Below are 120489 nucleotides of genomic sequence, written 5' to 3'. Positions count from 1 at the left end.
TCCTGAAGAGCTGGGGTGCAGATACTGAGCAACATTTACAGACCCACAACTCCCATCCTGTCAGGCCTCACCTGCATGTGCAGAACAACACAGACAATTCCAGCCAGGGCTCTTCCCTCTGCTGCTCTCCTCCTCTTCCTTGGACAAAGCAATGCCCCATGGCAGAGGGGAAAGAGAAAACTGAGAAATGGAGCCCACAGCATGGACTGGCAGGGAGAACCTCACCTGTGTGATGCTGTGGGAAAGGGCAAAAGGGAACTTGACAACAACATTTTTAGAGGCTTTGTGCCAGAATACCTACTTCTATGTAGATAAATAAATATTTGTGCTTCTGAATTGAAAGCATTCGGGTCACAAAACTTGAAATACTTCTATTTGTACATTACTTTAGGGTATATAACTTCAAAGATCAAAGCAACACAAAAATCACTCTTGACATGGACATCATCATCCAAACAGAAAATTAGCATGGCTTTTTTTTTTTTAATCATTTAGGCAGGATAGTATTTCTGATTAATAGAAATTTGAATTAAATTTCTCCTTTCATGTATGCAGCAGTTAATTCTAATCAAGCAAGCTCAAGGTCTTCCGTTGCCTGGATAGTACTAATTAGATTCTTCCACATTATGACTTCGTCATATGCATCCATACATGGCATACAAATATCAACTTTCTTTTAAACAAATATGAACTTTCCTTTCAAATTCTCACTGGAAATAATTTTCTGGTGGTGGGAACAATATCTGCTCCAAAGAAAAACACAAAATCTCAGGAATCCTACAAAAAAAAAGTATCAGTCATAAAAGAAAATGCTTTGAAATTAATTTACTTAGTACAGAACATGACCACCATGAAGGTTGTGCACAAAAAAAAAGTAACATTCATGTGGGGCTGTGGTTATGGAAATGAGGTTTGATGTGTGTGAATGGCTGCAGATAGTATAAACCAAATATTAATAAAGTGCTGACTGATGATTGCTGAGCTCCTGTTGGCCAGGCACATCACTGTCCAACGGGAGCTGCTGGAAGCTCCCAGGAGCAGCAGCACATTCCTTGTGACACAGGCATGCACCTTCTGAGCTAATCACTGCTTGCTGTGCCAGGATCCTCAAGGGACAGCTTAAAAACTGACTTGGTGCAGGAATGACAAATCATTGGAGAAAACATCGGAGAGCTCTCCCGAGTGCCAGCCAAGGTTGGAGGGGATGCAGAGAATCTATTATGAAAGAAGGAGGCAGACCGAGCTGAGTCACTTGAAATCAGGAAATGCAATTCCTTCCTCCTCCTCAGATTTAAAATATCCTACAGCATCAAACTTCTGTAGGACTATTTTTTTATGTTTAGGGAAGAAACTGAAATACTGCAGTCAGGTCTCTCTAAAGGAAGCATTCATGACTTCCAGGCAGTATAAAATACATCCAACTATTGAAATCAAGGAGCAGAAGAAAATCAGAGGGTTTTAAAGGACAATAACCAGACCACCTCATTTTACTCTTTTTAGTTGGGTGCATTTCTTTGTAGAGACCTTCTCTTTTCTTCAGAGGGTGATTTTTCCTACAATTAGCCCTTGCTTAGAACTTTCCTCCTTACCATTTTACAGACAATGAAGTTTTTTGCTTCCTGCCAGGTAATGGGATTCCTTGAAACTCTTCCAATCCTTCACACCACAAGGAGTTCAGAAATAAAAAAGTGGTGGTACAACTGCAATTGAGCCAAGAAAAGAGAAAAAAACCTTGCATCGTGGAATGGTAGCCTTGGGACAACTAATTAGAATTTTATTCAAGACAAAAGTCAAACATGTAGTGCTAAAGTGCAAGATAGAAATGCAAAATTCCAAAAGCAAAAATGAAAGGTAACTTCACCTTACAAACCTTCTGCAAGCAGCTTACTGAGGCAACTTCAGGAGAGCAGAAGTTAATCTGCAAAGATTATTTATTCAGTTATTAGTTGCTCTAGGAAAAAAAAAAAAACTCTATTAATTTGGTTCACTACCAGCATTTACTCAAAAGTTTAATTTATAAACATCAAGCTGATCCTTGCTTTAGACTAACTCAGAAAAAAACCCTGGAGTCTGTACTGTAGATCTATCTTTAGGAAAACATAATTATTTCTGAATCCAGGAACTGCTCTGGGTTGGAGCAGCAGCTAATATCCTAACCAGAATTTCCTTGATCATTACTCAAGCAGTAGCATTTTTATTTAAAAAAAAAACCCCTTAGTCCTCCTCCCCCACCAGTTTCCCCATTTCTCTTCTAACACATTCCAATCTAATTTTAGTCTTTTGAGAAGGTTTTTTCCAGATCAACCCACTCTTTTTCACATTTAAATAATTTTCAGTTTTTAAAAGAGCTCAGTTTTAGCAGGTGCTTCAGTAGCTAGGCAATAAGAAGTCTCTTGGGAACATCTTCCATGTTTCCCAAATGGATTAGCCTGGAAATTTGGGGAGAGCACATTAGACAAAATAACCATGCTGCTTAAGAGTTTCATTCCAGCTTTGAAATTCAGAGAAAGAAATGCAGTCCCCAAAAGAAGCATTTGTGCTCCCTGTTAACAAATGAAGAAACAGCTGCTACACTGGCACTATTGGGATGGACCTTGGAGGCAGGAAAATTCAACACACACACTCAGAGGCCAAACATGGAAGCACACAATGCAGCTCCTCCTTTTTGGCAATACTCAGCTTCAGTGTAGCCCCAGGACCAGGAATTCTCCATGGTTTGCAGCCCTGGCCCCAGTGAGTGCATTTCCCTGGCTCCCAGTGGGAAAGGTCCCAGCATGGTGTCAAAGCAGCAGAGACTTCACCAGGACCTGCAGCCCCACAGCTGAACCATGGCTGCTATCAGCAGCTCTGGGCACTGAACTCAAGGCCAAGATACCTTTAGGATACCCCTCCCCTGATAAAAGACAGCCTGGCCCTTCCATCATCTCCAGCTATTTGAAAGACACCTTTTCCCTCTTTTGGCTCCTGGAAACTCAAAGCACTGCAGTACATTTCAGCAACTGCTTCTTCTTGTGGTCCCAAATTGCAGGAGGAAACCTACTGACAGTGATGCCTCTGTGCCTTCACGCAGTTAGAGCAGACCTGTGAGACTTTGGCATCTGGCAGATTCATGAGGCAGGAAATTTAAAAATAAATTTAATGCTAGGCATCATTTAGAGATTTACCAGAATAGATGTTCATCTACAGTCACAGGGTTATCTTCCACATTTCCCTAGGGTGCAGCAACATCCTCCTTCTCCAGTGCTAAAAAAGACTAATAAAGAGTTGAAACTATCTTGCTATGTCTGTACAGAGGTAGCACTTGCAGTAAAAAAGTAAGTTGGAGTTGAATACAACAGCAGACATTTCTTATCTTATTCTTCAACATGACATATCATCCCCCATTTCTGCTCCCTTTGCTCCATTAAATCCCTCTAACCACACAAACTGAAAATAAATAATCCTATTTTAAAGCCAGACTTAATTCTCAAAAAGAATTTTCTTACCTGGTGCAAAGATTTCAGGGAAACATTTCCTCAGCAAATATTACCTAGATTTGCTCTAACCTCTATTTTCCACAGGTGAGCTACATTTCAGTACAGAGATGAGGACTTGCCTGCTGGCTTGCAAGAATTTTTAACAAGATTTTTTTGTTTTGAGTGTGTGTTCTCTGCCTTTCAGATTTGCTTCATTGCCTTCATCCTTTTTAGGCTCTCTAAAAGAGAATTAACCATGTCCATTCCCAGCTTTGCCAGCTCCACTGCTGAGAACAGCTGGGTGAAGAGAGGAAATATTGAAACCTAAAAAAAAGAAAATTCTGATATTTCCACAATAAAACCCTCAAAACATTTAATCTTAGAAAAAATGAGTTCTCCTGCATGTGAAGTCATTCCCTGCTTGCTTCCTTCTCTTTGTCCCTGAGGTTTGTTGGCTGAGCTGGCTCCATCCTTGGGCTAAGCAGGAGAACACATCAGAGCAGCTGAGCACACATTAACACCTCCTCCCCACCTGGACCACAGCTCTAAAACAGTACAAGGGCTCATGATGCCCTGCAAGTAATCAAAACCTTTGGCTCTCCCCTCCTCACTGAACCTTCCTCGTCTCAAAAGCACCTCTGTCTAAACATGGGCCAAATAAAGTGTGAATTGAAAAGAGGACAGGGAAATTAGATCAAACTGAGTATGTAGCATTCTCATTATCCCTCATGTCAGACAAGTCAGAAGCACTTATGTAATTGGGCCTCCAGACTCAAGGCAGTGAAGTGTTAAGACAGAAAAGCAATCCCAGGACTGCATGCTGGGTTTTGACAAATAGAAAAACACAGAATTAGGCCAAGAGCTTCTCATTAATGTGAGTTTTTAATTGTAGCATGTCAAACCCAGGTTCACCATGTGGCACATGTGGTCAAAGAGGTAAGAAAGTGTGTAGTGCAAAAGCTGGGAGAGTGAGGGAGGGAATTTCCTGTGTCCCAGGGCACACATTTGTGTGTGGATCAGAGCAGGAGCCCTGGTGAGAGCCCATGACCCATGTGTGAGGAGCACAGTGCACAGAAACACAGGGGGAGGCAGCGGCCCATGAGCAATCGCTGTGAAAGGGATGGGGGTGGGGAATTGTGCACAGGCCTTTTCTTAGCTTCTGCTGGAAAAAATAAATAGACCTTTTAATCTGTGTTCTCCTTGAAGCCTTCTCTATTGACCATTCATTTCTTCTGTCCCTTCCCAGCTCTTTACCTCCTCTATATGGCTGATGAATATGCAAATGCATAATCAGTTCTGTAATAGCCTATCCTTTCTAAAAACAGGCTATAAATTTGGATCCTGAGCAGCAGGTTCTAAAAAGCCTATTATATGACATGGCTGGGGGAAGAGGCCGCACATCAGAGCTCACCAGAGCTCTTTATAACCTGTGTGAATGCAGGGAGGAGGAGGGTCCTCCCCAGAGCCTTGGTGGCAGCCAGAGGGACAACACCTTCTGCAGAGCCATGCACCAAAGCAGGGCCTGAGACACTGCACGGTCTGGGGAGCTGAGGGCAGGCTCAGATTTGGGGAGCTGAGGGCAGGCTCAGATTTGGGGAGCTGAGGGCAGGCTCAGATTTGGGGAGCTGAGGGCAGGCTCAGATTTGGGGAGCTGAGGGCAGGCTCAGATTTGGGGAGCTCTCAGAGCCAGCAGGACAGGGGACAGGTGGTGCAGGGGGCCGGGCAGAGCCGAGCCCATCGGATGCTCCGTCCATCCCCACATCTCCATGGAGCACACAGGCCCTGCTGGGGCACACAGGCCCTGCTGGGGAAATGCCTGCACCCCAAACCTGGTCCCTGGCAGCCCCTCCCAGCTCCAGGTGCCAGGTAGAACACAAGCTGTCCTGCTCCAGTGGGCTGCAGAAGGCAGCAGTGCCTGGAGCAGGGCAGCAGTTTGAGGCAGCTGTTCCACGGCTCCCAAGGAGTCTCCTCCTTCCCTCCGTGCAATAAACACAAACCCTTCTGTCCAATACTTGCATACACTTCCATGTCTGCCATTTTGAGGCCCTCCTCTGGTTTCTGCAGGGCTTTACAGCATTCCTGGGCGCTGCTGCTGCAGGGTAGAAGGCAAGAACTGTTAGTGTGAGTTTAATGAGATGGGATTGTCCTGCTACACAGGGACAGAAAGCTGAAGGTGCTGTGCCAGGTGCCTCAGTTCCAGATTCTGATCTGTAGCAAATACTGGAAGCCCACAGGAAGGAATCAGGCCCAGGTGTGTTTTACAGTTTTTTTACAGAAAACCACCCAGGAACAGACACATCTTTGAGCTCCAGAATGAACTGACAAGCCAGGTGGGAACTGAGAACTCCTGCTCAAACCCTGGCCAAGGCAGAGGAAAAAAAGTTAGTTTGCAACAGTTTCAGTGGCACTGTCCCTGAGGCAGACAGGACAGTGCACTACACACTGCTTGCCCTGGGAACATCCATCACCCTGCTGGGGCACAGAGATGGAATGGCAGCAATAATGGTCATACCTCCCTCAAAAAAATTAGATAAAGGGACAGAAACTTGGACCTGGCTCTAATTCCAACTGTTGCACCCTGAACACATCACAACTCTTCATTTGCAGGTAGTGAATAATATTTGCATAATTCATTGGAATAATATGGCAAAACAAAAACATACAGGACATGCTATAATCAAAAATACCTGAAACATGAAATAATTCATAAACACAACTTTACAGAGATGGATATTTAAAACCAAAACCTTGTGATCTTATAAAATGTTCAAAGTTGGGCAGCCTTTGAATGAGGACATCATGAAACACTTTCCTTCTCCCCTTCCCTGTCACCTTCAACACAATGCATCTTACAAAGCAATGCAAACTCTGCAACAACTCAACAAAACCAGGGATGACAGGAAGAAGGAATGTTAAAAACTGATTTTAATAAATCATGTTACAAAACCCTAGGGCCAGTTCACAAAGGAGAATTGAGGTCTCATTCACCACTCTGAAGCTGGGAACTGGGCTCCCCAGACAAGGTCCAAAGCCTTGAGCTGAGCTTTGCTGTGTGTCACTCTGATCTGACAATTCAGATCCACTCTGGAGCCCCGCTTTCCTTTTTGTCTTTTTACACTATTGCAAGCCTATTAACACACCAGTACTGTGTGCCTACCTCAAAGGTGTATTGGCCTGCATCACTGGAAGCACATCATATTCATCCCAGACTCTGATAACACTTTCACAAATATTTGCTTCACCTAAATTAAAAATAAAGCCAAACTCCAAAATACAGTGAGATAAAATATTTTGATCACAAAATAAAACATACCAGCAAACCAAGGCCAGGTTCCCATGAAATAAGAAGAATTAAAATAGGAAAAAAACAATGGGTGGATATACTTAAAATTAATCTTCCTTAAGTAGTGAAAATCTTTGGATCCTGAAACACCACCAAATCACCATAAATAAAGTACCATCCTCCCCCCTCCTGACCCCAGGAAACAAACCAACCCAAACACCCCATAATTTGCTGTGATCAGCACATCTTAGGCACAGGATCTGGAGATAGTTATCAGGAAGGGATGCTGGCAGATTACAGGGTCCATTCAAAGAACATGCATTTGCCACTTCTTCCCCAAATTTCAGAAGTCTCTCCTCAAAGCAATCCCTTGCATGTCCAGCTGCACACCCTGGAGGTTGTGGATCCAAGGGGAACAGCAATATTCTCTGCAGGATGCTTTCAACTACTTAAATCCTGACTGAAGCTCTTCACATAAAGTACCAGTTAAATTGAAAACATTACAAGAGAGGGGTCTGACAGTGGCAAAGATACAACATAGTGGCTACAGCTCAGAAAATTTACATGTTATCAAATGGGAATCCATGACAAACTCAAATCTTCACATGAGACTACACAGAAGACTTTATGGAAATGGAAATGTATGGATGCTTTTTCCTGTAACAAGAATATCTGTTTACAGTTTAGGTGATATTCTGTAACTATAGGAGGTAAGTTTGGAAATATAGACTATTACCAATTCTACTAAACTACTAAAACACTCTTAGCAGAACACTTGGCACTTTCCTATTCCCCAGTTTAAAACAGCAGCAGAACTTACTCTTGTAGATGGCTCTTAAAGCCTCAGTGCATTAATGTGCTGAGACTGCCTCCTGTTCTCTCCTCTTATCCTACACAGCTAAAGCCAAACCAAAAACCTGTAACATTTCTGGCATTACTGTACCTTCCCTTGCAATGTGCAACAGAATCATGTCAGATCCATAAGTCTTCAAAAGTGATTCAAGTTATCAAAACGTTATCACACTGTTCCCTCTTTGCAGGACAGCATCTTCAGTCTCACTGCCTTTGTGGTGTGGGCTGAGACAATCCCATGATTTTAACTCGCTCTGTTTAACTTTTACCCTGCAGCCCCAGTCCCTGCTGGCTCCTGCCCTCACTGGTTGTTGCAGCCCGGGGCGGCGGAGGAGGCGCCCGCCTGCTTCTGCTTCTTGCGGCGCTTGTTCAGCAGGCGGTTGTTGGACGTCTTCAAGTCTTTGATTTTCACCTGATCGTAGTCCACCCTCATGGTGGCCAGAGCACTGGTCATCTCCTCCTGAAAGCAAGCAAGCAAGGCAGTGAACCCCCTGAGGCAGTGAGTGCACGGCCACCCCACCCTGCAGCCCGGAGGGGAGGGACACAAGGAGCTCTCTGTCCCCCCGGGCAGCAAGAGCTGAGCCCTCTGTGTGCTCTGCACCACGAACCAACCACTCCACTGGGGGCTCCTTCCACCAGGGGCTCGGTCAGCAGGAGCTGTTCTCACAGCATTTCACAGGGAGCACACAGGACCATGCTCTGCTGGCCTAAATTCCACGTGTCCCTGTGCCCAGCACTTCTCCCTGGCTGGCTCTGCACCTCCCTGCAAAGATCTTTAAAAGTTTGTGCTTCAAACTCACACACCTCCTTAGTTTGAATTAATGCTTAAGTACAGGAACATTTTAAACTTTTAAATAAGTTTGTAAAGAAAAATCTGTTGAAGTAAACAAATGTCTAAGCATTTGGTTCAGAAAAGGAAAAACAATTCAATATCATGACTATGTTGGTAGCTTGAGGGAATACCTCTGGGACCTACACAGAAGCACAAGCATAAGAAATTCTCAGAAACATGGAAAATAAGGCAGCTAAGTGAAAATATCTGCTTGATCTCTGACTCAGAAGGTAAATGTTGCCTAGGTCCCAAAAACATTTTGCCATTACATAGCTCAACAGCTGAGATTACACATCAGTGATTTAAATAAAATCAGTAATGAATAAAATACACTACAGGAAGGTTGCAATTGTCAAAATTCTAGGAATTTGAAGTCCAGAAAACTCAGAATTAATTGTAAAAGCATGCCAACCTGTTAAAGGCCAGCAGGAAAGTTTTCAGTGTGCCCTACAGCAGGAAGCATTCAGCAGTCATTGGTACACACAGTAGGTGAGGCACCTGCTTAGATTAAGATATTTTTTTTCTCTCCTCTTCCCCCCACCAAATGTCATAACAAGACGAAGGTTATTCAGTGCTGTTCCACAATTCAAAAGCACTGCAGAAAACCAGAATGTAGCTCAGCCCTCCCACCTGTCCCCCTACATTTTCATCACATTCTTTACTGTAATGAAGTTCAAACTGCCCCAGCACTGTCCTTCTCCTCCCTGGGTACATGCAGAGGCTCAGCAGGAGCATCATTCATGCCTTTGATCACAAACACCATATTGCTGGTATCTGGTGCAGCTGTAAGGCTGCCAACGAAGCTCAAATAGAATTCCTTCCTTTTTTAAACAGTTCTCATATACACTGCTGTTCTAACCAAGCCTGTTTATGGCACCCTTGTTTGACATGATTGTATTCAAAATAGCCACAGTATCCAAGGCAGCACATTTCATCTCCTAGGACACTTGACTTAAAGAAATCTGAATTTGGATTGACTCACTTTAACTTCATCCCAGTGGTCTTTATCCTCCTGCAGGACCCGTGCAGTGTGAAGAGGAGTTGGTGGCACTGACATTGATCTCTGAGAATAAAGAAAAATACCAAAAGAAGTTCTGAAAAACAACATTTGGGAAGTGATTTCTTGCTCTTCTCTGTGTATGAAGAGCATAAAATTTGATCTAATGTCTTCCAATGGCCCTCATTATTCCTGCTTCAAATCACTCCACAAATGAACTCATGTGCAGGAGAAAAGGACTATATTCCCCACACAATATTTAAAGAACAAAAAGAGAGATAAATCAGTGCTGAGCTTCTTTCACTCTACTCCCTTCCAGTCTGAAAAATTTATCCAACCAGAGTTGGATAAATTTTTATGCATGTTTTAGATTTTAACTGTCATTTCACTATTCATTAGTCAATGTCTTAAAGTGGTTAATTTGACCTTTATCTCCTAGGATTTGTTGTAGGAGACATTTTCTTGCACCTATGCATTAACTGAGATCACCACTTCATCAGACTAAGTGAGCCCCAAAGAGGAAATGACACAATTGTTCTGAGCAAGACACAGCTCAGAAGACAGAGCATCCACATGAAACTGAGATCTCGGCTCACCTGCCATGAAAGATCAGGAGATGCTTTACATTAGAACAAGGGACAATTTCTAAAGCATGAAGCACAGTTCCCTGACTGAACTCAGAAAGAATCATGGCAATTCTTGCCAGCCCCTAATCCAAACTATAATTTCATTTGGATACTCTATTTTCCTTATGCTTTCTACCCAAGCTTGCTGTTTGCTGCTGTGGCATCCTACAGCTGCATGTCAACAAAGTCTAAGGAGATCCCTGTAAAACAAACTCCACACTGGAACCAGTGCTTATGTTCCCCCAGGCTCAGAGCAGCAGGGCTGCAGTCACAGAAGTGAAGCAGAAATCCTGACTCCTGCATCCTCTGGACAAGGACCCCAGCTGGCCAGGGTACAGGTTTATCAAACACAGCTGGGACAAGAGAAATGGAAAACAAGTAGACTGGTTTCAGTGCTGTCCCTGTCCTTGCTTCCCTGTGGAAGGTGCCTTTCTGCTCTGAGCTGCTGATTGTTAAAAAAAAAATCTTATAGACAAGGAACTAAAATGAGTCTGTGCTCCACCTAAACTGACAGTTTTTGCCTACTTCACAGTAAAACTTCTGTCATCCATCTCAAAAAAAAAAAAGAGGGAAAAAAAAAAAAGCCACAAGCACCCTCCCCCGCTGCTTGTGCAACTCCCCAGACATGTTTCCACTTTGGGATTTAGGAAAAGGGAGAACACAGACATTTATTGCATTGGTCTTTCCCTCTCCCTCCCTCTGCCCCTGTGAGCTATAGGTTCAGCAGAAAAGAAAGCCAACCTGCAGCTTTCCTCCAGGAAGGGTGTTGGAGCAGGGCTCCAGTTGGAGCAGGTGCAGCAGAGTCTGCAGACGTTACCTCTAATCTCCTCCTCATTAACTGGCTCTGTGCATATTCCAAATAACAAGTGACACTGTAGGTGGCAGCTTCCTCAGCTATTAGGCACTCACTCCATGAAATTCCTCACCTGCTGATTTCTGAAACACCTTCTTGGGGCTTCAGACACTCAAAGCTGGAGGTATTTATTCTGAGCAGTGATTACATTTTTATTTCGTTAAAAAAGACTCAGAAACATTGTCTGGGGTCTGTTCTACAGGATCTTTACAACCTCAGTTTCTCAACTCTGAATGACAACACCTTTCTACTCCATCAGGATGTCCTACAGCTGCATTTCACTTCATTCCAAGGGCTTCCAGATCCTGCAGCAGGCATTGTAGGAATGGGGACAATCAGCCACACCTCTGCTTCTGCCCATGCTTTGAGGATCAGCACAGACACACCAGCACTACAGGAACAAAGGGAATCCTACAGCAGAAATGATTCTGTTCCTGGCTGATGATTCTTTGGGCAGTGAGAACAAGACTGGTATTTTTTTAGACACAAATGTGAGAAGTATAACCTACTATTTTGAGGGACACCTACAGAGCAGAGAAGGTATCATGAAACTCAGTCTTGTAGCTTCTGGGATTTGTGTCTCTTATTTGAAATAGTCCATATTGTATTAATAAAATAATTTTTTTCTTTTTTCCCCAAAAATTTCTTTTAAGAAGTAAATTCAACCAAGTCATAGAATGAAACCTGAACTGGGACCATAAATAGCTCTGTGTACCACCCTACCTGGCAATCTCTCACATGGAAAAAGAGACCCTTGCTCCTCCCCCATGCATTTCCAAACTCTGCCAAGGATGAGAATTCCCACTGAGCACAGGAGCATGTTCACCCTAACACAGCTATGCACAATGGTGCCTGAGACCACTAATAATAGCTCTTTAAATCCTGCACTGATGAAGTAAGCACACAGAGTTTATTTTTATATTTTTAAAGAGAGTAACACATGCATATGCTGCAGAGTCAACAGAGACTGCCTGCTCACAGAACATACAGACATTTTCGGCTGTTGCTTCCAAGGACACGACTGTGGGTGTCTCCCCTTGTGTGTCCTCTGCTAACAGCAAGAAGAATTGTGGTTTTACAGGCAGGTGACCCTCTGAGGAGGGCACAGGAGGTTAATTAAGGGACCAGCAGTAATAACAGCCCTTCTCTTGCTGTGTTGTGTGGAGCTGTACCCAAGTTCTGCATGTAAGAATCAATTTGTGGTATAAAAAGAGATCTAAGACTCACATTAATCCAAGGGTGATTCATAAACTGAGAGACTGTCATCCTCTCTGTTGGGTCAGTCTTCAGTAAATGGCGAATGAGTTGTTTGGCTGAAAAACAGAACCAACAGGCCATGGTGTAGTCTAGGACTGCATTCCCAAATAACCTTGGGAACACAAGGACCTGCTGAATGAAGAAACACCATTTTGCAGAACTGAAAAAAAAACCCTCCCAATTGCTGTGACTGTGTTAAGAAGCCACATACAGTGGGGCAGGTTACTGTGTTTAAAGGGGCAAAACAGGAAAACATCCAAAACAAGAGACAAGAAGGAAAGAAAAGACTGGGAATTCCAGCTCTGCTCTCTACATCACCAAACCAACTGCTTTGAGAGCAACAACTGGAGGAAAAGAGAAGCACAGGGCCAGAAAGCTGCTAAGCTGCCTGCCTCAAAGATGGCAACAAGCTGGGCATTATGGGCTGAATGAATACATAAACTGATGTTTTAAGAAATGATGGAGACAGCAACTAGCACAGGCTGTGGAAAAAAAGAACAATGAACTTTGCCAACTGAGAGGCCATTAAAAAGACCAAAAAAGTCAAATAAATGGATTGCACAAACTGGCTTTGCAGCAGCTTTCTGTGAACATGGGATTTGCCAAAGCAAGAGCACTAATAACTGAGATATGAGATGGTGAGAGGGTAGACAAGAGTTTCATTAACGTGGGTGGACAGACTGGAAACACTGCTTCCAAAGGAAGTTATTTAGGAGGACTTACACAAAATTTCCTTAGGAAACCTGTTAGAACTTTGAAAAAGGAGTTCTCTTTTAGGAACATCACATGCAAGATGACTAAACGCTTGTAAGAAGTTGCCCAAGGTACAAGTTGAGAGAGGCTGCAAAGGACAAGGACAGCACAATACAGGGGAAAAAAGCAGCAACCTCCTGCAGGTGCCTCATCAGCCTAAAGAACACCCACAGATGAGATGATTTTATAGGATGGAAGGTAGAGGGCCCCTATCTCCATCCACACAAGCACACAGAAACCCTACACACAGTGCAAGTGCATGTTCTCTCACTGAGCTCCTCTAGCCTGTTTTTAACTGCTGGAATATGAACAAGACCCAAAGCAGAGAAAATATTTAGCCAGAAACCCATGACTAAAACATCTCCCTCAACAATGTTCAGCAGGCTGTGCTGCACACAGCCATGAGATGCAGTGAGGGGTGAAGATGCCACAGAGCACAGCAGGGTCCAAGGAGAATTTGTTACTGCTAAACTGCAGACAAAACCAGGATCACAGCAATATAAAGGGCTGGTAAGAAAAACAGATAAGCCCAGATATTGCTGACCCTTCTCTTTAATATGACAGGCAGGTGAGACTTCCAGCTTATGAAACTGTCAGGATAAGGGGGAATCAAAAACACCCACTTTCAGGACACTGATTTGAGCCCAGCAGCTTTTCATCAATGACTTATACAAAATAAATTGTTGACCTTGATTTAAGTGGCGGCTGGCAAATTCCCACATCCCAAAAAGCTAGCATGAAAACTTGCCATCCTTGCTGGCTGGATCACCAAGGAGGGCAAAGACTGAATAAATTCTTGAGAGAGTTTGCCTTTCTTCCAGCTCAGCTTACATTGGAGCTGTCCAGGCTGTCTCCTTTCTCAGGACTAGAGACTTCTGTTTCAAGAGGGTTTAATATCAGCATTCACTAGCACTAGCTGGATTCTGAAAGAAGGTTTTCAGTAGTCATTTACTTTTTGTAGCACAGAGGTTGCTGGCTGGTATCTGGGTTCCCAGTTGTTCTCTGTAGCACCTTACAAAAAATTGATTTAAATTGTAGAAGAAAGGGAAACAAAAGCTCAGACAGATTTTTAGAAATAGTATCTTTGTAAGCACTGCAGCACTGCACACTACCATGCTCACACTCATCAGCACCAGGGAGGATTTCTACCTTCCTCTGATACTTCAGCCCACTCTGGATTAGGAAATCCATATTGCCCCATCCGAATTCTTCTCTTCATCCCTGGAGAAATCGCTTGACCGGTGTTGGAGTAGAATGGAGGGAACCCACACAGGCTGTAAGAGTGGACAAAAGAATTTTCTTAACTAGGGGAGTCCTTTCACCTCTAAAAAAGTTTTATTCAAGATTATATACTACTGCAGGCTGCAGGATCCCAGTGAACAATTACTTGTGAGTGCAGATTTAACAAGTTCCTTTCCAAATACTTACAGAATATATGTGATGACACCCAATGACCACATGTCACATGATTTGTCATACTTCTCAGGACCAAGGACTTCTGGGGCTGGGGAAGATTAAAACCACAAGTAAACAGAGTACCAGGTATTTCTCTTCATCTCCATCACCTTGTAAGTAGCAGCACACTTCAACAACAGGTATCAGAGGCATTAAAAAAACACAACTCACTGCAGGAACTGGGTAGCACTTTTGACTGACAAGTTCCTAAAGGCATTTAAAGTAGCTTTAAAAAGGAGAAACAGAGCTGGAAAAATGCCCTACTCCTCACCTTGGTGTCTCTCTGCTCAAGGGAGTACTAAGATTACCAAAAAGCAGAAGGAGCTACAGCTAAATGTGTGCAGGGAGACACTGCACTGAAAGAGGCAGGAGCATATGTTCCAGCAATCAGAATAGAAAGGCCCTACTGGAGCTGTGATAAAATTTTGAATGATACCTGGGTGGTGTGTTTAGCTCCAGCAGCTACAGGGCACTGTATTTTTCTTTGGCCTCCAGAGCATTATATTTTTTTCCACTAAGTAACAAAATTAGACAGAGATACATTTAGAGGGGATTTTTTTTGTCCCCTGGGGCAGGTAAACTGCCAGGGAGCTTGATTTTGTAAGGAAAATTATTCTTTAAACATATGAGCAATCATGCTGGTTTATAAAAAGGTGTTGAGAAGGGAAATGTCAGCTTGTTTATACACAAATATTAAGGCATAAAAACATACGTGTGTAAACTCCTTAACACTTTATCACTAAACCCAGCTCAAAAAAATACAGAAGAAAGCATCAAAAAAGAGTATTGCTAATGTGATTATCTGCTTCCAGTGAATAAGTCTCTTTCAATACAGAAAACTATACAAACTTTTATCAGCGAAATAATTTTTCAAACAAATTAAGTCCTTTTTCCAGCAAAGAAATTCCAAGTTTGACTGCCCCAGTCAAACCATATAATAAATAACTATTAACTCAAGACTGAAATGAGTGCATGAAGGACAGTCTGCTGTGGCATTCATCACACAGTGCTTCAACTTTGGATAAAATGAAGGAAAAATTCTGCTGTGATTAAGTCATGTTGGTTCTTTATTACTAATTCCTCAATTTGCCAGCTTAAAGAAGTTTTACAGCTGAGGCAAAATTCTTCTCTCTTATTGTTTTAATTTAAGTTTGGGAAGTTTAGCACAGAAATTCCCAAATATCACAAAACTCAATTCAAATCATGGCTTTTATTGCATCATTCAGAGGAAATATCAGGATTGCTTCAAGTGTAATCAGAAGGAATTCCCTCTCTCTCTTTGTATATCCTCATTTGTATCTCCTGTGAAGGCTTTTTCCTCTGCCACCAAGGCAGAAAGCAGGAGCATTGAACTGTACTGGAACCAGACTTTAGGTTTGGATTGGGTCCCAGTTTAAATCCTGGAGGCTAACACTTCACATTACACCCAGAATAGAAGATTTCCCACCCACTGCAAGGGAAGGAATGACAGAAACACAGAAGAAATGTGTCTTGGATAACTCACCCACATAATAAGGAGTGTAACAGGGGGTCTGCAGTGCATTTACAGTGGTTTCTTTGGCAAAGCCGAAGTCTGTGAGTTTGAGGACAGTATCTTTGTCTTTAGATGTGTAAAGCAGGTTTTCAGGCTGGAAGGTCACCAAAAGAGGATAAACAGGACAATGAAGAGATGTCTCTAATGAGCTGACAGGTCAAACACACCACCACCATTTAGGTCTTCTTACTTCTGTCACATCCCCACCAGACACACAGCAAGTTCCCTCCCAACAGGCAGCATTTCTCCTCAGACTAAGCATCAACATCCTTCTTAGCAAGATTATTTGGGAGAGAAAGCCACAAAACCCTGTCCAATGGGCATCCAGTCTGGCTTCTTGAACCTCTCCCAGTTCCCTGCACTTCCTGGGACTCATCTGTGTGGTGGCAGCAGCTGATCTGACATCACACTATGCCTCAAGCACCCCAGGGGCAGGACAAGGGAAATCCTCAGCCAAAGCCCCCATGAGCAACTGACACAGCTCCATCAAAATTAACTGATACAGACACAGGCCCTTTGCTGCTCCCCCTCCTCTGTCTCCTGAAACCTGAGGTAATTCCACTCTTGCTCCACACTCCATACAGGCAGAAGTGGCACAGAGGGAAATACAAGCTCCTGTGCCCAAGAACAGGGACAACAGGGTATTTCCATTATCTCCAATTAGTTCAACTCATTTCCCAGTTTACCCCCTGGTGACACCATGATGTGTCAGCTCTCCCTCCAGCTAAACACACAGACATCTGTAGAAAATCCACCAGCTCAGAGCTGTGGAATTGATCTGATGTCTCAGTCTATCATTACAAGCACTGCTCTCCTGCACATTCCATCCCCTGCTGTGTCCCTGCACTGGAAATGCCAGGGTGCAGTGAGCTTGGCTTTGCTTGTGCTGTGCACTTCAGAGCATGAACACAAAATACAGCCCTACACAAAATACGGCCCTACAAACTCTGGCAAACCCCTACAATGAGATTGGGATTCAAACTTTACCTCATTAAACACTGGCAGTAACTGAGATCTCCCTATTTTCCCAAATATTCACACTCTTATTGAAGTGGGTTAAATGCATGAAATTGGTATTATTCCTCCCAGAAGTTTCCCCTTTTTCTGAAGGGGGTTTTGCTGTTTGGGGTTTTTTTGGTTTTTTTTTTGGGTTTTTTTTTTTTTTTTGCTTGGTTTTTTTTTTTCTTAATACAAATATGATACTGAAAGCAATTAATAACTAGCAAAGACTACATAAAGGCATCTATAAATTACAGGTTCACTTGAAGGAGTGCTATTTTCTTGCTAGTTAATGGATTGCAAGTGGGCAGTACCTCTTTAACTAAGCATCTGACTATCATGAGATTTTTCTGCATTCCGTACACAACTGGAAGGCATTAGCACACATGAATATTCCAACCTTGGACTAGTTGCAAACTAGTGAGCAAATCCTTTCTCCCACTGGCAGAGGAACAGGGACACTTTGGCCATCTGACTGCACTCCCAGTTCTGCTAAAATCACTGCTGCCCAGGTTTCTTCCTGCCATAAGTTCTCTTCCCCAGCCCACACACCTTGAGGGCTCACCTTGACGTCTCTGTGTGCAATGTTCATGGAGTGCAGGTACTGGATGGCTGTCCCAATGTCTCTCATTATTTCAGAGGCCTCTATAAATACAATTTTAGAGAAAGGTCACATTAACATTCCCACTGGAATTCAGGGACATGCCTGGGAATGCTTATGGCTTACAAACAGCTTGCTGGAACATGGGGCAAGCGTCAGGACTAGAGAAACCCTAAAATTAGCCCCAACAGCTGTGTTTTGGGTTTGCAGGCACCAAGCCCCTGATTGCCTGGCTGCTCAGTCTCCTCCTGAGCAGGCACTGCAGCCCAACAGCTCAGACTCCTCAGGAGCTTGGAAATTCGTGCTTTAATCTGCTCACCAAAAAAAGCAGCAAGAGCAGAGTAGGTACACAAGCAGCAACTGTTAAAAAAAAGGAGCCCCAACAAGAACCTATCTCTGATTGTCCAGGATGTGTCCTTGGTTGTTTGAGACAGAAATTTAACTTTCAGCTTCTAGTTCAGGAGAATGATCTATCAGATTTTCTAAAAATAGAGCAACATAACAATATAGTAATTTTAGGATAGGTCACATCTTAATTCCTCACTGTCTTTAGAAGTTTTTCATCAGGAGGAACAAAATCAACAGTTCTGTTCAGCAAAGGCCAAACTGTCACCTTTGAAATAATATGTTTCAAGAATTTAACATAGCCCCAGTGGGAAATTCTAGTGGTGGAATTACCTTGCAACAGCAGTGCTCTGGGAGTCTGGAAGGGCTCAGTTACACAGGGAGGGGTTTCAGAGCAGGGAGGAATGACATTCCCATGTGAGCATTATATCACATCTCCATTGACAGGGAAACAACAGAAACTTCAACCTGATCCTCTGGGCTCTGCATAGGCAGAACTTGTACTGCAACCTGGAATCCTTTTTCACATGGCCTGAGAGTGAAATTATACCATCTCAGACAAAGACAATCAGAATGCAGAAACACTCCTGTTCTTTGGGGAAAACCTTGTACAACCTCCTCCCCTCCTGATCCTAATGGGAAGCTGTGGCTACATAAACAGGCAATGAACCTGAGGAATCCAGTGACACAGGGCTCATTTACCTCAGGAAAGAATGAAGGTGGTTTTTTGTTTAACCAGGTGATTTCTGACTAAGCATTTATGTTATACAATGCAGAAAAGTAATGCTTTTAGTAGAGTGCAGTTGCTAAAATTCATGAAATCAGTTTTCTCCCTGGAATTTGTACTTTAGAGAAGAACAAATAAAATTTCTAAAAATGCTCATTTTCCCTGCACAAGTCTCTTAAAGGACTAGAAAGGAAACACACAAGAAGAAAACAGACTGGCCTCTACACCAGACCTGCAAAACAAGTCACAAGCTTGGGTGTGTATTTTTCTGCTTCTAATCATTTTGTCAGGCCCATAGTTACAAACTCTATCACCTTACAAATATTAATGGTTTCACTCTGAGCAGAAACGAGCTCTGGTCTGCTGTGAGGGGGCAAGGAGAACCATGGTCAATGGGACCTGTGGTTCTCTGTCAATAATAAATAGCAAAGACAGTAAAAATGACAAGATTAATCTAGTGCAAGCTCTGTCCCTGCCTCATGGCAGGGCTTTACCCTTGCTCATTTTCCCCTACAGACAGGCAGGTTTGTTTACAGCGTGGTTAATAACACTTCCTTTCAAGTAGTGCTTTAAAACCCTTGAACAGGAGATGTTTCATCAGATGTGATTTGCTCATCATACTCTTGACCCAGTGCTGCTGCTTGAGGGACAGCCAGAGAGAGATCCCAGCAGGAGCTGCACTGATCATGGCAGAGGTGTTCTGGCACAGGACCAGGGATCAGAGGAACAGACACTCTCAAGGTACAGAAATGAAAAAGCTGAGCAGATTTGTAGCAAGATTTTTCTCTAAACCTTCCACATTTTGCCTGAACTTGGCCAATTCTCATAATTCCTAGTTCTTGGGAACTTTTCAAAATCACTCTTAACACACAGTGGGATAAATAACAATAATAACAACAACAAACACCACCATAGATAAAATCAAAGAAAAATTCCTAAAAGGAAATAGGGGACAGAGAAATGGAGAAGAAATAAAAAATCGTTCACAAACTTTAAAATTAAACTTGCAATGTTTTACCTCTCTCAGTGAAAGCTTGGTCTCCTCTCTCCTGGATCCTGCTAAACAGCTCTCCTCCTTCCATGCTGAAGCAAAGAACATAAAAAACCCCACCTTATATTATATATATAAGGACAAAATTAACACCTGACTGTGCATCCATATAATCTCATGGAACCGCAGCAGGAACAGATAAAGATTACAGGCTGCCTCCTATGCCACTGCTTCCTAAACATCACACTCACTCACATCAATGCAGAAAGCCATTCTGATAGGGCATAAATAGAAAACAAAATAAGATCAGGGAGTTTTGATGTTTCAGTTTAATGAACCCTGTCACAGAGAACATGACAAACAAAGATGGGAAGTCAGATATGCTGGCACTGGGAGGGTGACAATAATTTTGTTTCATGTAAAGGGTGGAGAGGAAGAAAAAGAAAGAAGCAAAGACATCTAAAATAATTATTAATTTGTCCTCAGTGAAAAGGACAATAACTGTAGTACTGGAGACTAGGGAGAGAATAGGGAAGGTTAGAGTCAAAGTAGTTATGACAAGACAGATCACACTGGATCATTGGATTTACATCTGAACTTGGAAGCTGATCACAACCAAAGCAGAATGCATTGGTAGAGACATCTTTCAAAGGTGTATTAATCAGTCAGCTTTAATGAGGACAATTGCTATGGAGCACAATGAAAATTTATTTTCTGGTAAAGGTTCCCCATTCTTCCAGGATGGCTGGAGCAGCTGCACTGATTTCCTTATCAGTTCCATAAAGGGAACAAGAGATTTCCTGTGCAAACCAAAATTGTGCCGCTGAGAAATCTCCCAGCTGCCACCTGAGCCAAGACATTCTCCTCCTCCCTCCATCCCTCCAAAGGCAGTGCCTGTGAGGGGCTGCTGCTGGTCCCTACCATTCCATGACAATGAGCAGGCATCTCTTGCCATTGTGGATGTTCTCATACACATCCAGGACATGGACAATGTGAGGGCAGCCCGAGGCTCTCCAGTGATACTCGACCTCCTGACGCGCCTTGGGGTTGTCGTACAGGAGCTGTGGAGAAAGACAGAGCAAAGTCAGCCAGGCACCATGGTGCTGCTGCAACTGGCACCAACCTCAGAGATGAGCTCCACACGAGAAAACCTTCCCCAGCCACAGGATGAGAACCCATCATGACATTTTCACCTTCTCTGGGCTGTCCAGCTTGTTAGACTGAGGAATACACAAACAATTGGTCCCTTAGAGCTGGAAGGGCCTTGAATGACAGTGAGGAGGTGTAGCCATGATATTTCTGAAAAATCCTTTCCTTAGGATTTTTTCTCCTGAGAAGCTGAGAGGCCTCAGGAACAAAATGTAAACAATGATTATCTGCTGCTGAGGAATTCAACAGGTGGATCTGTGATTGGGCTCATGGGGTTGTTTCTAATTAATGCCAATCACAGCCCAGCTGTCCGGACTGTCTCGGTCAGTCACAAACCTTTGTTATCATTCTTTTCTATTCTTAGCCAGCCTTCTGATGAAATCCTTTCTTCTATTCTTTTAGTATAGTTTTAATATAATATATATCATAAAATAATAAATCAAGCCTTCTGAAACATGGAGTCAACATTCTTGTCTCTTCCCTCATCCTGGGACCCCTGTGAACACCACCACAAGGAGGGATTTTGAACCTGAGATGGAGACAGGTCTATCTTACCCACTTCTGGATGGAAACCAGCAAATTTTTCTTATGTGTTTGCAAGACTTTTAAACATAGAATCCCCCTGCTAAGGACCATAACTCCCCCACCTTCCCCCAGCTGCTGGGAGAAGAGACTTCCAGGTGGGTGCAGTGCAAATCCTGTAAGTTAAGTGAGATTTGAAACAATGAGGACTTTTACAGTGACTCTGACTGTGCTTCTTAAATATTATACACACTTCTCACCCCACCAAGGTAAGAAAGAGACCTTTGGCTATCTAGATGCCTGAACTTTTTTCTGTCACACACAAGGCCAGTTTATTTTAAAGGCACTGATCTCTAGAAGGGCAGCAAGAGCTCTTCCTTCCTGATCCTGCAACCTTTGCACAAGAGGTGTGTCCCCTGCTGTCTGAAGCACTGCTCAGTACCCAGCACCACAAGTGAGCTTTGTGCAGTAGGGGCACATGGCTGAATTGCGCCTGCTCCTCTCTGCCTCAGCTCTCCAGACAGCACTAACACTTTGTGACAGACACTCCCTTTACTGCACATTTGTACAGCTCCTGCACAGTGCAGCTGTGATCTGAGTTGGATATGGTATGCCCTATGGTAATAACCATGGTGATGATGGAGCAGCAACAAAACTGATGCTATATAAAGCATTGTTAAATGTAGTGAAACAGAATAAAAAACAAGCAAAGAACAACCACCTCTGATACATTTATGTTAGAAAAGGCTCACAACAACTGTTTTCAGAAAGGCAAGTAAAAAGTATCATTGATGACTATTAGGCCTTAGCCTGAAGCTCTTTCAACTCACATTTGCTATTAGGTTCCAGTGAAAACACAAGTGCATGATAATTGCTGAAAACAAGAATTAACATATAACCTGTCATTAGGGACCTATGAATCAGAGCAAGAAACTGCTCCCATCCAATAGCCAAGTTAAACCACAAATGGTGTCACAGGCACCTTCAACACAGGCAAACACGTATTTGAAAGGTCACAGGAAGGAAGATGCAAATTCTGTTTTCTTTATTGACTTCAGTAAAGACAATTTACATCACTGGGGGAAAAATCTTACATTTGTTTGGTGCTTCAGCATCCCTTTCAGCAGAGTAGACAAAGAAACATGGCAGGAAAGGTCTATAGCCCTTTGTACAATGCTGGGGAAGTGCTTGGGAATGACTGGAAGGAGGGTAAATGCTTCTCTTCCAGGCCAGCAACAGGAAAAGGGTGACAAGTGCTCCTCTGCTGAGGACACATTTTTGTTTTTCTGTGAAGCACAGGAAGGCTACAGGAGGGGACAAGTGGGCTCAGGAGGGCAGCTGGCCCTGCAGCTGAGGGTGCAGCTGCACTGAGCCCACCCTGGCCCCAAAGCTCCTGCACAGCTCCAGATTTCCAGCAGAGCAGGGGCTGCAGGAGCTCTCTGGCCAAGGGCACTGCCCTGGCAGCCAAGCTCCTTCTGCAGGGCTCTCATTGTGCACCCAGAGCACGCCCTTGGGGATCACTGTCTGCCTCTTCCTTCCTGCTCCAGCCTGCCTCTGGCCTCATTTCCAACAGAAATAACTTCCTAAAGAGAGAGATGGCTCCAATTTGGACAAAGAGCTCGCTAGTGAGTCCAAGGGTGCTTGCTTTGCTTCTTTCAGCCATCAGCCCATTCAGCAGCCTTTCCTTCACAGCCACTGTGCTCTAGCTCACTAGGACTGTCCACCAGAATTTTCCCCTCTGCCCTTCTGAGTTTGGGCTGTTGCCTAGAGGTCTCTTCAAAAGTTCATTAAATTACATGTGCCACAATAAAGCCCAAACAGCCTCAGGACTAACCAGGCCTTCCAGTGTTCATTGTTTGGATATTACTGGATCAAAGCCACTTCTGAGCAGGATGCTTCCAAAAGCTTCTCCTCTATCCTGTGCTACTGATCAGACATTCCCATTCTCTACACTAATGTAACTAACTGCACTATCACCTGTGTCTACTGTGCTTGTACAGTGCACAGAGATGCTATTTTTCAGGTCTGTACCAAGTGCTTATGAAAACTGTTTCAAAGAATTCAATTCTCCCTCTCTGAAAAGCTTTTACAAGCATTTGGATGCACACAAGGATGCTGCAGTTTCTTTTCTCCACACTTCAAGTAAGTTTTGTACACTTTTTGTGCCAAGATTGAATGCACTCATGTCAAGATGACACCTGGAGGAGCAGAGAAAGGGAAATTCAAAAATAAAGAGCACATACACATACCAAGTAACATCTGATACACCAACCGTTAACCTTTGGATTTCTCCTTCTGAACTTCAAAAATAAATTAAATCTTCTCTTTATGTCTAAAACTGGAAGGCAGAACTGTACCTTTTAAGACATTTTAGAGACACAGACACTTGTAAAATGAAAGCTGTGTAGGGTTGAAAGCAACAATTTCTGCAAAATTTAGGTGATGATTTAGACACACAGTCTAAAATTTTAGACTTGTGATTAAATATCACAAACTTGCAAAGAACCCAAATGGATATTTTGCCATCTTCCTGAGCCCAAAGAGTGACTGTACTTCTATTGCTAAAATAGCTTTGATAAGACTTCAGCCAGGTTCCCTGATATTGTACTAAAGTGCAGAGGCAGTTGTGAACAAACCCAGAACTTCAGATCAGTTTTCCAGTGCTGCTGGTTTGAGGGAAGAGCAGCTTTGCCCACAGGAGCCCCCAGTCCTGCCCTAAAGCTCCCTCAGGGTTCAGCTGAGTCACAGCATGTCACGACAGGCTGTGGGCAGGATCATGAACCAGCCCAATTTCAAAAGCACACATACCCTAGAGAAATGCTCCATCTCCCAGTTTCTCATGAGACAAAAAACACAGCAGCCTTTGCACAACTCCATGAGTGTGTGGTCAGACAAGACAGTTTGCACCAGGAGCTGCTCAGTACAGAACTGGAGTTTGGCTGGAGCCCAGCATCACCAAAGCACTGCCTAAAAGCAGCAGATGAACCAGGGAGGTCACCAAAAATGGGGTGATGGATGGAAGGTAAGAAAGTACAGGGTGTGATCCACACAACTGTCCTCAATATCTGAAAAAGCTGAAGAGGGAAAAGAGCAGCACAGTGGGAATGCTCAGGCTGTTCCTGAGGAACAAGAGGGCAGATGCCAGCAGAAACTCCAGGATGTGCTGCCAGTTCAGGGCCAGGGCAGTGCAGAAAGGCCTGAACTGTTATTCCGGGGCATTGGCCTAGCTGGGGTTGGGGAGCACCTGCCAAACAAATTCTAAACTGCAGAATTTCTTGAGAAAAAAAGGAAAAAAGAAAAAAAGGAAAAAAGAAAAAAAGGAAAAAAGAAAAAAAGGAAAAAAGAAAAAAAGGAAAAAAGAAAAAGAAAAAAGAAAAAAAGAAAAAAGAAAAAAAGAAAAAAAGAAAAAAAGAAAAAAGAAAAAAGAAAAAAGAAAAAAAGAAAAAAGAAAAAAGAAAAAAAGAAAAAAAAAAAGAAAAAAAGAAAAAAAGAAAAAAAGAAAAAAAGAAAAAAAGAAAAAAAGAAACACAGTATCTTCTAATAGCTTTTCCATTGATTCAGTGTGGTATACACAAGGAAGGACAGCAGGAGTCCTCATACCTTAATGGTCTGATCTATACAGGAAATAACCTCAGGGCTCCAGGGAGTGGCAAATATCTTCTGGACTCTGAAACTGTAACAACTGAGAGGAAGATATCCATGGGCCTGGGTAGGGAACAGGCTGAGGACAGGAAACAACCACTTCTCAGTGACTTGCTCTTTAATATGCCCTGCCAGATTACACAGATTCCTGTCAGATCTGCTGTCTGCTCCCTACATAGGAGATTAAGACCTCCACTATGCTTTTTTATTTATTTTAAACTTCAGCAGTTCTTCCTAGTTCCAAACAGGCTCTGTGCTTCTATTACAAGTGTTACAGGCTCAGTTCTCATCTACTCCATGTGCTACAACAAAGCAGCATCTGACACTGCAACCATGTCTTTCTTATATGCACCAATTTCAGAATCTGAACTCCCCTTCACAAGACAATCAGTTTTATAATCTCTCTGCTATCTTCCTCACCCGAAGGCTTCCCATTATTAAAACAGAAATGGAACCTGCAGAAATTTTCAGTGCTAAGGCTCCTCAGCATGCAATACTGACATATAGGCACTTATATCTAGCTTATTTATGTCTCTAGCTGGGAAATAAAAGGTCTAATGGGCTAAATGTAGGGGCTCTTTGCTTGCTTTCCTCTTTGTGTGTGGCTGTTACAAAAATGCTGAGTGCTACAAATAACCCTTGGCAACTGAATTCACACTGATGCACAGAACCTGACACCATTTGCAGCAGAGCAGTTCTTCCAGTCATTCTTTATTCAAGAGGGGTAGATGGCAAAGAGAGGCTTGGATAATGTTTCTTTTATCCCCTCCTTCCCCTATGCTACTAAAAGAAAAGGGGGGAAAAAAAGAAAAAATGAAAGAAAAAAGAGCTATTATGGCTTTGGATGTTTTGTCTTTTATTACACCCTGATTATTTCCAATATATCTTCTAATTCAATGTTAAAAATCTTTATCTGTTTCTAGGTCTCTTCAGAAGGGATAAAGCCATCCTTTGTGTTAGAGCACTCAAGGAATTGAAATGGTCAAGGTTTCCTTCCTCACACATCAGCAGTGCTGTCAGTGGACTTGCAGCACGAGCCATGAGTGTGCCTGCAATGGCAGCAAGTGGGAATCCACTCCTGCAAACCTCCAAGAAAGCGCCCATTCTGTTCCTTAAAATGAAGCAATACAACACACTTCTGCTGGAATTATTTAGTACTGAAGCATCAGTCTAAGGGCTAAAACCAGGGCAGACACAGGTAGAGGGTCATCTATAAACCTTTCACTTTTCTGCTGTTATTCCAAACCCAGCTTAGGCTGTTGGAAATTAAACCTGTTTGGAGGCTTCATGGAAACAAACTGTCATACTAATTCCTGCAGAGCTGGCCAAGCTGGCATCCCCTGGCCTCTCCCTGGGGCTCAGACAGACAGCCAGTCCCAAAGGTGGGCTTCTGAAGCTAATAATAGGAACAGCAGCACAATTTTCCATCACTCCTGCCTGTGTATCGAATTCTTTGCCTCACCTACTGAGTGTCAGGGCTGTACTGCCTGCACTGAAGGGCCTTTCTCTACCCACCTCTTCCCTCCACTCTTCCAGTCTCTACTCAGCTCCTCCTGGAAATGGCAGAAGTGCAGCAGATCTCTGGGGCCTTGCCAGCACAAAACAAAGTGCAAAGGACTCAGGGAGGATTCTCTGCACGTGGAGTCAGAGCCATGCTGAAATCAGCTCCCTGCTGACACACGCCACTTCAAATTCCTTACACACATGTTGGAAAGGGAAAACAGGAGAAAACAGTGGAATGGACAAAGAGGAAAAGAACAGTTTAATAGAGAGATTTTTCATTTTTTTTTCTAAGAGTTTGAGCACTGGATGTACAGCAAGTCTGCTGAAGAACTTTGCTCACTCTTGTTTCTCCATCCCCAGAGAGCACACACCACATAAATATTATTTTGCTCCAAGCCTCTCTCCTGCAGTGAATCAACCAGGTCTCTCAAAAATAACTTTGGTGTGGTTTCTGAATTTTATTTATTGTAGCAGTACTCGAGTCACCACCAGGCACTCGCTATGACTCTAGAACCTGAGGTAAATAAATGAGACATAGCACTATTAATGCTCTAATTACACATGCAACTAGCCATTCACTCTGCAAAGGTCAGCTGTCTTTGCTCATAAACGTTAGTGGAGATACAGGGAATGAAGCTGAAATGGCAAGGTTGGGGGCCAGGATACATTTCAAAGGTATCCCCTTGCACATGTGAGGTTGACATAAAAGGAAGCACAAAAATGAGCCAAAATGCCCACAAAGAAAAGTGACTTTGCTGATACTCTGATAATCTTACATGAATGCATTTGAACTGCAGTGCCAAACATATGCAACTGTACATTCAATACCATGGGGTATATAGAGATTTAAATAAAAAGCATGCTATGTATTTTGCTAGAACCATAATATTACTTTGTATTTTAATACTGTGCTTCTTCTGTGTGGATGGAAAAATGTTCCTACTGGCACTGTAAGATTCCAGCTATTCTCAGTTGTGACAGGCTACAAACCAGCTGCGTGTGGCTTCTGTTGTATTCAAAACACTGCAAATGGATTTTAGAAGAAAAATAAATCACCAACAGCTACTAACATGCTGCTAGCAGACAGGAACACCCTACAACACTTGTTTATACAACAATGCCTAAAAATCAGCTCCTCTCTCTACCTTCTCCTGATGGCAATTTCTACCACAAAATGCTGTTTAGCCAGCACTGACAACTGTATTCAACACCTGCAGTCAATATTCAGCAGATGGGGAGACCTGCTGTAAAGCCCTTTCCAAAACCCAGACATGCTAATCTGTGATTAAAATAATATAATCTCTAGCTCTGCCACTATTTTCACTCTTCCTAAATTTCCAAATTGAAGAAAAGGAAATCTAAAATCCCAGCTGAAAATGATGACATTTCTTAGCTTGTAATTTTACCCAAGTGTCTGATACAAGGTTTGCGTTTGAAAAAGGAAAGGAAAAAAAAAAAGAAAAAAAAAACAGAAAAAAACCAAACCCACCCCTCAACACAACACTCCTGCCAGCCATGAGTTCATAAATTCTGATAACAAGGAGTCAGCTGACTTGGCTTCAGTAATTTATACAACTCAATCCTTGGCTGAGCAAAATGAATGAACCTTGCTTGTGAAACTTTGCTGTGTAAAAAAATTGCAGCAGTAAAAAACACTGTGGCACTTCCTCACATCTTCAGCCAATCAAACTTTCCCTCTGCTGTGACTTTAGCTATTCATAGAACACTAAAGTAAATTCAAGACTACAGTTTTGATCTTCCAAATGTCTAAGATCTTTATGCCTTGAATCAAAGCAAATAAAGGATCACTTAAAACTTGGTCATCACAAAAAACTCTACTTGCTGAAGTGCCAGTTGTATTTCCTTACCTTTGATGTTCTTCTGTGCAATGACTGATGCAGCAATACCTCCAGAATACACCAGCACTGTTTGTGGCCATGAAATGGGCTGGACCTGCCTGACCCTCTCGCTCACATGCTTGTCCATGCTGTACTGACAGTCACAGTTCTTAAGCTCCATTTAAACCATCCCTAATGCCCCCTGCTCCCAGTAATGTTATCCCATGCCATTTCCGTTATATTTTGCTATATTTTTGTCTTATACCTCAGTTTTTCTTTAATAAACCAAAACTCCTTTACAGCATACCTAACTAGTAGCGACATTCTACACACATTTTCCACACAAAGAAGGGGAAAGAGCAAATATAGATTTTATTCTGAGTGCTCTAATTTCAGTTCTAACTGCCATGAAACTCATCTGTACTGCTGTGTGGGACAGCAGGGCAATGATACCAACATTAGTAAGCCATGGCACAGCTTTGCTGGAGCAGGATGTGGCAGAAGGCACTGAGAAGATCTAAGTCTGATGTTCTCTTTCCTAGCCTTTGCTCTAATCTGGAGTATGAAAATTAACAGAGATGTGATAATACTAAACAAGGTAGAAGCAGAATTGAGGAACATGTTTAATCTCATTAAGCACAGATAACAGTAGCTCTGAGAGAAATGTGAGCTGTCCCCCAGCCTTTCTCTGTATTTTTTGCATGTGTAACTACAGTCATGAAGATAAATCACACAAGAACTCCCAGGAAGGCCTTGACAGAGGCTCTTTGGGTTGCCTGCTGGATTCCTGCTGTGGCCATTTGCCACGTGTGTGTCTTTTCACCCTTCTCTGAACACCAGCCCCACTTTGGGACAGTTGACACCTTAATGAGCTTCCCCCCACACCTGCAGCCCTGTTGGCCTCCATGGCCCCATCATTTGGCAGAGAAATTGAGAACAAAGATAGTCCTGTCATGCCACTGCCCACACACCTAAACTCCCTTTTAGCTGACTTCCCATCCCCTTCCACATGAATTTCAGGCTGCCATCCATGCATGCAAACCTTGGCAATGTGCCACCCCAGGCCAGCTCTTTCTCAGACAGGGCTGTTCTTCCTTGACATCTCCTTCCTCGACACCCACATTTGTGCATTCTGTCGCACGGCCAAGCAGTGCCTCTCTCCTACTTCATCGTCTGTCTCCAGTACTCCTAAATCATCCAAAGGACCCTGAAATAAACAAAAAACTCTCAAATCTTCCTTCTCCCATTCCATGGGGCTCATCTACTTTGTTTAAGGGAAGACTTGCTAAGTCCCTGACATCAGTGGCACCGACAGCAGCTCCACGTCTCTTGCACAGTGACACTGAGATTTGACCCAGTTATGGGAATCTCACTAGAGTGACTCTGGCCAACCCAACATCAAACACTCAATCCTAAAAGCTGTCACCTGTGGCAACTTAACTCCTCTGCAAAAATAAAACAAAGCCCTAAAGCCTTCAGCAAGGACATCTGTAAGATTTCTTTAGTGCTTCAAATCACTGCTGTTTTCACACTCGTGTCTGTGCAAGCTCTGCCATCGGCATTTTCAAGCAAAGATCTGAATCTGTTTCTAAGGCACAACTCAGTCCATAGCTCTGTGGATGGAAGCTTAATGGTCCTCCAGGCAGAAAGATCCCTGGAACTGCTTATTGTGTACAGCCACGACATGACAGAGAATAGTGTGCCTGTGAACAGAAACAAAACTCTGCAGTATTCAGCAGAGCTAGAAATGCAAAGGAAGCCATTAAGAGAAAAAGTAGATTGTTCTCCCAAGAGTTCTTGTCCTTATTTTGTCTGAATATATGTTCTAAAGCTAAGTAAACCAGTACACAGGAAAGGCAAGGAAAGAAAAGAAAAATACTCCAGGGGGAGGGGGAATTCAACAGATGGAATCAACACAGGCAAGTGACACTGCAGTAAAACTGTAATTTATGTTACAATTCTCATTGATGGCTTTTGCTGGGTGCACTGGCTCAGCCACCCCTGGTTACAGTTCTGCTTTGTCACAATGGCAGCAGAACCCAGCATGACTTTCCTTTCAAGCCCCACAGCACACTCCTGGAGCAGCTAGTGCCTTACAGAACTCATTATTTGATGAAGTACTCTTTAATATCCACAATGCTGGAAAACACTTCTTGGAACACAGCTGGGATCTGCCAGTTCATATAAAGCCATACACTTCCCTTCAGAAACCTTAAACACCCTGGCAGCCACCATCAATTAAGATCCCCTCACCAGTAAATGCCCCATCCTCCTAATTCACAGCCTCCTGAGCACAGCTCCTCTTCTTCTCCATTCAAACCTGGCATCTGCCCAGCCCAGCCAGGCTCCCACCCTGCCTGGCTGAGAACCTGGAGACTCTCCTGCAATAGCTGAGAACTCCTGTTCCTGGTGAGGCACAGCTCCAGCTACTCCAGGCAAGCAGACTTTATTTCCCCAGTCATCCTGAGGGAAGGGGATATCTTTCCATTTTGCTGCCCACTTTATTTCAGTTTTTAGCCACTTTGCCTACTCAAAAGATTTTCCCTGTACTGGGATATACTGTGGAGTGAGAGGTGTGAGCAGAGGCCTCCTTCCCCAACATCCATGTTCCATTTCTTTGACAGAGGTTAGAGAGGAATGGTCCCTGTTCCCTGCAGCCAGCTGACAGGAAGCAGTCAGATGCCACAAAGGTAGAGCAGAGCAGGAACAGCTTAAATGGAAGGGTATTTTATTGCCAAAATCAAGAGCATTTCCTTCCCATTCCTGAATAATTTCCTCTCTCCTCCTGCCTTGTGTTGGATGCCTCGTGATTGTACATGAAAAAGGAAGAGGAGGAGGAGGATCTCAGGAATATTTGGAAGTCTGATGTTTTGATGTCTCGTCTAAAGCAGCACCATGCTGAGAGGACTGCACAGGGGTCAGAAAAATGAGATGTAGCAAAAGCACTGATGAAAAACAAGAATCATTCCAGGAATTAGATCCTTTTCATCTTTCCAAGCCGAAGCATATCCATTTCCCTTTCTTAAGGCACTGTCCTTCCCCTCCTCTCCCTGCAGCAGTAGCTGCCTGTGGTACACTGCAATGTTGGCTCACTTCCACAAGTCAGCATGTCTGAGAGAGTCTGGGTTGAGGCAGGGGGAGGAGGGAGTGACAAAGCTGGGGCAACAGAAAAGAGACTCAGTAGCCACCTGCCTGCTTCCAACCAACATCAATACCCTGGAAACAGCTGCCCCATGGAAGTGTTCCTGACTCCTGAGGTGGTGATGCTTTCACAGAGGCAATGTTTGTTCATCCAGCCTCATTCTCCTGGACGTGACCCACCAGGGGAACAGGAAAACATCCCTGCACTGAAGCCATGCTAACAGGGAAACAGATTGTCCAAGCATGCAGCTGCTGCTCCCTCCACTGAGCTGCTCCAACACTGCACAGCAGGCAGTGGCAAGGGGAGGAGGCACTCAGCCATGATGCACTTCCCTCTGCTTGGGAAGACAGATCCTCAGGTGGAGACTGCAGGGGTAAGGGGAATTTGCAGATTTTGAACATCATGCCACACCCCAGAAGATCCGATGACACCTGCTTAATATGCAGGATTTTGTCCAAGACCTGTCAGGTGGTGGTAATTTCAACTTCCATGGGCTAATCCTTCTCCCATCACCATAAATGCTTTATGTTTATGTATATATGGCCATATAACACTTTCCCAAGCAGGGGCTGCTTTGAAAACCTTTAGAAACTGTCCCTTGATCCATCTTCACCATTTCATAACCAAGGGAGGGGTCATTTGCTTGTAAATTCAGACACATGTTTGACCCTCCTGCCCCCATTAGTCTCTAATGGGAGTTACAAGGGCTGCTCACAAGCAGCAGGAGACCACCCCCAAAGAGCATCCCAGTGTCCCTGCCACCACAGGCTTCTCCACACTCAGTGCTCTGCTCTGGCTGAGGGAGAACCCCTGAAGGTCTGGGGAAAGAACATCAGGACAGTGATACATTGTTCTCATCACACAGCTCTGCAGGGCGAGCTCAACCAGGTCATCAAACCCGATCCCTTTCAAAACACTTCTTAATACTAAATGATGATATCAACTATTGCAGGAGCTGGAGACATTTTTCAAACCTTACTGCATTAAAACTCAAGTCCTGAAGTCTCAGTTTCTTCTTAGAAGTGACTATTCCAAACTAAGAGGCTGTGATATTTTGAACATGGGGGGGTACTCTGCCAGAATTCATAATTATCACTATCTGTATTTCCAACTGCAAGATTAGAACTATTTTAGTCAAAACTAGAAGTTTCCACATGAAAATATTCAGCAGATTGTTAGAAAAGCATTCATAGGTCCTGGACAGAACCACCACGGAAAACCACCAAGACCCTGGATTTCCAGATCAGATAATGCACAAATTCCTATAAAGTCTGGCTGCAGAAATCTCCTTCCAGACCCTTGCTCTGCCTGAATTAGATGAGGGTCTTCCACTTCAGTACCTGAGTCCTTCCATCTCTTCCAGAGAACTCTTTGCATGCCTACAGTGTGCAGTGCCTCCCAGTTTTCACACCTGAAACACAAGCTGGCAAAATAGGGACATAGCCCTGAATTCCTCAGAGCCCAGCTGAGGGGGAACCAATGTCTATTTTGGGAAGGGTATGGCCATTCTCACTTCTTGTGAGGAGTTTTAAAAGTTCCTGGGTGTTTCTTAGTGCAGGGGATACAAAATGTTGTATTTGATAAAGTTTTCATGCAATCACAGTACATTTTCTACTTAGTTTTAAGGGAGGTATTTCCAAAACCAATTGTCACACAACAAAAGAAAAGGTGAGCCTTAGCAAGAAAAGCCCCTCAGGGATACATGGATTCATTACAGGGGGAGGGGGATCCAGAAGGGAGCCTGTGGAAGGAAGACACCCCTAAGGCAAGTTTCACTAGAGGGGCAGAGCAGAGAGCTGCACCCAGGACTCTCAGGGGATGCCAGGCCAGAGCTGCATTTACTTTCTAAATTATACACTGCCATAGCAAGAACTACTGGGAAAATACTCCTGCTATTTCCCAAAGGACTCTTACAGAAATATCTGCTTCACTCACATATCCCAGGGAACCTTCTGTGAAAAGACCACAAGAACTTGGGATTTGGAATGTGAAAGTGAAGCCTCTTCATAACTCTGTAACATGCTTACCCAGGCAATTTCTAATAAAGGGTGATTCAGCCTCTGAATCAGAAAGAAAAATTATCCTGCCTGTTGAGAAAGATGGAATAAGGTTTGGCTGCAGGAACAGGACTCAAGTCTGGATGCTTAACTCAAATGACTAAGTGCTTATTTTTCACAACCCAAATTCTGGCTACCCCAGAATAGCACCAAATCCACAAACCAAAAAATAATGTTATAAAAAAATAAAGTTTCATATTCAAATTAAGCAATTATTTAGAGGAACTAAAAATGAAACAGAAACCAATCCTAGAATGTGAATCAAGTGAAGTGAGCCACAGAGCCTGCCATGACCCTTTAGACGTATCTGGAAACTTGAAATTTTACATTTACCACAACTCCACCTCTTGCTCTGCCCAAAAGAGGTCTGGCTGCAACTTTTAAAGCTGCACTGTTCCCATGTCTTTGGAAGCTTGTAAATAAATTCTCCCCACCTTTGAGCTCTGTTCAACTCTGCAGGCCTTGGCCTTGAATTCCTGGCTGTTTTGCAATGTGGGTAATAACTTTGTTCTCCTGGATACAACCACACAGTTGTCTTACCTACCTTGCAAGAGGTACAAAGCCAAACAGATATCTGGCAAAAGAAAAAGCTAGAAATATATTTAAATCCCAGTGCTCTCTGGCACTTGAAAGGTGAAATTTAAAGGTTGCATTCTGCAGAGATACCATCAAATGTAAATATTACAGATTTATAAATAGCCTATAGTGTTGCACATTCTTGCAATACTTCTCAGTGCAGATTTCATCTAGGCCACATATGATAACATTATCTCCTTTGACTATGCAAACCTTCCAAAACACATTTGTTCTTGCCTGTCCTAAAATCCAGGGCACACAGTCAATAGTCACATTCCTCATCTTATCTTTCCCATCTCCACGCTCTTTGCCTGTTAATGCTGTCACCATAGATTTTCTTATTATCAATAATCCCTTGTGTTCAGTGGGGATTTATTATTTATAGTGCCTTTAGCTCAGACATCTTGCTTTCAAGTCTCTATTATTTGGGTAAAGTTAGTACAGAATTCACAGTGGTAGCCACCACTTCAACACATGGAAGAGAGTGGGCATCACATCCCCAATCCCACATCTTCCCTCCCCTCTGTTCCAGCCCTGGAGCTTTCCCTCTCTCCTGCAATACCCCAAAAAGGATCCTTTGCATTGCTCAGAGCACACAGGGCTGCCAGTTCCAAAATTCCAGAAATGTTTAAGTTTTTCAGATACACTGATATTCTTTTCCACAGCTGAGCTGTTAATGCCAGGCCAATAAAAAAATTGGAATAAATAAAAATTGGAAGGGAATACCCAGCCTATACAGTGTATTTTCTCACCAGAGCCATTTGCAGTGTGTCTTGTGACCACTGCACACACAGAGGCACCTGTAAAAGAAGTTTTGACAGCTCAAACCCCTGAAGTTCTGATCCAGTTTAGGCAAATGAGGTAACTTTTGTTAAGAAAAATGAAGAAGTAAAAACGGAGTCATCATCTTTGCATGTTCCTGACTGAAAGATAAATCAATGAGCAGTAAAGCAGATGAGGCCCAGGTTGCAAGTCTCACTGGAAAGGCTTCAGAGGAACAAAGGAAGAGCAGTGAGGCTTTATTGGAAGGGAGTGATGGCAGCATCAACAATAACCTGAGCACCACTGGACTCCTGAGCAGGGCTCCTTGAAGGCTGTGGTGTGATACTCTCTCCATGTGCCACTGGCGCCAAGGTTCCTGCAGCTCATGGCCTGGAATTGCCTGGAAGACTTCCCCATGGATTTTCTGACACATTAATGTATTTACATACAGAAACCCATGGACTGTTATAGCTTGGTCAAGAGCCTCAGCTCTTGCCATTAAGAGACTGGAGCCAGGAATCTCAGATCCCTTTCTGGGCCACAGACTTCTTTTGGGACAAAACCTGTCTTTGGATGGCATTTTCTCACGTTTTACTGCAGTGGGGTGCTTTGGCATAAATTATTTGGCAATCTTCAACAGAGATGACAGAAACTGTAATAAATCCTAATAATATAAATTCTGTGCACACAGCAGAACTGAGCAATTCCATCAGTTCTGCTGTTTCTCTAAATTGTTTTCTCTGAACCATTTAATACCCTTTCAATAAATACATAATAAATAAAATGTTGCAGGAAAAAAAAGAGAACCATTTGTCTATCTTCTACTTGCTAAGAACAGGTCTTTGTGATAATTACCAAAAGCAAAATATATATTTTATAATATTATTAAAATGGCCTTTATAACATTAGTGAACTTCATGATTAAGGTGCTTAATCTTAAGGTACTTAATTCAGGTGAGTAACCTGAATATTGCTCCCTTTGCATGTATTAAGCACAATATTATTACCCACTATTCCTCCCCCTTTAACTTCATCCTCACACCAGAGCACAGCCTGCAGCCAGTCAGGATGCAGGCAGGGATGCAGTGACAGGAACTGCCCCTCCCATCTCCTCTGCACTCCACACAGACACTGCAAAGTGCAGCATAAGAAAGAAATCTTGTGGTTTAACCACAGCTGAATGCTACTCTGAGGATCCTCCTCTTGCTCTTGCTGAAGTCTCCTGCAATGCTCAGGAAGTCAGCTGAGCCCCACAGGTACTCTCTAATTGCCTGTTCCTCATTTCCCAGGGTCTGTACTGCAGCTGGATTTGCCAAAGTCCTGGGCACCCCCAGCTGGGGCACAGCTTGGGTTTGAAAAGCTCCACTGAGTTCAAGAGCAATCTGCAGCTGTGGGGGAACCCAAACCAAGCCACTCTCATCTGAGATAGTTCATAGGCAGCTCAGAAAATTTGGGGGAATTTTACAAGTTTAACCTCTTCACCTGCTCCACACACAAAGTAGAGACAATGCAAACTCATCTTAAAGCCATGTTGTGAAAATAACAGTGATCCAGGCATTAGAGTGAAAACACCTCAAACCAGGAGGAAATGAACAAAAACCCAAACCCTGTTTTCAGAGCAGGTCTAAGCTAACCTGAAATAGAGAAATCCATACACTGAACAAGGACAATGAAACCAGCTATTGAAATCAATCATTTACCACTCCAATGTTTTTGTCTGCACTGAAAAATCCTTAAGTGGGATAGAAAATACAGAGTGCAGGATAGTCAAAAGTATAAACACAGCATAGATCCTGACATCCCCTACATCTGAATGCTCTGTTTACCAACACAAAAATGTTATTTATGAGGGAGCTTTGTGTATGTGAGAGCAGACTGATCATTACAGATTTGGAACTTGGCTGAACTTGGGATGATTTTAAGGGTGACGGGGCAAGACATGCCCAGAACAAAATTCATCCCTCGATAAACCTCAAATCCAAGTAACTGGCAAATTACTGACACTAAATTGTATTTTATGTAGTCAAAACAATTTTTTCCTCTAGTCTTACTACTGGAAAAGGTTGAAAAAAATCTGCCCAAACAACTCCAAGATGTGTGAGGCCATGCAGACCAAGGCAATCCCATCAGGAAGTTCTTGGTCCACCCAATTCAGTCTCTTTGCAGAGGCACAGTAGAGTTCCCTGCAAAGAGCACTCATAGCATTGACCTCACCACAGCATCATTTTCCCTGACATCTCTTTTTTTTTTCTTTTTACACGAGATTTATCACATTAGTCACAGATCTGATGTCTTCACCAAGATAAACCACTCTCTCAATTTACAGATATTTTGCCTGAGCAAGGACAATGACTTTGGTGGTTATTTTTGTTTCTTTCCACAATGAACTCTGATACTGCCCTAGAGGCTAATTACATCAGGAAAGTAATCAGCATTTTGAGATGCCTTTTCCTGATGCTGTCTTCAAACCACATCTACTCAGCTTTCATCACTGCTCTCCCTTCAAACACCCCTTATCCAGAAGGATCTGCTTTGGAACAATTCAGATGGTTGATGCTTCCTTGATAGGCAGGATCTGTCACTTGATGCTGAGATTTGCAGGCTGCAAAGGCAGTTCCATCCACACATTGAGTGGTTCCAGCACTCTTATAGTGAATCAGATCAACCCTGATGCACCAAATATAACCTAGGGTCTCGATAGAAAGTTCTTTAACTTCTTTAATGCTGCTGTGCTGTCATTAATTAATCCCCAGAAGGGATAAACTCAAGTATCTGCATGCATTAGGTTTAATATTTTACTTCTGCCTATTTCTCACATCTTCTGGAGAAGTACATGTCTTCCACTTTGTTTTGGTTTTGTAACATTGTATTGATGACTTTATTGTTATTAATCTGTACCTCATACTTCTGCTTGAAAATAATTTACAAAAGCAAAGGAATCAATTACTTAACACAGCCCTCAGCATCTTTTACTGCCACTTCTTCATTTGCTTTGCTCAAACACAGCCTAATTTTTCTGGTATAGTAAAGAATCAAAGACTTGAACAAAAGACTTGATACCTTTATTAATGCCTGATTGATCCAATAATCAAAACTAGGAATTATCTTCATTTCAGCATTATATTACACAAAATTGTGCCACTACACTGCTTAAAAAAAAAGTAATTTTCTACCACTCTGATTTTGTTTTATTTTAACTGAAATAATAAAATCAATAATTCTTAAACTCATTTTTCTGATTGTTCTCTTCTTTCAGTAAGGGTCATTACCTCCATGTCTTTCAACCCCACTATACTTATTAGTTGGTTTTATTTTCCTCAATTCTACTGGGCTATACCAGATCCTTTGTGTACCTTATTTTTTTTTTATCTTACAAAGTCTATGGGTAAGTAATTTGCTGCCTCTTTTTCTCCATTTCAAGCTATCAATAAAACAGGTGAAATTAGAAGATACTTATTTCATACTTCCTGACTTGTGGGGCAATCAATAACACATTATATTTTAAGAAGAGAATTTAAAATAAATGCAATCAAACTAAAAGAAGTCTGAGACTGTTTGACCAATTCTGCAGCCACTGTGCAGAGCAGCACAACTCACAGCCCACCCTGGAGGGAAACAGCCCAGGGAACACTCCCCACTGCTGCCCCAGCCTTCTAACACTGCATGGAAAAGTAACAACTGCATGGAAAAAGCACTTTGGCCAACCAGCAGAAATACTAAACGTGCCTCATAGCTCCTGCAAGCCTTCCATGGGAACACTTGGAAACAACGAGGGAAACTTTGGCATATTCTGCTGAATAAGAGCCTCATACATCCAAATTTTTCTAACCTCATTTCTGGCCAATTTCAAGATGTAAAAATACAATCCTGTGTGGATAGACAGGAAGATGTAAATGTTGAAGTTGGAACACAGAGCTCATGGGGACAGAGTTAAATGGAAGAACCTTGGGTTACTGGAGGGTCAGAGGCACAAAGACAGCACAGTTCCATGGAATGGCAGCAGCACCATCTGCTCTGGGACTCCCCTCTCCTATATCCTCGCTTTACACAATGTACAGAAGCCTGAGTATTCCCCAAAATACTTACTGACTTCTACTTTCACAGTCAGTGAGCAAACAAATAGAGCTTCAAAACTGAACTCCCAATTCAATGCAAACTCCAATAGGCTTTTCAGGAAAAAGGCAGGAAGGCATCTAAGATTTTTGGTTTAGTTACTCATCCCACAAGTTAGGGTTTGTTGTATATTGCAGTTTCTAACAAGCCTCTAGTGGGCTACAGTTCCCAGTAATTCATGATTATTTGTTCCCTTTTCTCTAAATAATACAAATTTTGGCTCTCATGTTCTTACACAAAGATATATATGAACAAGAAAAAAGGGCAAACCAATGTATTTTATTTTGAGCTAAGAAGGTCCATGATTTCAGAAAATAAGAAACATGCAAATAATACACCAGATTATATATATACACATACTTATGTTTCTATATAACTAGTAAAAATAAAATAAAATTAGGGGGAAAAGCCTCACTGAATGGGGAGCATATGAACTGTAAAGAAAAGGTAGAGATAATACAGTTCTATCTCACCTCAGAAAAAGTTCAAGTGCAAATTCTGGTTTTATTTTTAAAGCAATTTTACTTTTTCTCTTTTTTGGTGCCTTATTTAAAGAAGTTATGTATTGAAAACACCAAATTTAGTAGTTTGGAAAAAAATCAACAGCAAATTTAATCATACTTGAAAACCACAATTTCTATACATTGACTGCTAAATGAACTTAGAAAAAAGGGAAAAAATGTATAGAGTGATGTCTCACAGATTACTTTCCCCTCATATAATTTTTAATAAAAATTCTGAAGTTTTGGGGTGGAAGCAAAAGTTGACATTTACTGACATTTAGTAGTTAAACTGTAATCCTTCCAGAGAATGAATAGCAGGAAAAGGTGGGGGTGGAAGAGAAGGGAATCAACTTCTGCTCTGATTACACAGAAGAAAAAAGTTAAAAAGCATGGAATAAACTGAATGAAAGCACAAACCCACGAGTATTTGCAGATGAAGTTCTCCCAAACAAGGGGGAGGATGTCAGAGTTCCCAGGAATACTGATTTGGGGCTCCCTGGAAATACTCCCTAGGAAACAGGCAGTCAGCTCTGGACCATTAATGGCCAGCAGTCCCACCAAAATGGGACAGATCACTGCTCCTGGTGTCCCCGTGACCAACACACCCTGACAGCTCCCAGCGTGCACAGGGCTCTATTTGTGTGCTGAGGAAGGTGCTTTATAAATGCAATGAACCCATTTTCTTCAAGTAAACAGAAAATTAGAAAACCCCCACAAGGGACACGACTGCTCTGTGCAGATACAAAGCACCAGTCAAGAATTCTGTATTATGATGCAACAATATGTGCACAGAAATCTAAAGATTGCTACAGTCCACAGGTAGAAGGTATTTCAATGAGTAACTTGCAGATTTAGATTAAATGTGGTATTAAAGTGTAAATTATCTTATTACAGTTAATTTATTTTTTAATTAAAGTTTAAGTGTCATTTGAAGGCTGGAACAGACACCTTAATGCAGCCTAATTTCTCAGTAGGGTCACTGCATTAGAAAAGTTCCTCCTATGAATGGTTTCAAGTTAAAAAGTTGAAACTGAGGGAGTTCTATCCTGGTGAGCTCTTTTGCAAAAACATCCAAACCTGTCAGACTTGGGAGCTTTAAAGGATACTGGTCTTCAGAGAAGGTGAGCAGCCCTTGGTAATAAGAAGCAACACAAACCAGAACATTTATACTAATAATATATTAACAGTGTTAATCTCAGCCAAAGAGCATTTAATGCTCTTGTGCACATAAAGGGGGAATGACAAGCAGCACTCTCCTGGTAATCCCCTACACAGCAGGAAGCCAAGGGATGATGGGACACATTCATGTTATTAATTTTTAATATAAAACAGAGCAATGCTCCTTGGTGATGAAGGTGCTGTGCTGTGCACACGAGAAGGGGGTGACCAGTGGTGATAATAACAACACCTCCCCCTAGCAAGCCATTCCTATTTTAACTTGCCCAAATGCAGAGGGAAGATCAAAGTAAAACAACAGAAATTTTCTTTTTGGTCTGCCCAGTCACAGCATCCTCAAGAAGCAGAAATAAATATCTGGAACTTGCATGACTGAGTTAGAAAGCTGTTGTTGAGCTCTCAGTACAGTCACTGCACCCTGAGTGGCCTTAGGTGCTCAAGTTTAGGGTTTACACAAATAAAACCAGAGAACACCAATCTCCTCATGAGCTTTGATGCTTGGGATAGATGGCACAGAAGGGAGAAGATGGCATAGATGGGAGAAGATCCACACTGAGCAGGATCATGGATGTTTTCCCATGCTACCCTCAAGATTTCTGTCCCCCAGCCCTGTCACCCACTGACTGCCCAGGCTCCAGCTTGAGCCATTCTCCTCCTCCAGAACTGCCCTCCTGTGAAAGCTGCTCCCTTCTTGCAGGACAGAGGAAAAATCCTGGTTTGCTTTCAGACCCAAGCAGTCCTACACAGTTATTACCTCACATTGCCAAAAATGAAGACTGCCACAAACAGCAAGAACCATTTAACAATAAATTACTACTGCTGTGTTGGATGTTTCATTGAACCAACACTTGGGAGAACTTTTTCTTATTTTCCCTGGGAAACTTGGCTTTTGTGCACATAACAGCATTCACCCTCCCTCACACCTCCACAACTGATTCAGACAGCAGAGAGGTGGGAAAGACTCAGAACTAATTGCTCTTGTATGAAGTGTTTTATCAATAATTTGTACTGCTGTTTTCTCCTCCTCTGAGTGCAGCAAGAGGTCAGTTTTGGCAGATCTTGAGTGTCTTGTCCCATTTTTCAGCAGTAACACACACAGAGTTAGACACTTGCCTGCCCAAGCCAAGGCAGTCACAGCTGTCACAGCAGAGACACCCTGGCAAGCAGGGATTCTGAAATCCAGCTGGAAAGGAAAGTCACCCTCACACTCCCTTCACCTTCACAAGGCCTTTAACAGCAGCATCTCAGCACCAGGAAAAAGTTATTACAGGGCTAAGAAACTGGAGAAACGTTCTACCTGATACCAACCCACCAGAACTAGGACTGCTTCTAAATTAATTGACCCTTCCCCATGTGCCACTCTCCCTTTGGCAGTCTGCTTCCCTGCACTCTTTGGAGATGCTACTTAGTAGGTTTTCAAACATTAAAAAAAATATAAAAATCAACTTTAAACCCTACCAACCATACATGACAAACCTGGAAAACCACCTAATTCCAGTACACAAGACAGCTATACAGGTATTGTGCCCTTGGTAAGCATGACTTACATCCCTTGAGCTCTGATGCAAAGCCAGATACTTGCTAAGAAACTGAAATGAAGAATAAGAATACAACCAGCTACCAAAGTAGTTTGCAATTCTATTCCCAGTTCCAGATACAATGCTTAGCCTTTAAAAGCCAATAGCAGACATGCAAAAATTGAATTTAAACCTGCATTAAGGTGCATGATTTCATCATATATTTAAGCCAGTTTAAAGTATTAACTACCCATGTCTGAAGTTTCAGCCTTTGGTTTTAACTGTCTTTAGCAGTTGGGTTTTAGCCTAATTCATATTAAATGTGCAAATAAGAAGCAGAATGTGCCTGAAAAGAACTTTCAATAATATTACACTGTTTTTATTTCCACAGGCCAAGTCTCATAAAGCACCTTCCTCCCTGCCCTTCAGAAGAAGGCAGAAAAAAAGGATCTAAATATGAATAGCTGTTGTAAAAAACCTATTTCACCTTATCTTTACACCTAAGTTTGGACAAGTACAAGTTGCCCAGGAAAATACACCCTTAACATGAAATTATTGTGCAAGGGATGGACATTACCCAGAGGCACAGCCACCAGCAGAGCTGAGGCCACAGCTCCATTTGCCTCTCCTTAGACAGGAGGATATTGTACCACTGAAGCAGCAGTACATTTAACACAAGAGAAACAATAATATGCCTTCTGAAGCTCGAAGTTTCATTATTTATCCTGACAGTTTTATGTTTATCAGTTGTAACAACAGGATCTGGAAGATCACAGCTAAATTTGTACAGTATATTAAAACTACAGGGGGTTTCTTCACATTTGAAATGCTCAGAGAAGCTCTGTTTTCTTTCAAGCTCTCCATAGCATCACAACCTCTCAGCTCCTGAGGCAATGAATTTCACAGGTTAACTGTGTTTTAGAAATTCCTTTTAAATAATGTAATATTCCAAGGTCAATAGCAGCAAGGCTCAGTTCCCACCCTAAGAAATGGGTGCCTTGGAAAACCCAACCAAGCAGGTTTAATTGGAGCAGGTTTCACATTACTGGGCAAGGTGAAAGGATTGACAACTTTTCATGTTATCATTCACACACAGACATTGAACATGGGTCAGAAAGAATAGTGCTCTGCTCCCCTTTATCACAGACTTACTGCTACAGGGTTTGTATGTATGCAAAAGCCCTATTTGTCCACAGGAAAACTCCTTAAAAAGCAGAGGACACAGCAGCGCCCTTACAACAGAGGCTTGAAAGAACAGGAAGCTTCAAAGCCTCGAGGAACCACCAAGCCCCATCTACCTCCCAAGTGTCAAATTTTGACTGTAAATTGATTGGAAAGGGAAGAGTAGAACAAAATGAAAGGCTTTTACTCTTCACCAAGACAATGGGGACGTTGTGCTGTAGCGTGGCTGCAGCAAGGCCGGTACCGCGGCACCGCAGCTGAGCCAGAAAATGCAGCGCCCTCCCCTCCCTACCTTGGATCTCTGACATCTTTGGTGCTAACAACTCGTTGCTGTGGAAACCAGACTGCCTCTGACAAAGCCACATTGACTAAAAGCAACATGTGGGAAAATGCAATAAGGCCCTGAGAGAAATTAATCTCTTACACGAAAAATAAATATAATTTTGGTTAAAAATTAAGCAAGTAAAGGGGAGTATTTCTCAGAGTTAGAACAACAGGCAAGGATGACACTGGCAAATGCCAGGCCTTGTGGCACTGGAAAGGGATTTTAAGGACATTTAATTTCTGAAATACATGGCAAATTCAGGGCTAAGGAGTACACAGGAGTCCAACACAGAACACAGGTGTGTGAGGCAGCTGCTCCCTATCCAGTTTTAAACTGATCTCCTTTGAAAACAAAACTCCACCCAGCCCCACCCCACAGTACAACAGAAGGCAAGGCTGGCACAAAGCAGCACTGAAGGGCTTTCACAAGGCCCAGGCTGACTCACACCTGGGCAAAACACCCAGCCAAAACCTCAGCACAACCCAGGCCTGGCCAGAGATCATGAGTGCTCCACGCCCTGCCATTCCAAACCATTTATATATCTCAGAAATGCCATCCAAAAAACCCATAAACAATCAATTTTTTTTTCTGATTTCTCCCCTTGCAACAGTCTCAATAAATCTGTCCTCAGCCTTTGTTGACTCAGATCCCAGGAGCTGCTTTAGGGCCTGTTACTTGGAATGCCAGCATCCTTAAGAGTATTCAAGAAAAAAAAAATCCTGGGAAAAAACCCATGGACAAGAGCCAGAGTTTGAACTGGCAAGACTTAAGATCTGTGCACAGTGCAACTTTAATAAGACTGGCTCCTTATCCAGATCATCTGAAATTACTCATAAAGATGGCGCACTCAGAGTGATTTGTTTGGGTTTTGGGGGTTTTTAAAACAAATTCAGCTAGCAAATTTCTCTGGAAGAAAAGTTAACTTTTATACAAATCTAATATTTGAGTTTTTTCTTAATACAGGCCATGAAAGCTCCAGTGCAAAGTGCCAGGTATCACAAAGATTCAGGAACTGGGAGGCCACTCATGATTTACATGCTGAGCAAGAATCCTCTCCCCTTCAGTGCCGAGGTATTAAAATGCTGCAGCGTTACAGCTTAATCCCATTTACGGAGCTTTTGAATCATCTTAAGCACTTAGGAAGTCTGTGTAAAATACCACAATCCCTGCAGTTTATACACCCTAATCCAGACAGACCACACCAGCAGCTTCCACTGCTGCTGATGGAAAGAAGTTCTCATGGTTTCCCATTAGTTAAGCAGGGCATCTACTGTCCAGCTCCAGCACTGTCACTGTGTCCTCAGAGAGTGCAAGAGCCACGTGGACTGCACACAACTCTGCAGGGCCAAAAGACATCAAACACATAAAGCTCTGCACACTAATAATGGTGCTAATAGAATATTACACACCATCCTAAAGTCTGCTGTTCTAAAAACACGTTTATCATGGAAAACCGAAACAGGGAAACATTCAGGTCATATGAGAAATGGGAACTTCTTCAGGGTCAAGCAAAGATCAACTGCAAAAATATTTAGGGATGCAAAATGCTGCATGATGGTGTAAATAAATCAAAGATTGTATCACTTTTTAAAAGAAAAAAATAAATCACTGTATACAGTGAAGGGATTAAAACAGAATAGTCTTCATAGGCAAGATACTAATCCACTAACTTCCTCAAATTTGCATTGGCTCCTGCTCCCAATAACAGTGACACCTCCTTTCTCTGTGCTTCCCATGAATTTATCACAGCATGAACATAATCTCTGCTTTCTGCTGAAACTGAACTGGCACAAAAGACAACAAGAAGCCATTCATTCTCAGGCCAGGCCACTCTTAACACAGGGTGCTACCACAGACAGAGGAAAATACACTAAGGAAAAAGGGATGTGTGTGAGCATTGACATTCAGGTATGCACCTGATTCTTCCCAAATGTTATCAGGTCTTTCCAATCTGGGAATCTCTCTACATGACCATAAGTAAATACACCTGAAGTACACTTGTGTTGTAAATTAAGTTGAAAATTCTTGCATCTTGCTCCTTTACACTTAAGCTGATTTACAAAATCCAGTTACCTGTAACGAGACTCCCACTAGCACAAATCAGCGAGGTTTCCTTTGGTTAAATGGCACAGGAGGATTTATACTCTAAAGCGAGGAGGAGCAGACAAAGAAGAGCCTTCTAGTCCGAGGAGGGTGTCAGGTGATCAGCGGTGTCTGGCCGAGGCACACACGTGCTCCCAGCACCTTCCCGCAGCTGAGTAAGACACTTATCTGGAGCTTTATCAGGCCTTTGAACCTGGCAAGGCGGGGAACACGCCTTGATCTTCCCCAGCTTTGTTGCCGTGCAAGTCAGGCTATAACGTGTGCCAGCTTGCTGAGAGACTGGGGGAGAACAGAGAAAGTGCAAAGTAGCATCAACATAGCTTTGCTTTTTCAAGATGACTTAATGGTTTATAGCATTTGGCTGTTTCTGCTTCTTAGGCTTAATTAATTGCCATTGAATAACATAAATTTATTACATATGGTTCCATTATTTCAGACTGAGCCCATCTTTTTATTTTTTAAATTATTTGCTATATTTCAAATAAAGAGCAGACCAGTCAAGAATGTCAGATCTTCAAAGTAAGTGGATAAGTCCTCATTTTTTAAAAATTAACTAGTCCAACTAACACTTTGAAAGGTGCCAGTCTGGCCCCAATAAGTACAAAGTGCTCAAAGACTCTGGTCTTGAATGACTCACTGGTTTAAAAACAATTCTTGTAGCAGTAGAAACGACCCACTTTTTAATCGACTGGAAGTTATTTTAGGTATTTTATGCATATTTACATAATAGTCACCAAGATTGGCACTGAAGGATAAAATTCAAGGACCAGTCTGATGCTATCCATATTTTAGGCACTCCTCTGTAGACAGGGCTGCCATTTCACTAGAACTCTTCTGAACTCCTATTCATTCTATGCTGTATCCAGCTTTGATCTACAGCACAGCTCCCAGACTTTGTTACTCAGACCAAGCTGTGTTACTGACACTGAATTCACTGTAGCATGAGATAAACCAGCATAAACCCTCTGCAGGAAGCATGGTAGGTAAGAGAGAACTACAGAATACTAAACTAGAAAGTGCTGATTTCCTCCAGAAACACACAATCATTCCAGAAGAGCTGCTTCGCCCTGGGTAAAGCCTGTTACACTTGGTTCCCCGAACTGTCATCACAGTTCTAAGCTTAGCACACCATTCTTCTTCCTTATGCCAAAAATGCTGAAATGTTTCATTCCTAATCTGGCATAATTCTCTTCTAAAAATGCAATCTGCAGCATCTCAGAAGATTGGTAACATTTCCTATTCCACAAGCAATCATCAGCCAAAAATAACCTTCACTTTCACTGTGTGCAGTGCTTTCTCCACTGCTGCATCATTTTCTTTGGTCATCATCTTACTTCAGGCAGCAAGCAGGGGATTTTACAAGCACCAGCTATTTAGATAATTTGCAAAACAAATACTTTGGACTGTACAGTTTCCTGTTTGTGAGCAATCATGACCTAGCTTCAGGGTAAACTAACTGGAAACAGACTATCCCAATAATAGCTTTTGCAGAACTATTTAACGTAATCAGAAACATTAAAATTGAGTGGGAGACACAAGCATAGCTCAAGACTAAATGAAACTGAGGCAGAATGCCTGTCTGTCCACAGCAACTCACCTATGGAAAGCAGAACAACATTCTCTAGATAGTCCTATGTGCAGGTCCCAAGAATAATTTTGGGAAGGACTTACTTTGCAAATTTTTTTTCTCTATTACCTGTTTTATTTCCTTCTGAGAAGAAAGTTATGCTAACACTCTTATGCATAGCAGCAGAGACTCCTACTCCACAATTATCATTTCTATCGTTCACTAAATGTTCTTCAAACCTAAAAGGCAAGGAGGGTGTTCAATTTTGTGTTTGCTTTTTGCTTTATTTAACATTTGGGCTATGCCTATTTGTCTTCAAATCAGCAAGTTACAGTCACTTTTCTGCTGGCACTCAGCAGCACAACACATTTTCCATGAGGCAGGGGATGCCTTAACTCACTTTTTATTCCAGAGGATAAGGTCTGTGTGTAGATGTGGTACTTGGGGACATGGTTCAGTGATGGGCTTGGAAGTGCTGGGTTAATGGTTGGACTTGATCTTTAAGGCTTTTGCCCAACCTAAACAATTCCATAAAGCAGCAGGTCCATTCATACACCCTCCACCTGAGCCTGGAAGCGTGGGGTGGCTGGAGGATCTGCAGTACACAGGGCATGTGCCCAGTGCTCAGGGGAGAAGCATTTTACCACTGCTACTCAGGAGTTACCCATCCCCAAAGTGCCAATGCACCCATAACCAAGGTACTCAGCTTTCCTGAAGTTCCAAGGGTCTTTGTTTTGTGGCTATGCCTGAATTGTCCTCCATTTTCTTCTGGAAAGAAGCACCATCTGTTTAGTGAAGATAAATAGTATGGCAATGATGTCTAACACTGCTTTTATATCCTGAAACATCCACCAAAATCCTGAAGGTGCAGATGCAGAGAAGCCCCAATACCCTGCAGGAGGCTCTCTACCTCTCTGTTCTCTCTATTCTTATTATTTCTTAATTCCAGCTCTGAGCCCTTCCTGCCATCTTCCACAAAAATAAAGGAGACCATCAAATACATTGAAGTATTATTCTGACACCACTTAGCAGGAATTTGTGCCAAAAAAGAAATGAGGGAGAAGGAAAGAAAGAACATGGAGCTTTAGGCTGGGGTTTTTTTCATGGAAGGCAAGTCCCAGGATTCCACACTTATCCTCACAGGTAACCAGCTATTTTGGTTTCCTCCTCTCCCTAAAAAGGGTGAGGAATGCAAACACCAGCAGAGAACACTGGGCCAGATGTCAGTGTTACAGAAGTGGAGGTTAAACTTGCCCTAAAGCCCCAAAAGGTAAAGTGAACAGAAGGGGGCAGGCCGGCAGAGAGGAGATAAAAATAGAAGAGTGACTAGACTTCACTTGACAGCTATTTCTGGATCAACTATGGAAAGAGATCTGAGAAGCTTTTCTATTTGTAAGGGAGGCAGAGACTAAAACATAGCTGCCTTCTAGAAGGCCACAGTCCTGCACAGCAGTTTTGTTTATGCTTCTACTTTTCGAAATCCTCGTGTTCTCACTATTTGGAAACAGTGCTGTTCAGCCAAAATGTCATTATGTGTCTAAGTGAGAAACCAGATGAGATTTTCTGGAGCAGGACAGCAATGCCTGTGGCATTTCAATTCAACAGAAACAAAGCTGACAGCACGCTGTAAACTGGGCAGCGAATCACAATGCCAAGCCGAGTAAACTAAGCCACACAGTATTTTAGGAAAATAACCAAAAGCCTGCAGTATCTCCAAAAGGATGTCTTGTGTTTTCCCACTCCAAAATGATTAATGAAATTCTAACCTGTTCCAATTATGGATACAGACTAACAACAACAACAACAGGGGCCTTCCAATTACAGAATGGAGTGTTTGACTGATGTATGGCTCTGAGAATGAATATTTTTTCCTGTTCAAGCCCTTTCCTCTTGAGTACCTCTGCTAGAATTCCTTTCATTGAGTAATTTCTATCCAGACCCTGGCTGTGCTGGCTCTGTTCCCATTTAAAAGAAAACCTGCAGGCAGAAAGCAGTGTGATCTGCCCAGTCAGGAGCTGCTTTAATGGGCAAGTTTGATGTGAAGGGGGACAGCCTATTACACTTTATCTTCAGCAGCAGGAGTGATGTTCTTCCTTTCCCAGGAGCAGGTTACAGCAAGCACTCTCATGCCTGAAGTATTTGTCCACAAATATACATAAATCTCAATGGATATGTGCAAGCAACCTCAAGAAAAAAATCCATCCAGCATCCCTTTTTTTCATGTTCAACTTGCAACTCAGTCTTTCCATTTCTCTTTCCCTGTCATACCAGTTGGGTTTGCTCTGTAACAGCTTCATCAGTCTCCACTTTCTATTCCTGTAAGTGAATGATAACCCTGCCATCACACCTGAGAAGAACAAGCAGTGGCAAGGCCCTGTTGTCCCTACACAGAGAATTCTGCTGTGAAGCTGTTTCTGAATATTTTTTCCTAAGCTTCTTGTCCCTTTTACATAACTGCTTTGACTGGATGATTTGCTCTGAACTGTCATCTGGAGCAGGTTTGGGACTTGTGTGGCCCAGTTCAGGTTTCACAAGAAACAAAGGAAAAACTTCCTATGAATATTTTCATCCTTGCAAATATCTTCAGGGCTGGGAAAAGATGTTTCTATTCTTGCAAATTAACCAAGCAGAGTTTTTATCCCTCCTTGTTGGCTAATCTTCTCACTAGACCATCTTTGCAGAGAGCTGTGGATTCTCTCTGGGCTGCTGGCAGTTTTACTTAATTGCATGTTTAACTTTTTATTCAGCACTTAAACCCATAATGATGAGAAATGCACACATGCAAGCAGCAAACTATTATCTGCCATTCAAACTCCCTAGAGAACTTATAAACATCTTAATATTGCTGCCATACTTCTGTCCTGTTCAGACGAAAAGTGCACACATTGCACAGCTGGATGGGAAACAGGATGACAAACACATTTACAGGGTAAGGTCAGTGATCCATCAGCTATTGCTGACCTGTAATGACTGGGGAAGTGGAACTTTGGTCCTTAATATATATTAAAAGTTCTGAAAAAATCAGCCAACTCAATCAGTGCTAAACACAAACAGGTATTAGAGACTCCACCAATAGGTTCCTCCAACCCATCAAGCAGAATACATTCTATCAGGGCACAGCAATTCCCATTCTCTTCTCCCTCTCCCCAGCTCTGAGGGCTAAAATAAAAAAAATAGTTTCCAGATGCTAATATACGTTTTCTACTTCATTCCAGAACTACAAAATTTGCTCTGGAACATACTTGTTGCTACTGGATTGCCTTCTGGAAAGGCAACTTCTGTTTTAAAATGCTTCCAGCCCTTATGACTGCAAACCCTTTGAAGTGTGAATGATCTCTAACCAGCAACAAAGCCACTGAACTCTTCAGAAACAGCAGATCAGCTTCAGCATTCACTATTATCACAGTATGCTAACTTTAGAGATTAATGTTGCTAGCACTGCAGAAGGACCTGATTAATGGATCATCTCAGAGATGCAAAGATGTGACTCTCCCCATGGCAGGTGCAAAACCCCAGTACCTGCAGTCTGTTGTCAAAACCTCCAGTTTCCTATGATAAACTTCTGTCAGTGAGCTACGTGAAGCTAATACAAAAGAGTGTGACAAACTACATCAGAGTGTTGGAAACACGTGAATTAATCAGCAAATTATTGTATTATAAGCTTTTCTAGCTCCTCTATTAAATTATTTTTCCAGTACTCCAAGCTGCCAGGTATTTCCAGGCTTCTCTATCACAATGCAAAGGCTTTGGTGGGGACAGCAGCTCTGTTTGCTAGAGACCATCTCCAGGCCTTGGCAGAGCCTCCAGCTGACTCCTGGCAGATCCACTCTGCTCCCAGCACACATGGAGTGTGAATAGGGAAAGGAAGGATACCTGAGAGCTTCCTGGACCCACCAGATTAACACCAGCAAGGAATCTGTAGCACCTATAAGTAGCTCTCATGACAATTACTTCAGCTGCTTTTAATCTTCTGGTACTGAACCATCCTCGTTCTCATTTAGGCTGCTTTTTTTCCCAATAATGTGGTTTAAGAGCACCAAGGAAATTTTCAAGTTTAAAAGCTGCAGAACAAAAGGCAAGTAAGCTTCATGCTCTCCAATGAATGGCTATTGCTCCATTAATTTAAGTGGTACTTAGCACCATAAATATCTACTAAACTCACTTGCCATACTGGTGCTTTCCCAGGAAATATCCTTTGGTAAAGTGATCACAAAAATAAAGGAGGAAAATAAATGAACAACTAGAAATGCTCCTTAAGAAAAATCTTCATACAGAGGAAAGACTGAAGATCAATGAACATTTAAGTATTTCACAGCTTAGGCCTATTCACTGCACAAGACCCAAAATAGTTTCCTTTGTGAGTATTGCATAATATGTTCATTCAAAATCTAACAAGTTTTCTCCAAGAACACACCAAGACACGGTTCTCTCCCCCGCTTTCTTGTCTTTTAAATATGAACACGAGAATTTCACAGCTGATAACATTATTCTGAAAACTACACAGAACATTCTGGAAAACGCTCAAGCTGGGACTCCAGTGTTGTGATAGCAAATGTTTCCACATATTCAGATTCTTCACGCATCACTCTTTGAGAAAGGTAAGCACAGAACAAGTAGCTTTTACAGGGAATGAACTTTGGCCTCCAAACCATAAATAAGGAAAAAAAAAGACAAAACACACCTACCTTCAAAGCACATTTCTGTCCTGTCTGCTTGTTGAAACACTCCAGTACTTTGCCATTGATTCCTAACCCTAGCACACGTTTGGAGAGTTTGTAGTCGTCTGTAACTGCATGTTTTTTTATCTCTAGTTTGACATGGGCTGTTCCCCCAGGTAAGGATTTCACGCTGCTCTTGCTCTCCACACTGCTCTTGCTCTCCACGTGACTCTCTGCCTGGGATTCCTGTTCACCTTCACCTTGTTCCATATCAGGGAAGAGTCTGGGATGACAGAGATACCCCACAGGAATCTGTCGGGTATCTTCAGCAGAGCCCTTTCTCTTAAGCAATCAAACCCAGTGCTTCAAGCAGTCCATTTGCTCGCCATTTAGTCCTGAGTAGAAATGTAAACAAGTGTTAGTAATTGATATCAACTAACTATTGTCCCACCTGACGGCTTTTCTCTTAACAAGATGACCAGGTGCCAGAGAGAACAGAAGTGAAGGGTCACCTCAGGAAAGCACACTTGAGCTTTACAGACCTGTCACCCCACTTCCAGTACACACAGCTCTCAGTCTCCAGGTATAAATCACCGCTTTTACTGCAACAAAAAGTAACTGAGTAACTACTGGGTCTTGGAGTAACACCACAGCTAAGGTCTGTACAACAGAACAGAGCTTCGAGCTCACAAACCCTCATCAACCACTTGTTGCCTCAATGTTTTATATAGAAATCCTCACAATGCTCCCCTGCCTCATCCCGACACTCCCAAATTGCGCAAGAGAGCCACGAATACCTGGACTGAACCCCAGAGTGGCACTGCCTGGGCAGGCACCGAACCCTGGGACCCCATGCTAGGGGCAGGGACCACCAAACCTCCCAAGAACTGCAGTCCGTGGAGATGCCATGGCGTGGCTCCCAAAGCCGGGAGGGTCCCGCTGGGGACCTGAGGGGGATCCCCGGGGCGGGTGCCGGTGCCAGCAGCGCCGTTACCACCAGCAGAGGGGCCGCTCGCTCAGCCCCCCGCGCTGAGGCGGCGGCGGAGGGCGGGAAGGCCCTGAGGCGAAGCCGGGAGAGCGGGGGGTGGCGGCGGCGGGAGCCGGGCGGGGGCAGCTCCACGCCGGAGCTCCATTACCTGCCTGTGGCGGCGCGGCCCCAGTCGAGGCTTCCCGGAGCGGCTCGGGGAAGGCGGGCTCTGCCTGGGTCCGCCCCGCCGCCCCGGGCAGGTGCGCGCCGCCTTCCCGCCCCGAGCCGCGCCGGGCTGCCGGCGGCGGGACCGGCCCGAGCCTCGACAAGCGGCCCGGACTGGGCCGGGCCCGAGCGGGGAGCGGGAGCTGCCTCGTGTTCAGGTTCCACTGCTCGGGCTCCCCTGAACAACCCTGGCGGGGAACAACCCCCGCGGTGGTTTTAAGGTGATCTAGGGCCGTGATTTAACGCACGATATTAATTTATTGGGGTAAACGGCCCTGATAGAGGGGGGAAATGAGGCTGCAGCGGCGGCAGCTCCGGGCTGGTACCGCAGCGCGCCCGCGCGGTGGCACCGCCGGCCCTTCCCCCGATGGCTCTTCGGGGAGGGGGAGAATGGCCACGTTCGCTCCGAACCCTGGGTTAAACAGGCTGCTACAAGGAGACGCGATAGCAGGCAGTGATCCTTCAGGCGCTTGGCTATCGAAAGGGTGCTCTCACTTAATGCAGTCACTAAACGCGACCAAAGACGCGGTCAGTGTTTCTCGGCACTTTCAGATGCATAGTCAGGATACTAAAAGAGATGGTTCCCACAGCAACTGTCGCTCATCACTGGTGCACAGAGTGTGGTTCCAGGGATGTGAAATGCTGAGCTTTTTTCCCTACATGTGAAGATGAGTCATGCATCGAAATGGAGCTGTATTCGTATCACTGGAAGCAGCTTAAAGTTCACATGCTTTACAAGTTAAAAATACATTTGTCATTTTATGTAACATAATAGCATCTGGAGTTCTAGCAGATAGGAAAATAATTAAAAGGGCTAATGAGCCCTTTCCCCAAGGAATAAAAAGTAGTTCAAGTTAGCAGGATGCAGATCTGCAGTACATCACCATGTGATGTGATGCTACAGCTATTCTGCCTCAGGTTTCCCTTCCAGGCTTTCAGCACTTCAGCTGCTGGAGGGCCTGGCCCCCTGATTCAGTTCACTTATTCTGGGCTAATCAAATCCCTGAGGAAAACAGCTATTTCCAATCTTTTCAGGTTTAGCTGTCAGCCGTCTTAGTCTGCATCACCTCCCACTGCAGTAGTCTCAGAGAAATGTGTCTGTAACTGTGAGCTCCCAGGTTGCAAACCTTCAATAACATGATTCTCTGGTCACCCGCTTGCTCTGATTTTCCTTCCCATGCCTTCTCCCTGTCTCTGCTTTTCTGTTTGTCCTGGATGGTAACTTCCTCCTCTTTGCAACAGGTAACTATTAGTTCTCTTCTCTCCACTCAGTCACTGGGGGCCAGACCCTTCAGAAAACTCCTAAATCTCTCCACTCTCTTCTGCATTTTTTCTTTTGAAAACCATACTTGCTCACACCTATCTGTAGCTCCCATTCCTGGCCCTGCTTTGGATCTTTCCATGTAACTCTCACCCAAAACCCCACAGCTGCCCAAAGCAGGCAGGAGTTACACTGACTAGCACATTGAAGCTGGTAGAAGGCGATTTATGGCTCTATTCTAAGAAATATTAAATGTAAAAATTCCAAGCAGATGTCTACTGAAGGGGTTGCTATTTTCTATAGTGTGTCAGAAGTAAGGAATTTCATTAAGAAACTATGACTCTAACTATTACAAGAATGAGTTTCTAAAAAAATAAGCTGTGCATGGAAAGCAAGGAGGAAAGATGAAGGAATGAGACAGGATGTGTGAAATTAGTTGGTTCTACATGTTTCAGTTATGAACCATCTCCTGATGAGAAGAGTTAAACTGGGACAATACAAACCACATTTTTGAAGTCAGAGGAGTATCTCACTGGATGAAAAGCTTGTTTGGGTTCACCACCTGATGTTGCCTGGATATGCTCTTGGCAAAGCTCACCATTTTACCAGCAACCAGTAGTAAGTTTAAACAGGGCAAAACACCTAAAAACCCAATGTGAATCATGTTTAATAAGGCCTTACTTCAACCCTCTGCTCATTTCAACCACCATAAACTCCTAAAAAGCCTTTCTAGCATCAGCCCAAGTATCAGACAGCCTCACTCTACACAAGGATGACCCCAAAATAAAAAGCAGCTCCTGAAGCCTCTCTTGGTGCTCATGGCAGGTGGAGATCCATTAGCATCCTCTGGAGATGCTGATGGAGAATACACTGACAGGCCCACTGCAGCTCCTTGAGCCAGGGGATGTTTTTCACTCAAACAGATGTTTTTATTTATTTATTTATTTATTTATGTTTGCTTTTTGAAGTTAAAAAAACCCCTAAAACAGTACTATTAAGGGCTAAGAGCCCACTACAGCAAAAGTTCTTTCATCTTCACAAAAATCCTCCACACTGTAAATTAAACATTAATCCTACTTTTACCAGAAGTCCCCAACAGCAACAACATAGAGCAACTTAAATTTCAAGAGAATTTGGTGTAGCTCAGTTATGCTTGCTTTGTCCCAAAATAAAACACAGCTTATAGAAGCAAACAGCAAATATTAAGGTCCTCTTCTTTCAATAAGCTTAGGGGCAGCAACCCCTTTCCTCTAACCAGTGTCTTAACCTGGTGAAGCCTTTTATTTTAGCCAGCACACAGTCTGGATATGCTCTCCCTGATTTTATAATGTCTTCAATATCACAGATACCTGCTTTACAGACAGACAGCACCACTCTGTTTAAACAGAGAAGGTTAATTTTGGTTATTTCACTGGGTATTTTCACTGCCTCTTTATTAGGCTGTAGCAATTCAATAGCTGGGATCAAAGACATTTCAGACTTTCAAATGTCTCATTTCCTAATAAAAATGAAAGGAACTGAATTTGCTGTCATCTGGAGAGCTAGGAAAGCTGATGTCATCAAATGTTCTCTGAGGGGTGGCAGATCTTCAGGAGTGATACCTCAATGATACAGGGATCTCGGGTTCCTTATAGACAAAAGTGATTTGCTTGGTGGTGCCCTTTGATAGCAATGTCTCATGGAAACAGCTGTGATAAAGGAATTATCAGCTGAAAACTAATGACTTGTTTTTCTGAAAATTTGCTTTGTCTGAGTAACAGCTCTCTCTTTTTTTCTGCTGTTATGAGAAATCCACACTCATGGGATGCATTATACAGATGTCACCAAAGAGAAAATCCTCTGTACTGTCAGGTTGAAGTGAGGACACGGCTTTGTCTGGTTGGGCGGTTGCAACAACCTTATTAAATCCCCCAGGAAGTTCTTCAGAAACTGCATCTGTGATTTTAAAAGAAAGAAAGGGCAGCTCTACAGAGTACCATTTTGATATGAAGGAGAACAAAAGCAACCTCTTGTAGGATCTTTAGTTTAGACTGTCATGTACACAGTGGTCTGAAACACAAATTATATGCATGTTTTTTCGCCTGTCTTTTGGCTCTGCTCTGGAGGTGTCTGTCTCAGACTAATCAAAAAGGCATGAAAAAAAAAACAGACTCAAAAAGCTCATCAGCAAACAGCCTGGCTCTTTTCTCTCCTGGCTGACACAAAACCAGGTTTATAAAGCTCTTTCATAGGCAATAATCTTTACTGATGATTTGTTGCTAGAACAACTTCTCTTTCAGTCTCAGCACCCTCTGTCCATGTGTCCATGGGATTATAGCATGGTTTCCAGGAGGAATTAAAATTCTGGCTATGAAGCAGCTTCTAGTTAAGAAAACAGAAGTTTCAAGAACACCACTCTTACCATCTGGAGAGCCTGTCCTGATACCTAACTTTGTTCCTCAAGATTAATTCCTCCATGTTAGCACATAGCAGGTATTTTCCTATAGAAATACAGACGAAGATAGAAAAGCTGCTTTTTTATGCCTGGCTTCAGACACCCTATTACAGGTATCTTGTCTTGGTCATTGAGAAGGTTTTGGGAGGTTCCATCTATATTCCTCCAAAGTTTATTGATGGGGGAGTCAGAGAGATGCCAGCTGGACATTTCCCTTTCAGCAGATATGAAATTTTTTTCACAGAAGAATCATAAATCAAAAGCCTAAAAAACCTTCTAATCTGTCTACAGGAGATGGTGCTTCATTTTATGCTGCAGTGGAGCAGAAGAAATTAATCTCTTTCACTGAAACATCCTGCAACTAATGGGTATGACAGCATTACCTGGTAGTCCTGGGGTGGCCTTCCAGATCACTCAGGAATACAATTTTTGCAGCATTCGAATCAAGCAGCAAAACTCCTAATAGATGCCACACTGCCATCACCTTCTATGTCACCATGTGCCACAAGTCTCAGGACAACGAATATGCTGAGATCCTTCTAATAACCCAGGGTATTTTTTCACAGCTTGAAATAAAAGCCATTCCTTTCTGCACATCCTACTTCTCATGAAGCCAGCTCAGATGTCCCTGTATCCACCGCACAGCTCACCCACACCCTGGAGACTCCTCCATTGTTACTCACCAGGTTGGGAAATCAAAACCACAACATTAAGTGCACTACCTGTTGTTGATTACAGGAATTGTTGTGTCCTACTCGAATAACGAGCCCAAGCCCCTCTAAAGAAGGAACAGCTGCTTGGTATTGGTAACGTTGGGTCACTCAGTGGGGTTTGTTATACTACAGCTCAGGGTAAGGGCCAGGCAGTAACCAAAGGGGTGACTTTCAGTCTTTCAAGCTACTGGTGAAGGTAAACCAAGTCCCCAGGCACAAAGACCGCTCTCAAGAGTTACGATTCTGGATGTCACTTTTCATTTTCACCAACTCTACAAGATCACAGGAATGTCCAAACGCCCAGAAGTCGTGTAACAGCCGCAGTGGGAAGGGGCTCTGGCCACCGGTTTTCCCGAGCACACATTTAGCAGCAGATGGTGCTGTTGTGTCAGTGAACTTTCCTGAGGGACTTACTGCCTCGCTGTTTCTGAATTTTCTTCCCTGGCTTATTGCGAGCTTTGAGCTTTCTTTGACACCTTTCGTAACTAAAGCCTAGCATTCAATTATATGACTCAACAAGATTTCTTGCTTCTTCCTCTGTAATGTCCTTATTTTTCAAGACAGTACTCTGGAAAGCCATTTATATGAATATAAACTGGGTTTAAACAACTAATTTGTGTGAACGGCAGCACTTTACATGGACTGTGCAGGGCCTGGGACACTGGCACATCGGGCACACTGTGCTGTTCCCCTCTCGGGGCATTGCCCTCTGCCCGAGGAGTGCCAATGAGCACAACGTTCACGTCGAGTGATGAAGCACTGCTGAGTGCTCGGGAGTTCAAACCGATCACAGATTTCTTAGATAAAACAGCCCAGGCATTGGCCTGAATATTTTTTTGAGGTGGTCCCCTAAATAAGTTTTCAATAGAAATGCAAGCTCCTTTCATTGATGCGCACACCCATCAGCTACTTGGAGACAATGCTCGTCTCTCCGGGTCCAGCAGGACCATGAGCAGAGCGGCTCGGGTCCGGTGACTGCGGCTGGAAAACCAGTGCGGGAGAGGGGGACGGCTACTGGGAGCACTGGGCAGCGCAGCCCCCGCTTCTGCGGGGATGTTCCTCCGCACAGCACTGAGCGTGCCTTCTCTGCGCCCGAGAGCCAAATGGCTGCTCAGCCCCAGCGCAGAGCCTGCACTAAAAGCCTCCTCCAGGCGAGGGTCGCTAGATGGAGCCCAATTCTAAGTGAAAAAAACATGCAGACATCTCCTCAATGCCGGGGCCGGGCTGCAGCGCTCCTACCGCCACACCAGGCTGGGATCTCAGCGTCTCCCCCGAGGCTGACGACGAATTAAATACCTTCTGATGTGCAGGTTCACTGTGGTTTGCCGGAGATGAGAGCTACTCCCACCTCTGTAGTCTAGATCTGTTGAAATCCATCGTGCTGCTGCACCACTGACAGAAGGTTTAAACAAGCTCGGAGTTAGATGTTGAAGGGGCACAGGCACGCAGGTGTCCTCTGCAAGCCTGAGCCAGGGCTACGAAGGGCCCTCCGAATGATCGTCTGGATGTTGTCCTTGCTGTGCTCAGGAGAGGTGAGGACTGAAATTCCTCTGCCAGGCCCCCGCTTACCCTGCAAATTTACACACATTCAGAGGAAGCGTGAGCTGAAGTCTGTCAGGCTCAGAAGCAAACTGGTCAAGGAGTGCCTGCAGGCTGACATTCCCACCCCTTTGAGATGGCCCTTAGAGTACTTAGACAGATGGACAGATAGGATACTTAGATAGCCCTCAGCACCCCTCTCTTCGCATAGCTGGGTATTATTAGCAGCACTCATTACTGCACTGCCCCTGGTTCAGGACAGAAAACGGATGGAAATGTGCAGGAAGCTGAGGAGCTGCCAAATGAAACTGTAGGGATTGAAAGCCTGAGTCAGGAGCCGAACACAGCCTGCCTCCTCTCAGGCTCATTCCCAGGAAGGAAACCACCCTTCTAATCTCACCCTTATCAGCATCCTGCCTTCCCCTCTGCTCTCGGCCCCATCCACTTCTGAATGTTCTAAACGGCACAATAATTACTAATCTTTTAAAGTATTCGACCTACTCCAATGGAGGTGGCAGACAGACCACTCTCATTTTGTCTTATCTCTAATAAGAGAAGAGGTGGAAACTCGTGGCAGGAAAAGACAAAGACAATCAAGCTTTTGTTACAAAGTGTTCAAAAATAAAAGGTTAAATAACCCTAAAAGAAACCGAAATATTTCCTTGTGGGTTGCCGGATTTTAACTCGAAAGTGTTCTATAAATGCAGGACAAAACGATGGTGGTGTAGCCTTTTCCAGGAGACTTTGCTGAGCTGATACCTGATTCACAGGAGACTCCCAGGTGACCAAGATAACCTTTATAAAACAACCTATGCAGCGTGACAACCACACAACGGCTGCCCAGAGTAGCAGACCCTGCAGCACAGCCTCCTCTCACTCCCCAGGTTTCACTGGAAATTGCCCCAGTCAGTCCCTGTTTACCCCTCCAGCCCCACAGCCTTGCCCTGCACCGGTGCTCAAGCGAGCCGGAAAGGCGCCTCCAGCTCGGGGAGGATGCCGAACCGCCGGGGAGAGGAGGCATGAAACACCGCACGACACCAAATGCTTAAAAACAAGTGGAAGGAAAACCACCCACAGCTGCGGGAAAATCAAAGGGAGCCGTGCTCTAAGGCCGGGCAGGAGGCGGTGGGCGCTGCCCGCCCCGCCCCGGGCGGGCCCCGCGCATGCGGCGGCGGCGCCCATTGGCAGCGCCCGGCGCGCCGGCCCCGCGTTCCTGGAAAGTTCTTGGAAATGGATCAAAGGCGTTTCCGCGAACACGCGCGGCGGCGGCTCCCCTCCCCTCCCCTCCCTCCCTTCCCCCAGCCCTGCCTGCCCACCCACCCCACCGCCGGGAGGGCTCCGCTCCCCTCCCCTCCTCTCCCTTCCCTCCCCCGGCCATGGCAGCATGGACGCGGCCCTGCTGGACACCGCTATTTATACCTTCGCTTTTTTTTTTTTTCCCCTCCTCCCCTCGTGGCTGATATAGGAAGAGTGATGCGAACACAATACGATTCCAGGAATTCCTCACTTCCTGGAACAGATTAAAAGGGACACACAAAAGATTACTAAGGAGGTTTGCCTTTTTTTTTTTTTTTCCTCCCCCCCTCCTTCCACGGAGCTTCATTTCTCTGGAGCCAGCGCTGAGACAGGTCGCTGCTCCGGCTCTTCCCGCAGCACACGGGGAGATCTTATTTATTGGTACCTATTTATTATTATTTCAGAGTGCTCTGAAGGAAGATCAGTTCCTCTTTAAATATATGTAATTTCCTTTTTCTCTGGTTTTTTTTTTAAACTTTTTTTTTTTTTTTTTTGCTGCTGTTTTCTGAAAAGCAGAACAAGAATACATTATTTTTTCTGAAGCACTGAAAGCGCACGCATTTTCTTGGCCGAAGTTGCTGAAGTCTGTCGGACAGCTCGTCTGCTGCTGCGTCTGAAACAACCTGCAAAAGGGGTTTGCTGAGACTCGCCAGCCTTCTCTCACCGTGAACCCCAACTAGAGGCTGAACTCGCTGCTTCGGGAAAGCAAAGAAGGCAAGAAGAGAAGAAATAATTTCCCACCTTCTTGAAGACTTAATGCTTTTCCCTTGGTCCGGGAGTGACATGATCCTCTGTGTTCAGGGGTAAGATACTTTGCAGCCTTCTGTGAAAAGCTGTGCTTTGATAATTGTAATTAGGAGGGTCCTCTGTGACAGTTTTTCAGCTCCTGTGTGTTGCCATGTGTGACTGTAATGGAATGGGAATGACTTTGGCCGGCCGAGTGCTGAGTTCATGTGTCTGTCCTGTGTGCCTGTGTTTTAGAGTCCAAGGCCAAAATCATGGAACCATAAGGTATTCCTGATTTCCATGCTTTCTACTGCTGAAAAACGGAATACAGGGTATTCAAAGTCTTTGGGAGAGTAAGAATTACTTGGACTGCGTTGTTCAGTGCGGTGGACGCAGCAGCAGCGCTGACACCAACCCAACACCATAGGTGCTCTCCAAGGCCCTTTTGGAATCAAACTGCTTACGGGGGAAAGACTTCCCTGGAGTTTAGGTGCTTTGGTCTATTTCTAAGGAGGTATTTATGCTAAATTAATGCTAGTTTTGTGTAAGTTTAAGTGTATGTACATAAACCCAGCTTTCTGTAGAGTGAGAGCCACAGGGGGCACACAGATAGTTAGTTCCACATCTGCCTTCAGGAGAACAGGTGAGATCCAGATGCCTTCTCTGGTATCAGGACTGATGTGTTGGCACTTCAGTGTCCCTGTGACCAGCTTTGATTATCAGCTGAGGAATACCTGGTGTGCAGGAATCACCTAGTACTTTTACACATGCTGCATACTTGGAAATTGTGAGCATTTGTTTCAGTCTGAGTCATCATGTCAGATTTTCCTATCACTCCAGTGTATGGTGGATTTTCCTCAGAGTAAAATCTTTCTTGTCTGCCTGTGATGACCGAAGCATGGGGATTTTCCTGTCATTTCCCCTCCAAAATCTGTCCCACAGACAAGCAGAGCTCGTGTTTACCACTACTTTCCTACTATGTGAGCGGTTTGTTTTCACTCTTATTTTCAGTCTGCAGCTGCAGTTCCTATAGCCATGGCAAAGGGAATTCAGTTTTCAGCTTGGCCTTTGGGAAACCCTTATCTGAAGCTTTTCTCCAGGGTCAGCATACCAGAGCTACTGCTTCTCTTACCCACCAAGAACTTATTATGGAGCCAGATGTGTAGATGTTTTCATTTTAATATCTATTTTGAAGGCCATTTATTGCTCCATTTTCATTATCCTGTAGGATTTCGTTTATCCTGAACTCAATACTCTCCATCCTATTCAGACCAAGCTCCCAATGGAGTGTTGGGATTCAGCTGATGGAAGGGAGAGCAGCTCCACACTTTTTCTTGTAGTGCTTATACTGTGTTATGAAGTTTAGCTTATCAGCACAGTAACTACAAAGCCAACATTAAATGGTATCAGACATATCTGATTCTCCTGAATTTTCTTGCTGTTCCAAGGCTTTCTGAAACACTGGCTGCCAAAGCACAGGGAAGTTCATTTGCTGTTTCTCTGGAGAGCACACCCAGACTCTGATCTAGACATGCCAAATTTCATATGGTTGTTTGCTTCCTCCTCACAGCTGTTGTATGAACACTTTGCTCTATCAGTCCTGATTCTCCACGGCTTTCCTCTGCTTTCTCTCTTACAAGCACTGTTTGCAAATCCTTTCTTTGCCCCACCAAAGGGCTGACTTTTTCATGCCAGCAAACCTTTTTCAACCTGTCCTTATCCCAGCAAACTCTTCTTAACCCTTTTGCAAATGTTCTTGCGTTAAAAGCTGTAGTCTGCTGTTACTTGCTGATCCTCTGCTCTCCCATTCCTGTGCTTGGAGCTGCTCTGTTTGTTCCCAGCAGCAGCTCTCCTTTCTTCAGCCTATGTACAAAGTTCTTTAGGACACCAGCACCTCCCAGTCTGTCGAAATTTCTAATCCTTCTCCTCTCTTCCAGCATGTTCCTTTGAGCCTACGGCCACACTGGGAGGTTTTGTAGGGGCATAAGGCCAGGGTATAGAAGGAAAATAGGAAATGTGTGAGCCCAGCCTTTCTCTGGCTGCGGTGGAGGGATCCCCACAGTGCCTGCATGGGGTCCGGGCTCCCCCAGCCTCTGGTGGCACAAAGTGTAAGGCATCAGAGCACGAGTACAGTGGGAAAACTCATCTCAAGCACATGGGCTCTGTAAAAGAAATCAACTGACAAATTCACACAGCTGATGTGGTTTTTGGAGGACCAAACTGTGAACTGGTACAGCCCTTGAAAGTAACAACTTTCCTCCTGATTCATGGCAGACATTTCCTTGTGTAGCTTCGCTATCTCTCCCTTCCTTCCCCGCAATTCCTGATTTCCTCTCTGAAGTTGGTATACAAAAAGAAAAAATGTTCCATGCTATGAAAAGTTTTCTTTATATTCCAAACCTTTCTGGAAGGGTAGGCCAGAAAAATTTTCCAGGAGAAAATAAGTTCAGAGAGATCTGGCACCTGGACTGCAGTATTCGAATTCTGGCAAGTGAATAGTGCAGGACTGATTTTCCTTAGTATCAGTCATGGTCATTTTCAGCTTAGGGAACAGTTGGTGTGAGAGACACTGCTGTGCCAGCAGGCCCAGGACACCCTCCTTGCACAGCACAATTGGTAATTAGGATCAGCACAGGCAAGGATCCGAATCACAGAACATTCCGAGTTGAAAGGGACTCACAAGGATGATTGAGTCCAACTCTGAATGACCCATACGGGGATCATGTCCATGACCTTGGTGTTATTTGCACTATGCTCCAAGCAGCTGATCTGGCTTATGGTCCTCCTTGTGCAAAAAGGGAGTAATGCAGAATTGGGACGCTCCCCAAGGAGACAGGTAGCTAGGCATTTGTAAAGACTATGACATTAAGAGGGAGACATCCAAATATCTTGAAAAATGGAGCCCTCAGCACCTATAAATGTATCTCCAGGAGGATTTAAAAGAGAAGTCAGAGCTTTTCCAACAATGATCTCCAGGTATAAAAATATATCCAGATGTACAAAAGCCCCTGAAAATGCAGGTCCTGCGACCAAATGTCCCTGGTGAGGACAAGAGCCAGCAATCACTTTTATTCAGCCTGGCTTCTTACCCATTAATAGAAATTAAGAAACATAGATACCATGAAAGCCAAGCAGGTATCCTTCTTGTGAAATGTGATTTCACACATGGAAAAAAAAAGAATGTTTCTTCCTAAATACCAACAGAATAGCAGGGGGTTTGCTATGTATTGCAAGGGCAAGAGTATCTCTCTGTAGATTTAAATTTACCTTATTCCAAACCTCCATGGTTTTTTTAGAAATGCAGAGATGTGGAACTGATCATGGCTCTCACTTACGAGGTGTGAAAGTGCTTTCAGGTCCTCTCTAATCTACTTTCCTCTCACATCTCTTCTTCTTGTTCTCTGTCCCATACTTGAGTCTCTGCAGTTTGAGGTGGTGGAGTGCAGCTATGATCAGGTGCAGATCAGTTTACAGCACATTTATTTATGTACCTGAAGTGTCCCTGTTCACACAGAGCACAGGGAAGGAGGATGATCTGAAGGGAAGCACTTGGGACTTCAGAGTCTCCTGCTTCTCCTCAACGATGTGGGGAGGTGGCTCTACCCTGTGCCATCACTGTCAGCTCCAGTGGTGCTGTGGCAGTGACACACTGAGGATTGAGTATATTTCTCTCAGGCATCTTCTCTTTAAAGTGTCTCAAAGACAAATGTGTTGGGGATGGTGGGGGGATGTAACACAGGGCATGCAGCAGGACAGGGGACACAGGCAAAGAGCTTACCACACACTGGGACAGAAACTAATTTTTGCTCATTAGCTTGCCTGGGAATGAAGACTTTCCTGGCCTTTGACACCCATCCTCCCTAGAGCTCTGCTTTTCTTTAGGATCCCTGTGCTGCTGAGGAGGAGCACCCATGCCCCATGAGAGCTCCAGGCTCCATTCATTTAGATGCTGAATAGCTTCACCACTTAGGCCACAGGGGAATATGTGTTCTAGCAGTCTGGCCATGGCAGAGCCTCCTCGTGCAGTCCTGCAGGGATTACAGCCACACTGACTCCTCCATCAAGCTGCTAAACACTGGAGTGGGTGTAGTGCACAGGCTTGGCTAAAACAAGAATTCCCACTGTTCTCTTTGTGATCAGCTCACTCTGAGTTCTGACAGATTAATTTAGGATCAGGTCATCCTTGAGCAGAAAGTGGGTAGGACACAACCCAAGCTATTCCCAATTCTGCTTCTAATTATATTGCAGTAAATGACAATCCGACTGGCAGAAACAGAAATGCTCCAGCATCATAGTCATGTAACTGAAGCTGTAATGCTGTCATAAACCTTACTGCCCCTGAAACTACATATTAAAAGGCAACATCTAAAAATTTCAGATTCAAACTCATTGTAAATTGCAGGACTGACCACCTTCCATAAGACCAAAGAGGCAAACTCACTGTTCCTGTTTCTAAAGGCTCATCTTTAGCTGTGTTCCTTCCTCCTCCCTTGCCTCTCTCAGAAACAATGGTACTGAGGATCTGTTTGTAAAACATAACACGTTGTATAATGTAGCATGCACTCGACAGACCCTGCAACTGATCTCAAGGCAAGGAGAAATAGCACAGTGTGCCTTTCATTTCAGACCTCATCCTTTGCTGGCAGAGGAAAAGATCAGGAGAGTGTCACTCAGGGGCATTGAGGAATTGTCAGAGCCCATCATGCAGCCTCTCCCAGTTATGGCCTTCCAGGAGGAGTCTGTGCCTGCCCTTGCAGCTCCAGTTCCAGACAGCAACCCACCTCAGACACGGGACCCTGAAGAAGACCTTCTCTGCATTGCAAAAACCTTCTCCTACCTGCGAGAATCTGGTAAGGCTCAATTGCAAAGTCACAGGGTCAGAAGGGTGCAGGGACCCAACTCCACCATCTGAGCACCAGGAAGAATCTCCTGATCTCACTTCAGACAGGAGCCTGGTTCCTGTGTGGATGGCTGGCTCTTGTGCACACAGCAAATGTATCTGCAGTCTCTATACATCATGAACTAATTTATTGCTTTATCTTTTGTAACTGAATTGGGAGAAGGAATTGCAAAAAGCAAATTGCTTTTTCTCTGTAAACTGCAGCTGCTGCAGCAGCCGCCAGCCTCATCCTAAGACCCAGCACAGCAATGGCAAGCATAGGCAGGTCACCTTTAGAACTTGGTCTTAATTAATGAAGGTGTTGCCAACTCTGGCTCTGCTTCCCAGGCCCTTAACATGGTTGTCTTCAAGGCTTCCCCAAATATAGTGCCAATCCTAGGATATGCTCTTTCTGTAACAAATTCTTTCTCGGATGTTCTTCCAGGTTGGTACTGGGGTTCCATCACTGCCAGCGAGGCCAAGCAGCATCTGCAGAAGATGCCTGAGGGCACGTTCCTGGTGCGGGACAGCACCCACCCCAGCTACCTGTTCACGCTGTCCGTCAAGACCAACCGCGGGCCCACCAATGTGCGCATTGAGTACACCGACGGCAAGTTCCGCCTGGACTCCAACTACCTGAGCAAACCTCGCATCCTGGCCTTCCCCGACGTGGTCAGTCTCATCCAGCACTACGTCTTGTCCTGCACAACGGAAAGCAAGACCGAGGCTCCCTACCCGCCTCCGTCTCCTCTACCTCCCCTGCAGAAAGAGCTGGCAGCAGCCGCTGTACACCTGAAGCTGCTGCGGCCGCTGGGCCGCAAGGACAGCATGGCCAGCCTGCAGCACCTGTGCCGGCTGCGCATCAACAAGTGCACGGCCGACGTGGAGCGGCTGCCCCTGCCCCGGAGGATGGGGGAATACCTGAAGCAATATCCCTTCCAGCTCTGAAGTGTGGCCCTTCTGTCTCAGGCAGGAACAAGAGACACAACCACCAGAACTTTGTGGCTCCATCCCACTAAAGGCGGGCACAGCGAAGACCTGATTATCAGCAGAGACTGCATCCATCTTTCCTCTCCCCTTCTCTTCACATCCATTCCAGCCCCAGGGAGGAGTGGGTTGTTTCAGTGAGCATGGGGCACCAGCTGAGCTCTGACCCTTGGGCCGTGCCAGCAGTGCTGGGAGAAGCTCTGTGGGCACGGCCACACTACTTGAATGTCAGAGTTGCTGTGACACCGGACATGTTAACATTGTTATTTTTGCTATTTATTTCCATGGCAGTTTCTCTCCTTATGGTATTTTTAAAGCACCTTTTACTTTATTTTTTTGTTTGTTTCTTTTGTGGAATTAGAGATAGCTTAAAGGCTCCCAGCCAACTGGCAGCTGAAACTCTTAGGGAATTTGGATTTGGATTCACATCCAAACAGCTTTTGTTTGAGCCTGTCCCTGTGACAGGTTACAGGAGTCCACATCCAAGCTCTCCTAGGCTTCTAGGGTATAGGAGATGCAGATGACTGTATCCAGACCCACCTCTACAGAGGTAAAGACTATTTGTTTTTTCTTCCTTAGCTACAGAGGGTATCACAACCTCAGAGCACAGTGGGAACTCCCAGAGATATGTGCTGCATCACACGTGGACAGGAGACTTCTTTGAGGAAGCTCTTCTTCCTTGAGAGCTCTACACAGAGATCTGGATAGTGAGGTTGAGCCAGGGAGCACTCATCCCATTTTTTTCCATCTTCTCCATCTCCAAAGGAAGTTTGTGACAAAACATTTCAAAACAAGTAATTAGAAACCAAATTTTATCATATGCAGGCAGAAGGATTTCATTTCAGAGCACCCTGTGTCTGGCTTGTGTTTTTCAAGTGCTGTTCCCTGCCCTTGCCTGAGACACAGGGCAAGAGCAGGGGCTCAGAGACAGCTCTGCTGGGCTGCACCAGTGACACGCACAGCTTCAGGATATTTATTTATTTATTTCTGGGGTAACACTTAGAGGCCCCTCAGCCCATAGAGCTGTCCCTGCTCCCACGATGCCACACTGCTGCATGCTCTGCTCCTGCCAGCATTAGTCACTGGCCACATGGCTTCTGCCAGCTCCAGGCTGGAGCACACACCGGAAACCACAATCCAACCTTTCTGTTTGCAAAGGTCCACACCTCTCCTCCCCCCTGCTCTGACTTGCATGTTTGTTATCCACAGTTAGGCTTTTGGCTCTGGGTTTCCTTCTCACACCCCATCCCTTTCACCCCCTGAGATGAGGCACAATGGCTCTTCCCCTGCTCTTTTACACACAGGAGGGACAGACAGCAGATGGGATCTGCCCCAATCCAACACACACAAGTTGCCCCTTTCTGTTCATTTGCTGAATATCATCATCTTCACACCTTGCCATTGAGTTAAAGTAGAGGAGGGAACAGACGATTACCCTGTGGCTTATTTTGCCCCTAAGACCCCCTGACTCGTTCTAGCATGAATGAACATGAAGGATTCCTTGTTTATCCCTCCCTGGGACTCTAAGGCTGTAAATCAGAATGGACAAACCCCCAGCTATATCTGAGTGTTAGAAGAGAAAATGGAAAAAGATGGGATGGTGACCCATGGAGACAAGCTCAAAAAATGGGTGAGTTTCTTCCACCCTATCTTAAAGCTGCCAAAAGGGACAAGATGGCCTGATGTGCTTAGTCAGTGTCCTTTTTTTTCCTTTCCACATTTATACAAGTTTGTGCTGTTGCAAGCTTTGTTTTTGATACTTTGATGATTGACAGTGTGCATGTGTGATGTCAGGTTTGCTTTTTGGTATATCCTTCCCCCTTCCCCTCTATGGCAGCAACCATAGAAAGGTACTGAATGAGAATGAAAATTTAGAAGGCAAAAAGGAAAACTTTTTAAAAAATAATATAAATGATAAACCACTGAAAAGGCTTCCTTTTATCCAAACACCTCTATCTGCCTGAGGACACTGGGAACAAGGAAAGCATGGCTCTCTGAGGAGCAGCAGTGATCTCAGGGAGCCCACACAGCTCAGCCACAGGCCTGCTAACTACAGCTTGGGAAAAATCAGTTGGAGAAATGTACAGCAGGAAAGGGCAGGTTGTTCAGCTCTCTGAAACTTGCCTCCTACATGATCTGTTCTCTGTTGGGGGTGATGGGGAGGTCAAGCTGTGGGTTTGACTCACTGCCCCAAGAGAGCCCCGGAGCTCCTGGCTGACCCCAGACTGAAGGCTGTGAGCTCCCATGGGCAGGGACCAGCTCTGTTCTGTGTTTGTTCTGCATTTAGCACAGTAGGGATCTCTAGGTGCTACTGCAATACAACAAATAAACAATACAGTTACTCCAAAAAGTCAGTTTCTTCTATCTTGAGACAGTTTGTTAAAAATTATTTGACTCTGGATTTTAAATAAACATTTAAAATATACTTTAAAGCCACTCAAAGTCTTTGGTAAAATCCAAATGGATGAATTCATTTTGTGTTTAGACACATCCTCCCCAAGAACACAGGGCAAACTCTTGACCATTTTTTTCAAACAAGACAAAAAGGCTTTCAACAAATAGAAGGCTCTTCAGATACTGAGAGAATAAACACCAAAATCCTCAGTGTGGGCCTGGTTCCTACTGCACACAGATAAGCAGCAGCAGATCCCAAGGCCCATGTTTATAAGAACTGATGGCACATATTTTAATGATCTGCAAGAACACAGAAATGATTCTTGTATTGTTTCTGTGTACCATAGAAAACCAATACAACGCAGGGGAAAGAAGGCAGAACATAAGTGGGCAGATGATGCTTTGGGTGGGGGATCCAGGGCAGATCCATTTTCCCCTTTTCTGGGGCCATTGGGCTGCAGTGTCCCTGTACTTGTGGCCTGGCCCTGCAGCCTTTCACATCACCTGAGACACCAGACAGCAGGTGGGAAAACCACAGGGACTGGATCTGCCCTATAATGTCAGAGGGAGCCAGAGCACACCCCATGTGTCCATCTTCTGAAACAGGGAACACACTGAGGCAATACCACTACTGTGCTCCCAACCACTGCAAAATGGAAAACAGAACAAAACCACCAACAACCTGAACTAGTTCCTCTCCCATCCTTCTCCCTCTGTGAATCCACTGGCTTCAAAGTTGAAAATACTGCTTTAAAGTATTCCTGAAGCATGTGCTGTGCTTCCTATGCCAGTCATGGAGCTGGCATTCCCAAGCAAATATTTCCACAATCTCATCAATGTGAGTGCATGGATAGATTTCTATTGCACACCAAACAGGAAATGTTGGCAATGCCATAATCTGTTCCAGATCAAATTGTTAAACAAAAACAATCACATCACACTTGCTTTAACAGGAAATATGGAAAGAGAACTACACAGGATAGAAGCAAAACAAAATAAGTGGAAACATGAAAACAAAAGAAGGAAAAAATGAAAACAAAAGAAGGAAAAGCTGCATCCATCTTTAAAAAGAAACTTTGCAAACCCTGGAAAAACCTGGAAAGAAAACTGTAACATTTCTGACACATTATTGAGTGATTTTTTTAATTTCTTAGCTGGGCTAAACTCTTCCTCTGAGTACACATAGGAAACCCTGCTGTTTCCTTTGCACAGGCTGAAGGTGGAGATGATTAGCAGGGGCCAGGCTGGTCCAGAGCTGCAGTCACACACGCTTTTACCTCATCAGCTGTTACCTTAACAACTCCCACTCCTACACCTTCAGCACATTTCCTTAAAGAAACCACGTTCATGTTCTGAAAACTCCTGTGCCAAACCTCTGTGCACACTGAGCTGATTTTTACAGTTGAGTTCCACATCTCTGGAACCAGGAGCATTTGTGGCAATGCATGCTGGCCTTTACCAGCACTGCAGTACAGCTGCAGCTCCTCTCCCAGTGACACCTGTGTGGTTTGTTGAGCCAATGCACAACAATTTGGATTTTCTCTTGGTTTACAGTTTCTGTCTGCAGATAGAAACATGGGTGTGGAGCCCTCACAGAGTCTGAAAAGCAAACTGATAGGATTGGGAATCGAAATCCCAGTCCATGATTGAAACCACATTCCCATGGCCCACTGCCACAGCAGAACTCCCCTGCAGTTTGTCAGGCACATATGGTATCATTTTCTGTCTTAAATCATCAGCCTTCTGAAAAAGCAACACATGCAAGGGTGAAATAACTAGTTCACATGAACATATCCCTATCTTTTCTAGCTTACTGAAATCTTAGTCCTTTCCTCACATCCTCTCAGGAGCCCAACATCCCCCAGTCCAAGCCAGGGGAACCAGCATCAAATCAAGTGAATCAGCAGAGTGTGTTTACTTCTCTTAGGACAGATCTGGTCAGGTGTTTCTAGTTAATGACCTATACATGTCATTTCCAGTCCAAATTCCATTGTCAGTCTTACCTGCAATCTATGAAATTAAGGGAATTAAAACCAAAATTAACTGGACACTGTTTGTGTAGCTGTTCTGCCAAACATGTTCTTGTGTTCAGATCTGTCAGGAGCCAGTATCACAGCTCTCTCCTATCTGTCCCAAATGGTTGCTGAGACCCTTGCAATCCTAATGGAATTACACTATCATCTTCCCCAGCCCAGAAATCATCAGCAGTCCAATGGTCTGGAGCAGAGGATAAAGCAACATCCAGTGAAGATGTGCCAGAACAACTTTGGATGCCAAGTAACATCCTCCAGCTCTCTCAGCTCTGAACAGCATTGTCACAACACCCACATCATGCTGTCAGTGACCCCCACCCATCATTCACAGGGGAAACAGGAGAAAAACCCATCAGTCTGGGCAGCTCCTTACAAAAAAGGCAAGTCAGAGATAAAAATAAAGTATTACTTAGAGGTCTTCCCTGTCCTTGGGCAGAAATGTTCCTCCTCTGTCTGTTCACAGCAAGCAAGCTTTGAATTGGGAAGAGGGAGTCAAGGGAAGGCAGCGCTGCCAGCATTGCCCAACGCAGGGCAGCGAGGAGGCCCTGGCTGCTCTGAGTGCTGATAACACGTTCAGACTGAGACATGTCTGCTCCCTGCCCACACCCAGGCCTGCCTCTGTGGGCTTTTTGTAATGCTGGGTGCCAGAGCCCAGGCAGCACAAACACGTGGAGGCACAGCTCTGTCTGGAGGCTAATGGTGCCTGGAATGAACCTGGTGTTGATCTCCTGCTGCCACTTCCTGAGAAACACAGCCCATCATGGGCTCCTGCTGCTCAGCACACAAACACAGCCCATCATGGGCTCCTGCTGCTGCTCAGCACACAAACACAGCCCATCATGGGCTCCTGCTGCTGCTCAGCACACAAACACAGCCCATCATGGGCTCCTGCTGCTGCTCCCTGCACACAAACACAGCCCATCATGGGCTCCTGCTGCTGCTCCCTGCACACAAACACAGCCCATCATGGGCTCCTGCTGCTCCCTGCACAAACAAGTGCAGCAAGTGGCCCTTGGGAGCAGGCACAACCCTGCAGCATCCATCAGACATCTGTCATCACCTCTGCTGTGCACCAAAAAACATCCCCAGGGAAAAATGACAAAGTGGCCCTAGCAATAAAATTAGAGTCTTTCAGTGTTCAATTATGTGGACTAAGGAGTCTACATAAACATACTCTTCCACACATTAGCAAGAACTAGTAATTTTTTTCTACTTGAAAATAACATATTGTTCAGAAAAAAAAAAAAAAGGCTATTGGTAGGCAACATGTTGACCAGAAAAAAAGAAAAGTAATTTGAAGGGCTTCACTGTTAGTCTGGGCAATAAATGTCAAAAGAAAATTATGGAAATTAAACTACAATTTGGACTTTACATCATAACAACCTTAGAATAATAATTCAGAGTATTTTTTTGGATTTGGAAAGGGGAGGGAAAACAACAAAGTTTCAGAACTCCAGCTTATATTCACTAAAGATGAGACAACAAAAAAGGTAGTTTTGCTGCAAACCACTACTGGCTTAGTCCTTCAATTCCCCTGTAATCAGTTGTGGCAGTGGTCATGGCTGGAGAGAGGCTTTTGGCCCATCAATCCCCTCTGTTGCAAAGTCCTCATTTGATTAATTTAAATATAGGAAAGAACAGACCCAGGGGAAGCAGCCTGGCCCAGCAAAGGGAAGGGTTCAGTGAGAACTGCTCCACCTTGACATACCAACCTAGATTTGCAGAGAAGGGTTTCCTTTCATCAACAAGAACTACCTTCCTCCTGTTGCTCCTCTTCTTCAGACCTCACTGGCAGGGTTTTCCCCTCAACGCCATTACTTCCTAAATGCAGTGTAAATGCACTTTGCAGCAGCTCAGACTTGAGTTGCAAAAACTGAACACAATGTTAGTTTTTGTCAAAATAGCTATTTTAAGAGAACACTCTAGCCAGGAAAGGCATTTGTTTTAATGTCTCCCCATGGTACTACAGTGACAATAAAAGCCTGAAATAATACTGGTTACTGCAGCATTAGATTGCCCAAACAGACCATCAGAGACTTGGTATTTCTCAAAAACCTGATATAAATATGCCAAATAGAAGGACAAAGGAAGAGCTGGTCAATCAAAACTCAGTGGCAGAGCTCAGCCAGGACTAGAGTTCCTTGGACTCTGGTCTGGGCAGTAACTCCATCATGTGACTGCCTTGCTCTGGAAGAGACACTGCAACTTTGCCAACTGTGGCTCTTGGAGAAATGCTGCCCTTGCTGAAACAGCCTGCCATGGAAACCTGTAAAACACAACAGGCTAAATCCAGGTTCCTTTCCCAAGGAGTGGGATGGGAATTCATTTAATTCAGGGCTGAATTTTCACTTCATATTCCTAGTTTTAAAGACAAGAATTTTATCCCTGGTGAAATTCTGACATGAATTTTGTCTTCAAGGGAAATTGTAACACTGCAGCAGGAGTGCTGCTGATTTAACACAGGAAAACCCTTTCCTAACACACTGTCTCCAGCATGCACAAACCCAGCATGGAGGGTTTTCTTTTAAAAGCAGAAGGAAAGCCCACGGTGCAGTTTCCAATTAAGTTCTGGCTTTCTTGCACTCACCTACAAGCATTCCAGTCAGAACATGTGCAATGCTACTTCAGGACGTAAACATCAGCCTGGGGAAAACTGAGCAGCCAAGCCTGAATTGATCTCAGCAAACTTGTTTCACCTTGGCTAGGACAGAGCTTTCTGTGATGACAGCTCCTAAAAACAACAGATCTGGATTATATCTGGGACAAAGAGACAACAAGACCCACTGCTCATCTCCCGGGACACGCTTCCCTGCCAGCTGTCCCTCACTGCCTGCTCTTGGGGGCTCACTCAGTGCAAATGAGCAGAGATTTAACAGCTGATCATAGACTACAGAGTCTTTAATGTCAGGGCTGTTTCCTCCCTAGAACAGCAGCATAGTTTGAATCTAGCTTACAGAAGGCAGAGCCGTGTTTATACTTGTCAGAAGTTACCCAATTTGGCAAGGATTCTTCCCATCATGCAAGTGTCACCACAGCCATTGCCAAACACTGCAGAGGCAGAGTTCAAAACACTACCTCCAAGCCTGGAATTATGATGAAGAAATATGTTGCCCAGTGCATATGCTATATGTCTGCACTTGTCTGAAAGTGCTCAGCACTAATAAAAGGTGTTATTATAATAAAACATAAAGCTGAAATAGCCTAAAGCATGACCTAATATTATTTATTATTTCCAGGGAACATCTTGGAAAATCTAACTTTTTGAAAATACCTCACTCTCTTCTAAACCCTTGGGTTTGGAATACTCCTTACATTCTTTCAAGATTCTTTGTAATTCACCTCTTTTAGTGCTGTTCCCTCCAGTCCTGTGCCATGGAAATCACCTTGGCTGAGAGGCACCGGGCAGCATTTTGGGAAGAACGGGACAAAACAGCACTGCAAGGCTGGGATGGATCAGCAGGAGCAGAACCACCTGGGTGTGGGCTGACATGGAGACTCCATATTACTCTCTTCTTTCCAAGAACACAGGAGATGGAAGGCTTCCCTGTGCACACAGAACCTTGTGTTGCTGATGAAAGCCTTCGGAGCGGGGTTAGCGTGACCCAGGCAGCTGACTCAGGACTTTCCACAAACAGCTGCTCCAAGCCCAAGTGTGCAGATGTTGGAATGCCCTCCCTGCCCTGGGATACTGAAAACCAGCTGGGAGGAAGAGTTTGCCATGGAGCTTGCTGGGAAACACTTTGGTGCAGAAGGTGTGGATTGTGTTCTGTGGGGAATAGCTGCACTCTCTACAAACCAGGCTGGGCTCCCACTCCTACATTCCCCACAACTCCTTCAGTCATCTCTCTTCATCCACAGCAGCTTCCATCTGACATGCTCATGCACCTCAGGCTGCACAACCATCCAGCTTGGCTCTGGGGTAAGGGAGGAATTTCCCTGTGCCTTGCCAACCCATGGCAGGCAGGGAGGAGGCCTGGTGCACACCATGGGCCCCTCCTGTTCAGAAGTGCCATGTGAAGAAGGCACCTGAAGGCAGTTCTGGCATCCCTTAGCTCTCTCCTGCCTGGCTGGAGAGCACAGCCTGAAAGAGGATCTTCACTACATAAGCCAGAACAAGTCAGGCACACAGCTGAAAACAAAATAACTTGTGCCAGTGTCAAGTGACAGTGTGACACTGACTGAAGCAGTAAGTGAAGATGTCACATGCTGGCTTCTGCTGTTTCCTAAGATAGAAGTGCATTGGCATTACCAGAAAATATGTATTGATCATCATGTAGGTATTAGTGCTTATACAAACCATCATTCCAAAGGGATGGTTCAGCACAGCTACTGGAAATGGAAATACTCCACCCATCTTGGATTACAAGAGAGGTGTGTTCAGAAAAGTCCACTCTACAACACAACCAGACAACCCCATCACATATTATCAATCCTGACCTACCGGACTAATAAACAAAAAAAATAATATATTACCCTGCTTATGCTTCTCTACCCAGTTTGCAGGAGGCAACAAGGATTTTGCATGTTAATTTACAGTTTATTTTGTATTTGCCTTTTGGCCTATAATTACTCCAATAATAACCTCGTTAGTCTCAGCTCTTCTTAGAGGAATTAGCTGCTGGAAGAACAACACCTCCTGTCAAGGAACTTCTTAAACTAAGGACAATCTTTGTCCTGTGAGTCAAAAGAACATTCTCTTCTTATGCCTGAGTTAAGTGAAATAGGAAACTGTCAAAGAAGCTGGTTTTTCTTTCCTCCCATTTCCCACCAGCAGCATTGCTCTTCAGCCTATTACTTAAGTGAGTTAAAACCCAAAAGGCCTACAGGAAATACTGTATATCCTATAGGGATCCCTATAACTAGCATCATCAATTCCTAGTGCACAGAAGCAGAAAGCTCTCAGAATTCCCAGTTATTGACAAAACAAGTGACCTAATGCAAAGGGAACGCGTTACAGACACTGGTGGTTCCAGGTACCCTGGATCTCAGGGAACAGCCCAACAAACAGTGTGTGACGCAGACAGCTGAGGTCACACTCCTCACGGGGTGTACCTTGCCCAGCTCCAGAGATATAAATATTCCCAGTGCTTGGCTCTTCCAAGGTGTTTGCCTTCCAAGATGGGTACTTCAAATGATGATGCCACAGCAACCAAAGTATAAAGGAATTATTTTTTTTTACCCTTTCCCTCCAGCCTTTCTAAGGCTGATATAATCAGTGCAGCAGTGCCTGTTTGGAGGCAGCTGGTGATTAAAGCCTACAAAAGGAAGCACTTCAAGTTCTGTCAGGGAACACAGACTTTTCATGTCTCTTTTGCCTTGTAGAGATTGCTTTTTGATGGAAAGGGAAGTAAGTCAAATGAGGTTTATATGTTATGCTGCCAACCAAAGGAAAAGGGGAAAACCCAGGCCCTTTAGCCTCTCTGCCATTAGCTATTTGTGCCAGCTGGAATTACTGCCAAAGAAAGAGCCCAACTCACTACTGGGGAAGACACCCCAAAAGTCCACCTATATGAAGAATGCCAGTGAGCAAAGATGGTTCCCACAAATCCTCTTCAGTTTCACCTCCCAGCCCCAGTTTTAAACCTTGGTACCAGTGCATATGCCAAGAAGACTACATTAAAAATCAGCATGAAATGTGTTCTGAAGTCCAGCCCCATGGACACAAACCCCTTAACTTGACCCTTATCATGAAAGAACCATGGCTGGGATACTTTCCAACAGCAGCAAGGAAAAGGAGAGTGGTACAGGGACAGAAGAAAACCTGTAAATAGTTAAAGCAATGACTATCACTACAGCAAGATGTCAGACACTGACAATCTGTACTGAAAAGTCTCTGAATTGTTTAATTTTTTCATTGTTTAGATCTATGAACCTTAGCAACACTTCTTTTTCTCCTCCTTTCCCACTTGAACTATGTGCATGTTCAAGGAACATAAGGAAAATTTGCAAATAGAGGAAGTTTCCTCTTTGGTTCCTCTTTCTGTTTTGCAGAGATGTTGGGCCTTTGTGTGTCCTCCCCATGACCTCCAGTGGAGAGATAGGAACAAAAAGGCTGAGGACACCAGGACCCAGTGGTACTTGACAGAAGTGCCTGAATGGCTGGAGTTCTCATGTTATTCCTTGATTCTGCTCCTTGTGCTGGTGATCTTCCACATCATCTGAAAATACCTGAGTGATACAAAATTATCAGTGCTGACCAGCCTGCCCTTGAGACACACAAAGGCAACCACAAGGTTCAGCAGCTGAGGATAAACTGGGATGCTAAAGGCACTTCAAACCTTACACAGTTACCAAGCAACAATTTAACTTCTGTTCTCAAAGGCCAGCTGTCCCTGCTGAGAGTGGGTGATTTCTTCTGCATCAAAGTCAAAGCAGCGCAACCAGAGCCGTGTTCACTCAAACCAGTTATTCTGCGTGCACCAGGCAGCTCCTACTGCTATCTTACACCAAAAGCAGTCCTGTGCACCTCGTCAAAAACCCTTTGAACCACCCAAGAACAGAGCTTGAATGATTCCTTTATCCCAGGGATGACACAGGGCTACGTGAATGCTTCCAGTTGGGTCAATGGATTTACAGACAGCGACATGGAGACAGGGGCTGCCCATGGGTGGCCTGGGGAGGACCCTGGGTGAGGGAACAGGAGACCAAACTGTGCTCAAGTCCCCCAGGCTGCCTCCTCTGACCCAGAGGCTCCCTGGCACCCGGCCGGCGCCGCCGCAGTGGGAGCGACCTTTGCGGCCAGTGGGCAAAGCGCCCGGCGCCAGAACAGGCAGGGCTCGACCCAGGCCTGAGGAGTCTCACCAGGGCAGCTTCCAACCAAGGCCGACAGCAATCCCTGAGAATTGCTTATGGCAGCACGCAAAGGGGTTGGTTCTCCACGCTGCCGCCTCTGCTGAGCTCAGCCCCACACCAGCAACCTCGACACAAAGCGAGCCAGGCCCAAAGTTACTCTGTGCAAAGGTGACTCTTTCTTGCCCTTGCAACGCTGCCTCAAGTCTGAGCAAGAGCAGTTTGTAAGTGGCCCAAGCTCCCTTCCCTGCACTGCCAGAGAAGACAAGTGCATTGGAGGGGTAGGACCATAAAGGAAAGCACCAGTGCCTTCCCTTGTCCCCACAGCGATCAACGCCACATTTCTGATCCTGGCTTGATATGCTCGGGAGGCAAAGCTGTCCCTGGCTTCTCACCATAGAAAGTCTTCCCTTGGTCCTTTCCCTCTCAAACTGGAAACTCTGGCTTGACCTCTGATGCCAGAGCTCGCACCCTGTGCTCTGCTGCTCTTGCACGAACCCCAGTGCTGTGCTCTGTGCTGCCCTTCCTCCCCACGCTGCTGGAGGCAGCTCTGCTGAGCAAGGAACCCCTGCTGCTCCCTGGGAGCTCACCCTGATGGAGCAGGAGCAGGGCAGCACTGCAGGACCTGAACAGGTCTGACTCCTCGCTAATAAGCTTTTCATGGAAAGTTGGATTCTGTTACTAATTACATCTAGTTACACACTTCTTGTGACAAACACCTCATCCACCCTATGTTTACTTGACAGAAGAGAGTTAAGGGGATTTGCCTGAAAAGGAAACACCTACAAACCAGCGTTTCTTCATACTGTCTTCATACAACATATCTGATTAGCTTCACTTCTCTATGCTGTTAAATGTCAAGTCCTTTTGTTATGAATATTAGACTTATTTATCTATATATTTGAAAATATATATACACAAAGATATATATATATATATATATATATATAAAAATACTATCCTTATTTTTTTGAGTCTCCAACGCTGACCAAACGAGCTTGGAAAAAGAAATTTTTAATTGTACCCAACCCCCCCCCCCCCCCCCGGCTTGGATAAGTACTTTTTGCCTTTTCTATATGGTGCATTAATACTTTGTAATGTATGAAGAATTCCTCCCATATTGTGGAAAATGTGGTGCAGCTCCCAGCTAAGTCACCCAAGTGTGTAGGAAAGGGCAGGTCACAACCACTCTGTGCAGCAGTGGTCACAGACAGCCTAACAAAAGGTTTTGATGTGGGAATGGAGGAGCCAGTGGGGGAAACTCAGGTTCCTGGGGCAGGAAACAAAGGCAGAGTCCTTTCTGAGTTTCCCTAGCCAAGAAGCAGGGTTATATTTGCTGCTGGCTGAGCACAATCCACGGATCAAGTGTGACATCAATAGCAGTATCTCTTTCTTCTGCTTAAACTCTGAAGGGCCACCTGTGCAGGCGAGAAAACTTTAAATCTTACTGCCAGTGGCACCTGAAGTCTGAGGTGAGGCTCACCCCACACTACAGGAGTGGGAATCAATCCTGAGTCAGTAACTTCTCAGAGCAATAGTCCTGCTGAGAGCCCAGCAGAGCCTGCAGGAGGATGGCAAATCCCTGCACCTCAGAGCAGCCCAGATCCTCCATGTTCTGGTCTCAGTTTCAGACACAAGGTAATTAAGTCATTTCAGTGAGTTACATAAAATCAGCCTCTAGGAAGACACCAAGTACACAGAGACGAGCGCTTGAAATCCAGGCACTGCCTTGGTACACTCTGACTCCCTGACAAAGACAAGCTCCTGAGCTCAGAGCAGCTGAAAGCACAGGCTCCAAAGGTTTGCAGCCTTCAGGAATGCTCTCGTGCAAAGCAGCATTTTCCTCCATGGCAGGTTCAGTGTGACAAGGCAGCAGCACCTTCCTGTGCCTGCTCACACCTCAGGCTGCACCCACAGGACACCGCACCCAAAGCAAGCTGGGCTGGGAAGAAGCTTCCAGATCCTTCCACTGCTATCTTATTTCCAGATGGTAGCACAGGCAGATTTTTCATTTAATGTGAACTCCCTTAGGCCCCTGCCATAAGGACTGAAGTGGTATTTTTCCCTTCTTCCCTGGTTGCCCTCAAGCACGAGGCAACAGATATTTAGTTCAGATAAAAAAAAGATACCAGTGATTCTGTAAATATCAAAACATCTGAGGGATGACTGATCCAAAAAGATCAGTTCAGGCCTTATCACCAACCCAGCCCAGAAGTACAAGTGAGGAAAAAGGTTAAATCAAGCTATGAAATTTGCAATTCATGTTTGTTCCTTTAAAAGCAGAGAGGCAAGAACAGTGCAAGTAAAATAGTGAAAAGCAAAGGAAAACATCACACAAATGGGAATATGATGTAGAATTACAAGTCTTTAGTGTAAGAAAGGAGTGGACAAATTTATCTGCTGAGCCTTTGGGTCTCTGAAGATGAGCAGGATGCTGACAGCACCCACAGGGTGCCTGGGGGCACAGAAGCACAAAAGGATGGCCCGATGTCCTTACTGCACAGGATGCTGCATTAAGACCCCACTGATGTGATTGAAGCTGTGTGTAACGCTGACACTCCCTCCCTTTCCCTGTCAGGCTGCAGAAAGGCAGCTAAATGAGCTCTTAAAGCCAGGCAGGCTCAGGCAGCCCTTCCCCCATCAGGTTTCTGTGGAAAGCCCGCTGCTCCCTGGGGTCATTTCCATTGCGCTTCAGCTCTTCCAGGAACTGAGCCATGCTGACAGCAGTCCCTCCTCTGCCACACGCCCAATCAGTGCACCGAGGGAGCGATTTCTAAGGAAAATAAAATTGAACAGCTTTATCACAAAGGAAAAAAAAAATAAAGGAAGAAACTCCACCCTACCAAAATCTACTGCTTTGCTCTAGGAGCAAATTCTATGAAACACAGAAAACACAGAAAGGAAGGTAGATCAGCTGGAAATATTGCCTAGGGAAGCACACAAAGCCAAAAATGAACTTTCCCTGAAGTCTGAAAGGAACCATACCCAGCCTGCACCTTACACTGATGAGGTGGGGGTCTCAGTTTGGGAAGCAGTGCCCAGAAGGAGGTAAGATGGAAGTCTCACACACTTTTAGTGAGAGCTGTGGGGCAAAAATCCACTCAGAATTGACCCCATGACAGGCATTGCTGCTCACCGTGCAAACCCATCTCTGGTGATCACACAGTGAAGTGGGGGAAGGAAGGCCAGGGACAGTGAGCACACAGCCTTTGTTTGTGGAGCTGCAGTGGTGTGTGCTCTCCCGCTCCAGGCTGCTGGAGCAGATGGCTCTGAGCTGTGCCACTGCAGCACCTCCTGCCAAACAGGGGGAGTGAATCATGCAAACACCCCCCATTTGCATCCTGGCAGCTTTAGGGGTTCAGTGTTTCCAGCTGTGGGGTCAGGGAGGGCTGTGCCAGTGGGGCATCGCCCCTGCATTGCCCTTTACTGTTATCACAGATGGTCTGTACAGCCTTCGAGCTGCTTAAACATCCCCTTGGGACTGAGAAGCATCGATAAAGACCACTGCTAATGCCTTATTCCAGGAAATTGTGTTGTTTCTAAACATTTCACCTGCTTCTGCTCCCTTCAGCCTTCTCCCAGACAGTCTGGTGCAACAGGAGAATAAACTAACAAACAAGAAGGCAAACAAAGAGGGAGAGATACACAGTCTCAGGAGGGAATTAATACACTGGCACTACATCATGTTGCAGCCATATGGTGCTGTAAATACCTTTGGAAGCTTCCTATCCACTGCTGAGCGAGAAATCTGCACAGGCCTTCCCCAAACCCCACTCAGGAGCCAGGGAAAACAGGGAAAACCCTCTTCCAAGGACAGCACTAATTTCAGGTTGGACAGATGTCTCCCCTGGCTAAGGAGGCAGGGAGTGTCATGCCTTCTGCACCTTTAGGACACCACAAAGAGACCAGGACAGTCTTTAAACATTCCACTGTAACTATTCCCACTTGTCTCCAGCTGCTCCACACTCCCAGCAGCAGCAGTTCCATGGAGCCCAGCAAGTGGGATTTTCCACTGAAATCAGTTCAGTTCCACTGAACACCCCAGCTGAGGAAGGGGTGGCACAGAGAACACCCCAGAGGAAGAAGGGGAAAAGCTGCCTTACTCTAGGAGCCAAACCAGCCCATGGCACAAGCCAGTTAGCCAAAGGGCTGTGGGCAGCCAGTCCAATCTGCAGGGAACACAGCCATGCTTAGTGTCCCAATCCCAGGCACTGCTCATAACTCACAAGGAAACTTGCTCAGGCAGGAACTACCTCTGCATTTAATATCTGAAAGAAAGGGGTTCTCTTATGGGACAAAGGAAGCATTAGAGCAATAAATTTGTGTGTTTAGAGAGGGGGAGGATCTGTTTGCTTTAGGACTCCAGTTTCCCATAGGAAAATTAAGCTGAACATCTTCCTTATCCTTCAGATTAGGTAACAAATTCATAAAAAATTAACTCCTTGACAGCTCCTCTGAAGAATCATTGCACAGCTTGTTTGAAAGCAAGCAGCCAGAAAAGTTGAGACTTGTTTCACCCTTTGCAGACACATGTAACAAACGAGTTAGGCGCAAACTTCAAAGCAAACCTTTGCTAGAAGGAAAGTCAATAGAAAATGCAACAATGCACGGATCAAAAATCCCTCAAGACTTCACAGACAAACAATATAATTGCTCTACTTCTCTGCCACTGATCTACAACAACAGCAAGAAGTTTCTGTCATCAAACAACCCCTCTTTCTTGGCAGTCAGCAACAGCTGAAATGCAGGGTCTATCCACATGAGCAGCAGCTGATACCTGAGAGAATAATGACCTGGAGCACCTGCATCAGTTGCAGAAAGGGAAAATGAGAGAAGAAAGAAAATATCTCCCTCCACCATTTGCATACAGAATTTTCTGGTTTCCTCTCAGCTTCATCCTGTCTCTTTGCTGCAGCAAAAGCAAAAAGTCACAAACCCAAGGAGTCCTGTGTATTTTAAACACATGCCTACATCCAAAAGAAGAATATTTGGTGAACAAGAGAAAAACACAAACATGAAAGAAAAGAGAAAAGCTACTTCTGCTGTTTTAGCTACATTCAGGCTCAGTGGAGATGCTCTGAAAGAAGTGGGAATAACTCCCTTAGAGCAGAGCATCTACAAACAAAGCAAATATCATTGATTTCTCAATTCCTGAAGGACTTAGCATGGAAAAGTAACAAGAAGGGAACTGAACCTGTATGGGGAAAAAGGAAGACTCCAGCTGAAGAGTTCACAGGCAATCCTTTCTTCAAGAGCTTTATTCACTAGCACCTGCATCAACTACACACCAGCAAAAACTTGGGGAGACCAGGAAGAAGCTGTGCCAAGGAATCACCCTCTGCCCAGCACTCGCCCTTGTGGTATAAAAGCACAGCAGGGAGAGGGCTTGAGGGAGGGCGGACTGGAGGGGCTGAGTTCAGGATTTCAGGTGTGTCCAGGTCAGCAAGAAGCAAGAGAACCCCCTACAGAGCACGGGCAGGAAGGATGCTCCAAGTGCAGCTGGCAGAGCTGCTCCTGCCTGTGGCACCTGGAGACCCCAGGATCTGGTGATCCCCACTGTGCCCTCCCCCCATGTGCCCCTGATGACAGGGGGGGTCTCTGCCCATGTCCCTGCAGAGCACATGAAGTTCTTAGAGGGACATTCTCCTAGCACAGCACTGCACCTGTTTTTTTATCTTTCTAGGAAAGAGCTAAGCCTTTTGATCTCATACCAAAAACTGAAAAGCAAATTAAATGTTAATAAAACCTTAATAAAGAGCTACTCTTATGCATTTTAATCAGTTGTTCATAGAAACCAAACACATATAATAGACTAAGAAAATGAAAGGCAACAAGGAAGTTGCTATGGCTTTGATGGAACAGCTACTCCAGCCTCATAATCCTGTGAATGCATTAAGGTTTTTTTTACATGAAGAGCAAGAACAACTGCCTCCCCCACAAACACATGCTTCTTCCCAAACCCAGGGCATATGTGGGCTGAAAAGACTTTGTTTGCTCTCATTTTGTGGAAGTTTCTCCACAGTGGAAAAATACAGAGGAAATAACAAAGAACAAAGAGGAGGAAAGATGCAAAAGCAGTATCAGAAAGTCTGATCAAACATTAGAAGCAGAATCACAATAAATAAATGGGGAGAAAGAGGTTTGGGGGCTGGCTGATACCTGAGAAAGGCATTAAATGTTAAAGAAAAAAACAGTCTGCACTGAAGTCTAGGGGTAAGCTGATGGCATTAAACAAACAGCCCCAGAGGACAACACACTTGCTGACTGGAGCACAATGTGACAGAGCTGTGGTTGTCAGCCCAAGTCAAAGAAGAGCAGCAAAATCCAGGGTCAGAGTTGGTACAGAGTTCACAGGTCTTCAAAGAGAAGGACTAGGCTGGAAATAATGTGCAAAATTATAACATCCCAAAGAAATTCATAGCCACTGATGAAGTCAAGGCCTAAGGGACTCATCTGGTCTGGCCAGAAGGCTGGAAAATGTGAGTTCTTCCCTCTTGTCTGAGAGCAACTTGGGGTAGGTTAGCTCACCTCTCCAGGAGAGAGACCCCTCCACATGTGCCCTACCCAAAATCTAAGAAGGCAGGCACTGTCTGCAGCATTGCTACAGTGACTGAGAAAAGTGCTTTGAAAGCCAATATCCAACTTAACAACTTCCTCAATTCCCTGCTAATTTGAAGTCAACCCAAAGCAGCTCAGTAACTGCATGTAAAAGATGTGTTTAAAGCCAAGTGCTGTGAGAAATTCACTCCTCCCGGGCTGCCAGCAGCATGTGAAATAATTTTAAATTCTAAGTGGGCAGCAAAAATAACATTAATTTGTCGGTGTCATGCTGAGTATTTTCCTTAGAAGCTCTGCAGGGCTTGAGAGAAAAGCTCCCATCATCTCCTGCTTTAGAAGGAGGGAATGCACAGCAGAGGCCTGAACCCGGGACAGGCCAAGGACTGAGGAGTTGTGGCACTGGGAAGCACAAGTGTGGGACAGCAGCACCAGGCAGTGGAACTCAGTCTGTCTTGCTTCATTTCTTCAAGGCCACGTGGTTGTGGGATGCTTCAGGGTCCCAAAATCTCTGTCTGAGCTCCTGGCACCCTCTCTGACTCCTACCATGGAGATGGTGACTGATGGCGGGAAATTTTGACCTTTTAACTCCATATCCCTTTTCTAAATTCCTGTGGTCACTACTGCTGTCTCTTATGTAGCAAATTCCTTCTCTGGATCCCTCAAGAAGCCAAACAACATTCTGTAGTAAAGAGCTGAGCGGGGCATAAATCTCCAGCCCCTCCAGTCTCTGGTAATCTTCCCACTCCCGTGGCCCCATTCCAGACTTTTGCCCCCGGCCACGAGGGAGCCTCAGGTCACCGGACGAGCTCTTTTGCCATGCTTGGAATGGCAGCGAGAATTCCCTGAAGCGTCCCGCAGGGCCCTGGGCCGCAGTTCCCGGAACTGGCGGCGGCCGCCTCGGGCCGAGCTGTTCCCAGAACCGCCGGGGCCGCGCTCCCCCGGCAGCGGGACACGGGGGGGCGGCACGGCACGGGGGAGGGAGGGAGGGAGGATGGCAGCAGGGACAAATGCACCATACAGAGCCTGCAGCTCTCCAGACACTGCCCTCTCCTTCTTCACGTCAGTCCCAGAAGGATTGTTCTGACCTGCTTTTCTCAGTGCTGGCAGGGCGGACGAGCCCAGCTGCAGCCTGCCTGCCCCACCTCTCCCCCAGCTCCCCTGGCTCTGCCATAGCCCAGCTTCGCTTTCAGTAATTTCAGCCCAGCAGCCACGCCTGGGTATCACACTGAAAATCCTTTCAGCACACGTTATACCAGGAAACATCAGCGACAATAAATATCGCCAAGATGGAAATGTGCCTTACAACAGCGAGGGCTGAGCTAGGCTGAGCCTAACACAGGCAATCCAGGCTGGGCATAATCTCCAATACCAGCTGGGCAGTTGTGCACAAGGACCACACAGCAGGGCAGTCCTGGGCCCTCATTTCATAGAGCACCTTTTCTACCTCAGGCTTTTTCAGGAGCCTGAGGCTCTTAAGTCTCGGCTCCTAATTCTGCTCCAATCAGCTCTGTGCACAGCCAAGCACACACCTAGCTCTAAAATTTATTTCTAGATAAATAGATGGCTGTAGCATGAGCCAAGACATGGCTGGGACCAAGTTCTTAGCTAATCCCAGGCAATTTCTCTGGTTCAAGAAAGCTCTGCCAAGCCGATGGAGAAGGAACCTGGCCAGAGTCTGGGTTCCCCCAGCGCAGCATTTAGCTGCAGACATTTGGAGTTTACAGAAGGAAGCTCGCTGAGCACCTGGCTGACAAGTAACAGCCAGAAAAACCCAGAACATGGTGGATGAAAATCAGGAGCTGAAGGAAAGTAAATAAACTAAATGGATTTCCCTGGTATTGACAGCACATACTTTTCCCTCAATCATCTGCCATGAAAGGTGATGATATTGCTCCATTTACTGCGTTTTTCCTGGCTTGTCCCCAAGGCCACAATACTGTGTGTTTATTTAGTTTTTCATAAGGTCAAAGAAGCATATTGGGATAAACCAGGAAGTTTACTATGGACTTTCACCTTTGGGATCTTAAACCAAGTGTGACAACTGCAATGAAAAATATTTACAGCTGTCTACACAGAGTGGGAGGGGGGGCTTTTGGAAGAAAGAGGGCTTTCAATCCCACATCCTTCTCAACAGCTTCCTTAAATATTATTTATTAGACACAAGAGGAAAAAGAAGAAAATGTCAAGATTTAGACTGTAAAATGATCCCAGAACACACTTCTGATCCTTTCAAGCATGAATCACAGACGAGCGAGGCACTGGTCTGTGTGGAAGAATTCCAGCAATAAGCACTGTTGTTAGAGAGCAGGTACCTGGGGCCTCTGTAATCACACACCAGCTTAAATGGGTGGGCAGAAACTGGAAAAAGCAAGTGATGTGCAATACTGCCTTTTCCATGGCATCCAAAGAAACACTGGCTTGGCAAATCAGCTTACTGTCCTTGGAAACCTCAACAGGCTGGAACTTCACATACTTGCACACCTTGAGATGTGCTTTGTAAAATCAGGTCATTGAGCAAAGTGCCCAAAACGCACTCTGGCCTGCTCTTCACAGCCCCATGGTCTATCTGGTGGACAGTCCTTTTCCTGGTTGTAGTGGCCAAGGAAACAGCCAGAAATCAAGAGGACCATGAGCCTGACACTGGTCTATAACTTGGTCTCACTTTTCCAGAAGGAACAACTGCAAAGGAAACCATCCCTTGCTACACAAGTGGAGAACAAACAGCAAAAATCCACATTCTCTGACACCTCGAGAGGTCAGAACATGCCAAGTGGGGAAGGCCAGGAGCTCTTGCTGAAAACCTACTCAAACTGACTCTGGACAAACCTGCACTGGCTTTGACCCAGTAGCACAATGTCTATGGTGACCCCATGGGAATGCAGAGCCTGACTTCCCTCAGATCCAAGCCTCTTTCTGACACAGAAAGAAAAGAAGAAAAGACATCATAAAATGCACGCCAACATCACCAGAGGCAGCTGTCTTAACCAGTTGCTTTTAAGCTGCAGCCCTTAGGACAGGGGGGTTTCCATGGATTACTGCTGCCATCCACAAAAGATGACTAACTAGAGGATGCCTACTGTCAGGAGGACTTTCTGGTGGCAAGTCTTGAGTTACTCATGTTGAATGTGTTGACAACCAGTCCCCTAATGATGAGTAGCAAACAGTTTCCCTGAGTCTCAGAATGCCTTGGGTGTGAGCTGACAGGTGATGCTCCTCTTCCTCCACCCATACACTGAGTTATATTCATTCTTTCTTTATTTAGCTCCTCGTCTTAAATTCCAAGTAGTTTCCTTGAGCAGTCATCTCTAAAACTGAGACTACAATACAGCAGGTCCAGGAATGTGAAATAGGTTACAGATTCATCCCAGATATGTGAAACCCCCTCATAGCTCCCTCAGCACCAACGTCATGTAAAGCAGAACCCCATTTTTGAGAGGCAGAATGGCAGCATCAGATGAGCCAGGCAACAGCTTTAGGGAAAATTCTTTGGAGGTGGGAGCTGGGCCTCATCAGCTCTATGAAGATCCTAGGAGAAAATTACCTATTAGGTATTAATGTCTGGTATGTGTGGGATAAACATGCAATAGACACTTACACAGAAAATGTCTTCAATCTATTTAAGTTACAGCTGCTGTAACTCAAACTGCTAATAAGTTACAGACAACACAGCAAATTTAACTCTCACTCACAGAGAGGTGATTTTACTGATAAGGGAGAAGAAAGATGCAGGAAGCACTTCAAAAAATAAAACCACCATCCTTTTTCTTTCTATTTACAAACCCAGCTATTATTTTTCCTTATTCTTCACTCCAATTCTGCTAGCCAAAACAGTGAAATTTTGAATCCCAGAAAAACAATCCCCTATGCAATTCCACCCTTTAAGCAACGTAAAACTGCACAAATTGAGTACATAACTCTGCCTTCACATATTAACTTCTCAACACAGCATGTGCCATCACTGCTGCCAGTCTGCACACACAGGGTACTCAAGCCTGATCAATCCCTGCCCTTGGTTCCTTCTCCATAACTTTGTGCTGCTGCTTTGTCTTGCCTTTGACAGGACCTCAGAGCTTCCACCTTTCCTCAGAAAACAACTGAATCAGCTGAACAAGATGTTCCTTCTTTACTTCTTCATTCTGGATGTACTCTCTCTAAAGCCATCAAGGCACAACTATAAGTAATATTTACCCCTCAAGATGGTGATTAAAGTTGCTCATCACTGCTATAGCATCAGACACCTGCCTTGTGCCCTATGTCCCATGGGATGGGAGTACAAGAAAAGAAGCATCTAGAGGAGAAGAGCTGTTCTCCACATCCCTCTTTAGTCCTTCTGGGTTCTCAGAGTTTAAGCACAGCACCAACTCTTAAGTCTGTCCAAACAGCCATAGGCCATTTCTTAGAGAACTCCTTCAGCCAGCACTCAGGTAACTGCTGACTTTTTCCAGCAAACACTGGTGGCTCAGGCTCACCTCACAGGATTTTAATTCTGTACACATCCCCAGCAGGTCTTTCTGCCCAGATAGCATAAAATAGAGTCATTCCCCACAGAGCTGCTTTCCAAACAGCATTTGGATTGCCAGGATTGGACTTTATCGATACTCAGAAATTCTCCACTTTTCATCCCCCAGCTACACCTATCACAGCTGGGCAGCCATGAGATTTATCACAGCAGTTTATCACCCCTCTCCTGTGATGAACTGCAGTTCCCTGCTGGGGTTACTGGAGCCAAGACTTGGGCAAAAAACCTTGAAAGCCTGATCCAAGCAAATTGCATCAATGCTCAGCACTGGCAGTGTGCCAGTGCTAATTACTTCACTGCCAATCAGTTTATCAGGAGCACCCAGCCAGTGTGCTCATCTTTCCAGTCCTCCCCTGTGTCTCCAAGTGCTCCACCTTTCCTCCCTCCCCTGCTGAAACATCTGGGTGGCACCCAGAGAAACACCTTCTCTTCTCACAGGGCAGTTTATAGAGACAACAAGGGCTTTAAGAAACAGGCTGTAATTAAATGCAATGGAGAACAGAGTGAGAAACCACAGCATAAGTGTTAAGATGTTTTAGGTCCAGACTGGACCATCTCCTCTGTTGTTCAACATAGAAATGTGGAGCTGGTGCCTATATGGATGGGTAGGAGGCAGCTGGAACAGTGCTGCGTGGGAGAGATACATTCATTCTCCTCCCTTTCCTAGGAAGGCTGGGGAAATGAAATCAGGTCCAAGAACTCTTTCTTCTCCATGAACACTCATCCATCACCACCTTTTTTGCAAGCCAGTCCCTCCCATCCTCCTTGCTGCGGTCACTTCAGCCAGCAGCCAGGCTCTTCCAGGAAATCAGGGAAGAGCAGAATCCCTCATCCGCCAACCACCCAATCAGGCAGTGGGGCAAGAGATTGTAAGAGGAAACACTGTTTAAAAAGAAACTTCTTACTGTTTCTTGGGATCTAATTTCTGTGTAGAGTGACACACAAAGAAACTCTTACAACACACACAGTGAGGAATTCAGATTAGGGAAGTACAGAGAGAAGCAGAGACAGCTCTGACCCAAGCTTGTAAACTTGCAGATCCTCAACAGGCTTGTGCTAGGAACTAGAAGGGAAAAAAAACCTCTGTTAAATGTTCCTACTTGAGGAGCTGCTGAAAACTTGGTTTAAACTGTTGGAGTTTTTTTGACACAGACAATCTCCATGCCTGAATTTGAGGTGGGAGGAGGAAGTAAATGGCTGCCAACATAGCAAAGCAAGTCAGATCTTACCAGGGACAATCCTGAGTAACTGATCCTGAATGGAAAAAATGAACTCATATCTTCTAAAGGGGTGACTTTAAAAAAAATCTCAAAACCAGACAGAGCTTTAAACTCTTATGCCATTAATGTCTCAGAGTATTTTCAATACTTCTCATCATCCATATGGTATGTATACATAAAAAGAGGAGCAATTCACTTTTGTGAGCATAAATCTTGGAAGGGTTGAACAAGAGCTGGTGAAAAAGTCTCTAATTCTATAGTCTGGGTAGCAGTACTGCCAGTGCAGCAGAGAGAATGCTTATTTACAGGTTGTTCCATGCAGCCAACCTAAAGAACAAGTGATCAGGGATTACAGCTCACAGGACTCTGGCAAACTTGATTAGATTTATGGAGTGAAGCTTTCCAAAGCTGGTCATAAAATTCCCTTTCATCTCCCCCTGGATCATATGCAGCCAAATACAGCTACACCTGAGGGTGCCTTTGCCACCCTGTCCAGAGGCTGGGATTCAGCTTCTCAGCTTTCAAAAGCACAGTCCCCAAGGGCAGAGGGGGCAAACACACACTGACCTGAGCTGCAGGGAAAGATGAATAAAACAGAAAATATGGAACAGTTTACCATAGGTTTGATCTATGACTCAACAATTTGTACAGTCTGCCCAGGAAAGGCTGGCAACCTGAAACTGATATAAAAATAGAGCCTTTTAAAATAATTCCAGAACCAATCAAACCCCTGTAACAAACTCACTGAACACCAGGTTGTCACCACACTGTGTTGCGACATCGTGGAACTTCCCAGAAAAAAACTTCTGTCCCCAGGATGGAGCCACTTGCACAAAGCAGAAACAGCCACTGCTGTCACACCATGAATCCTGCACACACAGAGCCACTGCTGTCACACCATGAATCCTGCACACAAAGAGCCACTGCTGTCACACCATGAATCCTGCACACACAGAGCCACTGCTGTCACACACACAGAGCCACTGCTGTCACACACACACACACACACACAGAGCCACTGCTGTCACACACACACACACAGAGCCACTGCTGTCACACACACACACAGAGCCACTGCTGTCACACACACACACACACAGAGAGCCACTGCTGTCACACACACACACACACACAGAGCCACTGCTGTCACACACACACACAGAGCCACTGCTGTCACACACACACACAGAGAGCCACTGCTCTCACACAGTGAATCCTGCACACACACACAGAGCCACAGCCACCACTGCTCCTCAGCAGGCAGGAATGGTACTTGTTTGAGCATCTGCACATGGTGCAGCCACACACAAACAGAGCAAACTGCATGTGCAGGTGTTTATTGAATTGTACCAGCAAAAGCTAGTACAAAGAGACATTTGCAGTCATGAACTCAGCAAAGCAAAGAAATAAGATAAATATGCAGTATTGACGTATCCCTCTTCAGGGAGGGGGTTTTGAGAACACAGAGTCTGCAGATTCAATTTTTCCTGGGCTCTGATGACTTTGTGGTAGAGACAGGTGAAGTGAAACCTGAGTAAGGTAACTCTAGCCAGAGAGTGAGATAGAAATAAACAATATTATTCCTGGAAAGAAGGGATAGTAGCTGTCCCTCTGCCAAAGTGCACTCCAGTCCAGAGCCTATTAGCTGCAGATTCTTTTCTGGGCTCCACCTCCCAGTGTCAGGGCAACAGTCCCAGGTCTTGACGTCAAAGCTGCCTTTTGTTTGCTGCACAGACTTTCCCCTTGTGCAGGTTTAGCAGACCGAGGCACTGCAGCAGATGGGCAGAGAGCTCTGCTCTGGCCAGATCTGCAAACTCAACACAAGCCTCCAAGGAAAGTCCCCTCCCCACATTACTAATATCAACCATTCCAGAGGGAAAAAAAAAATAGTTCAGTATGTCTAATTTGTTTTACATCTGAGGTGCCCTTTTGCTAACCTTTCATTCAATTTGTGCCCTGGGTTTTATCAGCTCTGCTTTTATCTTGCATTATTTAGACTGCAAGTGCTGCCAAGCAAGGACTCTTACTGTAAGTATCAGACAAGGCTGTAAAACTACTTCCTTAGCTATTCCATATATTAGGAGAAAATCCTTACAGAGTGGGGGATAAACTCCCAGTCTTCCAGAGAGCTCAGGAGGGGAATGTCAGAGAGGGAATAAAGAATGAGACCAGGTTCTAGCACAAAATCCTTCCAAACTTAGGATGGCTAGAGCCAAACTGGTTGTTTTCCAAATTTAGAAGAGCAGCTTCTCCTCCTCTGTCCTGCAGGGTGACCTGGACACACACAAATGATTCCTTGTCCTTTCCATCCATCTGATTCCCAGCCCCCAAACACAAGGTATCCAATGGAGCATAGGGGAAGGGGGACCTGCAGTAGAACTTGCTGTGTTAGGTCAGGCTTTCCCTGCTAGAAGCTCTTTAAAATATACCTATAGCAGTCACTGTGGGATGACACCATTCCTAATATAAGTTTGGCACTCTATTAGAACCTCTAGCTTTTTTTAAAAAGAGGTCACTAAACAGGAGACAAAAAAAAAAAAAAAAGGAGCAGTTACATAATGCACATAGACATGGGCACAGTAAACACCTGCTACAGATTTCCAAGAGGAGAGGCCAGTCACCTCCCATGCTCACAGTGAAGATCTGACCATGTCTGCAATCCCTCCTTTCAACAGCAATGAACCTGACATGCTAGAACATTCCACAGCACAGCTCTTCCATTCCCCTGCCACTGAGCATCTCCAGACCATCTCCTTCCACCTAAAGCAGAGGCCAAAGCTCTTACTGCTGCTCTCCAAACACAGATGTGCTCAGAGGCTCTCCTTGTTCCCCTTCTGAGAGCTGGGAAACCTTTGCTATGTCTCAATCTTGTAAGACACTCCAGCTGGTGCTTTGTGATTCTTGCAGGAGTGCTGTTACTGGTTGTACACCTGCAATTGAGTGAAAAACATGACAATTATCTCTGGTTCAGGCATGGGGCCAGCACTGCTGGGATGCAGCATTCCTGGGCTATTAGTAGCTAACAAGATGAGCAGCATTTTCTCCTGCTAATGAACACAAAAACAAAATAAAATCAAATCAACAAAAATAACCCCAAAACCAGCTTTCTATGATCTTTGCTGTCAGAACAACAGAAAATTCTATGCTCAACCCAGGCCAAAGTGTTTCATCCCTTGTAGAATGCTGTTTTGGGAGGCAGAATGCAAGTTCCTGGTGTTTCATTAGAATCTGGTTGTCCATGTTCTCCTTCTGACCTGCCAAACTTCCCAAAGAACTAACCCACATCCAGTTCCCTGGGACAAGTCATTCACTGACTAGTGTGAGTAAATCTTCATTCAAAAAGATACATCCTGGGTAGGAGGAGGGAGTCCTCACACAGTCACACTTCCCCCCCTTGCCAAGCTATAAGCACACAAATAAACACAGGAACTGGGTGTACATTTATTCTCTTTTCAGCTCCTTCCAGTGTTTTCAGAGAAGTCATCTGACACAGAATGGAGAGGCCTGCTCATTTCCACTTGCCCTCTACCAGCAGGGAGACACAAGCTGGAGGTCAGGAGGGTGATTTCCTACTACTGACACACAGGAGGGATTGGGGGCAGATGTCACAAGTCCAGCAGCAGCTACAGCCTAATCCAGAGCTCTGCAGGGCAGTGCTACACCAAACCAGGCTCTGACTTTCTATCAGCATGTCCTGAAAACCCACACTGCCAGGCAGGTCACAGTGGAGATAAGCAGGACTTCTTAGACCTCATATGGATCCTTTCTCTTATCATAAAGGCTTGACAAAATTGAGCCCTGGGGATGACTGGCAACCTGAACTTATTTATGTCACAAAGTGCACTCTAGAACTAGGCTCTGATGCAGAGAGAGAATATTTCCTGGTGCTGAAGAGGCAGCTATTTCAGTAGCTCAGCAATCCCCTCCCACTCCACTGAAGTAGGTGAGCAAGTGCACAAGGCTTATTCCAAGTGCTCTCAATGCAGGAGTCAGCTCTCAAAACCACAATAGAACAAATGCTCATGGTTGGGGTGTCAGGGTGGAGCAGCTGCATGGGACTGGTTATTGGCCTTCAGGCTGCTGATCCCTCACAGAGTTGTATTTTCCAAGCTCTTCCTGTCACTACAAGGGCTGAGAATATGGTCAAAAAATAAAAGAAAAAAGAAATTATATCCTAGACTATCTCATGACAAGAGAGACTTATAAATCCAGAGGCTTGAAGGTAAACAGCAACTATGCAGAGAGAACCCCTGATGCTGGAGACTGAGAGCTGGCACCAGCCTAAACTAAGGCAAGCCCACCATCATTGCTTAGAATATCTGGTTTTAGTAATCAGCAGGCTCCTGGGCAGGATGTGTGCCACAGCAGCTCTGCCCACTCTCAGCTCCTACCCCTTCTCTCCATTCCAGACTCAGCTGATGCAAGAACAAACTGCCAGTCACTGGAGGATGATCACTGGTGCATTTAATTTGTAGATATATGATGGGGTGTTCCCAAATTAAATAATAGAAACCAGCCATGTAACTGAAAGTGCTCAGCTACATCCCAGCTGTCTCAGGGAGCCAAACAAATCCTTACCACCTCCTGAGCAGTGAGTGGCTCTCCATGCTTTGCTGAGCAGAACTGCCTTCCCACCACAGCTCAGAACACACAAGGACCACGGGGCAGGCACTTCCATGGCTGCCTTGACTTCCCTTTCTCTGTCACTTTTCTTTTTTTCTTGTGATGTTGGTGAAAAGGCCTAAGGGAACAGAAGTCCTGGGAGGAAGTGAGTCAGGAAACCTGTACCACGTTTCAGGGGAAGTGTGACTCAGAGTGCTCAGAGCAGAGCTGCCTCTCCCTGGTGCCCTGGAGGAGGTGATAAGATTGTGTAATCCCCAAGATAACTTGCTGCACATCCTAATTCTGCTGATCCTCCAGGGGAGGGGTGCTTCTGCTGAGTACTGTACATTAGCTGATTTCTTAGAATAAACTGTGACAGCTCCCTGTGAGCTCACTGTGTGGGAGGGGGTGCTGGGCTCCCTGCCTGTGCTCTCAGAAGCACCAGGAGCAACAGAAACACCAAATTTATCAAGAGCACAGCAAAAACCTGGCAAACCTTGTTTGGTCTGTTTGTTCTTCTTGGGGACAAGAGCACTTGACAGCCACAGAGGAACCAGCTATAAAGTGGAGGAAGGATAAGAATGAGAGAATTTAAGAAAGAACAGGACAAATGTAGTGGACACAAGAAGGGAGAGGACAGTCAGGAGCACAAGATACTGGGGAAAGAAGCCAAGAGTGCAGGCCAAGCAAAGGAATAGAGAAGGGCAGGGAGGATGGAGATAAGATCTCTGGGAGAGTCCCTTAGGAGTGATGAGGAAAGTGCAGCTGATAACAAAATGCCCCTGGGATGGAGACAGCAAAGAAACCTCACACTGAGGGAAAGAGGCCTCTGTCCCTTCTGAGTTCTCAGTGCACACCAGAGCTGGCATCTGTGGGTCTCTGCTCACCTCCAAGTGCCATTCCTGAAAAACAACTAAAGCCTTAAAGGCAGGGGATGCAACAAGATACAAACCATTGCCCTTTCCAGCCATACAGGACTGTCTCTCTTTCCTCCTGGCAGAGCAGGGCTAGCTCTCCCAAGCTGTGCCACTGCAGCACCTGGTGCAAATGGTCTAGGACACCAGTAGGCTTCTGGAAATTTCTGCTGTACAAGCAAAGCTCCCAGACAGCTCTGGGAGCTTGATGACAGCTGAGCTCTCAAACTCCAACCCTCTGCTTTCTGGAGACCTACAAAATTGTTTGGCAAAGAAGCTACTGAATATGAATGAAGAGAGAAGGAAGCAGGAGCCAACAGTGATCAAACCACCCATTTCAGAGACTTTTACCCCAAGGTGAGAGGCAGCAAAGCTGCTGGCTGAGACTCAGAAGACCTAGAGCTTATTTCCCTTTCTTCCCAGACCTGTCAGCTTTCCTGAGACAAATCAGTTGTGCACCCTGGGCTTCCAGGCCCCTCTTCCCCCTTTATTTGCCTCACTGGTATCAAATCCAAGCTTTCTGGGAGATGCCTTCCTGTAACATTAGATGCATCCCAGATTGCAAACTGCTGAATGGGCTGTAATGGAAATGATAATGAGCACTTTAGGTTTTAAGCCTCATATTTCTAGGACAATTGTCACAGCTCATATGACCAAACATCCCAGGGCTAGCAAGCCTGGGAAGAACTGTGGATAGGACCTGTGTGCAGGGGTGCAACTGACCCTGTAACTTCTGGTTACAAAAGAGGAACATTTTAATCATAAAATGTAAATCAAAGAAAATTCTCATTCTTCACCCATGAAAATTCCAGGCTGCTGGAAAACAAATTTGTTGGAAATTTGTGAATGCTATCATGGTCTCATTCCTTATTTCACTGTGATCAGCCTGTTACTCAGAAATAGGATGCTGGATTTTATTCTTGTGGGTGGTGTCTGCAAGGCCACAGTGCAAGGACCAAACCCATCACTATCATGCCTGACAAGTGTGTGTTAGTTACTCTGCACCCTGCAAACCCTCACCCACCTTGTGAGCACAGCACAGGGATGGAGCTGTGTCCAGACAAGCTAGATACACAGATTTCTGTTTAATGCTGTTTTGTGGGCCTGACTCAGCTGCTGACACCTCCTCACCATACAGGATGCCTGCAGTCTTTTGCAGCAGCTCTGTTTTTCCCTTTGAATCTGTGCTACAAGGAAAATATCAGGTGGAAGCTATTTTTTCTACTTAGTGTTTTTCAGATGCTGCCTGGCCTAAATCATTTCCAAGAACTGAGGCAGTCAAACAAAGAAACCCTTACAGGCTGATCAGCAGCATGAGCATTGCTGCTCTGGCACCTTCCCACGCTGTAAGAATGAGCACAAACCAAAATAAGACCACACACAACAGGAAGGCTGAGCTCTGCACTGAGGGAGCTGCCAGGGACAGCACCTCCAGCCCCTCTGCACACCCACAGCTCCAGCCTCGTGCCCCTGCCTCCCTGGAATGCACACTCCAGGAGAAAGCTGCTGCTCCAGGCAGCTGCCCAAAGCACAGCAGGTATGGCAGCTGCAGATGGCCTTGGTCACTCAGCTCCTTCCCCAGAGGCCAAACCCTCAGCAGGGATCACCCCACAGCCCCTTCCCTGCCTCACAGGACTAGGGGATGCTGGCTCTGAAGCCTGAAATTCAACTGAAGAGCAATGAAATCCCTTTAGGGGACAGGATGGGGCAAAGCAGAGTCCTGTAGGATCCAAGTGCTTCAGCCCTTCTTCCTTCACCCTCCATGACAGAAAAAAAAAAATTAAAAAGAAAAAAAATAATCAGTCACTTCCATGAACTCTGCACAGGCACAAAAATCATCTCAAGAAGTTGCTTCATTACATGCAGCTACCAGTGCCAGCTACCAGAAATGGTGGTTTTGACACCCCAGCTTACCCCAACACCTTCTCTCCTTTGGGTGCCCTGTGCCAGATGCCCATGCTGGCACTCATGACTCAAGTTTGTTTTCTTTCCCATCTTACTGCAAAGAGGAGCTGACATCAGGGGCCAGCTCTCATCAGAGCTCCACTGAGAAAGTAAAGTATCAGTGCTGACCTGTGTCAGTTGAGGAGTCTAAGCCAATTTTAAGCACAGGGAAAGAAACAGATTTTTTTATCCCTTGAATAAAGAAAGCCAAAAGCATTGAAAGAGAAAAACCTTTGGACTACTTCTATTAATTGCATCCATGGAAATAACACCAGGCATGCCTACATCTGCCTGTTCTGGTCACTTTAAGCTGTTTCCTGATCTCATCAGACTCAGCTAAATTTGGCACCGGGGCTATGGCTGTGACATTCACAGCTGGGGAATAACAAGCTTTGAATCAGTCTAAGTAAAGAAGCAAATGAACCAGTGCATTTCCAGTGGTCTGGTAACAGATTGTGTTTCTGGAGATCTCTCTGCCTGGGGACCCCATAGACACCAAGGAACTCTAAGGATGCCCAGCTGAACCACAGCATCAGTATATCCTACATTAGTCAGGGAAACTGAGGCACTGGAGAACCCATCAAGGAACAAGAAACAGAATCCAAATCACAGCATCATAAACTATAAACTCCTCCTCCCTGTCTGTAACCCTCATAAAAGCAATTTCATTGAACTGACTGGAATTTACCCGATGGCATGGTTGTTATATGGGCTCTAAAAGCCCAAAATCAAACATCCCGTGCATCAGTGCACAGCACCAAGCTGGAACTGCCCTCACAAGGCTTTTCTTAACTAGGGCAGTTCTGGGGAAGTCTGTGGCTGAGTTCTCTGCTCTGCAAAAGGCACTTCTCTCACTGAGCACAGATGGCCACTGGTGCAGCCTGGCTGAACAATTGCTCTGCTTCAACTCTGATGGGCAAAAAAAAAACCCAACAAAAGGGGTCCCAGCATAAACCTGGACAGCCTGAGTTACCTCAGGGATGCATTTACTGAAGGTGTGACACTGCATTTCAGAGTGGCTTCCTGACACACAGTCCCTTTCTGAAAGGGCACATTTTGTAGCCTGTCTTGGTGCAGTGAGGGTTAATCCTGGCTAGTGAACAAGCAGGATCAAGATCAGCTCATCTTTTCCATTGAAGCAGAGGGTGCTACAGAAAATGCTGGTTTCTTGATGCTTGTTGTCTCAGTGACTTCCAGGAACAGTGAGCTAAACTCAGGAACTCAGCTGTTCTTCCCAGCACCAGCTGAGGGGGCGGCAGGGGATGGAACATAGCCTGTTCTTGGAAGGCAGGAAAAAATAAGGCTCTGGCAAAGCTGTGCAAGCTCTCCTTGCTCCCCCCTTCTCTCCCCAAAAGACTCCTTTCAGCATCTCTTAATGCCTCACAGTACAGCTGGGTTGGTTTTCCTTTTATCAGCAAGCAAACATAAGAGCAATGCAAGAAGACAATTCTCAAGCAGAGAGAGGTTAAGTTAATCAAATAAATAACCAATAAGCTCATCTCCATGAGCCCCCACATGCCTCATGATCTTGCTCAGTTTAGTCCATGACCCACTGTACTTCCTAACATTTTCTTGTTAGATAAACACAGAAAGTTATAGAGCCATCCAGCTCATAGAACCTATTTTTGGCTGCTTTATCTTCAACCATTATGAATTCCAAGGGATGATTGGATATTTGGACTTCTCCCAGCCTGGCTGACTATGAAGGGAGCAGACAGTAACCTCATTGCTATTCTTCTGTGGAAACAAACATCCTTTTGAGATGACAAGTATCTGGCTTGTAGGTACAGCACTCTGAATGAGACTCAGGGAAATGGAGCAGTCACCAGCTGTGAGGAATGTGAGAAAAGCCTTGAGATAGAGAAAAAAGGAACCCAAACGAGTTAGTTTCAGGGTTCCCCACAAGCTGCCCTAGAAATACAAGGCAGCAGCACAGAGCTATGAACAGAGGGAAAAATCCTGCTGCAAAGTTTGCAGTCAGTGGCACAGCTGGCTGAGCATTCACACAGCTCTTATAAAATTCAGGCCTGACCTTGCTGGACAATCCAAGAAATGCTGTGTCAGCTGTGCTGGGAGGTGACACTGGTGTCACAGGTGTGACACTGTGTGTCTCAGCTGGGCATGGGCAGCCTGGTGCCCTAAGCCAGCCCCGGGGGTGACAATGAATGTCCCAGGCACTGCCACCCCGGGACAGGGCCTGGCCTGGGGCCACCAGGGGCTGCCCAGGAGCTGCTGCCCCAGATACAGGAGGCTCTCACAGGCTATCACAGATAAGGCTCTGTCTGCACTGCAACCAGTCCCTCACCTACTGCAATGCTCTGGGTTTGTGTCTGTTGGGTGTTTCCTTCAGCTGCTGGATGGAAGGAAAGTTCCCACCTGCCAGGTTACAGGGGCTGCTGGAGGTCCCTGCCATGCCAAGGCCACACATCCAGCTCTGGGACACAAGCAGGCTTCATTGCTATCTTATATGGAATTTTTTTTAGGGATATTAAAACCCCACCCAGGGAACAGCACAGAAAGCAATGCAGAGTGAGCAGCAAATCACAAGACCAGGTTACAGGCTGCTGAACATTTTCCTCTCTATGATTTTCAGGTTCTCAAGCACCAGCTTAGAGATTGAAGCACCCTGCAGTCCCTCCAGGACTTCTGAACTCCACAGCATGACACACCATTTATCTCTGCTCCCTTCAATTAGGAGCTGGAAGCAGAGAATTGGGCCCTGGGCTCATTTTTAGCTGTGCCAAACTGATGACCCAGCTCCTTGCCTATAAATCAATGTAGATGTGCTCATTTATGCTCTGTGAGAAATTGGTTCATTAGCTAGAATTAAACAGAGGTCCAAACCATGCCATTTAAACTTGAACAGTGCTCTTGAACACCCTGTTCTGCCCTGGATCTGGGATTTGCTTGGTGCCTTCCTATATTTAGCATACAGTAATGTAATTGAAGCAGTAAAATTAGACCCACAAATAGACTGGTTTCTCAGTACTTAATCAAGGACCTTTTCCTAGAACTGCAGAGGGCTGAAATTAAAAGAAAGGAATGTGTGGTAATCAGCCCCATGGAGGCAGGAGGAAACCACCATGAATTTAAACTCCAAACACACACTCTGGCCAGCTGAATGTACCCTTGTTTAAATTAAATGTGGCTTTACAGTGACCCAGACCAGGGTCACTCTGCACAAAACCCTTGAGAATGCACAGCCCACGTACAGGGAATTAGTGAGCAGATACAAATCATGGTCTGTGAATTACTGAACAATGAGAATGTCCTTGGAACCCCCATCTATAATGGATGAAGGAAACAACAGCTCCAATAACGGGTACCTCTGCAGCAATGCTAATCTGCCAGTCCTGTCAGTTTGTGAACAGAAACAGGTAAAGAAAGAAGTGACTGACAGAGCAACCCAGTGTGCAAACTGCACAATGCACAAATCAGGCAGCAGTCACACTGCAGCTGGAAAAAAATGGCAGGAGCCTGCAGCACTGCACTCCTTCAGATTCACTAATAACAGGTCTTAGAAGAGAAACTAGAAGACTTCATTTTCTGGCGTTTTCTTCTGAATAATATAATTTTTACTGGGGTAATGCTAAATAGGAGAATTACATTTAAAAATAATTACTTTCTACTACCAGTTTTCATGTGATTATTAGGAAAAACGTCCTCTTTACATTCTAATCCAACAACTGCTAAAAGAATAGGACAAAGAAAATATTCTGTAAGCAGAAGCACAGTCAGACATTTAAGAAGTGCTGAAATGCTTCAGAAACTGCAAAGCTTGTGGCTGATATCTGGAGCTGTGTTTTTATGGATTCCTACAATATCAGCACCCCAAGCCTCACAGTGCCAGTTAGGACATGCAAAGACTGATGCAGAGCTAACACCTAAGGAGGTATTTTAAAATGCATTTCCAAGCTGTATTTTCCAGCTTTGGTGATACCCTTGAAGAGGTCAGTGGTACCTCCCCACCTCTTCTGCTCACAGCCTGCAACTGCTCTGCAAACAGATGGAACAGCCTGTCACACTCACAGTATGCCCCTAAAAACATCCTCCAAGCAGCTTTTGCCAAAGAAGTTTTAGGACTGAAGTTACTTCCCAGATGTAGAAGCTACTAATTCCTGGAAATTTTTTAACATGGGATCTCTGCTAGATCAGACAGATAATGTAGAGAGATTAAGAGTTTCCCTGAACTAGTTTCATTTACTGCATTCCCACCCCCAGAAGATAAGGACAAGCAGGGCCCCAGGATCACTCCCCTCCCTCACCCTGCACAGAAAAAGCAGCACTGGGCTCTAAAACTGCATCTAAAAATCACCTACTGAAAACTCCAGATACTGAGAACTGATTATATAAAGCTGCACCAGGAAAAGCATTCCTTGTGTGGTGCAGATCTTTTCCAATGCAGGTCTACAAAACATTACAGCATAATTAAGCTTCCATAAATACTAATAATTCCATTTGTAATTCAATTTCTAGTTCCTACCATTCATCCAATGATTAATATTGCTTTTACATCAGCATTACAGATAGCAGCCTGATAATAGGAACAAAAGATTAGGCTGAGAAGCTCATTTGTAATGAATGGAGATGAATAATACCAGGTGCAAAGTGCAAGAGCACAGAAACTGAATGCCCCTATCTCAGAGCTAACTGAACACACAAAGGCCTCTCTATGATACTCACAGGTACTGGCATTTCCTAGAAGACTGAGAAGAAATAATTTACCCTTAAATTATGAAACGCTCACTGGAGATGTCAGTACATCTGAAAAATACACATTAAATAACAATTCAGAGAAAAGCACTCCAGCCTTTTAAGAAAACCAAATTACCTTCCTAGCAAGGCAGCTTTAAGAATATAAAGTGGAATTACCACCTCTGCCATTGTGGTGAACACATCCAAGCAGAGGCACAGGAGAAGCTGCGAGACAAAGCTGATGGGGAGGTGGGGGACTGTGCAGGTATTTATATATTAAAAATACAATAAATATTTTTTATCATACAACTGAAAGCAGAATGACTGTATGAACAGTGTAATATTTCATCCTTAGCCTTGCCTTCTTGGCAAGGGAGACAAGCAGGCAAAGGCTGTTCCTTTGATGAGATTTTCCTCTCCTGCTCCACCCTTTTGCAGTGAGGAGCTCAAAGGCCTTGGCTTGGAAGCAGCACCCAGGAATGTCTGTCTTGTATCTTTGAAACCTCCTTATGCAGCATTTCACCTTTTTATACTCCAGTTTGTTATGCAGGAGGAGTCTGGGCTGCCAGATCTCATCCAGGCCTCCAGCCCCTGGTATTGCCCACTGGAGTCATAGCCAGCACACAGAACCTTCTGGAATTCATCTTGGAAATCCTGTCCTGGAGCAGGTGCAAAGGTGGGAAAACTGCCTCAGTTCACAGGCTGCTCCACAGAGCATCCAAGCCCTGCAGCTGGACAGTCCATGGCAGCCCCAAAAGCTCCCTTGCAAGCAGACCCTTTCTTCAGAGGGAGGCTCCAAGCTCTACAGGCTGCATGTCCCCCTCCTCACCCATCAGAGAGGAATTACTGTTTTCAGCATCTGTATCATCATTCAGAATATTTCCACAGGAAATGAATTCCTATGTAAGCAGGAGCTGAACTCACTGGTGGACAGAATAGCCAGGAATAAACAACGTGGGACCACCCCCACTAGCAGTGAATCCAAAATCCACATTGCTTTGGGGAATGGTGGCCTGGAATCTAAGCCAGCCCACTTGTCTCTCAAGTCAGAAGCACTCTGGGGCTTTTCTTGATCCAGAGCCTTTTAAAAATTTATTTATTTGATTCCATGACTCCAAACAACCTATTCCTAAAGAAGCTGATTTGTCATTCTGTCCTGTAAGAGTCAGGAGATGCTGCAAATGCAGCAGCTACACAAAAGGTTCATCTCCCTCAGGGCTTCTCCCTAAGCCCACAGAGAAAGAGGGAGAAAGGGAAGGAGCCCTGTTGCTGTTAATTTTGCTTTAGAGAGACAAGACATATTCTTTTCATGCAGTGAAAAAGGTTTTTGGCTTATTCACACATCCCTTTATACAGAGTTTTACAAACATCTCATGTCTATCCCCAGCTGGTCAGTTGTCACAGACATCTTTTATGAAAAATCCTTTCCTTAGGATTTTTTCTCCTGAGAAGCTGAGAGACCTTAGGAACAAAATGTAAACAATGGTTATCTGCTGCTGTGGAATGCAACAGGTGCATCTGGGATTGGGCTCATGGGGTTGTTTCTAATTAATGCCAATCACAGCCCAGCTGTCTGGACTGTCTTGGTCAGCCACAAGCCTTTGTTATCATTCTTTTCTATTCTTAGCTAGCTATTACCAGGTGGGACATGCCTGGGCTTGTCTGACCCTTGCTGCTGGGCCAACGGTGGCAGCTGTGGTGTTTCACCTCAGAGATGCCTTTGGCTGGCTGGACGTTGCAGCTGGCACTCTGAACAAGTCCAGGCATGGTAGAAACTCAGTTTACCTCTGGTGGAAAGGCTCCAGGCTAGGTGAAGAGGAAAAGGAGATTCTGCAGAGGGTTTAATCCAGAGTTTATTCCAGAGTCACAGATGTCTGAATCTTGTAACAGCTCCACAGAATCCCGACTGCATGGTCCCCGTGTCTTTTAAGCTTAGGGGCAGGGAAGGGACAGGTGAGCCACCGACCAGGTGGGAGGGGGGAAAGGCTCAGGGGACAATGACACTTGGACGAGCCAATGACCCCTTTTGAACTTTTGCCAATCACACGAGGCCCCTGCTGGAATGATAAGATTGACTGACAGCACTTAGCAAGGAGGCAAAGGGGAGGGGAAGGGAGAAGGTATTGCCACACCTGGGAAACTACTGGGATAGCTGAAACAGGAAATGGCATCACACTGCAACAGCCAGCCTTCTGATGAAATCCTTTCTTCTATTCTTTTAGTATCATTTTAATATAATATATATCATAAAATAATAAATCAGCCTTCTGAAACATGGAGTCAACATTCTCATCTCTTCCCTCATCCTGGGACCCCTGCAAACACCACCACAGTCAGTAACAAACTGTTACCCTGTAATGATCAGTCAGTTCACCCCAGGTGTTTTGAGATATTGTTTGCATTCTTCTTGATGGTTTGGAATAGCTGATGCAGGTGGCAAGTAACAGTCCCAAGCTAAGAGCTCTTTCTCAGGGAAAGCAGCTGGTTTGCACTGTTACAGGGCTCTATTATCAGAAAAGGCTGGCAGCTTTCTAACAGCTGTGCCAGATCAGGTCAGAATTCAGTTTGTGAGGTTTCTGCAGTGCTGCTGCTTAGCCACCACAGAGCCCTCCACTCTCAACTCCTCCCATGATTGTTTTGCTGGGCTAATCCAGTTTTTCTTCTGGCACATTAAAACCCCAGTGTCCTGGATTTCCCCACCATTCAGACCTGCCACATGTACAGCACCTATCCTCTCAACACCTCTGCTGGGGCTCTTGCCTGCACGTTATCTGAACATGTACTTTCTAAAATGCTTATTACTAGTTGGTATTTTATAATACTTTTCTTTTCCTGGTGCCTAATAATTGAGAAATTAATTCATTGTCCTCCTGTGAGTCTAGTGTATTATTCTGCTGTCATCCAAACACAGATCAGAAATACTTACTAAATGCTTCTACTTATTTTCATCATCATTAACAATTGCAGCATTTCCATTTCAAAGAGACCTTATACAATTCCTTTTTCTGTTTCAAGCAGAATGTTTAAATTCTTTAGTGCCCTTGAAGATAGCAGCCAAGGATAATTTTACATTTTTCTTTTCATTTCTAGTTTTCTGCACTTCATTTCTAATTTATATTAACTGTGCTCAGCTCACCCTCCCCTTCCACATTGCTTTCACTTTTTTGTTCCTAATGCTGTCTTCACCACTGAACAATGTTCAGCTTTTATGAAGATAACTCTTTCCTGAGGGCAAATCACACTTTTTTGCATTGTTTTTAAAGAATACCTAATTCCAATATTGTTTTCTTACACAACACTTGCCAAATTTAACTCAGTAAGTACTTTAATTTTGCTTCAGTTATATTTTACAGTATTAGCTGGGAGAGTCTTCTTTTTATTTAGGTTTATGTTTAACAAGGTCACAGTCATGCTGCCACTACCAGTTCCCAATCCAGCTCTAAAATCCTTTGCTCCCAGATGTGCTGGGTCTGTTAAAACACTATTTCATGGTTTCTTGCAAGTCCAGACTGCACATCAATCCTTCCACTCAAAGAAGCAGCACCTGCTGAGCTGTGTAACCAACCACCACCCATTTATGTTCTCAGGATAGACATTCCTGCACTGCCATTGTCCCTGAGTCCATGTGGCACAAGGGACTAACAGGTACCTGCACCCCTAGCAGCAGGTCAGGCCACTGCTGCTCTCCTTGGCAAGCACAGCATCCTCCCACTGCTCTCACTGCTGCTGGACTTACAGTTAGACCTCACAAATGTGCTCCAAAAATAGGTGTGAAGGAAGGGAATTAAAATATTATGGCTGGGCAATTGCAGAGGGGGATAAAGTTAGAGCCTGAATTCTGCCAGTGCTGATCCTGACACAGGCTGGCAGCTGGGGATTGAGACCTCAGGGGACTGAGGCAAGGACAAAAGGAAAGGCAAGGGAAGAGATCATCAGTGAAAGGAGTAGAAATCTTCTTGGGTCTCTTTTGGCACAAAACCCTTCTAGGTGGAAGCAAGAGGAAAACACAAGAATGGAAAAGGACCACATGAACAACGGCATTTCCTGAAAAGCTTTAATCTCCTAGGACCATGGCTATCTCAGGCCACCCAACAAGAAATTATTGCTCTGTCTGGTCAAACTGTTCCCTCCTGGCACCTTCACTGAATCATCCTGTGCAAAGACAAAGCTCCTTGGGGTGGCCAAAACCAACTGCAAAGACACTTCCAGCAGGCTGCTGCTAGGCCCATGAGGATTAGAAAAGCACACAGCGGGAGGAAGCATATGACACTAAAGGCACAGCTTCCTAGAGGTAAAACAGCCCCTCTGCAGCTCTGCTCTTGACTCCAGGACTGATGACAGCTGTCACCAATACCTGTGGTGACAGTTCCTGCTGCCTGTGCACTAGAGCAGCACAAATCTAGGAACCCCGGGCACAGTTACAACCACAGACAGAATTCCTCTTTGCTACCACTTAAGCCAGGAGGAGTTCTGAGAAACTGCTGCCACATGTTCCCTCCATGACTCAGTGCTTAACCAGCAGCTCTTACTCAGGGCTGGTTTCATTTTCAGAGTGATTGCAGTGTGGGGTCCCACAATCAAAGCCTTGCAGAGGAAAGACCAGAGCTGGGCAATTGTGGCAATACTCATGTCTATGAAAACATCTAAATGTTCTTCTGGCTACAAATGAACAGGAACAAAGGCACTCAGGAGGGCTTCTGTCCTTGGGTCTCAGCCCCCTGAGAAAAGTCTGTCCCAAAACCTTCAAAAGCAGCTCCCCTCATCTCTGAGACTGGTGACAGCCTGGCTTTAGCAAGCAGCCACCACTGAGGTCAGTTTAGCTGTCTGCCACCTCAGCCATGCCATGCTGTCACTCTGGAAGGGGTGCAGGGCCACCTCCACCACAAACCCACACTTCCCCTCACTGGCCATGCCTGGTGGTGGAGGCCACAGAGGTCTCCAGCTCACTGTTGACAGTGATCAGGGAATTCTGTGCTGATGCCCAGAGTTAAAAGGTGTCTCTGTGGGTAAGTTTTTCCAGATCAGCACCCTGACCCTCCATCCAGGAGAAAGGCACTGAAATTCTGTGCTCTCCCTTCCATGCAGAAGGAACTGGGAGGAGGAGGAATGAGAGTGCTTGGCATAATGGGAAACAGCTTTGAGGAAACCAAGGAGCTTCTGTCCCACTTCTTTGTTCTCTTCTGACCAACCCTTATGTTACCCAACACAGGTAAGGCTGGATTTGTTTCCTTTCACTACACATGGAACTGAGAGACAAAACAGTAACAACCCTGTGAAGTCAAAGCTTTCACCTATCATTAGGTCAGTGGGGGAAGGAACACTAGATAAGGAATATATTCACTTTTCAGAGAAGTCTACAATTAACTGCACCACTGAAAATTAATATTAAGCACAATTCTCCAATTCTTCTTTCCCTGCTCACACAGAAACAAACTAGTGAGGAATAAATATTAGGAATGAATCAACACAAAGCCAATATGGCACCATTTTGCTGCAAAGTGCTGCAGCCTCATCCCCACTCTGTGCTGAGCAGCACTGATCCTGGCACAGTGTCTCTCTACCACTCTGTCAGGGAGGAAAATCAAACAGATGAAAAATTAATCAGTAACTGCTTTGAGACATCTGTACTCTGCCAGAGAGATGTGAAGAAGCACTTCTGCAAAGCAGACCTGTGCCCAAGCTGCTCCAAACACCTCTGCAGGTGACTAACTCCTGATTTACACCCAGCACCTGCACCAGAGCAAGCACTTAACAGCCCTCAGCAGCCAGGCAGAGGCCACTGGTGTCCCCACTCACCACATCAAGCCATCAAATACTTCACACAGAGGTCACCCATCCCCAACGTGGGCCAAGCTCAGCACACAACACTGGCAGAGCCCAAAAACAAATAAACCAAAACCCAAATAATCTGGTCATAGATTCTGTTGTCACTTAAAAGAGAATGGTGGTTTTTTTTCTATCTCTTTGATGGTCCACAACCCATGACACTGTGTGTTACATCATAAATGCAGCTCTTGGATCTCTCTCATTCAGGCAAAGTCACTGAAAAGCCCAGGAGCTTGATGTGAGCTGTCAGCTAAAAGGGGGATACATGCCAGCAGAGCCAGGGCTGTAGAGACAACACCCACATGAGCTGGTGTGAGCAGAGCAAGGGATCCTCTAAACAGCTTGGCAGAGATTTTATCAGAGCTGGGCAGGCCCCAGTCATGGCCTGAGTCACTTGGCAGGAGCCACCTACCATTAACCCCTGCCAGCAGGGATTGTGGGTGGAAAATTACAGGTGTGTTCCAGATCAAGGCTGTGTAACAGGTCACTCTGAGGGGCTGTGCTGCAGATGCTTCACCAGGTGTCAAAGTGAACTGTAAAGGTGCAAAGCCCTTTACAGAAAATGGGTAAAACAAGCACTGCACTTTCATAGTAACAGGCTAGAGGCACCTCACACATGTATCACTGTGATCTTCCATGACATTTGCAGCTGAACTTAACTTTCCCCAGATGATGGCCTGTCTCTGTGTGACATCCCTTACTCTGAGCCACTGAAATGAAAGGCAAATGCCTGCAGGGACTGCACCCATTCTCCTGGTCAGCAGCAGCACAGGAGTCAGAACAAAAGGCACAGCACTGAGGCTGGAGTAGCTCCTGATTTGTACAGCTCTTTTCAGGGTATTACATCATGTTAGTTCACTTCCTTGAGCAGATTTCCTCTCCAAGGTCTGGCACCACTGTGCCAGACACACAATTTCTTTCATCCCAGTAATGGGTACAAACCAGCAAACACCATTCACCTTCCTTCTCTACCTGGAGAAGTCTGCCTGGGTTGCTCCTCTCCATCCAGCTGAGGTGGGGTCTGACACCCACTGGTGGCTTTCACAAGCTCCCAGATCTCTAGGGCAGCCCTGTGGTTGTGTAAACCAGGCTAAACAGGATTTTGTGGCTCAGTCCTACAGGAAGCAGAGAGATGTGTCAGTGACACAACATAAAGAGACACAGAAAACATTTTCCAAACATCTTCCATTATTCCATGAGTGCTGCCATTCTGGAATGTCCATAGGTGAGGGATTCTCAATATGACGAAGAGGAACACAAACTCTTGAGGATCCCCTGTTCTCAGCTCAAACATCTGCAAACCCCTGGAAGTTTCAAACTGAGTGTGTACTCAGGGCAAAACTCCAAGTTTACAACTACTAATTTTTCAGAATTCTTTCAGTCCTCTCTTTAGATCCACTACAATTGATTACATCCACTGCTCCAGTTTGGAGTGAACAGTAACAAAAAAGAAAAGCAAATGAGATTTGAGCCCTTTGTTTCTATTACTGGTGTTTGTTGAAACTAATATAATAAAAATAGCCCCTCAATGGGCAAAAGTTTCTTACATTAACTAAGAGCATTACAAAGAAAAGGCATGAAACCAGCACAACAAAAGCACCTTCACTGGTTTCATTTAAGATGTGAGGGAAAGAAGAGAAACAATGGAGTGGCAGAGGAAGGAAAAAAAACCCATGGAAAGAAATACAGAAATTTGCATTGACTATCCCCTATACAGATTATTCTCTATGTAAAATTGAAAGAAAGTACAAAAGAATTTGGGGGAAGCCTCAGAAGGAGATGGATCCATCTTAATTATGATTTCTTGATGCTTTCAACTTCTTAGGGAGGAGCATTTGTTGTATTCCCCTTTTCTATTTGCCAAGAGAGAAGACTGTATGTAGGCAGCTTCTCCAAATGCCTCTGTGTTGCTAAGGCAAACATCCTACAACAGCTCAGAACAAAGATATTCTTGTCATAGCTGAACAGGCATTGTTTGGACAACTGAAGAGAAAACTTTTGTCTCTGTAGAATGATAAGTCTCTAACTCCATTTTTCAATTACTGCAGAAAAAGAAAAGTGAAAGAAAATCCCTTCTCCCTGCAGACTACAGATGTAGGACTCACAAAATCCAACCAGCTAGACACAGTCAAAACTGGATGTCTGCAGAGCTCAGCTACTCTGAAACTCTCCTCTCCTGGAGCTGATTTGTACCTTGGCTACTGATTCCTGATTACAGCTGCTTCACCAGCTCCTGCAAGTCACCCTCCTGGCTGGACTGCTGGGCCAGGCTGTCTAAGGCACCTGCATGCATGACATAAATGAGACTGTCTCAGAGAGAAAACTTGCTACTGCAGGCCCCTCAAGCTCCTTTACAAAGCTCCCTTGGTTTCCATTTCTCCCTTTGAGACACTGCTCCAGAATCTCACTCCAGTGGTTGAAAATCTAATTTCCAGACTAAGTTTATTAATAGCAAATTTGTACCACTTTGTCCTTGTGCCAGCATTGATCTTTATTACAAAGGACTTTTTGTCCCCTCTAGTATTTACTTGGCAATGAAGGGTTTTACAGAGAGAAAACCCATTGCTTCGCAGGCTTTGTTTTATAGGCAAAGCAAACTCCTCTCTTTTGGTTTTCTCTCATTTACCAGGCTTTCTGACCCTCATTCCTCCTCCCAGCCCCTTCTGCACCTGCCCATTTTTCAGGCTGAACCCCACACAGAGTCCTTGGCACACCCCTGCACTCTGTTTAAACTCCCTGTTTGCAGCAGGGCCGTCTCCCTGAAACCATCCTACAGCCATGTGAGCTCTGACTCTTCTCCACCATACATTCCTTCTAAATCTGGAGCTTTTCTGGCTCAGACAGTGGTGACAAAAGGACAGAGTCTCTATTAGACCCTCAGATCTCAGACCTGTCCTACTCAGAAGTTCACAGCTTTTACCTGGACTCTGCAAGTTCTAAAATGCAGCTGAACACATACATGCACTAAGCCCTCCCTGCTGCCATGAGCAATGGAAACATCCTTCTCCTAACAAGGCTCTGTTTCCCTGCACATGAAACACCTGTTCCCTACTCATGGGCAAACTCCCTGCTGCCTGCATTTCACTGGGGCTTCCCTGCAGTTTTTAATCTCCTGTACGTAGCTGTGCTGTCTCCCAGATCCCAGCCTTTGCAAGATCCACTTTCAGTATAAGCCAAGCTAGAAACAGTGGCATATGAAACATCAGTTAACAATAAGCAAAGGCATTTTCATACATGCTTCAAGAATCAGTTTGGACATAGCTAGGCCCAGATGTTAGCCTAGGAAACAAATTCTTCCATAGCCCAGATCTGCTCCTCCATTGTGAACAGAACATATTTGTTTGTAACAAACAAGCTGTTTCTGCAGTATCAGTTCATTTTATTTTAACTACACAGTGTAATAGCTGCATAAATTTAAGACTAATACACCCTTCACCTATGCTGGGATCCACACTGGAATTTGGTTCCCAGCAGTGCCTGCAGTGACAAAGGCTGCAAGGTAACCACAGAAACACCTTCCTCCAGAAGAGCAGCCAAGGCCCACCCACCAGACATCCCATTTCACTGTAAAGCAGGACAGGAACAGGAACCTCTGGCACCATTAATTTTGTGCTCTCCCAGTCATGCAAGCCATCTTCCTGTCACAGCACATGTGGCAGTTGAGATGGCCACGATACACAGAGTGTCCCCATACAAATTTCAGAAATCTTCAACCCACACACAGTAACACCATACGTCATCAGAAGGCTTCAGACATCTGGCCACACAGAGTAGCATCACTCCACCTCAGAAGTCTGCAGGCATCTGCCCTTCTTGTTCTTAGCGCAACCTTTAATCCCCTTGTGTTAATGCACTGCACCTGTGTGCCCTCTGTTCCCTTTGGTGGTTGGTCAGCAGCCCTGGCTCCTTACCTTCAATGCTGCTCACCTGCTGCTCACAGCTGCAGCCATTGGGGATGAGGCTGAGCCCCAGCCCCACTCCCAATCACCACAAACTGTGTGCCTACATCTTCCCTGCTCAGGACAGCCTGGGGTTTTTTGGAACTTATTTGTGCTGAATGTTTGGGCAGTACTTTGGAGAAAAGAAACAGGCTGGTGACATTTGGCATTTCCTGCAGGTGGAGGAGGCTCCATGAAGAAGTCCAGCAGGGACAGCAGGCTGTCCTGTCCCCAGTGAGGGGCAGGAGGGACAGCAGCTGAGCAGCACATTCCTGCCTCGGGAGGTTTCCTGAATTCCCTCACACCTGACATGATGTGTCACAAGCAGTGCAGAGCCAGGGAAGGGCAGCTGGTGCAGTGAGGGGATTTTCAAGACTTTCACTATGGAGTCTTGGGTTCAAATGAGAACATCCAAGACTTCTCTAGTGACAGCACTCAGGAGTGCAATGAAGAGGCCTATCCTGGGACAGGACAGCAGAAAAACCCCAGCAAAACAACTTATTGGGAAGAACTTCTTAAAGAACAGACCTTTTCTTTGATTTGTTTTTTGAAAGAACATTGATAAAGGTTCCTGCCAAAGCTCCTTGGAACAGCCTTGCTTCTGGCAGCTGAGAAGCTCCATTCCATAACTTCCAAACTTTATCTTAAAGAGGTCTTTATCCCACATGCATCATTATTACCTTGTCCTAACATGATAAAAACAGTGAAGTATTTGATTACTTTTCATATCATTAAGATGAATTTCTCTTTACTCCATAATACAATGTTACCCAGCGTTCTAGATTAAACCATTGCTGGGTGTTGTAACTGCAGTGCCAGATTCTCATTACATTGCAAACAAGGCAGTTCTTGTTCTAGGGAATGAGATGTTTCAATCATACTAAGCAGCTGCTGTTGTTATTGATTTAAAAAAAAGTAACTACCTTTTTTTTATATAATACACATACTGTGACCTGCTACAAGGCTTTACTTGGCAAATCAATAGGAAGCATAAGCAGTGCAACAACTTAAAATGGATATAGCTCAAAACAGGAATTCAGAAATCCCAGAGCAATACACTTCTAAAACTCAAAATCTGGGACACAGTGTCCTCATAGGAAATTTTAAACATTATTTCATTCAGATTACAGGGAAAAGGAAAAAAAAAAAAAGCCAAACAATCTTTACAGCGTCAGAACTTCCCAGGAAACGGCAATTCTGAGTTAGACTCATGTGCCTTAATTCCAAGAAGCAGGATTTTCTGCTGGGAACAAAGTCCAAGAGGATCTGGATGGAGGGAATTCTGCAGGGATCCACAGCACAAATAGGGAGGTTACAGCAGGGCAGGCACAGCTGGCCCCAGGCTGAGCAGAGCCTCTCTGGAGCAGTGAGGCACTGCCAGACTGGAGAAGGAAGGAGAGCTGGCGTTCCCTTCACCCCTCTGCCCAGTGGCTGCTCAGAGCAGCTGGGCAGGCAGCAATGTGCTGCTCTGTGTGGGAAGTCCCACCCCATCCATGTGGGAATGCTCACAGCTCTACTGGCAAGTGCCCACAACTTCCAGAGGGGCTCAGGAAAGGGCCCAGCATGGAGTGAGGGAGGGGGCCTCCCCTCCTGCCTTTCCAGACTCTGCAGAGGAAGGTGCCAGCAAGCACCAACCCCTGCAAAGATGGGATTCCAAGCAGCTGTTTTGTGACTAGGACTCCAACAGGCTACAGGATATTCATCTAGACACCTTCATCTTTTAATTTTTGTGCTCGTGACTACCCTGACCATAACCCTGTCCCTCCTTAGCAACAAAATGACATCATTACTAAATTAAATATTTAATTTAATACTTGACTAATGCTATTAAGTTATCCAGCTTTCACAAGTTACCAGGACCACCTCTCTAAAGACAAAATTTTCCCTCTCATAGTACCTATGGGTTTTTTTCCCCCACACAGGCAGCAACCATGGATAAAAAAGCTGAAGTAAATGAGTAAGTAATTACCTCTATACTGTTGGCTTTATTGCTGGTCAATAGGGCACACAATCAAGCCCTGAAGTGGAACAGGCAATATATTTGTTGGAGTTTATTGCACAACTCAGGACCTGTATCACATGCCTCGTGTGCGTTGCTGAGGTGGAAAAAGTTGTGCTGCTGAACAAAGGGCCACTGTGGGCTGACACAAACAACACAAAAAACCCACTGACCTGGAAGTTAAAGTACAAAATCTGCTTTCAGCCTGAGTGCCTGCTGCCCATCCACATTAAATGAAGAAGCCTTGTTTGAAGGAAGTATTAAGCTTAATCTGCTCTTCTCAAGCAGAGAGAGCACATGCCAGCACCAGGACTCCACCCAGCAAACCCCACCAGCTGCCAAATCACCAAAGGACAATGCAAGACTCAACTGCATTTTGGAGGGGGATTTTTCTGTCATAAGGTTATTCCAAATTATCCAGCATCAAGAAATTTATCTATGCAAGCCAACAGCACTGGCTGGGGGAGAGTTACACAACAAGATACTGGTGAGGGAGTAGAGAAGGGAAAACTTAAGAGAGAAATGGAGCAACCTGTGAGGAGTTTCTAAGCACTGTGGCAATACAAACAGCACAAACTGCAAAGGCTCAGAGAAGGATTCCAGAGAGGCAGCCAGCTCAAAGTCAAAAGGTGTGGTGAGAAGGTCACTCCTGGTAAGTGGCACAGCAATCAATACAGGAGAGAAAAAAAGATTAACAGCTTAAGGGGCTCCAGTCCCTGGAAAGACTTAAATCGATGACTGGATGCTGGCTTCACAGAATACAAATACCACACAGCACCAGGTGTGCCAACTGGAATGACTTTGATGACTCCACTGAGGTCAGCACAGTTGTAACAACCTGTTCTGGGTTTACATCTGGAACATCAAAGTACCACGCAAACCCAAGGAATTAATCATCAGCCAAATGCCAGGCCAGGAATTTTATAATAATTCAAGCCTTTTTCAACAACCCAAGCAACTGTGTTCACATTCCAGACAGTCTCACACGGGTATTCCAGTAGGAGGAGAGGGATGGCAGAAGCCACTCTCGCACCAGCACTGCTGGGTACTGCAGCTCCTGCAGCAGCTCAGGCTGCCAAGGGAAGGACTCCATGGGCACACACACTGTGCTACCAAGCTGGTGGACACGTCCCACTGTGAGCATGCTGCTGTGTATATACAAAACATGGGAGACAAGTGACCACCAAGAAAGGGAGAAGCAGCAGGTGGGGAGCTAAAACTGTAGGCAGTAGCTGACATAAAGTGGAAATCAAAAATCTCCCACTGCTGAGGGCATGCCTTGAGAAGCACAGTTCTGCCTCCCCTTTATTCACACCCAGCCTGGCAACTTCCACAGAAACTGTGTTTATAGAAACTCAGGCCAGTGGCATCTTTGTGACACACTCAGAGTGCTCTGCTCTTGATGAACAAGAGTGCTGTGCTCTGTCCACTGTTGCTTGCCATCACCTGTGGTCCACCAGGAATCCATCCATGCTGCAGAAGGGGCTGCACTCACCTGCTGAAGTGCAGGCATCAAGCAGAAATGCTCAGTTTGCCTCCTATATTAAACTTGCACTTTGTAGAGACTCAGTCCCACACTTCTACTTAGGATTTCAGAGTGGCAAAGCTAGAATGTGGCAGCACAGGCTTTCCCTCCTAAAACCTTGTAGTAATCACATATCCTCTGAACAGAGAGAGACATAGCTCTCCCAGGATTTTCCTGGGAAGCTGTGAGAAAGCTCAGAGAAAGAATTAAAACAATTATTATCTCAATCTCTGCACCTGGCAGGCAATCTGTTTGTCAAAGATGTTTACAAGAAGAAGTTGTCCCTTCTTGACCAATAGGTGAGAGAAGATTCCTAAAGGCCAATCAGGTCTTAGGACCACCACTGTTTCTGTAAGAACTGTGGATTTCTAATACTCAAGTGCCTTTTCATGTATTCTGATGATGGAGTCTCTGTATCACCTTTGTCTGTCCCTGAAACCCCTTTGGTGATAAAACCTCAGGTTCATTTGAACACATCTGTTCCCAAGAATCTTGTCTTCCTTAGATGAGCTTCATGTCATGTTTTCTTCACCTCCCCCTTCCTCCAAACAATCTGCTATTGGTGTGCCTCCAGGTTGTGCAGCATTTAGCAATGGCTGTGCCAGTAACACACTGTGAAAATGACCCTTCTGTCACATCCCAACATCACAGCTCTCAAAATCAAACATTTCTTGGTAACACTCTCCATAACAAGGAGTAACAATCTCTGCTTTCTGCTCTTGAGGCACCATCATTCTTCCAAGGAACAGCTGGGATGGACACTATTTAAAATACCAGTAAAAGGAGGAAGAAGTACAGCTACAGCTGGGTTTGCCTGAACTGCCACTAAGAGCATTTGAGCTCTTGCTGTGACTCTGCCATGGCTCTTCTTTTGCTGTGCCTCATCTTCTCACCACACCTGTTGCCACTGGGTATTTGGATGGCAAACTCTTCTTTGCCATGCTGCAAATTTCAGCCCAGGACCTGAGAATCCCTGCCATGGACAGGATGATTTCAGAACGTCCCAGCTGTCACAAAAAAAAGGATGAAGTGTGAAACTACTTATGTAGACCTTTGAAGCAAGCTGAACCCAGAGCAAACATTGAATAGGGCCAAGGCTCCTTCCTCCCCAGGCAGCAGTTTGTTCACATGCAGTGGTTCTAAGGCCTTCCACCCTGGAGTAACCCTGCTCATGGTTATCTCTGTAATGCTGACAGGGCAGCTGCCTCTGAAATCACACATCCATGCCCACTCTGCCCAAAATGCTGAGATGAGCACACAAAACATGGAATGGTGACCATTCAGGTGTGCTGGTGAAGGGAGCAGATGAAGCAGATCTCTAGAGCTAGAAGCTACCACTTAAAGCTACAGTTCTGACATCAGCCACACTAAGGAGACAAACCACAGAGACCACAATATGTGGCAGCACTTCTCTGCACCTGTCTGCAGCACAGCACATCTGACACTCGAGCACCGTCAGAGCAGCAGTGGCTGCTGTGCACAGGATGCACCTTCTCTGCAGCAGCCCCTCATTGTGCTCAGAGAGGCACTTGCTGCAGAGAAGTGACTGCTGGTGCTCTGCTTACTCTCACAACCTCTGGGTTTGCAGGGGAAAGCAGCACAGCCAATCTGGTTTATCACACTGCAGCAGGGTCCTGTCACCAAGCAGCAGATGAGATGAATTTCATAAAAGTGCCCTTGTGCTCACCAGAGACTGGATGGACCACACTGAGATTGGCCAGCAGTTGCCAAGGAAAAGAAACAGAGAAGGACTGTAACATGATCCTCCACAGAACAACATCTGAAACTTCTGATATTGAACTCAAAGCATCTCAAAACATCTATGGAAGAGGAAATAGCCTGGAAACTGGATTAAATCTCTCTTGGTACCTCATTATCTTCTTGAGTGTGAGAGAGAAACCTTCTTATTTGTTCATCAGGATTGTAGTTTATTAAAATTTAAATTCACTTTTTGGTAACTTTCCCAGACAAAAAAAAAAAAAAACTCAATTCAAGTTTTGGCATGGTCTTCACTTGGGAAATAACTGCTCTATAACAGGGTGAGCTCTAGCACCTTTATTATCCCACTCAGCAGAGGCACAAGTATTACCTCTAACAAGTCTGAAGCATACATGGTCCCCCTTACATTTCACAAGAAAGGATGTGCAAATCACCTACAGAAAGAAGTTCTGGAGTTCTTTGTCCCAGAAATGAAGACTGTGAGGAAATATGGGAACAGACTACCACATGGAAAGTGCTCTAAGGAGAGAGACAGCTGTTCTCCACCTCAGAAGTGCTCAGAAGTGTTCAGCTTTAGTCACAGCAGAGCTGCCATGACAAGAGAAAACTTTCTAGCAGACAGAACCACAAAGCATCAGGACAGATTGCGTGCTAAAGTCCTCAGCAGCAATGGGAGCCTCTGGGTCAGGCTGGGCAAACATTTGTCAGGAATGATGTAAGGCAAGTTGATGCTTACTTGGATGGGGAAATTGGGCTAGATGACAGTCAAGTTCCCTTCCAAGCCACCTTGATCTATGGCCCTACACTGAGGAATTGAGTGCTGGCCAGTAATCCACACACACAGAGTCATGTGGGATCCCAGAGATGCCCTGTGTCACCCTAATCTGTCCCTCTGTGTCTGCCAGCTCCTCCCATCGAAAGCAGTCTCAGCCCTACAAGAGCACAGGCTCAGCAGAGAACACTGTGATTATAAATGTTTGTCTCTAAGGTCCCTGTAAAGTCCCTTTCCCCCCATATCTCAGGTGGAGACTGAGAGCACGGTCAGTGCTTGCACTTTGGGGTGCTGACATGGACATTACACCAGAAGAAGAACGGGATCTATCTCTGATCTCCAGCCCTAGATTTGGGCCTCACATTCACAGCAGGAGGTACAACCCCACTCTATCTCAGCTGAGTCCCCTTCCAGCCTCACAAGCCCATTGTGGAAGTTCTGTTTCCCCAGCGCAGGAACAGCTCCATTTGCAGCTGCACCTACAATCTGCTGACCCTAGCTCTGGCTGTCCCTGGGCCTGCACCTTGCCCGAAGTGGGAAGGCTGAGGCAGGAGTGTCTCCAGCATGGACACAGCTAAACTGGGACCGCAGCTCCACCTGCAGGGCTCTGCCAAAGCAGCTCCTCCTCGGGGAAGGGCAGTGTCACCCCAGCAGACACCGCACACCCGGCAGCTCCCAAAAGACAGATGTGAGCACAAACACAACCACGCTCCTCAGGGTCCTGAAAGCACACAAAGCCCCCCTCTGACAGCATCACCTCAGGAATCAAATCACCATTTTGATACAGTTCCCAGGACCCAGTTAATTGCCAGCAAATTCAGTGCATGTTAGATACTGGATGGTGCAGAATGCTGAGTGAAGCCTCGGCCTCTGTGGCTCCAGGGAGCAGCTCTTGTGCCTGGGGCTCTGCCAGTGCCAGCTCGGCCTCCTGCCCTCAGGCAACACCCACACGGCCCAGGGCTCCACAGCCAGGCTCCTTGAAACCTCCAAAGAGCTTTGCAGTGCTTCTGTACCAAAAGGAGCCCAGGCCAATGTGTGTAAAGCACCAGGAACACATTGTACTACAGCAGCACATTCCCTTGGATGCGAGTCTGACAGGAACATCCAGCCTCCTGGGAGAACAGCAATTTTTCCTTTTATGAAAAGGTCAGCAGCACCATGTGATTTTCCAAGCTATATAACCAGTAGGCAATGCAAATACATAGAAATGCAAGTGTTTTAGTGGTAAGTATAGGAATTTAACACTTGTCCAACTGGATTAGACCACTAGTCTGTCTTGCAAGGGATTTGTTCTGCTCAGGGCTTGGACAAGGGATTGGCTGATGTTTCCAAGAAAAAGCACCCTGCCTTCTTCAGCCCAGCCACTGGCACTCTTAGAGGGCCACCTAGCACCTGTCTGCTGCAGGGAACCAGCCCACCCTTCAAAGAATGCAGCATGATGCTGTTTAACACCCCCATCAGCTCATGGACTACCCAGCTTTTAAGGCCTCCTGCAGAAGCAGGCTGTGTAGAATGCTCTCTTTCATATACAAACACTGCTAACACCCAGAAGAAATCTGAGAATTCATTTCTTTAAATTTAATTTTTAAACAGTCTGACAAACTGAACTTAATACCCCTAAATTACTATTAGAAAAAAAGCCACAACCACACAAAATACTGTTTGACTGAACTTTGTACTCATGGCTCTAGGAGACCAGAAATCAGCTGTACTGAAATGGTATTTCCAAACCTATGCTCAAGTGCACTTTAACTGACCTATTTTTGTTCTCTCCTTCCCTAGATTTTCTCTACTGTGTTTAACCTGGGCAGGTACTGCAGGCCAAAGAAGACTCAAAAATTCAAGTAAAGAGTGTACAGACATGGTAAACTACTGGAGTGGATAAATGTAATGTGAGAGTACAATGGGTGAAAGGCAAGTCTGTGAAAAGAACTGTGAGTAGGGAAAGGTTCCAGCTGGAACCCAAGTGCTGGTTCATCAGAGAGAGCTCAGGTGTCTGTGGGAAAGCAGGGCCCATGTTCAGGAGTGAAGGGGATGGAGAAAACTCATCTGAGGAGTGAGATGTGGGAGAGGCAAAGGGAAAGGGAACGGATGTATCAGGGCTCATGTAACACCCTGTG

The 120489-nt window shown here is 44.9% G+C and overlaps 2 protein-coding genes across 4 annotated transcripts; one reads left to right on the top strand and one right to left on the bottom strand.

Annotated features, from left to right (window-relative positions):
- Nucleotides 1-6055: 6055 nt before the first annotated feature.
- MAPKAPK3 (MAPK activated protein kinase 3) lies at nt 6056-53134 on the bottom strand. Of its 2 annotated transcripts, none has more exons than XM_066558286.1 (11): nt 53032-53134; nt 51923-52290; nt 20482-20621; nt 19588-19652; nt 17462-17541; nt 15868-15991; nt 14337-14412; nt 14058-14182; nt 12126-12211; nt 9405-9485; nt 6056-8050 (listed from the first exon to the last, which is right to left on the bottom strand). In XM_066558286.1, the coding sequence occupies exons 2-11, from the start codon at nt 52163-52165 to the stop codon at nt 7892-7894; spliced, it is 1179 nt and encodes a 392-aa protein (XP_066414383.1). In that variant the 5' UTR covers nt 52166-52290; nt 53032-53134; the 3' UTR covers nt 6056-7891. The 2 variants fall into 2 exon arrangements, with proteins under 2 accessions (XP_066414383.1, XP_066414384.1); XM_066558287.1 differs by lacking the exon at nt 53032-53134 and adding an exon at nt 52693-52889.
- A 7290-nt stretch (nt 53135-60424) lies between these two features.
- On the top strand, nt 60425-69347 carry CISH (cytokine inducible SH2 containing protein). Of its 2 annotated transcripts, none has more exons than XM_066558234.1 (4): nt 60425-60586; nt 60847-61133; nt 65683-65906; nt 66381-69347. In XM_066558234.1, exons 2-4 carry the CDS (start codon nt 61087-61089, stop codon nt 66881-66883), a joined length of 774 nt encoding a protein of 257 aa, XP_066414331.1. In that variant the 5' UTR covers nt 60425-60586; nt 60847-61086; the 3' UTR covers nt 66884-69347. The 2 variants fall into 2 exon arrangements, with proteins under 2 accessions (XP_066414331.1, XP_066414332.1); XM_066558235.1 differs by lacking the exon at nt 60425-60586 and adding an exon at nt 60608-60711.
- The last annotated feature ends 51142 nt before the right edge of the window (nt 69348-120489 follow it).

The sequence above is a fragment of the Molothrus aeneus genome, chromosome 12 (genome assembly GCF_037042795.1).
Source record: "Molothrus aeneus isolate 106 chromosome 12, BPBGC_Maene_1.0, whole genome shotgun sequence".
Taxonomy (NCBI): Eukaryota; Metazoa; Chordata; class Aves; order Passeriformes; family Icteridae; genus Molothrus; species Molothrus aeneus.
This window is presented reverse-complemented; position numbering and strand designations above follow the sequence as displayed.

Coding starts and splice junctions, on each gene's coding strand:
- MAPKAPK3 (XM_066558286.1), bottom strand. CDS start 52,165: ATGGAACAAGGTGAAGGTGAACAGGAATCCCAGGCAGAGAGTCACGTG. Junction 20,622..51,922: donor GACAGAAATGTGCTTTGAAG/GTAGGTGTGTTT, acceptor CTTTCTCCACAG/CTCCTGTACGACAACCCCAA. Junction 8,051..9,404: donor ACCACTGGGATGAAGTTAAA/GTGAGTCAATCC, acceptor GCTTGCTTTCAG/GAGGAGATGACCAGTGCTCT.
- CISH (XM_066558234.1), top strand. CDS start 61,087: ATGCTTTTCCCTTGGTCCGGGAGTGACATGATCCTCTGTGTTCAGGG. Junction 61,134..65,682: donor ATGATCCTCTGTGTTCAGGG/GTAAGATACTTT, acceptor CTTTCATTTCAG/ACCTCATCCTTTGCTGGCAG. Junction 65,907..66,380: donor CTCCTACCTGCGAGAATCTG/GTAAGGCTCAAT, acceptor ATGTTCTTCCAG/GTTGGTACTGGGGTTCCATC.